General features: G+C 51.9%; 6 protein-coding genes across 12 annotated transcripts; 1 reads left to right on the top strand and 5 right to left on the bottom strand.

Moving 5' to 3' along the window:
• Positions 1-582: 582 nt before the first annotated feature.
• ASB10 (ankyrin repeat and SOCS box containing 10) lies at positions 583-14,074 on the bottom strand. 2 transcript variants are annotated; one of them, XM_003896880.4, is made up of 6 exons: positions 12,046-14,074; positions 10,992-11,259; positions 5,836-6,355; positions 1,458-1,571; positions 1,006-1,191; positions 583-860 (listed from the first exon to the last, which is right to left on the bottom strand). In XM_003896880.4, exons 1-5 carry the CDS (start codon positions 12,314-12,316, stop codon positions 1,006-1,008), a joined length of 1,359 nt encoding a protein of 452 aa, XP_003896929.1. In that variant the 5' UTR covers positions 12,317-14,074; the 3' UTR covers positions 583-860. The 2 variants fall into 2 exon arrangements, with proteins under 2 accessions (XP_003896929.1, XP_003896927.1); XM_003896878.4 differs by lacking the exon at positions 12,046-14,074 and adding an exon at positions 11,414-11,963.
• A 1,346-nt stretch (positions 14,075-15,420) lies between these two features.
• IQCA1L (IQ motif containing with AAA domain 1 like) lies at positions 15,421-30,154 on the bottom strand. Its single transcript, XM_031664954.1, has 19 exons — positions 30,052-30,154; positions 29,116-29,443; positions 28,020-28,139; positions 27,537-27,722; positions 25,018-25,089; positions 23,150-23,634; positions 22,357-22,402; positions 21,739-21,864; positions 21,510-21,585; positions 20,978-21,084; positions 20,113-20,196; positions 19,967-20,022; positions 19,062-19,144; positions 18,805-18,912; positions 17,839-18,038; positions 17,290-17,376; positions 16,823-17,000; positions 16,185-16,423; positions 15,421-15,639 (listed from the first exon to the last, which is right to left on the bottom strand). The coding sequence occupies exons 1-19, from the start codon at positions 30,060-30,062 to the stop codon at positions 15,532-15,534; spliced, it is 2,700 nt and encodes an 899-aa protein (XP_031520814.1). The 5' UTR covers positions 30,063-30,154; the 3' UTR covers positions 15,421-15,531.
• A 1,123-nt stretch (positions 30,155-31,277) lies between these two features.
• Positions 31,278-36,230, bottom strand: LOC103883343 (late histone H2B.L4). The gene is made up of 2 exons (XM_021936428.2): positions 35,085-36,230; positions 31,278-32,699 (listed from the first exon to the last, which is right to left on the bottom strand). The coding sequence occupies exons 1-2, from the start codon at positions 35,301-35,303 to the stop codon at positions 32,463-32,465; spliced, it is 456 nt and encodes a 151-aa protein (XP_021792120.2). The 5' UTR covers positions 35,304-36,230; the 3' UTR covers positions 31,278-32,462.
• Positions 36,231-36,359: 129 nt separating this feature from the next.
• On the bottom strand, positions 36,360-52,775 carry LOC101002560 (ATP-binding cassette sub-family F member 2). Of its 2 annotated transcripts, none has more exons than XM_009204235.4 (15): positions 52,361-52,575; positions 51,498-51,697; positions 49,944-50,156; positions 49,094-49,276; positions 48,840-49,011; positions 47,670-47,765; positions 46,748-46,850; positions 43,935-44,030; positions 43,625-43,744; positions 43,447-43,536; positions 42,964-43,074; positions 40,848-40,910; positions 40,485-40,613; positions 39,749-39,952; positions 36,360-39,071 (listed from the first exon to the last, which is right to left on the bottom strand). In XM_009204235.4, the coding sequence occupies exons 2-15, from the start codon at positions 51,652-51,654 to the stop codon at positions 38,934-38,936; spliced, it is 1,875 nt and encodes a 624-aa protein (XP_009202499.1). In that variant the 5' UTR covers positions 51,655-51,697; positions 52,361-52,575; the 3' UTR covers positions 36,360-38,933. The 2 variants fall into 2 exon arrangements, with proteins under 2 accessions (XP_009202499.1, XP_009202498.1); XM_009204234.3 differs by having other exon boundaries at positions 38,387-39,071; positions 49,944-50,171; positions 52,361-52,775.
• Positions 52,776-56,919: 4,144 nt separating this feature from the next.
• Positions 56,920-65,838, top strand: CHPF2 (chondroitin polymerizing factor 2). Of its 4 annotated transcripts, XM_031665016.1 has the most exons (6): positions 56,920-59,152; positions 59,940-60,504; positions 61,298-61,480; positions 62,243-64,070; positions 64,474-64,626; positions 64,890-65,838. In XM_031665016.1, the coding sequence occupies exons 1-4, from the start codon at positions 58,890-58,892 to the stop codon at positions 63,548-63,550; spliced, it is 2,319 nt and encodes a 772-aa protein (XP_031520876.1). In that variant the 5' UTR covers positions 56,920-58,889; the 3' UTR covers positions 63,551-64,070; positions 64,474-64,626; positions 64,890-65,838. The 4 variants fall into 4 exon arrangements, with proteins under 4 accessions (XP_031520876.1, XP_031520877.1, XP_003896932.1 ...); XM_031665017.1 differs by having other exon boundaries at positions 62,243-64,626; positions 64,905-65,838; XM_003896883.5 differs by having other exon boundaries at positions 62,243-64,626.
• On the bottom strand, positions 63,845-102,535 carry SMARCD3 (SWI/SNF related, matrix associated, actin dependent regulator of chromatin, subfamily d, member 3). 2 transcript variants are annotated; one of them, XM_031665018.1, is made up of 14 exons: positions 101,935-102,535; positions 99,986-100,121; positions 70,328-70,539; positions 68,528-68,570; positions 67,587-67,709; positions 67,347-67,469; positions 67,001-67,096; positions 66,741-66,842; positions 66,356-66,517; positions 65,297-65,394; positions 64,983-65,118; positions 64,498-64,620; positions 64,270-64,371; positions 63,845-64,028 (listed from the first exon to the last, which is right to left on the bottom strand). In XM_031665018.1, exons 2-14 carry the CDS (start codon positions 100,022-100,024, stop codon positions 63,975-63,977), a joined length of 1,413 nt encoding a protein of 470 aa, XP_031520878.1. In that variant the 5' UTR covers positions 100,025-100,121; positions 101,935-102,535; the 3' UTR covers positions 63,845-63,974. The 2 variants fall into 2 exon arrangements, with proteins under 2 accessions (XP_031520878.1, XP_021792122.2); XM_021936430.2 differs by lacking the exons at positions 99,986-100,121; positions 101,935-102,535 and adding an exon at positions 73,352-73,835.
• Positions 102,536-121,896: the final 19,361 nt, after the last annotated feature.

Genomic DNA, 121,896 nt, shown 5'->3' with positions numbered 1-121,896 from the left:
CGTGAGCCCGGAGAGGTAAGAGACTTAGGTTCCACAAGTTAATGGCAAAGTTAAGACCAGAACCTGGGTCATGGAACTTTCAACTCGACGCTCTTGCAGCCAGAGCTAAATTTAAGGAAGGAGCAGATAAAAGAGGCAGGAACCAGGCGTGCTTCTGGTCCTCCCTGACCTACGGTGTCAGGCAATAGGCAGAACTGGTTCTGTTTTTCTAAACCTGGGCCTTTGGCTCTCAACTGAGCCATGGCTACCCTCCGCGATGGGCCACCCTACATGCCCCTCCTTCCAGGTGGCTCTCCTGCCTCCTCACCTTCCTACCCCAAGGGTTCCTGTGCCTTCCTGCCCAACTCTCTGCACTGCCTCCATGTGCACCCTGCACCTCCTTTAGGCCTTTTCTAACGCATTGTCACCTGGTGGTCATTCTGTCATTTCATGGAGCTGGCAAGCCTGGGACCTCTTAGCAGCTGGCTGATGCCAAAGGGGAAGGTGATGCAGCTGGCCCCATGGGGCACGCAGGGAGCCCTTGTCAGTCCACCCATCCCGACTCCCCGGCAAGGGAGCAAGTTCAGAGGAAGGTCTGCTGGAGACAGTACCAAAACAGACCTGAAGATTTTTAATGCACATACAGGGTTTGCACAGGCTAGAAGGGGGCCCCAGGAGAGCCCCAACAGGAGTGTGTCTTCATCAGACATCATCTGGCTGTGGCTGTTAGTCCGCTTCTCTGCACTGGGAATTGCAGCATCCACACCTGCCTGCGCAGCTGGGCCTCCGCTGCTAGGCTACCTGGCCTGAGTTAGTGCAGAGGCGCGCCCTCTGCAGGCTGGGGCATCTGCTTTCAGGCCCTCTCAAAAGGCCATGGACATCTGGAAGGAGAGGTTTGTATTCAGAGGCTTCTGGTGGTTCGGGGACAGGCCGGTACTGGCCAAGGCCTTCCCCAGTGCTTCTCTTGCCTTCCACCCATCCCTGGACCCCAAGCAGCTGTTACTGCTCACAGATCCCAGGGCTCACCTAGTAGAGCACGCCCTCAAAATCCAGCTGCAGGTAGCGGAGCAGGCGCGGTGGCAGGGGGAGGCGGGGCAGCGCGTGGGGCAGGCTGCCCTCCAGGTGGGAGCGGAGCGCACAGCGGCTCAGATGCTGCAGCGACCTGGGCTGCCTCACCAAGGCGAAAAGGGAGGAGTAGAAACGCTGATGTTTCTGGGGGCAGAACAAGGGGCTCAGTGAGGGGCAGCCTCAGACAGGTGGCGCCGGCTCCTCACAGGATAGGCAGGTGAGGGAGGGGTGGGGCATCTACCGGAAGGAATCTCTTAGAAACAATGAATGTTTGAGTGTTCACTCTGCAAATTCTCTCTTCTGGGACATGAGTGCGTCTTTGGATACTTTCTCTGGGGGGCTGTGGTTTAGCAGGTGGGAGTCTTGGGGCCAGGATGAGAGGCTCTATGTTCAGGGCCTTGGAATCTGACCTGCAGAGTTTCAGGAGGCACCAGGCCCACAGCCTCCTCGGGAAGCTGCACAACACTGTAGGTGTTCATCAGGACCTCGATGGTCTGAGGGCACGTGCTCCAGCGCTCCAGCACCTGTGGGAGGCAAAGACGTGTTGGGTCCCCAGTCAGTCCACACAGTGACCAGACAGCTCCAGAATAGTTGTTGTGGGTTGAACTTTGTTTCCTAAAAGATATATTGAAGACCTAACCCCCTGTACCTATGAATGGGACCTTAATTGGAAATAGGGTCTTTGCAAATGTAATCAGGTTAAAATGAGGTCATTACGGTGGGCCCTATTCAATATGACTGGTGTTCTTATAAGAAGAGAAAACAGAGGCACGGACACCGACACAGACGAGAAGGCCACGTAACGACAAAGGCAGACAGTGGAGTGACACGTGTACAAGTCAAAGGACACCAAGGATTGTGGGAAACCACTGGAAGCTACAAGAGCGCCATGGAACAGATTCTCCCTCAGAGGCTTCAGAAGGAGCCAGCCCTGCCTACACCTGCATTTCAAACTTCCAGCCTCCACTGCTGTAAGGGAACTCCATTTCTGTTGCTTTAAGCTATCCAGTTTGTGGTACTTCATTTGATCCAGAAAGCCAATACAGCAGCTAACCTTTCTATTGTGCATAACTCAGGCCAGATGATTTTTCTAGCACTTTACATGTATGAACTCTTCACTGTTGTCCCTGCAAGGGATGGACTGTTAATGTCCCTATGTTATTATCCCATTTCCTTCACTACAGCCAAGGGAAACTGAGGGACAGAGAAGTTAATTAACTTGCCCAAGTTGTGGTTCCCACAGTCCAGGCCTGGAAGCGTGGCCCCTTGCCCTTAACCACACCACCATCCTGCTCTCCTCTCTACCTCTACAAGGTTCTGGGCTGGGTTTTCTGCTGGCTGGAAGGGGTCCCTGACCTGTGGGTGGAGCTCCTGAGCAGATAAAAAGATCACAGAATCCATACAATGCCAAGTGTGGGTAGAGACAGCTACAAGAGTGGGCCAGGGAGTGGGGTGGGGCTGGGTGGGGGACTCACAGAGGGAGGATTGGGCTCTGGAGGCAAGGGAACCCCAGAGCCAGGAGGGTATTCAGGGAGAAGGGACAAGGCAACCAGAGGCCAATGGACTGCCTGCAAGAGCAGGAGAGGATTTGATAGGAGCAGGAGTGGAATCTAGTTGGAGCCAGATTTGTGCTTTCATTGGTTCATTCGGCAACTATTTATTGAGGGCCTACTATGTGCCAAGCACTTCAAATTCAGCAGTGGGGAAAATGAAGTCCTCGTCATCCAAGAGCTTCTATTTCAGAAGGAAAGCATAATAAACACAGAAGTCATCACTCACAGATCTGCTGCTGCAATGAAAAACAAGAAGGGGCTGGGCACGGTGGCTCATGCCTGTAATCCCAGCACTTTGGGAGGCTGAGGTGGATGGATCACTTGAGGTCAGCAGTTTCAGACCAGCCTGGCCAACATGGTGAAACCCCGTCTCTGCCAAAAATATAAAAATTAGCCAGGCAGTAGTGGCGTGCACCTGTAATCCCAGCTATTCGGGAGGCTAAGGCAGGAGAATCTCTTGAGCCTGAGAGGCAGAGGTTGCAGTGAGCCAGAATTGCACCACTGCACATGTGGGCGACAGAGTGAGACCCTGTCTCAAAAAAAAAAAAAAAAAAAAAGGGGGAAAAAAGTAGGGTCAGGGGACTGAGCATGGTTGGGAGGGCACTATCCTAGATGGAGTGGTCAAGAAAGGTCTCTGAGGTGGTGGTCCAATGCAGCACGTGGGCAAGCCATGCAGTGGAGCAGCCTGTGGACAGACCGTCCACGTGGTCAGAAAAGTGGCCTGACAGACACGGGCACCATGACTCCCGCTTGTGCCTGAACTTGGTACCTAAAGCAGATTCGTGCCTCCTCCACTGCACTCCACTCTCGCTGCATCTCTACCGGTGATGGCCACAGAGCCTTTTAAGATCTGAAAACAGATAAGTACTGTCTTTCAGGCAGTATCTCACACACAACCTACACGTGGCCAAACACACAACTGCATCTAACAGTGGGGGTTTAACAGCCTCTGTCTGCAAGGAGAGGAGACCCTTCTGTCTGTCGATGACAGTAGCGATGAGCAGTGGGAGCAGAAGACCTGGTCTTCCGGGGTCCCTGGAGAAAGCATGTTACACACCTGGGCCCTCTGCTTCTAGCCCTGCATCTGAGCAGTGCTCACCAGTCTGTCCCGGGAGGCCTCTTTTCCTCACTCCTCCGAGCTAGGGAAGAGCAGGCTGGTTCTCTCCGACTCTCCTCTGCATCTGCCCCTCAGGCCCATCTCTGTCCTTCCTGGCCCATGTTGATCCCTACCTCTGCACTGGGCTCAATCAGCTCTCTGTGCCTGAAACACCTGTCTCTTCCTCCTTCTTCCCTTCAAAACTGCCCATCCCAGTCCCACCTCCTCCAGGAAGCCTGTGCGGCTACACCAACCTGCTTTGCACTCCCGTGTCCAATGATATACCCTCATTGGGATGATGCCAAGCAGCTTACCAAGTGCTTTCTCATACATTACATAACGAGAACAACGCTAGCTAACAAGTGTTAAGCACTAGGCTTGATGTGTATTAACCCTTCTCACACTAACCCTATGAAGAAGGCATAGTGTCATATCCCTATGTTACAGATGACAAAAGTGAGGCCTAGGGAGATTCAGCAACTTGCCGAAGGCCACACAGGTAGTGCGTCTGGCTCCAGAGCCTACACTCCTAGTCACCACTGACCTCAGAGGTTGCTGGGAGGACTGAGAAACTCCTGTAAGAGGAAATACAGCTTAGAACAGTGCCTGCTGTGTAGTCAAGGCTGTGCTTGCTCCAACTCTTCCCCAGTGCTCTCCTACAGTTTTCCATCCTCTTAGGGAGAGCCTGTATCACATGCAGTGACTTGCCTACAGCCACACAAACAAGCATCAAAGTCATCCTGGATCCAGGTCCCCTGAGCACCAAGTCCAAAGTGGTGGCTCCTAGAGAACCGGCTGCGGCTGGCGTTTCATCATAGATGGGTGGTGGAGGCTTCTGTGCAGGGAGGACAGAAACCTCTCAGCTGGCAGGGCTGCAGATCATGGAAAGGGACAAATGGGGTACTTTGCTCTGCCAGCCCCTTTGGTCCCAGAGACAGGCTGAGGGGTGGAGCAGGGCTGTGGGGTCCCAGGAAACCCTTTCGCTGTGCCCTCCTCCCGCCCCTGCCTGCTGGGGAAATCATTAGCTGTCAGAGCTGCCGTCAGATTACAGGGAATTACTTGTCTCCTAATTATCTAGTGTTAATAGGAGATTAATTAGTGTTAATTGTTGATTTTCTTGTATTTTCCCAAAGGGGAGACCAATCTGCCGAACTCTTGGGCTGTTTAATTATTTGGTCTTGCTTAGGAATCCAGACAGATGCTTCTAGGTTTGTGAGCAAAGAGGAGAGGCTGGGATAGCAGGAGGTCCCAGGACAGGCAAGGCTGGGTGGGACAAGACTCTGGGCTAGGCCAGAGGGGACCTGCCTACTTAGAGGGTGGTTTCAGTTCTGACCCATCTCCTCTGAGAATGGATGTCCCCGTTCTCAGACCCAGCGCCCTTCATGACATTATCTACGCTCCTCCAGACACGACACAGCATGGGGCAAGGCCCCCTCCCAGGGCATCAGTAGCACAGGTCTTCAAGTTGAACCTACTTAGGGGAAATTAAGATAAAGTAGGATATAAATTGAAATTGACAGTGAAAGGCATGTTCACAGGTGCCAGGACCATGGCAGCTGTTCTGGGGGCTGTGGGTCCTACTAGATTCTCAGAAGGTGGGATCATGTCCATTTGCAGACATTCAGGGGACCTCGAGGCTCCTGAAACAGGCTCGCCCCCTTCCCTTGGGGAGCCTCTCCTGCGTCTGTCACTGAACTGATCCCACTGCTAGTGGGAGCTTCCTCAAATGCTATTTTCAGCAGTTCGTTGTGCTGATGAAGACCCTTGAACAATGCCCACCACCCACATCAACCCTGACTCCTTCTGTCTTTTTGGATCCTTTATCATCTGGCCTCACTGCCCCCAGTCCACCTTTATCACACATGCACAGTATATACATGCACATATGTGCATGAACACATGTATACACACGCACACCATGTGAACACATGCACACACACATGCACACACACACAGTTCCCGCTGATCTGTGTCTTCACCTTGACCCCTATTTGGGCTTTGCTTACATGCTGAATGAAAGACAGACAGAAGGAACCAATCTATGTGCACAGGCCACATTCCAAAGTAAACCGGAGCACAGGCCTAGGTCTCCCTGTCCCCTCACCATGGTGGCCCTCCTGCTGCCTGCAGCCCCCATACCTTGGGGAGGGCCCCTGGCCAGACACGGACAGCACCGTGGTTGAGCAGAGCCCGAACCACGTGCTCGGGGCTCTGGGCCAGGGCTGCAGCTGGGCCCTGCAGAGCACAGTGCAGGGGTGTGTGTCCCCCATAGTCCATGGCGTTGGCACTGACGCCACAGGACAGGAGCAGCTCCACAACAGCTGCATGGCCACGGCGACAGGCCAGGTGCAGGGGTCGATGCTTGTCCCGGTCGGCAGCATCAGCGTCTGCTCCAGCTGAAAGCAGCAAGCTGCACAGCTGCAGGCAGCGGGCCGTGGTGGCCTCCGCATCGGCAGTGGACTGGCAGCTGATGTCACAGGCAGCCAGCAGTGGGGTCCAGCCTTCGGCATCGCGGGCATCAGGACATGCCCCCCGTCTTAGAAGCAGATCTGCCAGCTCCACATGGCCAAGCCGGGCAGCCACATGCAAAGGGGTCTCCTCTTCCTCCTCGGACCGACCATCCACTCTTGCTCCAAACCTCAGGAGCAGCTCCGCACACCTATTAGGGAGGAGATGGTGGTGGGGAGGAAAGCAGGCACAGACTCCCAGCAAGAACACACTTGGGTGGCTCTTTGTTCTGTCTCCCCCCACTCACCCTACATCCTGCCCGTCACTGGTCATCCCGGCACCATTCTGCAATATCAACAGTGCCCTTCTTTTTTTTTTTTTTTTTTTTTGAGACTGAGTCTTGTTCTATTGCCCACGCAGAAGGGCAGTGGCGCGATCTCAGCTCACTGCAACTGCCGCCTCCCAGGTTCATGCCATTCTCCTGCCTCAGCCTCCAGAGTAGCTAGGATTACAGGCGGCCCCCACCATGCTCGGCTAGTTTTTTGTGTATTTAGTAAAGATGGGGTTTCACCATGTTTGCCAGGCTGGTCTCAAACTCTTGACCTTAAGTGATCGACCTGCCTTGGCCTCCCAAAGTGCTGGATTATAGGCATGAGCCACTGTGCCCAGCCAACAGTGTCCTTTAACATCCACATACTTTTTGTTGGGATAATCCACTAAATCATCCGTGAGAATAAACGTCACCAGTAGTTATCACATGAGTGGTTAGAACAGGCGCCTGCTAAGGGTTTTACATGTAGTAGCTAATTTCATCCTCACTATATTCCCTTGGTAGGCTCCCTTAAGACACTTATGCCACAAAGGAGGAAACTGAGGTCTGAGGATCTCATGCAAGTTGATATGGCTAGTAGGGGGTGGGCTGCTGTTTGGGTCCAGGGGCAGCAGGACCGTTGGGGGGCTCTGCATGCTGGGACTAGAGGAGGAAGGGAGCGTGGGGCCTGGCAGTGGGCGCACATGGAAATGGGGCAGTGGGACAAAGAACAAGACTGATTGGCTGAGCGTGGTGGCTCAAGACTGATTGGCTGGGCATGGTGGCTCATGCCTATAATCCCAGCACTTTGGGAGGCCAAGGTGGGTGGATCACCTGAGGTCAGGAGTTTCAGACCAGCCTGGCCAACATGGTGAAACTCTGTCTCTACTAAAGATACAAAAATTAGCCAGGTGTGGTGGTGGGTGTCTGTAATCCCAGCTACTTGGGTGGCTGAGACAGGAGAATCGCTTGAACCCAGGAGGCAGAGACTGCAGTGAGCTGAGATCATGCCACTACACTCCAGCCTGCATGACGGAGTGAGACTCCTTCTCAAAATGGAAAAATAAAAACTAAAAAAGACTGAAATTGGCCAACTGGATTTACTCCAAGATGGCAAGAAGCACAGGGAGTCACAGCAACGTGTGCGCCTCACTAACGGGACTTGGCCTCTCTGAGCTCCAGTTCCCTCCTGTGTAGAATGCGGATAATTATAACAGCTCCATCTTCCGAGGTGATTGTGAGCAGCATGTGAGACAACCCCCAAAAACCTGCCATCGTAAGAGCTCAAAATGGCGGGGGGAGTGGGAGGTATAGAGGGTGATGGATTGTGGGGGCGCACTTCATTATCCTGTCTGCCTTTCTATACATTTAAACGTCTCCATAATAATTTTAAAATACATTTGTTTCCTCACAAAGGAAGGAAGGATTATCCCTGCATGTGATCTCAGGGAGGCTGGTGGGAACATGGTCAGAACTAAAAATGTGGGATCATTCACTATCCAGTGGTAGCTACTAGCCACCTGTGGCTATCAAGTTCTTGAAATGTGGCTAATCCTAACTGAGATGTGCTGTGTTACATGCACACCTTTTCTTCTTCTCCTTCTTCAGAAACAGAGCTGGCTAGGGACAGTGGAGAATCACTTTAGCCCAGGAGTTCAAGACTATCCTGGGCAACAAAGTGAGACCCATCTCCACAAAAAATTAGCTGGGAATGGTGGTGTGGGCCTCTAGTAGTCCCATCTACTCTACAGGCTGAGGCGAGAGGATTGTTTGAGCCCCGTAGTTTGAGGCTGCAGTGAGCTATGAACACACCACTGCAAATCCAGACTGGGTGACTGAGAGAAAGACCCTATCTCTCTCTCATTCTCTCTCTCTCTCTCTCTCTTTTTTTTTTCTTTTGAGATGAGGTCTCTCTCTGTTGCCCAGGGTGGAGTACAGTGGCATGATCTCCACTCACTGCAACCTCCACCTCACAGGCTCAAGTGATCCTCCTACCTCAGCCTCCTGAGTAGCTGAGATTACAGGTGTGCACCACCACGCCTGGCTGATTTTTGTTTGTTTGTTTGTTTGAGATGGAGTTTCCCTCTTTTGCCCAGGCTGGAGTGCAGTGGCACGATCTTGGCTCACTAAAACCTCCACCACTTCCTGGGTTCAAGCGATTCTCCTGCCTCAGCCTCCTGAGTAGCTGGGATTACAGGTGCCCACCACCATGTCCAGCTAATTTTTGTATTTTTAGTAGAGACAGTTTTACCATGTTGGCCAGGCTGGTCTTGAACTCTGACCTCAGATGATCCACCCAGCTCGGCCTCCCAGAGTGCTGGGATTACAGGCATGAGCCACTGTGCTCAGCCTCAATTTTATATTGATTACATGTCAACATGATAACACTTTGGATTTGTTGTGTTAAATAAAATATAATTAATTTAACCTGCTTCACAGATATTTGTACCCACATGTCCACAGCAACATTATTTGCAATAGCCAAAATGTGGAAGCAACCCAGGTGTCCCTCAGTGGGTTAATGAATAAACAAAATGTGCTCCCCACATATAACGGAGTGTTATTCAGCCTTAGACAGGAAGGAAATTCTGAAACATGAGACAACATGGGTGAAGTCTGAGGACATCATGCTAAGTGGAATAAGCCAGTTACAAAAGGATAAATACAGGATGATTCCACTTATGTGAGGTCCCCAGAGTGTTCACATTCAGAGACAGAAAGTAGAATAGTGATTGCCAGGGTTTGGGAGAGAGGATGCGGTGGGTGGTTAGTGTTTGATGGGGATAGAATTTCAGTTTGGGAAGATGAGAAGGTTTGGAGATGGATGGTGGCGATGATTGAACCACAACATGAATGTGGCTTAATGCCATTGAACTGTACACTTAAAAATGGTTACAAAGGGCCAGGCATGGTGGCTCATGCCTGTAATCCCAGCACTTTGGGATGCCGAGGTGGGCAGATCACGAGGTCAGGAGATCGAGACCATCCTGGCTAACATGGTGAAACTCCGTCTCTACTAAAAATACAAAACATTAGCCAGGCATGGTGGCGGGTGTCTGTAGTCCCAGCTACTTGGGAGGCTGAGGCAGGAGAATGGCATGAACCTGGGAGGCAGAGCTTGCAGTGAGCCGAGATCGCACCACTGCACTCCAGCCTGGGCGACAGAACAAGACTCCATCTCCAGAAAAAAATAAATAAATAAAAAATGATTACAAAGGTAAATTTCATGTATATTTTACCACCATTAAAAATTAATTTTACATATTTGTCCTTTTTTTTTTGTGAGACAAAGTCTCACTTTTTCTCCCAGGCTAGAGTGCAGTGGCGCAATCTAATCTCCGCTTACTGCAACCTCCACCTCCCAGGTTTAAGCAATTCTCCTGCGTCAGCCTCCCAAGTAGCTAGAATTACAGGTGCCTGCCACCACACCCAGCTAATTTTTGTATTTTTAGTAGAGACAGGGTTTGGGCATGTTGGCCAGGCTGGTCTCAGACTCCTGGCCTCAAGTGAGCCACCTGCCTCAGCCTCCCAAGGTGCTAGAATTACAGGGGTGAGCCACTGTGCCTGGCCATTTGTCATTTTTTGATGGGGCTGCTAGAACATTCTAAATTGCCTATGTGGCTCACATTAGGTTTCCACTGGGCCACGCTAGTAAAGAACACATCTTCAACCATAGTATGAGGAAGTCTATGGAATCCTCTAGAGGCTGATGGGATTAACAAGGAGAGGGTCCATGAAAGGAGAACCTCAGGGTCAATAATTTGGCACCTTTCTCATGCAAGAGACAAGACCCGCAGGTGTGCAGTCGGCAGAGAGAGGGCCTCTATAGGATGCAGAGTTAGTTTACAAAATTGTAATTGGGATCCCATCCTCCAACGTTGCTTACACATGGGGTGCAGTTATTTATGTCACTGCAAAGGACTATTCCCTACAATAAATGATACATTGGCACATTTGGGTATATTCATCAGTTTCTTGGGAGTTTAGTTAGTGAGAGTCCGTTGAGCCCATGATCTGAGGGTGCCCTACCAATATGGAGATTCTAGACCTGTCATGGAGAACCAGACCCTGCCCAGAGGGACCCAGGCAGGTCCTCACTGGGGCCACCATCCTCTACTCCCTGTCTGGATCATTGAACAGTAAGCTCCCTGAGGGCAGGGCCTCAGGGACTTAGTTGCTCTTGTACTTAGCACAGTGCCTAGAACATAGGATAAGCTCAGAGTGTCTTTTAAAACTTTAAGCAACGCCACCTCCCCATAGTGGAGCCAGGCAATTTCCCAATGCAGCCCATGCAACTGCACCCCTGCCACAGTCTCCATCTGCCCCTGGGAGACCAGAAAACTGTCAAAAGTCCAGGCCACTCCAAAGTTCATGGGTTCAATGGGTGGATGGCTTGGGAAGTAATTGCACCCTGACCCATGCCCCAAGCCTGGACTGCTCTGCCCCACGTCCCTGACATTTTCCCCTATCCTCCCTGAGAAGGCCTCTTTGCTTCCCTTCAGAATGGAACTGGGGGTTGGGGTGAGGGGTCACTCACTCAAGGGTGCCAGGACCCCGGCAGAGATGCAGGGGGCGTTTCCCATCCTGGTCAGCGATGTTGGGGTCGGCTCCTGCCACCAGCAGCACATGAACACAGGCAGTGTGGCCTGCAGCACAGGCCTCGTGCAGGGCGGTGCGGCCCCCAGGGGCACTGTCTGGCCTTGCTCGCCGCCTCAGCAGCAGCCGCAGGACTTCGGTGTGGCCACGGCTGGCCGCCACATGCAGTGGGGTGGTCAGCTCCTCTTCGTATGTCAGAGACCACAGTCCTAGGGAGGGGAGATGTGGGTCTCAGATCCCAGGGAAGGCAAAGACCTTCCAGCTGATGGGGTGAGGTGGGCAGAGGCAGGAAGAGGGAGCCCAGAGCTCCATCTGAGTCCTCCCCTCTCTCCCGCTGCGACCCCCCAGGGCCCCAGCCCGTACTCAGAGCACGGATGTTGAAGCGGAAATCCCTCCATCGCTCTGGGTCGCTGGTATCAAAGACGGAATCAGGAGCCAGGCCAGTACTGGAATCCGCGAGGATGCGGGAGACGCAGCCCTCGTCCCCGGCCAGCACTGCCTGCCAGAAGGCAAGGGCAGGTCCTGAGGCCGTGCGGGTGACGATGGGTCCCAGGCCAGACTTGGGGTGCTCCTCAGACCCTCTACTTGGCTTCTCCAGCAGCCTGGCACAGAGGGGGTGTCTGTCATCGAGGGGCTCTCCCTGCCCCTTGCACTCTTCTGGAGTCCAACTCATGAGCATGTGGGCGGGGAGAGGGGAGCGGGGAGGAGGAGAGGTATATGCCAAAGGCAGAGAGAGAGCAGCAGGGAAATACAGACAGAGGCAGAAGGCCCCCGTGTCCCACGCTCTGAGCCTGACCTGGCCACGCATCCAGCAGGAGCTATTCTGGGCTCCGCATGACTGTGTTCCTGGGCCAAGGTTTAGGCTATTGGGCAAGCTTTGAGGTTGGGGAGAAACAGCTGGGGGCTTCTCCTGTCTCTCAAGCCCTTAGGTCCTCTATGGCCGAGGCAGTCAGCCCAGCCCCCCAGGTTCTCAGCACCCCCCAGATGCCCCTCACCCCTCTGGTGGCTGCTCCAGCGAGGCTCTGCGGCCCGGCTCTCCAGCAGCAGGTCGGCTGTGCTGTGCGGGGGGAACAGCTCCTGCAACCTTGCCAGGTCCCCAGTGTAGAGGGCATTCTGCAGGGCCATGTCTTGACACAGCAGTGGTGATGGCCGAGGGGTCTCCCAGGCTGGGCGGGAGTGGGGCCCCCAGACCCGGCAGGCAGGGGCAGAGGGAAGGCACCCCAGATGGTGTCCCCAGTGGGGATAGGAGTTCTTTCCCCAGGGCATGGCTTATTCTGGGAGAGCCAAAGCAGCAGGACTCCCAGCGATGTTGCTGGTGGACTAGGCAGGTGGGTGCTGGGCCCGAGCTGGGTGGGGCCCAGCACGGGAGGCGCAGGGGAGCACAACATCAGGCCAAGCCATAAATAGCCCCGATTGGCCCAGCTGTCAGTCAGGCAGGGTGGGGGAATGAGGGAGGGGCAGGAGAACAAGCGAGGCCTGAGCCCTCCAACTCTGAGCTTCACCCCAGGGCTGTATGACCTCAGGGTGGAAAGGGACCACCCAGACCATGCTGCCCAGTCTGTCATCTCGGCATTAGAGGGAAGCGGATTTCCCAAGATCACAGAGAGCTTGCCGCAGAGCCAGGACGGGAACCCAGGACCTCAAGCTCCTTCTTGTTTTTCCTCTGTTTCACCAAATCAGCCTCCAGCTGCCTGGGTTCTGATCCCACTGGGGAGGCCTGTAGGTGCCCGGTATTTCCTGCCCTTCCAAATGTCATCTGTTAGCCCTGCACCTTCCCACTCCCAAACCAAGGGACGAGTTCACAGTAGTGACAGAGATTGCCCTCGCTGTGTGAGGCACCCCTCAGGGGACTCCTAAAGACAGACATGTGCCTTGGTAACACAGCGTAACCCACAGGCAGCCACAGAAACTCCCCATGCTTGCCCTTGATGCCAACCCCCCATCTCCCTGGATGACGTTGGGTGGCATCTCTCCCCTGCCATGGTTACCTGGGGTCTTCCCTAGATAGTGAGAAAGGAGAAATGTCTCTGTCTGCTCAGGCACTGACTTTTGTTTGGGGGTCGGGTGGATCAAAAGGAAAAAGAGAAAGATGAGAAACCAAGCCCTGGGGTTCAGCTCTGACCCACCACTGCCCACCGTGGGCTTAGGGTGCTCCAGCCCCAGTGGTCTTGCCCCTTTAGTTCACACTGGCTTAAAAATTTTTTTTAATCAATTGCTTTTTTAAAAGTTTCATTTTTAATTGACAAATAATTGTATATATTTATGGGGCTATAATATTTTGATACATGTATATAATGTGTAATCATATCAGGGTAATTATCACATCTATCAAATGATATTTACCAATTCTTTGTGGTGAGAACATTTAAATCCTCTCTTAGCTATTTTGAAATATACATCATTATTCACTACAGTCACCTTGCTATGCAATAGAACACCTGAACTTATCCTATCTACCTGTAACATCATACCCACTGACCAATGTCTCCCCTTTCCCTGTCCACCTCCCCTGAGCCCCCAGCCTCTGGGAATCACCATTCTGCTCTTCTGTGAGCTTGACTTTTTTAGATTCCACAATGAGCAAGATCATGCGGTATCTGTCTTTCTGCACCTGGCTTATTTCACTTAGCACAACGTCCTCCAGATACATCGCATTTGAAAATCCATTCATCCATTGATGGACAACAGTTGTTTCCATGTTTTGGCGATTGTGAGTAGTGCTGCAGTGGACGTGGGGGTGCAGACATCTCTTCTTCATGCTGATTTCAATTCCTTTCCGTATATAGTGGGATTGCTGAATCATAAGGTAATTCTATTTTTAGTTTTTTGAGGAACCTTCATTCTATTTTTCAAAATGGTACTAATTTACAACACCACCAACAGTGCAGAGTCCCCTTTTCTCCATATCCTTGCCAACACTTATCTTTCAGTTTTCTATAATAGCCCGTCTAACAGGTGTGAGATAATATCTCATTTTGATTCACATTTCTCTGATGATTAGTGCTGTTGAACATATTTTCAGATATCTGTTGGCCATTTGTGTGTCTTCTTTTGAGAAATGTCTGTTCAAGTCCTTTGTTCATTTTTTAATAGGGTTTTTTGTTGTTGTTGTTTTTATTTAGTAGTTTGAGTTCCTTGTGCATTTTGGATATTCGCCCCTTATCCAATGTTTGATTTGCACATATTTTTTCCCAGTCTGTGGATTGTCTCTTCACTCTGTCATTTCCTTTGCTGTGCAGGGACCTTTTAGTTTGGTACAATCCCATTTGTCTATTTTTGCTTTCACTGTCTGTGCTTTTGGGTTCATATCCAAGAAATCTCTGCCCAGACCAACATCATGGAGATTTCCCCTATGTTTTCTTCTAGGGGTTTTATAGTTTCAGCTCTCTCGTTTTCTCTTACTACCTGTGGACACACCTTGGCCTTCATCCACACACTGTGTACATGGTCCACGGGTCTGCCTCTTCCAAGAGAACACTCCGGGGCTCCCCAGCCCTTGGTGGTATTGTTGCCCCTGCTCCCTAAGTTCTCTGACCCCATCCTCCCCTGAGCTGTTCCCTCCCCAGCAAGGGGAAACCCACAGATGGACTCCCACCCTAGGAGCAGGAGGCCCTATCCCATTGAGCCCTAGGCTGTGGTCAGAGGATGCAGTGCAGAGCTGGGGCAGGCAGAGTGCCAGGGGAGGGGTCTTTAGGAAAGAGATGAAGAATACTCAGAGAAATTGGGTCGATCCAATGCTGCACTCCCATGTCCACTGCAGCATTGGGTCTACCAGCAGCCCTTGCCTTGGTCACAAAGCCCCACCACCTCCCCACAGCCTTGCTGAGCCCTGCTTCCCATCCTGCCCCCACTACTGCCCAAGCACCCTCCCTGCCCTGACTTCCCAGCCACTTTTGCTAGAACAGTCAAACTCTAGGGTAAAAGGGACCTTAGAAATTCCTGGTCCAATCTCTCCTTGCTTTATAAGTAAGGAAACTGAGGCCCAGAGACGGGAAAGCACTCTTCAGGTCACACAGGCAGTTAGCGCCAAGTGGGTTTAGAACCAGAGACAGTTAACTTCCAGACCTGTGCTTTTTCTGACTGCAGACCTTCCTTCTCCCCTCTCTCCTCTTTCCCTCTCTCCTCTTCCTATTTTTTCTCCCTTAAATGCCTCAAGGAGGAAGAGAGTCAGGGAGCCAGGATAGGACAATGACAAGGAGATGAAGACCTGGAAGTGGGGGCTGAGGACAGGGATCTGGGAGCCAGAGCAGGGAGGCGGCAGTGAGCTGGCAAGGGCCAGGGCCCAGGAGAGAGGTGGGGGCTAGACAGGGCCAGGCACAGGTGGGGACACAGAGGGAGGGGTGGGAAGACACAGACATGGATGGACAAGAAGAGTTTGTCCCCAAGTCATCTGGGCGTTTATGCCTCTGCCCCATCCCTTTACCCTTGGGCCACTGCCCTGTCCCACGCCACTAATCTCAGGTACCCACAAGCCTTAGCCATCACTTTCTTTTCTTCTTCTCCTTGGCCAGCTTGGCCTCCTCAGCCTCCAACTGGTCCATCCTGTGTTTCATGCTCTTCTTGCCCAGTGGGGTCTTGAAGTACCAGTCCTGGGTTGGTGGGCACAGGAGTGGTAAGGCCCTGGGACCCATCCTGACCTCACCCCTCCCCTTTTTACAGATTGTTTCCTCAGCAGCCTCTTCTCCTCTTCCCCTGGGTTCGGGGGTCCTTTTAGGGCTGGGGTTTCCCTTGCTCCCCACCAAATCCTTCCGGTATGATGTCAGCCATTCTTAGGGGGCAAGCCCTCTTCCCTCCACACCTGCAGCCCTCTCTGCTGTGCTCCCAAGGCCATCCTTGGCAGGTGCACTGAGTCTGGGGTGGGAAAGGTGGGTGGCAGCTGTTACCAGAACTCACAAAGGGCTCCTGATACCTCAGTGGTCCTTGCAAGCTCCCACCCTCAGGGAAACCAAGTGGGATGGCCCCGAATGCATTTCCTGGTGATTTTCTGCTCCCTTCCCAGCTGAGCTCCACACATGTTTCCACCGATTGTCTTCTGGTAATTTGTGGGAGCAGAGGGAGGGGTCCGAGGTGTGCTTCAGGGGGCTGACTCCCCAAGGGCGCTGCTTACCCACAGCCCCTGGCCCTGCCACCTCACCTTCAGGGACTCCTCCTCCTCCCTGTATACTGGATCCAGCTTCGCCAGTTGTCCCAGGAACTCAGAGGCCACCAGGGGCCGCTTGGACAGTTGCAGGAACCGCCGCTCACTCAGCACCGATTGGATGGCTTGGAGAATGTGACCTGGCGTGTAGCCATCGGAGACCTTGGCTAGGGCACTGATGTCCAAGTGCTGGGTTGGCTGGACGCCCCGGGCCTCTATCATACGCTTCCAGAGCACTGCAGGCATGCGGAGGACATGGGGCTTGGAGGGGCAGTGGGCACCAGGCAGGGGCAACAAGGCCTGAGCAGCCCCCACCTGGATCTGGAAGGAGCTTTGTGCTCCGGGGAGCAGCTCCATGTCCATCAGCTCCCCTTCCCCAGGGAAAGTACCGGATCTCAAGCTAGGCAAGGGTCATCCTCCCAACTCAACCCGAGCAAGCAGAGCCTCGGAGGACATAAACCACCTGCTTGTGTCCACAGAGCCGAAGCCAGGACCCAGGCTACTGGGCTGCTTGTCCAGCAGCCCTTCCAGAAGATCTGGCTGTGGGGGTGAGGGCTCGCAGCAGCAGTGGGGTATGGGGCAGGAGGTGGGCAGGCTTTGGTAGGGGCAGCCAACCCCATGTCCCCAGGCTTCACCATAGCGGGACGCGTAGTCAGGCCGGGGCATGAAGAGGATCCGCTCGTAGACCCGGCACAGCCCCCGAATATCAGCCAGCTGCGGCTGGGAGGTTGTCCCAATCAGCATCACACGGTCTCCAGGAGTCAGCAGCCGCAAGGCCTTGGTGAGGTCCTTCTTTATCCGCTTTGGGTCCATCTGCTCCAGGGGAAGAGGGAGGAGTGGTGGGGCTGGGGGATGGTGGCCCAGTGTACGGGGCTCCCAAGTTCTCAGAGCCCACCCCACCCTCAGCCTCACCTCAGCCCTAGCAGGATGAGGAGGCTGCCCATCCTGCTTTGAGACAAGGAAACTAGGTGTGAGGAGTAGAGGGGCATGTGCAAGGCCCCAGTGGGTGGGGTTTGGAGTGACTTGAACAAGCCTAGGCCTTCCAGCCCAGCCCCAGCTCACGCCACCTGCCCACATGACCTTCACGTCCACGCTCCCTCACCTCCCTGTCTTCTTTGGGGATCCTCTTATAGAAATTCTTCTCAGCATTTCCAATCCAAATCACAGAGGGCTGTAGGAGTCGGGCTACCTGGATGAGTTGAAGAGTAGAAATCAGACATTAGATGTCTCTGGAGAAGGGTCATGTCCCTGCTGGTCAGAAGCCAGGATGAAGGCTGGCATTGAGCAGGGGCTGACCTTGGAGCCCAGTCTCCACTCCCCACACCTGCCAGTCCCACCTCCCAGCCTGCTGCTGCACACACCTCACACCTCAGGGTAAACTGAGTCACTGCCCCCCATGGGGGGCTGCATATTCAGCCTCATCCCACCATGAAAAGAAGTTGCTCTATATCCTCCCCTTTCCCTTCATTCCCCCACCACAGGGGCTGCAGGGGGAACCCAAGCTCCTAGCCCGGGTTGGTAGGGAGACCTCACCAGTTCAGCACCTGAAATCATACCCAGTAGGCTGATGGGTGACACGATCTCAAAGCCCACCCTCCTTTGTTGCCACAGGTCTGAGAACCACAAATGCCAAAAGCTGGGGGCTCCGGACCTTAAAGACTATATGCACCATCATCTGTGCCCCATTCCTGCCAGGATATTTGCCCAGCAGGTTGCCCGGTGACAGGTCGAACAGGTTGGCGCCAGTTTCTGTGCACACTGCTTTGACCAGCATCTTCTTCCCCATGCCAGAGGGGCCCACCAGGAGGATGGAGCGGATGAGCGGGGCCATGGCATGGATATCCGAGGAGCCTGAGAGCAAGGAAATGGGCCAGAGCCAGGTGTCAGGTCAGCAGCAGGAGTCAGGGCTGGAGATGACTCTGTGTAAGGTCAGGCCAAGGGCCTGGGGCTGGGAGAGGAGGTGCAGATCATGGGGCATACTACCTTCCCCAATACCACCAGATCGCCTGGTCCCCTAGGCCTGGGAGCCGGGAGTGGCAGCAGGAGAGTTTGAATGGCTTAGGAGTCTCCAGTATGAGGAGCTGTACATGGGACTGGGAGGGAGCCTGCTACCCTGACTAATGCCCTTTCTGTTTTCCCTTCCTCTGCTTCCACTCCTGGATTATGAGTGGTGGAATTGAAAGGTATGGGACACGGGAGGCGGAGGTTGCCATGAGCTGAGATTGTGCCACTGCACTCCAGCCTGGGCAACAGAGTGAGACTCTATCTCAAAAAAAAAAAAAAAAAAAAAAAGGCAGGCACAGAGTAAACCACTTCAGAAAGCTCTTCAGCTCCGGGGGTGTAGGGCTGGTGGTCTTCTGGCAGCGGGACAGACGCTGGGTTGTCCCTTGGGATTGAGTAAGGGGCTGGCAATGTGGGCTGTTCAGCAGGTCAAGGGCCCACCTGATTTCTGGGGTGGCCCAATCTGAGTGTGACCTCCAGCAGGGCCTGGGCAGGGCCCTGGGGCTTGGAGGCTCAGGCTGGACATGCTCGCCTCAGCCACCCTACCCTGACCCCAGCCCTCACCCCAAGGGTTGCCTGCCCAGAGCTGGCTCCTCACACCCCCAGGGCCTCTCACCAAGCCGAAGGACTGCATACAAAGCCACATTCTGTCGTATGTCAAACAGGGATGGCATGGGCAACTTCTTTGCCAAACTCAGAGCAGATCCAAGATAGAGGAAGTCACCTGTGGCGATAGGCAGCCACTGAGTGAGAGGCACCCTCTCCGAGTGGCAATCAGGCAACCAGCCACAGGCAAGGCGGTGCTGATGGGGGATAGGGGAGCCTTGGCACCTGGCCACAGACTGGGAGCAGGCATTCTGGGAGGGGTCTCACCTACGTAGTCTTTCAATGCTACTGACTCACTCTTCCTTAGAAGTCCAGAAATAACAAGCTCTTCATACAGAGACTCCACAGACCTGGCAGAGGATGGCACAGGAAGACCCCCACCACCACAAGGGATGTTAGCAAGTGAGAACACAGGGAAATGGAGGCAGAGATGGGGGGCTGTTGTCATGAAGACAGGGGATCAGTGGTTCTCCTGCCCAGCATTCTGTGCTCAAAAATATCTACAGTGCCTGCAAACAGGCAGAATCAGGTATGGCACCAAATCACTGTCCTAGGAGGCAAGCCTCCCGCAGTGGGTGCTCTGTAAGAGCGGTGTGAGGGGGACAGGGGCCTCTGTGACACTCATCAGTCTGCCCCCTGGCCAAAGATCCACCATTAGAAATCCAGTCATTTGAATTAAGCATTGCCCTCTTCTTAGAAACTACATTTAAGACGTGAGTGCTCCTGGGAGAGACAGCCATTAAATTCAAGCAGCTGACGTCAAGGTGCTTGTGTGCTCTCTTTACCAGATAAATCAACAGGAAGGGACCACTGACGAGTCCCTGAATGCCCCAGAGTGGGAAGTCCAGGGGGAAATGGCTTTGGCAGAGACAGAGGCGGTTAAGGCAAAGGTTGGAGGGAGGATCTGGAAGTGGAGAGCAATGACCTGATTATAAACTCCATTGAGATCTCGCTCTGCATTTCATGTACAGAGCCCTTTCTTGTGCCTTTGCTTGATCCCCACAGTTATCATGTGAGTTTGGCAGGGCAGGTACTTGGTGAACAAGGTCAGGGAGTCAGAGAGGGAAAGCGACTTTCCCAAGGTCTCACAGCAGCAGAGTCAGGACCTGTCCTGGACTGGGACTTGCTCCACCACCACCACCATGCAAAGTGGGCATGACAGGCTGTGCTACCTGTTTGGGGTCAGATCTTTTTCCTTCTTTTTCCCAGTTTTCTTCCCAGGTGTTTTCTGGTTGGAAACAAGCGCATAGGTCATTGTGCCCTGTTCCTTGCCTCCACTGTGTGCCCTCCCCTGCCCAGTCCCAGCCCGTCATCTTGCCTTTGGAGCCTTCAAGGGTCTTTCTTCCTCCTTGTCCACAACCAGACGGAGGTTCCTCAGCTCCTGACGCATCAGCTCATCCACCTAGGGGAGACAGCTGAGGTATGGCCGGGTGGCCTGAGGCTGGGAGGACAGGTGGGAGAGGAGCAGGCAGGCAGGGATGGGAAGGAGGGGAGGAGCCTTACAGAAGAACCCAGTGAGCCTGATGAAGGCAGCAGGGACAGCCCTTCCCACACATTTCTCTGCGTTCCTCCCTCCCTCCCAGCACCTGTTCACACCCAGTCCTAATCCTCTTCCTGTTCTCCCAGGAGCCCTGCTCTCAGCCTTCAACGTGCGGAGAAGCCCCCAGATGGAATTCAAGCCCAACATCCCCCCACTGAGGTCTCTGTGACCTAAACGGTTGCATAACTGCTTAGCCTCAGTTTCCCATGTGTACCATCAGGAAAACCATGGTATTTTCCTCATGGGTTTCGTGAAAGACCACATGATTGAACACTCCTGAAGCCCACAGCATGGGTGGGACACGTCGTCAGAGGGTTCCTGAGGATGGTGGTGGGGTGTGGACACCCTGGCTCCAAGTCCCTCTCATACCCTCCACATCCCTGCTGCATCAGCCCTGGGAGAAAGCGAGACCAGGGGGAGGCAGAGGAAGGTGGGAACTGATGTGGGCAGCAGGTGGAGCTAGGACCATGCATGGAGGCAGCAAAGTCTACAGAGGATGAGCTGGGGACTGGGGTTGGGTGTTCAGAACAAGAGAGATGCAGAGAAATGGTTGGGGAGGAACCTGAATCTGGATGGAAGTGTGGGTCATGGGGGAGGGTGCAGGGTAGTGGCCTGCAGGGAAGCCCTGACCCCGCGCTCACACCTGTATCCGGATCTCCAGCTCCACCTCCTTTCTCTTCTCCTCCCGGAGGGTCTCGGAGTCATAATTCTGACTGGGGTGTATGCTCTCACACCGGTTCTTCCATGTACCTGACCGCAGAGAGTGGATGGATGTGTGAAGGTCAGAGTCCCGGGTGTATACACACATGCATGCACATGTGCACAAGCACATGCACACATACGTGCATACACAGACACATGTGTGCACACAGGTCAGGAGCCAGGCCCTGGCTGGTTACCCGGTCCCCACCCACCAGCCTGGCATTGTTTCTACCCAGATGGCAGATAGACTTGACCCCAAGGCCTGTGGCCACAGGATTCAGACCCAAACCTGTAACGCCCCCACCCAAAGAATCACACCATACCTCCCTCTCCTCATTTGGTATTGTCCCCTTTGCCTACACACCCACACTGCCACTTCATGGTCCATGTGGCAGATGCCCACTTTCTCCAGGACCCAGGGCCCCAGGTCCCACAAAGCACAGACACTCTTCTCCAGCCGTCTCCCCTCTTACTTAAGTATTCCTCATGCCCGGCACTGATCATAGGGATACATTTGGATGGCAACACTTGCAGCACCGCGTCCACTTCCTAGAATATAAACATCCTTTGACCTTGACTTCATCACCTCTACCTAGCACAGACTCTGGCCCTAACCTTACCTGAACCCATCTTCCTACCATGAGTTCCCCCACACCTTGCTCCTCCCTGTCCCTCACGCCATGCATTTGGGAGGTATCTTACCCCCTTCTTGGACTTTTCTTCCTTTCCTTTCTTCTTCTTCTTCTTTTCATCCTTTCCTTTTTCCTTTCTCTTCTCTTGTTCCTTTTTTTTGTTCTCTTGGACCTGCATTTCCAGTTCCATTCTCACCTGTGACCAATGACACAAGACATTTCAGAGAAGATCAAGGGGATTTTACAAAAGAGAGCCCTGGATTTTACAGAAGAGAGCTGGAGATCTCTCAGGCCCAGGGCCTGCGACTGGGGTGAACCAAGGATTCCCTAGCCTAGAGTAACTGATGGGGTCGGGACAGCTGAGCATGCAGAGACTCCACTGGGGTCCAGGGAGAAAGAGTGCCCAAGAAGGAGCGTTCTGGTCAGAGCCACTGTTCTCTCCTGGCCCTGGGATCTGGAGCCACTGCAGTCTACCCAGACATCCTTCCTTTCCCAGTCACAATGCCTGCTCCAGCCGCAGCTGCTCCTTGCTCCTCTTCCCCATGCCGTCTTTCTAGCTACCTGCATTTCCCCCAGCCACCTCTGCCTCCATTGAGGCTGACCCCCTACTCCACCCCACTCACTACTCTCTGTAGCCTCAGACTCCACCTGCCACAAAAAACCGTCTGCCTCACCTCCAACAGGGTACCTGTTCTGGAGTTTTGTCTGCAAAGATTGAGTAGGATCCACCTGAAAGGCATGGGATGAAATCAGAGTCGTGCATTCAAGATCCTTCGTGAACATAAAGATGATTGAACAGCGTCGTCGTCGATCGATCGATCGATCGATCGTCAATAAACTCGCGTAAATCGCGTCGTGGTGAACCATCGTCGATCGTATCGGCGTCGTAAAAAGTAAATAAATAAATCGTCATCCTCGTCGTCGTCGAAAAATGTGCGTCGGTAGATCGTCGTCGCGTCGACAAAAATTAAATGCGCAATCATCCGCCGATCGTCGTCGTCGATCGATCGTCGAAAATCCGGCATCAGCCATCAATCATAGATCGTTTCTCGTCGATCGGCATCATCCCGCGTCCCGGTCATCATCAGCATCACAAATAAATCGGTATCGGCATCATCAAAATGTCGATCGATCAGCAGATTGACAGATGGAAGGATAGATAGTGATGGAGAATGGGTGAATGGGTGGATGGATGGATAGGGAAATCTGAAGGGTAGGTAGAAAGAATTGGGTGGGTTGATGGATGGATGGATAGATAGATAGATAGATAGATATAGATAGATAGATAGATAGATAGATAGAGAGTGAGCTGGGTAGAAGGGTGAGTGGATGGATGGATGACAGATGGATGGATAGGTAGATGGAGAGGTGGATAAAAGGGTGGGTGGATGGATGGAGAATGGCAGAGAAAAGTAAAGGACCAGGGGAGACAGAGGGAGACAGGGGAGGAATGGATTGTTACAAACAAGAGGACAGATCACTCAGGGGGCATCCATGGGTGCTTTCCCCACCCTATTCTGGCACTTTCTCTCCCTTGTGGAAATGGGAAGTCAGGTGTGGAGATGGTCCTGTACACTGGGGGCCCAAGGTTGTTGAAACCAACAGGGTCAGCAGTGTGTTGGGGACCTGGGGGTAGAGGAGAAAAGGGCCAATCTGGACTAGAAGGCAGAACCCATGTGGGGGATGGAGCAGGAGCAGCCCTGAGGGACCCTGAGTGAAGGGAATGAAGGATAAGGGTAGGGTCAGCTGAGGACACTGACTGGCACTCGATAAACCACTGTCGGATTTGCTCCTTCATCTTCTCCTTCATGTCAGGCCCCTCTGTCTCTGCCAGAGAATCATGGGCCTTCACCATTGCCGCCCGGAATTCCTCCTCCTTCTCTACCTGGCGGAGCCTCCGGACATCCTCCCAGAGGCAGGCCTGGGAGATGATGCTCAGGTGCTCTACCTGGTTGGGTGAGGGGAGCTGGGGAGTGGAAGAGAGGTTGAGGGGCTCAGGAGTGGGAGGAACCAGCATCCAGTCTGGATGTAGCCCCCAGCCTCAGGCACACACGCTTGTACCCGCTCCTTCTCCAACACGACGCTCACGCAAGGCCTCGCACACACCCCCACACGGAACAACGGGCATGCCTGCATTGGAAGAAACTGTATTTGGAGCCGAATTCGTCTGTGTAAATTACTCTAATAATGAGTTTGCTAGATGCATCCGGGCTGGCCCCTACCCGATTTCCCCAGCACACCCTCCCCTGGAGCCTCCAGCCCCAGCCCCCGCCTGCACCCCCGCCCCGCGGCCGAGTTGGCAGCCGCTTTTGCAGCCACTTTCCCGCCTCATTGGCTCCCAAATGTATTTTAAATATCACTCTGCGCAGAGACAATTACTGAAAACGCTGAGCTCACACTGTTGATAGGCCCGGGCGGCCAGGCTCATTCCTCACCCACTGCTGTGCATGGACCCCTCCCTGCTGAAGCCAACCCTGCCTCTTTCAGCCTGCTCTCATCTCCTGGGGGTCCAGCCCTCTGGCCCCTCAACCAGTCTCTGACCTCCACTCCCACACAGCAGCCCCTGGCCCCTCCTTCCTCCCAAAGCCCCAAGCCTCCAGTGGTAGCCTCCCAGCCTGCCAAGATGTCACCAGACCTGGGAAGGCTCCCTTCCCTCCCGTCCCTCCAATCCCCAGCCCAGCCCCCTCCCCAGCTCCTTCTGGCAGCCAGGCCTCCACAGGATCTGCCCAGGACAAAGCCCTTCCCTCAGGGAGCATGCTCCCGCCACCCCTCCAGTCTCGGCCTGCCTTTCCTAAGTCAGTGGAGATCAGCTGGGTGAGAGGACAGAGAACAGGGGATAGACAGATTCAAGGAGCCAGGCCTACTCACTTTGGCCAGGCACACATGTATGCACACAGGCACATGGCCTAGAAAGGCCTGGTTTGGGGAGTGTGTCCCTACCCCAACACAGTCCCTGGTGTGTCCCTGTGGCTACCAGAGGCTTGGGGGGGCGGTGTGGGTGCCCCTGCTGGCTTTGTGGCCTCTTCCCTCTGGGGGCCCACCCCTGTAGCCCCTCCTTCCAGCTGGGGGTGGGAATGTGGGGTCCAGGATGCTCTACACAATACCCCTCCTGGCCTCACAGGTGAGCTGCTGCCAGGGGCCAGATCTCTACAGGAAGAAGGGTATGAAGGGATATGGCCTGGGGGCTTTCCTGTCCTTCTGCCTCTTTCTCTTCCAGGCTCTCCACCCGGCCTGAGTGGAGAGCACCGTGGGCAAAGTGGGGCTGGAAGAAGACTGTGCTCTGGGTAGGGGCCCTGCCCTGGCCAGCCCTGTGTTCCAGGCCCCACCATGGTGGGCAGGTTGAGCTCACCATGCCAATGAACTCCATCTCTGTCCGCCGGTCCTGCTGAGTGCGTTTCCTCTGCAGGTAGCCTTTCCATACCTGGTGGAGGGATGTAGGAGACACAGGGGACACACACTGTCCACCCTGCAGCAGCCTGTCTCTCAGAGAGGGTCCGAGAGGGTCACACTAGAGATTTCGGGTAGGGCGGGGAGGAGCCTTGGGGAAGTCTGCTCAGGTGCACACTGAGCAGGAACAGCCTAGAACAGGGTAGTTTCAGGTGGGCACTCAAGCCAACTGGCCCCAGGGCCCCCCAGGGATTTCTTCCTTTCCCTCACCACCCTAATCTGCTATCTCTTTTGAGGGACAGATCAGAGCTCAAGCACCCTACACATTCCCTACACCCACTCCTCAGAATCCCCAGAGCAGCTGGAATAAATATCTGACTCCACCCAGGCACATAGACACTGGCGCTGTAGGGATTGTGGAGCTCCTCAGTTAATCCTCCATTTTTGACCCAAGGGAACTGAGGCCAGAGACTGGACATGACCTCTCTCAGGCCCAAGACGCCATCTGTGCAGAGCTGGACCCGTGCTCTTTCTCCCAGGCCCAGCCACTTTCAGACTCCAGGATCACTGAGTGCTAGTGGGACCAGAGGGTGGGGACGCTGGGCAGAGGAGGGCAGAGCCAGGGCCTGGGCCAGCCAGGGCTTTCCATCTGCCTCTCGGCCCCTCCAGGAGCTGGGGCTGCTTCCTGCACTTCTCATCTGGGCTTTGTCCTCCCACTCCTGTGACCCCCACAGGCCAGGCCCGCCATGACTGGGTCCTTCATACGTTTTTTGCTTTTCTCAGTGCTCTGGATGACTCTAAGACCAGCATGCAATATTTCTGTACTCTTGATGTCTGGCAACAGGCACAAAATGACCAGCTTTGGTCTACAGGGGAAGTAGGACTCCATCTTTGGGGTCTATCCCCCTTCTTGACTTCTTTGCCTTAGTGAGCCCTGCTGTCGAGAACCTCCTTCTCAGACATTGACACAGTCATCCTGCCTCAGACCGACCTGCTCAGTGTACTGATTACTAACACACGAATCTATCCCATTTGCAGATGATATATCTTCATAGAATCACTATTGTTTGCTAGATGGTTGCCTGCTTTCGTCTTTCGGTGGGAAGTTCTAAGTTTTCTCTAGTGGGCTAGGAGGCAGAGGTTTTTGAGGTATTGGGATTTGAGAGAGAGAGGAAGGAGGGGGAGATTGATTTGAGAGAGAAAGAGGCCCACCCCAGGTCAACACTTCCTGGAAAGAAAAGGTGGCAAGAGGCTTCTGTGACAGAGCAGGGCCGGTGGCCTTAGGGGCAGCGACACCTGCATGAACAGAAAGTGGTCTGTTCCTGCACTGAAATTTTGCCGGGGCTCCTCCAGTCTCTGGTCAAGCTGTTAACCACTACCACCAGGAGTCGGCGTGTGTTAGCAGCATTTTAAGGAATGGTGGGAGAGGCCATGTTCACACACCAAGGCAGACAGCAGAGGCTGACCCAGAGAGGTGCAGAGTGGCTGTCCAGAGCAAAGGAGAGGTGTGACAACCAGGATGGTAAGAATGCTCGGGGAAACTTAAGGCAGAGAAGGGCTTTCTGCAGTGAGGTGGGACAGGAGATAAAATTATGGAAATTATGTTATTTCCATATTAAAAGGTGACCCGGAAGGCACAGAGTTTGGGGATGCTCAGATCACATCAGTTATCAAATTAATTCATCATGATCAAGTTTCCCTCTTAGTTTCCAGGAGGCTCAGGATCCTTTCTTGTTTTAAGAGATGGGGTCTTGCTACATTGCTCAGGGCTCAAGCAATACTCCAGCCTCAGCAGGATACATTTTAGTGGCTCATTTTCAACAGTCGTAAGAGTTTCTGGAGTGATCATCTATTCTGTTCTGCTACTCTATTATGGAGTTTTCTTCTCTAATTTTAATGATCCTTCTGTTTCTGGGACTTTTAAGGTATCCTACTGCAAACCCTTTTGAAAATAGAGATGTAGATTAAATAATAAACAAGTAAGATATATGCTTGCTGACTGATTAAAGTACTCACTGGTTTAGAATCTAGTTGTGGGGACTGGGCATGGTGGCTCATGCCTGTAATCCCAGCACTTTGGGAGGCTGAGGTGGGTAGATCACTTGAAGTCAGGAGTTCGAGAGCGGCCTGGCCAACATGGTGAAACCCATCTCTACTAAAAATACAAAAATTAGCTGGGTATATTGTCGGAGGACTGTAGTCCTGGCTACTCAGGAGGCCGAAGCAGAAGAATCGCTTGAACCCAGGAGACAGAGGTTGCAGTGAGCTGAGATCATGCCACTGCATTCCAGCCTGGGCAACAGAGCGAGACTCCATCTCAAAAATAAATAAATAAATAAATAAATAAATAAATAAATAAATAAATAGTTGTGGGGCTACAGAATCCAAGCGCCTGCACTCCTGTGATCAATTTCTGAGCCCAGCAGGCTTCCTGAATGAGGTAACTCTACCCTGGCCCTCCTCCTGGGCACCTAGGGTTACCTTCTGTATGGTGATAGCTGCTTGGCACTGACTGAACTTGTGCCATCCGTCCTCCCGAATCCTCCGATCCTGCTCCTCATCTCTTCGAATCTCTCGCATGAAGGTGGCTCGAAGCCGGCCTTGCCTGGCCCGCTCTGCCTTTTGCACTAGAATTATGGCCTCAGTCCGGTGCATTCCTATAAAGCTCTGGCCAGAGCAGGGGCAAAAGAGCAGAAGCACATGAAGGAGAGTTTACATCCAGGGTGGACTGCTGGGAGACTGGCCATCAAAGGGTACACCAGGGCACCATCCTCCCAGAGTATCTGGGAGCCCAAGTCTTGTCTTGGCATTGGAGGGTTACCATGAGCACAAGAATAGCCTTGAAGGAGGCCAGGGATTACCTAAAGGGCACTCTCGTAGAGGGCAGGGAAGGGCCTCTCTGCATTCTGGAGGCTTTCAGGAGAAGGGGTATGGAAGAGTCCGGGAAGGTGTCACCTTGTTTACCTTCTGGGAGGACTCTGGCTCCAGTCTGGACAGGATCTCGGCCAGTATCAGCCGTCGCTCCCGCACAGCAGTAGACTGCTCCAACAGGAAGTATTTGGGGATTGGAACCTCCAGGTCAGCCTTTGGAGCAATGTTGGGGGAGGAGGGTCAGGAATCAAAAGTCTGAGCCATCTGGCCAATCCATTACCATTTTCAGGGGCTTATACACCCCCAGCACTGTTTTCCTCCATTTTAGAGTCCTGAGGTGGGAAACTTAAATGGGGCAGATGCCCCCAAAAGTCATTCCTCTCTTCTTCTGCCCCCATCCTCTGACTGGAGTTGAATTCTGGAGGATAGTGGTAGGTGGCAGTGGTCTCAAACCTGGTTGTGCATCATAATCAACTGGGAAGCTCTTAAATGCAGATTCCTAGGTCCTCCCCAGACTACTACATCAGAATGGCAGGGCCTGGGGAATCTTTCCCATGGCCGCCCGCCCCACCAAGCGCACTGCTGCAGCTGGTTGGGGAAACTTTGAGATAGTCTTGGATATGAAGCAGTTACTGAACCCTGAGCCTGACTGGAGGCCCTGCAGAAGCTCTGTGTTCTAGAACAGCCTTCTAGAACTTGCCCGTGCACACAGATCACGGGAGGGTCTTGATAAAATGCAGGTGCAGATTTAGCGGGTTAAGGATACAGAGTTTCTCATTTGTGATGTCAACGCAGCTGGTCCAGGGACCACACTTTGAGGAGATTCTAGAGGACTCTCTTCACCAATTCCCTGCGGTTTGTGGGTCTTCCCAGTCATGCAGGGGACCTCATCCTGACTCCATCCAACCCCTAAGTACCTCCATGCACAACCCCCACCGCCAAGCTTCCTGAAGCCCTTCCCACAAGGCCAAACTCCATCCTCTGATCTTCTCTGCCCTCCTTCCTTCCCTAGCAGGTGTCCCAACACCAGGGATATAGGCAGGGGGTGGTCGGCCCCATCCCTACCCCACCCGACTCCAAGCTGGCCGGGGCATGGCTCTGTGTCCCAGGTGGTCAAGGCGGGTCCCACCCCGCCTCTCCCCTACTGCCAGCTGGCTGGGGGCGTGGCTTCGTGGCTGCGCACACGTACCGGGGTGAGCTTGAGATCCTGCAGCACGCGGTCCAGGCAGGGGTTTTCACAGAGGTCGGCGCGCACCAGCTCGTCCTTGAGCTCCAGCACGCGGCCCGCCACGCCGTCCAGCAGGCGCCGCAGCAGCCGCCGCTTCTGCGGCTGCACCATCTGGTCATAGACGGTGTTGAAGCGGCGCAGCAGCCCCAGGTAGTGCAGGTAGAGCGACGCGAGCCTGTACTGGAAGGACTGCCGCTCCCGGTCGGGCACAGGTTCGAGCAGAGGCTGCTCTTGGTCCAGCAGCTCCTGCAGGGTCACGTGGGAGGACTCCCAGAGGCGCTGGTAAGCTCTGGAGAGAGGGTGGCGGGCGCCGCGTGCTCTGAGCCGCGGAGGAGTGGGGAGATGGAGCCTCCTGGCCTTTTGAGGAGTGTGGGCTTAGGGTACCAGAAGGTGTGATACCACTCATGGCTCCGAAATGGACTTCAATGAGGTAAGGAGCCCGCAGGGCAATGAGTAGACACTGACCTGGTCTTAGGGAGAGTGTGGGATTGGGCTCCGCTGTAGGATTAGCAGAGAGAATGGGCATGACCTTTAGGGGGTTGGGGGAAAGCCGGCCCAGGCTTGAGGCTCCGGTAAGGAAGGGGTCTTCGGGAGTCAGGGGCAGTGGGGCCCGCCAGGTGTAGGGCAGCCCACGGATGCTGCAGTGATCTGGGCTGGTGGGTGGGAAGTGGGGGTGAGGGATGAATGTGGAGGAGGGTCCCTTCCTCAGAGCAGAGCCCTGCTTCTGGAATTAACTGTCGGAGGGAAGTTTCCACCGTGAAAGCTGCCAGGGCAGCAGCAGCAGCTGGAGCGACCCAGCGCCCAAACTGCCACTCTGCCCCAGCCTCTCAGGACCAAGGAGGTGCTCTGACCTTTGCTCTCTCTGCCCTGGGAGCCCCACTCCAGCCCCTCACTCACCCCTCAGACATTGTGCCCACTCCTCCACGCTGCCCCTTGTTTGCTGGTGGTGGAATTCACAGAACCTCTGTGGTTCCCTGACTCCCAGGGCCACAGGGCAGAACAGCCTGGTTTTAAGAGTTCTGACCCATTGTGCCAGTGTTCTAGGGCTGAGGAGAGGGGACTGGTGGCGCAGAATGGGCACATTATCTCGGAGGACATCCTGGAAACAGCACACTGAAGGGACTGTGGGTGGGTGGCTTCAGGCTCCCACAGAGCAAGCTTTGGAAGCTTAGGGCAGAACATGTTGTCCAACTTTGGCCATTTTTCTTATAAGGAACAAGTGAAATAAATCTCTATTTGAAGTCTCCTAAAAGCTTTGGCACTCTGAATACATCTGTCCTAAAGACATTACCCCCCAACAAGGCATCACCGCAGCTTCTCACTCGGAGCGGCCTGTTCCCTCTGTCCACCCAAGCCTCCTGAGCCCCACAGCCCTCCACTCTCTGGATGATGGCACGGAGAGGCCCGTGTGGTGGAGGGGAAAAGCACTGATTTGGAATCAGAAGGCCCTGAAGGCCCAGTTGCCCCCTTGGGTGAAAGTGAGCATAACCATGCTTGCCTCCTTGGGGCCTGCCAAGAGTTCACACCATTCCCATGAGCCAGACCCACGTGAAGGATCATGCTAGAAAGCATAGTGGATGCTGTTCTGCATGCTTGGGGCTCACTTGGTCACCTGTGGGTACTGCCTCCCATCACTGCTACAAGTTCAGGAGACAATTTTTCCAAAAAGACAAAATATTATACCACTAGCAGCCTGAGGCTGTCAGCTGGGGTGAGCTTTTTAGCTCAGTGTCATGTCGAGACTTATGAATAAGTAAATCTACGAGGAACAGGGCCAGGGAAAGGGATAGAAGGGAGACAGCAGCAAAGAGAAGCAAATAGGAGGACTCTTAACTCGAAGGTGCCTACAAGCTACCTGAGGGTCTCATTACAATTCAGATTCCGGGCTGGGCACAGTGGCTCATGCCTGTAATACCGGCACTTTGGGAGGCCAGGGCAGGTGGATCTCCTGAGGTTGGGAGTTCAAGACCAGCCTGGTCAACATGGTGAAACCCCATCTCTACTAAAAATGTAAAAATTAGCCAGGCATGGTGGCACATGCCTGTAATCCCAGCTATTCAGGAGGCTGAGGCAGGAGAAAAACTTGAACCTGGGATGGGGAGAGGTTGCAGTGAACGGAGATGGCACCACTGCACTCCAGCCTGGGCAACAGAGTGAAACTGTCTCAAAAATAGATAGATAGATAGATAAACAGGTTCTGCTCCAGATCTGAGGGGGTACCCAAGAGCTTGCCTTTCTAACAAGCTTCCAGCTGCTTTGGCTCCTGCTGGCCCAGGTCATGCCTGGCAGGGCAAGGTATGAACGCAGGGCAGAGTGGGCAGGAGTGAAACTTCGGAGCCAGATCTCCTGGGCCTGCCCCTTGCTAGCTGTGGATGTAAATGAGGATCATTAGTCCTCAGCTCACAGAGCCTTGAGGTGAGGCTTGAGGTATGAGAAAATACACGTGACCTAGGTAGCTGCCGCTGAACGCCAGCTATCACTATAAGGCGATGCCTTTTCAATACATGGAGATGAAAGCGACCACAAGCTAGGTCTGTCCAATTACAAAGGGAACAAAGAAGGATTGGAGGTTTGTCTAAATCCCACCCCTTCATCCTGTCCAAACTTGGAAGAGGATTTATGGGTCATGTGCCCACAAGATAAGCAGAGGCTGCATGAGACAGGAAAAGCAGTGGTTAAGTGGTGAGCAGTAAATCTAGGTAAGGACATAGGAGTGGCCGTGGTACTTCTTGCAGTTTTTCTGTGGGTTTCAAATTTTTCCAAATAAAATTGGGAAAGTTAGGAGTTTCAAAAACATCCCCACTGATTTGTACTGAAATAAAGGGGAAACTGAAAAATCATACTGATCTCAGCAGGTTATTTAGAAGCTGGTCTGGGCCTTCAGTTTTTTATCTTGAATAGATCCGTGCGGCCCCTTCAAACAATAGTGTCTGTCGTCTAGGACGCAATGACAGTTGGTGGGAAATGACATGGGGAAGCCACAGCCTGAAAGAGGACCACACAGGAGGAATTTCAGGCCCAGAGAGGGAATCAGCTGGCAGTAAATCCAGATGCTAGTCCAGTCCCAGGTCCTATTTCAGCTCACTACCAAATAGAACATTCACATGTTTACAAAGCTATCACACGTTGCTCACGGGATACACCTAGAAAGCAGTTTCTAAGACATCTGAAGAAGTGCTGCTCCACCTGTGGTAGCCTCAAAGTGAGGACACCCTTGCTTCAGACCACACCCTGGCCTCACACACCCTTCTTTCAAATCACCACAGTGCACAGAAACAGTTCAGCCTTTATTTTTGTCAGACCCTAGGTCACTTGGAGCTGGTGTACTTGGTGACAGCCTTGGTGCCCTCGGACACAGCGTGCTTGGCCAGCTCCCCAGGCAGCAGCAGACGCACGGCTGTCTGGACTTCTCGGGATGTCAGGGTGGTCCGGCCCGAGTACTGGGCCAGCCGGGCAGCCTCACATGCCAGTCGCTCAAACACATCGTTTACAAACGAGTTCATGATGCTCATGGCCTTGGCAGAGATGCCGATGTCAGGGTGCACCTGGAGAGAGGGCAGCACCACTCGCTTAATGGAAGGGGCTGGGGGAGGGGGGGTCCTGCCTACACTGCAAGCCTCACCCCTGAGCTGGGGTTCTAGGAAGCCAGAGGCAGAAGGCAGGGAGGCTCCTCACCAGCCCCTTCCCAGAGGCCAACAGTCATGGAAATAGGGATTTGTGTTTTCTTTGTACTACTATGGTATATCCAAGTTTTTTAAAAGAAGTTTTCAACTGCAAGAGGTAACATGATTAAGTTCCTTGTATGATCATGCACAAGAATCTATATTTAACAAATGGAACCAGTTACACATGCATCTTGCTGGTTTCATTGATGCATTTGCATAATGTTCCATGGTATGGATGTATCATACTTCCTATCACCATTCCTCTCTTCATGAACATTCCGGGTTTGGGTTTGGGTTTGGGGTGTTTTTTGTTGTTTTTGCCATTAGATGGTGCTATGGTAAATGTCCATCTTTGAATCTTGTGTGAGCATAGGGAAGGTTATTTCCAGAGGTGGGACTGTGGGGTCAAAAGGTTTGTGCACGTAACTTGGTGGAGCACATAACCAGTGGACATGTGCATGTGACAGTGGCAGCCCCGAACCAGGAGGGAGGAGTCCTGTTCTGTGGCTGTATTATGAATTGCTACGACCTCAAATATGGCCCTTTTCTCTGGGCCTCAGTTTCCTCTTCTGTCACACAAGCTTTTGAACTAAGTGATCTCTAGTAAAGCAATGGGACCTGACAGCAGTCCTGAAATGTGAGTAGGTAGACCTGGTCAGATGTGAAGTGGGAGAGAAGTGACTGTCCCACAACCTACATGGAGTCAGAGATGGAGACAGCACTAGAACCAACAGGCTCTGTCCCACCCACCCTCCCTGCCACCTCTGATCTCGACTGCCAACAGCAAATCTGTGCCTGGCACAAGGCTGGTTCTGCCCAAACCCCCTCTGCTGTCAGCACACCCCATTCTCCTTAGGGCTCTCACCCACATCGGGAGGTCGAGGGGTTATCCCTCAGCAGCACTCTCCTCTGTGGGTCCAGGCCTGGTCTCACCCATCAGTTGCAATTTGTGCCCCTCACAGTCAGACTAAGACACAGGACTCAGTGATGCCCACTCCTACCCTACTTTCTTCAGGGCACCGGAGTCTGTCCTCTGGTGCATCTCTTCAGCCAACCCGTATCAGTGCTGGACCCACTCACCCCCAACCCTACAAGAGCATTCCCAGGCACCCAGGTTGTCAATTCACTAAAACTGCTAATGGGATTTGGACTGGAGACAGGCATTACCTCTGGGGCCTGCCCTAACAGAGGGGTAAGAGTTTCAAGCAGGTTGGAGACCCAGGGTGGGCAACACATGGCTACGCCCGCTTCCTCCTGGCCTTGGCCCTGCTGAGCAGTGGCTTTGGATCCTCCAGACAAACTGATTGTCAGTGTTCCAAGTGGCTTTTCATGCATGAATATAGGGCACCTGCAGCCCCAGTGTGTCGGGGAGAGGGACACACAGGAAGGATGCTAGAGGCTTGCCCAAAGCCAGGGGAGCTGGGACACTGCCACTGTCAGGCCACATGATGCAGGAATGCCATGGAGCCTTTAGGGGCCTCAAGCTCTTTTGTCTGTAACGTGGACAAACCCTAAGCCCCTCAAAGAACTGAGTGCCACTTGTCCAGAAGACCTTCCCCAAGACTCCAGTTCACCCTGAACACTCCTCTCCTCAGTCACCACCAACACACTTCGTATCATAATGTGTTTGGCACCTGATCACCTTCAGCCTGGCACAGAAAGTGTGGTCCTCTTGTCTTTTAATTATGTCCCACCTGGGCCGGGTGCGGTGGCTCACGCCTGTAATCCCAACACTTTGGGAGGCCAAGGCAGGTGGATCACAAGGTCAGGAGGTCAAGACCATCCTGGCTAACACGACGAAACCCCGTCTCTACTAAAAATACAAAAAATTAGCCGGGCGTGGTGGCAGGCGCCTGTAGTCCCAGCTACTCGGGAGGCTGAGGCAGGAGAATGGCGTGAACCCGGGAGGTGGAGGTTGCAGTGAGCTGAGATCGTGCCACTGCACTCCAGCCTGGGCGACAGAGCGAGATTCCGTCTCAAAAAAAAAAAAAAAAAATTATGTCCCACCTAATCATATTATCTCATCATCATTCCCGTAAACTTCTGGAGCGTGGCAGGGAGCACACTGTCTCCCATCACCGGTGCCGAAGATCCTGAGAGGTAGAGACCTTGGAAATCAGGTCCCGCCACCTCAAGAGGGGCCCAGCCTGCCTGAGCCACTTGCCCCAATGCCAACACTAACCTCAGGGTCCCCGCTTCCAGCCAGTTCCCTTTCAAGGCGCTTTGCAAGGGCATCCCACACACACATCCTTGCTCTGCACTCACCTGCTTCAGCACCTTGTAGATATACATGGAGTAGGATTCCTTGCGCCGACAGCGCTTTTTGGACTTTTTGTTCCCAGAACTGCGACCCCCACGGCCCCCGGGCTGCTGCCGCTGTCCATACTCAGCGCTCATCCTCCTGCTCCTCGAATAGCCCCCGCCCACCCCCTCGGAGCTACTTTTTATCAAGTCAGCTGCCCCACCAGGTGTGGCTGGGGACATGCACCTGGGAGAGTGGGGGGGTGGGAGGTAAGGGGCGTGACTCAATCGCAATCCAGAACATGCTCTGGGCTAACCTTGAAAAGAGACTAATTGTTCCTTCCTCTCCCGAAAGTAATCCCTCCGAATTAAGAAACGCTTCACCAGGTCCCCTCCCCCACCCAACCATCTCCCAGTGTATTTACGCACTTGTTAAAAGTTCAGGCCAACTCCAGCCCACCAGCCTGTAATCACGGAGCACACAGGTGCCAGCACAGCTCAGAGAGCTGGGGACTCCAGAAGGAATGCAGGTTCCCTCCCCCACTGGGCCCCAGTGGAGCTGAAGAGACAAGACTGGTTCACATCAAACCACCAGAGAAGGGTGAAGGGGCTAAAAGTGGTGGTACCTATGGTGAGGAGGGCTTGAGTAGCTACAGGCCGCTTATTGGCACAAATGGGATGTGCCTTTGTAGGCATTGTAGGATGTATCTTTGTAGGATGTATTCGTTAATTGGGAAGAATGAGAGAAAGAAATGGTGTGAAAGGTAGAGTGGAATCAGTGTGAGCAGAGTGTAACGAGGCTAGGACTGAAGGCAGAAGATGAGCAAAATGCCTGAGCCTGGACTAGATGCAGAGAGCAGAAGCCCCCCAGGTGGTGAGGAGGCTGACAGTGAGGAAGACCACTGGAGGCGGAGAGAAGCAGAAAAACAATAGGTGCTCACCAGAAAAGCAGACATGGGGGTCTTGGGAGTTAGCAGTAAAGAAAAGGCCATTGCAAAATGGAGAAAGTCAATTGTCTCACTTAGCGCCTATGGGGGAACAAATATTTCAGGCCCTTGAATGCTATGATTAAAGAAACCTGGAGCAATATGAAACATATTGGGGCATGGGCAAAAAGAGGATGTTTCAAATCAAGAGGCGGGGGAAGGGTTCCAAACACCAGCATCACCTGCTGGCTGTGTTAACGCGAGCAACCCCTCAATCAACTTACCTCTCCACCCCGCTCTGAATGGCAGGTCACATCCTACGTGCTAAGGCTTAAGAGAACAGGGCATTTCTCAATCCAAAACAAGACACTGCTAATTTTAGAAATATGTATTTTGTGGACTTTTAAAGCATTCTTTAAATTACCAAGGTTGACATTTTTCTCGACAAGTAAGCTGACTAGACTATTTCCATTCCTCTAGGTTCCGAAGACCTCCTGTCCTAGCATGGAGACCAGAGATCCCGAGACTACCTAGATTCTTAGCAATATCCAGCACTTCCTTGGCTGAAGTAGCAGGGACTCTGTCCCTCCCTGTTCCCATTATCCCAGCAGCCCACTCTCCAGATGCCATTCTCCCCTGCACCAAGGCTCTGGACACTCAGGACAGACTCACTTGGGCCATTTTGCTCCAGGTCCCACTTAAGGCATAAAGCAGTCAGGCCAGCACTCTCTGGGGTCAGTGGGTAGAGGACTCCCGTCTGTCTCTGCTGCAGTGTCTCATGGGAGGCTCTTGTCCCTGTTGCCCAGGGCAGTTCCTGGACTTCGTGGCCATCTGAGAAGACCCTCCTCATTTTCCAAGTGAGAGCACACTAATTCCACCTCTCTGGGCAGCTACTCACAAGAAATTTCCCTCCTTTTTGAATACTTCTGTCTCCTATCTAAATCACAATTTAGCATCTAATTTGTGTCCTGTATGGTTCTGTCTTACTGGCTTTCCAACAAGATCATGAGCTCCTAAGGGGTTTAAACACCATCTGGGACAGTTGCTCCCGCCAGTCCTGGCATAATGAGTACTGAAAAACCATGGCTGTGTCTTCCCATAGGGATGGCTACTGATTTCAGAGGCAGAGTGATGAATCCATACCAGGAAGGATGGCCACTGGTGAGGGGCTACTGAAGTTCAAAAGACCCAGATAAGGTATGCAGAGCCCTGGGCTGGAAGTGAATTCAATAGTGATGATGAAAACTATGGCTGTGGACAGGTAAAAATACAAACTTTCCTGTATCCCAATAGGAAGAAAGGTTCACAGATGTTGGTGTGAAAATGCAAACTCCTGGCCATCTCTGCACTTCTCTCATTCTACCAAACGTGATTAATCAATAGGTCTGATGCTCAGCAACCTTTATTTTTTGAGACAGTGTCTCGGTCTGTCCTCAGGCTGGAGTGTAGTGGCACGTTCTCTGCTCACTGCAGCCTCAACCTCCTGGGCTCAAGTGAGCCTCCTCTTTCCAGAGCAGCTGGGACCACAGGCACATGGTACCATGCCCGGTTCGTTTTATTATTATTTGTAGAGATGGGGTCTCCCTACTTTGCCCAGGCTGGTCTTGAACTTCTGGGCTCAACTGATCCTCCTACATTGGCCTCCCAAGGTGATAAGCTTACAGTCGGAATACAGGTGTGAGCCACTGTGCCTGGCCAGTCTGCATTTTTTTGAGACAGGGTGTTGCTGTGTCACCCAGGCTGGAATGCAGTGGTGCAATCTCAGCTCACTGCAACCTCCGCCTCCCGGGCTCAAGCAATCCATCCACCCCAGCCACTTGAGCAGGTGGGATTCCAGGCGTGTAAAGATGGGTTTCGTCATATTTCCCAGACTGGTCCTGAACTCCTGAGCTCAAGTGATCCACCTGCCTCAGCCTCCCGAAGCGCTGGAATTACAGGTGTGAGCCACCGCACCTGGCCTGCGTTTTTAACAAGCAGCCCAACTTCTATGCAGTTGGGGCAGAACCTCAGATCACAATCGGAAAACCACGCTCCTGGACAGTGGTTCTCCAAATACAGCCCCTGGACCAGCAACAACAGCATCACCTGGAAACTTGTTAGAAATGTTCACGTTCTTGGTCTCCCCCAAAACCTACTGAACCAGAAACCGAGGCGAGATCTGGCAATCTGATCTCATGAGTGCTCCAGGTGATTCTGATTCACGTTCAAGTCTGTGAATCACAGGCCTGAGAAAAGGTGCAATTTCAAATCCGCAGTAAAGGGAGAACGTTCTTCGAGCTCCTACGGACTAGTCTTCGGTTCCCATCCACACACTGACGCTGGATCCAGCTCCTGCTGAGGGCAGTGCATGTTGGCACTGCAGGGAGGAGAAGGCCCCAGAGACCCGAGAAGGAAGGTAGGGACCGTGGCTTCCTCTTTCTTTATTGGGCGCTTTGTAGATGTCACGCAGGTCTAAAAGTTACACTGTTAAATAATTATTTAAAAACTGACCAGGACGAAGGTCCTGGTCCAGAGCTCCAAACCAGAAGCAAAAAGGAATCGGGGCGGTGGGCTGGGGGTACTCCTCCAACATCACCAAAACCCAGAAAACGAGGATCCTAAGCTCCTCCGCGGGCCAAATCCAGGGCTTGGGCCCTTGGGCTAACCCGCTGGTGCCTCTGACTGCATCACACTCAGAGTAAGTAACCAGCAAGGGGCTGGAGGGAACGGCCAGCCGAGTCCAGACATGGACAGACGTAACTGGAAGGAGGACAGGAAACAGACAGGTACTGTCCAGCTGTAGATAAGAGAGTGCAGCTAAGGCAGGTTGAGGGGCAGGGGAGAGGCTGGGGGAGCAGTATTGCAGCAATGCAGGAGTGTAGCCCCAGGGTCCTGTCCTGAGCGGCTGGTCAGGGTAGCAGCTGTTAGTTCCCAGATGGAGCTCCTGACCCGAGCCCAGGTAGAGGGCTCACACGTTGTGGGTCCTCTTGGTGAGCTGGGGCTCCTCATCCACCAGCTTGGACTTGAGGTGCTCCTTGTAAGCCAGGATGTCTCCAGGCCACTTGGTGATTGTCTGCTTCTCACAGACCCAAATTTCCTGTGCAACCTAGAGAGCAAAAACTAGACTTAATCCTGGGCTAGTCACTGTCCCTGCCTCTGCCCAGCAGACTATCCTGAGGGGCATCTAGGAAGAAAACTCCACCCTCCAAACCCATATCCAACTCACTGTCTCACTACTTCTAAGTTATTTGGGATGTTCTCACCCAAGGGTACCATAATCAGGTTTGGAGCCTTCCAAGCCAGGAACTGCTGTGTCACTCCTATTGTCAGCTCCCTGGCAGGGCCTAGATCTATTCAGAGGCTTCACTCTCAGCCTTCTTTTCTCCACCTCCCATCTTCTCCAGAGCTTCAGAGGAATGAGCAACAACTTCTTCTCCAATGACTGAGGTAGTTCTCTGTCTAATCAAAATCCTTCTAAGAATACTATTTTTGGACTAAAGAATCTTGGGACAGTAGTAAAAGCACCCAGTTTTCTACCCAACTCTTTCCCATTTGGGCCCAAAATGCTAAGTTGGTTGACATCTCCAGATAGCTACTGAAGAAATGACATTCTAAGTAGCCCCAAAGAGGCATAAGAACCGGTCCTCACTACTTGTGTCTATGCTCTGAGCCCCTTCTCTTAATTAAGTAGGCGGGTATTATGCACCCTCCACATGCCATGACTACCCTACCCAACCCTCTAGAAGCTCTCTGCTGTGCCTCACCCACTGGCCAGGGCCTCACCTGCTGAATGAGTCTGAAGTCATGGCTGACCAGCATCATACCACCCTCAAATTCATTGATGGCATCTGCCAGGGCGTCGATGGTCTCGATATCCAGGTGATTGGTGGGTTCGTCCAGGAAGAGCATGTGGGGGTTCTGCCAGGCCAGCCAGGCCAGACACACTCGGCACTTCTGCCCATCTGACAAGTTCCGGATTGGGCTCACCTGAATAGAACCATGACCTACATATAACTTGGCATTATCCCACCAACCAGCACAGCTCATCTCTCCCTCATTTCTCCGTGACTCTTCCATTAGCATCGCCATTTTACAAAAAGTGAGGCTCAGAGAGACCCACTAGTCTCTTGAGGCCTGAAAGAGACTCGTCCGGAAACCTGAAGCCCTTGCCATTACTAAGCCGGTATCTCTTGCTCTCTTGACAATTAAATCTTAATGAACTGGATCCTTCCAGATCTGAATCCAGAAATTTGTTTTCTAGACTGCAAGTTCCTTTGCCCTCAAGCACTATGGCACAAGGGCATGTCAGAGACTGGCACGCTATCCTTGCTCCCTTAAAATGCTCCATTACATAACAACCTAGAGTAAAGAAAAGGTAGTAGGTTCTTAGGGGAATCAAATGGCGGAGACTCTGGTTTGGACAGCTTCGAAACCTAGCCTGGCAGGACAGTGTCCCTTGACCCACCCAGTCACAGTCTCCCAGCTATTTGGCATCTTCACCACACCCTCCTTTACTGACCTGTTGTTTCCCAGTAAGACCGTATCGCCCAATGATCTTCCTCATTTCTTCCTTCTCCTTGATCTCTGGGTAGCACTTCATCATGTACTCCAAAGGCGAGAGATCTAAGTCCAGCTGCTCTTGTAAATGCTACAGGAAAAATGGAAGCCATCTGGGTGTGACTGGCATCCCGCTTCAAAAAGAACCCTACTAGATAACTTCCTATTTCTATCTCAGGCACCTGTTCTGGGTTCAAGAAGCAGGTAGGAGCCACTTAGGCTGGAATTCCTGCCAGGGGGTGGGGGCGGCTGGCTGGAACTCGGCCAGATACAGCCCTTTCCTACACCCTGGGCAATTCCCCGGATCCCAACCCCAGGCCTGTACCTGATGGTAACGCCCTATCTTGACATGAGAGTGTTTTCGGATCATGCCATCTGTGGGTAGTAACTAGGAAGAAAAAAGTAGAAACGTTAAACATGAAACAAAGGAAGCCCAGTTAGAGACATAGGCAGAGCAGGCAAACACACACATGTTCACAATGAACAAAACTCAACTTCCTAAAAAGAATACATCACCAACTCACACACTGCTATTCTGGCCACTCTAAAAATATTTAGGAAGATGTACTGAAGCAGATGTTCTCAAGAGGCAAAGACACAATTTAAGTAGTTATGAAACGTCTACTGCAGAATGCACTATGCTATATAACAAAGGACTTGGATGTAGGTGTAACATACATTTTCTAAAATTAAAAACAGTTAAGTCCTCAAAGTTGTCACTGTCATCGATAGGTTCTTAGACACAGACCTATTTTAAAGTTTCATTTTAAGTGAAACAACATATAACAAAACTAATTTTGCCACAGGCTAACTGATATAAAGAAAAATTAGGTTCCTGCAGCATTTTTGGTCACAAAAAAAGATCACCAAACTTCTAAATAAAGATCCAAAGATTCTTTTTTTTAAGAGGGAGTCTCACTCTGTCACCCAGGCTGGAGTGCAGTGGCGCGATCTCAGCTCACCGCAACCTCTCTGTCCCAGGCTCAAGAGATTCTGGAGTAACTGGGATTACAGACACCTGCCACCATGCCTGGCTAATTTTTTTGCATTTTTAGTAAAGACGGGATTTCACCATGTTGGCCAGGCTGGTCTCAAACTCCTGATCTCAAGTGATCTGCCTGCCTCGGCCTCCCGAAGCACTGGGATTATAGGTGTGAGCCACGGCGCCTGGCCAAAAGACCCAGTCACTTCTAATATTCAACATTAAAATACATGTGAGCTATACATACACTTAAGAAAGATTAATAGAAATGAGGTAAGTTATTTACCCAATTTTTGGTGAATCAGTGAGTGATGGCAATTGTAAGAGTGGTGGGTTAAACCAAGGAATAAATGTTTGCAAAGGGAAAATCGTAAGGAGCACCTCCTATCACCACACAGTTCAAAAATAATCACGAATGTGGCTGGTTTGCTGAGTGCATTTGTATGATTATCATAAACTTTATGAATTTTTCTTTTACAGTAATTTATACTCATTCATGCTATCATTTTCCAACCTGCTTATTCAAGTTTAGGATCATGGGCAGCCGGAGCCCATCCCACAATCCGGGGAACAAGGCAAGAACCAGCCCTGAAGAGGACGCCATTCCATTATAGGGTGCGCTCACACACACCCACACTCATTCAGACTGGAACCACTGAGACATGCCAAGTAACCTGACAGGCGCAGCTTTGGGATGCAGGAAGAAACTGCAGTACCGGGGAAAACCTATGTAGACGTTAAGGGGAAAGTGCAAACTCCACAAAGACAGTGGTCCCAGCTGGGAATCATTTCTATTTTTCATCAATATTAATGAAATGACATTACTTGAGAATCTGCAGCATCCCTAAACGCACAGATGTTCCTATATTCTAAATGCTCTGATTGAAAATAGAAACATGGGCCAGGCATGGTGGCTCACGCCTGAAATCCTAGCACTTTGGGAGGCCAAAGCAGGCAGATCATGAGGTCAGGAGTTCAAGACCAGCCTGACGAACATGGTGAAACCTCATCTCTACTAAAATACAAAAAAATTAGCTGTGGTGCATGCCTGTAATCTCAGCTACTTGGGAGGCTGAGGCAGGAGAACTGCTTGAACCCGGGGGATGGGGGTTGCAGTGAGCTCGGATCGCACCATTGCACTTTAGCCTGGGCAAGAGTGAGACTCTGTCTCAAAAAAAAAAAAAAAAAAAGAAATGTGCTCAAATACATACATGTATTCACACACACACTATGAAAGACTCCCCCCTACATCCCTGTCCTAGGAAAACAGCCCCCAGCCTCAGCACTGTCCAACCAGACATTCCCCTTCTCCTGTCTGCTGCCCCGCCCCTCCAGATGGCTCACTCACCACCAGGCTACTCAGGCCCTCCCAAAGTAGTAGCTGCTGCATCACTTCCCTCTTCCTTAGCCATCGCAAGGCCTAATCTTAGAAGGATCCACGCCCACCTTGGCACTGTACCTCTCCAGTTAGCAGCTTCAGAAGAGTTGACTTCCCTGCTCCATTGGGCCCTACCAGAGCCACTCGTGTGTCAAGGTCAATTCCAAATTCTAGATTATTGTAGATGCAAGGCTGAAGTGGGGATGAGAGAGATATGGACACAAGGCTAGAGTACGAATCTGCTCTGACCAGCAGACCAAGCCCGCTGACTCCCCAGTCACCAAGAGAGGAGGAAGGAAGAGTAGTGGGAGGAAGCACTCATAGTAGACCCCGCCTCCCCCACTGCCTCCGCCCACCAACCCAGCTGAGTAGTCTTCTTTCCATATACACGAAGAAGGGCCTGTGAGCAGCCTTGGATGAAGGCATCCCAGCTGCCACACCTGAAAATCCCCCAGAGCACGTGGGCTAGCAGGTGTGGTCAGCACAGGACAGGAGCAGCTCCCATGAGCTGCCACTCACCCTATAAGATACACCCCAGCCACCCATGCCCTGCCCTGAACTTACCCCATCTTTTGTATACTTGAAGCTCACATTTTGCACCATAATGACAGGTGGAGGGATCTTGCCACATGGTGGGAAATAAAATGACAGTGTCTAGGCAGAAAAGAGGGCATGTATCAAGTTGGCTCCCTTCTTATCCATCTCACCTTAGGCCACCCAACCCCACCCAATCACACCCTACCTTATCGCTCACGACCCTCTCTGTCAGTCCTGATGCCATCATTTTCTGTAGCGTCTTCTCCTTGCTCTGGGCCTGCCGGGCCAGCTTGGCACTGCCATGACCAAACCTCGCAATGTAGTTCTAAAAGAGACCAAAGGGAGCTTGGAGTACATGCAGGCGCTCAACAATTCATCTTCAATCCAGGGCAAAAATGGTGATCGTAACTCCTTCCCAACCTCCTCCATCACCCCAATTTGTCCCAATGCCCTCATCCAAGCCCCCTGCTTGTTTTGGACAGGAAGCCACGAGCCTGACTCTGCAGTCTCCCTACCTTCATGTGTGCAATCTGATCTTGCTCCCAGTGAAACCTCTTCATCTGGTTCTCCTCCAGCTCTAGCCGCGTCTTCACATACTGATCATAATTACCCTGCGTGGAAATGTGCCAGGTAAGGCGTGCAGCTTTAACCTGGGTTTCAATCCTGGATTCTCATTCAGAGTTTAGGGGGATGAGGGATGGCACTGAGTTGGCCCTGGCTCTAAGAATGTGCCGTAAGAACAGAAGAAGTGCATTACAGAAGCATATCCTAACCTCAAATCAGAGTCTTTTCAATTCTATGCCCCTTGCTCAGCGCAGCCAGGGTCAGGCTCCAGCGCAAATCCTTAGGTTAGCCAGAAAGACACCTGTGGCAATGGGAGTAGCCCTGAAAATCACGGTCATAGAGACGTCATGAGACTGAGAGCCTTCCAATACCACCTCCCATTCCTCTCCCAGCCCCTAGAGGCTGAAGCCCCACAAAAGACTACAAGAGCTGTCTCCAGATAGGAAAACAGACCAGTCAGATTTAGAAGCTGACAAACCCTGCATAAGTGGACTACCATGGCTTCTATCTGCAAACAAAAACTGGACTCAAGCTAAATATCCATCAGAAAGGGCCTAACACGTTACAGGATAAACACATAACGAAATACTGTGCAGTCACTGAAGATTGTGGTTGATTTATATATACTCACATGGAAAGCAGTCCAAAATATACTAAATTTAAAAAGCAACCTACAGAATGATTATTAAAATTGTAACTGTGGCCAGTTGCAGTGGCTCACGCCTGTAATCCCAACACTTTGGGAGGCTGAGGTGGGTGGATCACTTGAGGCCAGGAATTTGGGAGCAGCCTGGTCAACATGGCAAAACCCCGCCTCTACTAAAAATATAAAAATTAGCCAGGTATGGTGGCATGTGCCTGTGGTCCCAGCTACCTGCGAGGCTGAGGTGGGAGGATTACTTGAACCTGAGAGGCAGAGGTTGCAGTGAGCCAATATCACGCCACTGGACTCCAGCCTGGGAGACAAAGACAGACCCCATCTCAGGAAAAAAGAGGCCAGGTGCTGTGGCTCACGCCTCTAATCCCAGCACTTTGGGAGGCTGAGGCAGGCGGATCATGAGGTCAAGTGGGCAAGACCATCCTGGCCAATATGGTGAAACCCCGTCTCTACTAAAAATACAAAAATTAGCTGGGCATGGGGGCGCGCACCTGTAGTCCCAGCTACTCAGGAGGCCGAGGCAGGAGAATCCCTTGAACCTGGGAGGCGGAGGTTGCAGTGAGCCCAGATTGCTCCACTGCACTCCAGCCTGGCAACAGAACAAGACTCGGTCTCAAGAAAACCAAAAAAAAAAAATGCTGCAATTGTATAAAAAGATATGTATATATGAAATTTTCTACAAATGCGTGCAAGTATACATGAAGTGTCTGAAAGGCTATATTAAAAACTAATACTCCTATGACTATGAATGAAGAGGACATCAATTGTTAATTTCTTATATGCTTTTTGAAATATAAAATGAAAAGGCAAGGCACAACAGTGGGCTGTTGAGATCCTGATCCCCATTCTCCTGTGGTCATGGAAGATGGGGTAAATGTGTTAACTCCAGTGAAGCAGAGTTAAGACGGCATTCAAGAAGGCAGAGGGAGGCCTGGTACAGTGGGTCATGCCTGTTTTTCCAAAACTTTGGGAGGCCGAGGTGGGCAGATCACCTGAGGTCAGGAGTTTAAGACCAGCCTGGCCAATATGGCAAAACCCTGTCTCTACTAAAAATACAAAAACTAGCCAGGCGTGGGGGCGCATGCCTGTAGTCCCAGCTACTCGGAAGGCTGAAGTACAAGAATCACTTGGATTCAGGAGGTAGAGGTTGCAGTGAGCTGAGATCGTGCCAGCCTGGGTGACGGAATGAGATTCTGTCTCCAGAAACAAAAAGGCAAGGCAGATGGCACCAGGGCCTGCCTGGGCACCGTGAAAAGTCAACTTCTTTGCCACAAGGCAAACATACACCATGTGCACAGGCTGCCAATCCATGGCCTATGGCCTGGAAGCAATGACTTTGGGATTAAAATAAAACAGGTGGCAGGACTCCTTGTCCTTATCCTTTTCTTTTTTTGAGACAGAGTCTTGCTCTGTCGCCCAGGCTGGAGTACAGTGGCACGATCTCGGCTCACTGCAAGTTCTGCCTCCTGCATTCACGCCATTCTCCTGCCTCAGCCTCCCGAGTAGCGGGGACTACAGGCGCCCGCCGCCACGCCCGGCTAGTCTTTTGTATTTTTAGTAGAGACGAGTTTTCACCATGTTAACCAGGATGGTCTCGATCTCCTGACCTCATGATCCACCCGCCTCGGCCTCCCAAAGTGCTGAGATTACAGGCGTGAGCCACTGCGCCCGGCCGTCCGTATCTTTTTATAGCAATAGGTAGAAAGGAGCTAACAGATAGGTCTGGTTTTTTTGTTTTTTGTTTTTTGAGATGAGTCTTGCTCTGTCACCCAGGCTGGAGTGCAGTGGCGTCATCTCAGCTCATTGCAACCTCCACCTCCAGGGTTCAAGTGATTCTCCTGCCTCAGCTTCCCAAGTAGCTGGGACTACAGGCACCTACCACTACACCTGGCTAATTTTTTTGTATTTTTAGTAGAGATAGGGTTTCACCATGTTGGCCAGGCTAGTCTCAAACTCCTGACCTCAAGTGACCCACCCACCTCAGCCTCCCAAAGTGCTGGGATTATAGGCATGAGTCACCACACTGGCATTCTTCTTTTTTTTTTAAAGAGAATTTCAGAGATTTGGTAAGCAGAGATTACCAGAAAGAAGCCGAGGCCCACTCACCGTATAATACTTCAGTTTCTTGTTGTGCATGTGAATGATGTTGGTACAGACACCATTCAGAAAATCCTGGGAATGGGAGACGAGGACCAAGATGCGCTTAAAACTGCAAAGCCAAAGAACCAATCAGTGAAGAGCTCAACAATGGGAGCTAGCTGACAACAGGTGAACTAAGAGTCAGGCCCATCCTTATTCCTAAGCACCTTTTAGATGTGTTGTCCAATTCCTGGTTGTCAGCAAGCACCTAAGCCACCACTTAACAATCTAACTCTAAGGGACATCTTTCAGTGTGGCGAGACAGCCTGAGTTTCCTCAATCTTCTGTTCTAATTTTCAACAGAATGGAGTGGAGACAGTAGTCACAGTGATAGTAAACAGAAATGTGTATGTACACAAATACACCCACGAATGTATCCAAAACTGTGGGTGGGAAGACACAATAAAAAACAAAATTCTTTACTTTTTGAAAGAAGGTACTAAGTCACTGTACCACTAAAAACCTTCTTTAAAAATTGGTACAGTATTCCAGCTTATTCAGTTCTTTAGCCGTAGGACCATGACCATATTGGCTATATTTTCCTTTGTCATTGCTTCATGATCTTAGATGGAAGACCTCCTTTTTTTGCTTTATACAATTAAGAAAAAAAAACATCTTTAATTAAGATCTTGAATTTGAAATATGGAAAAAATCAACAAGGATTTTTTTTTTAATGCTCATAAATTTCAAACTAAAGAAAAACAATCAAACAAAACGGCCAGCCCTAAACAGCCCTAAAGGTGCTCACTGCTTGTCCAAGCAAGTGAACTCCGGCCTTCCTTCAGTTCCTTTCTCACCGCTCTAACAGCAGTGCAGTTTCTGGGCAGCCATTTTCTAGATTCCCCGCTTTGGGACCGGCCCACTCACATCCCCCATTCCACCTTCTTACGTTTTTAGTTCTTCTTCCAACCACACACAAGCATCTAGGTCCAGGTGGTTGGTGGGCTCATCCAGGAGCAGCATGAAGGGCCGAATAAAGAGGGCTCTGAAGGACAGTAAAGGAGACAGAAGCACCTCAGAATTATAATGGATGTGACACAGGAGGGACCAACTTGCCTGCTACATGCAGTTCTGAGTAGGCTCCTGGCTTGAGTCTTGAAATCAATTTTAGGCTCTATACTTCAGAGGGAAAAGAAGTAGGACACAAACAAGAGTCGAAGAGGAGAGACTGAAGAGTAGAATACGGGACTCAGAAGCATATAAGGACAGTTTGAGGCAAGGCTGTAGAAGTCTCTATGAGTTGATAAGCCTTGTGCACTGAAGTTGGATACCATAGAGACGACAAAAAGATACAAAGGAAATAAACTGCTAAAACAAATTAGACCTATCTGAAGGTCTGAAGATAGACCTATCTGGTGGGGTGGCCACAGTCTCGCAAGGGATAGACTCTAAAGCTCTGGTTCCTCTAAAGTTCTGGTTCCCAAACCAGAAATCTGTGTTTTTAAAAGCTCCTTGGGTGAACCAGTGACAGCTAATCCTTGCTAGCAAGTGGAGCCACTGTGTTCATGTTCTAAGGCACACGCAGGCAACTTTCTAGAGCAGTATATCAAGTCTTATAAATTCCCTTCACAGAGAATGATGGGGCAAGGAATTACCTGTTTAGTGACTCAGGGGGGATTATTGGGGGAATGCTCGTCTATAGAAGCTCACTTTGAGTCCAGGCCACAACAGAGTAAGAATGATAGCTATCATAATCGCCGTCTAACATTTTATCTTTACAGCCAAAATTAGCAGGAGTACAGCACAAAAAAGGTGGAAAGGGAATCCTGGTGGGAGGACAGAAACAGACCTACTCTACCGTTTTACCTAGGACTATCCCTAGGATCTCTAAACTCTGTGCTGGGTGCTGGGAATCCAACAGAAAACTGAGTCACTCTACCACTTCAACCAGGGAGCTCTCTCTCTAACCCATACGCAACAACCCCCTCTACACTGCAGATGTCCATGTCTCGTTTGACACTTACCGATGACTCCTGTTCCAAACAGTTCCACTGGAGTGAACACTAAACTCTGGAGAGATGGGGGAGTTACGGCAGTAAGGAAGGAGGGAGGGACTCACCTGGCAAGGGCAACCCTCATCCTCCAGCCCCCACTGAAGTCTTTTAGCTTCTTGCGCTGCATGGCAGGCGTGAAACCCAGTCCATGTAAGATCCGCGAGGCCCTCATCTCTGCCTTGTCAGCATCCAGCTCCTCCAGGCGCTCGTAGAGCTCCATGAGTTTCTCACACTCCGCTGTGGATAGTGTATGGCCATGAGGCTCCTGGGGGCCTTTCTGGGAGGACGCCCACCCCCATGCCCAGGTCTGGAGCCCTACCATCCTCATGAGCCAGCCGCTCTGCCTCCCTCTCCAGCATGGCCCGCTCTGTGTCAACTTCCATCACACACTGCAAGGGTGTCTTGTCACTAGGAGGCATCTCTCGAGTCAGATGGTAGATGTCAATGTGCTCAGGGATGGGCACTTCACGTTTCCCAATAGCGGAGAGCAGCATGGACTTTCCTGAGATGGGAGAGAAGCAGACGCTTGGTACACTGAGCTTCCCCTATTCCTCTTCACCACTAGCTCTTCCACCCCAGCCAAACTGGGACCTCATCCAATTTTTTTTTTTTTTTTTGAGGACCTTTCTTCCCTTTATTCGTTCAAACCCTGCCAGCCCCCATTCTTGGGATTCCTTTCCAACTTTCCTCCAATTCTTGCCGCACCCCTTCTCTGAAGCTTTTTTCATTTACCACAGCTTCACACGCCCCTGACCAACTTCTCCAGCACCTGCTGTCTGTAACTACTCATGTGGTACAGGGTGGACGCACCCTAATCCGAAAATCCAAAATGCTCCAAAATCCAAAACCTTTTCAGAGCTGACATGACGCCTAAAGGAAATGCTCATGGGAGGATTTCAGGTTTTTGGATTAGGGATGCTCAGCTGGTAAGTATAATGCAAATATTCCAAGATCCGAAACACTTCTGGTTCCAAGCATTTCAGATAAGGGATTCTCAACCTGTACATACCACATACCGCTCTGCACTGCTAGTTCCTTTCCCCTGGACATATCTGGTCTCCCACCCACATTCTAAACGCTTTGCTCTGAACATAGTTGGTGCTAAATACTTGTGAGTGACAGATGAGCCAAGGAGAGATACCTCCCACTTCCCCTTCCAAGGGCCTCACCAATTCCATTTAAACCAATGAGGCCATAACGACGGCCTGAGTTTAATTCCAGTTTGGTGTCACTGAGCAGCTCTTGACCATGAAAGGTGAGTGAGAGGTTGATAATGTGAACATCTGTACTGTTGGGGTGAGAGGCCAGGACGCCAGTGACAGCTCGAGCAGCAGCTTTCTTCATCTCAAAGTCCTCTAGCTCCTTGGTCAGCAAATCTATTTCTGGGGATAGAAAAGCCGTTTGGGAAGATGGCTGTGAGACCGACTCAGCTCTCCACAAAGAGGAACATCCTGAAGGACTGGGTTCCGATCCTGCTGAGCAGACTCAGATGTTTCCCAAGCTTTACAGAGTGCACACTGACACAGAGCTGCCCTGACACCCTGCTCGTTTTGACACCCGTCCTTTTAATTATAATCTCTCTTGCCCTTGTTTTGTCCCTTCATATCTGTTTACTTACTCCCGTCATTCATAACTTCTGTCCTCCACTACTGTGGCCAGGAATAAAACTTCCCCACAGCCTGACTTTACTGCTCCTTCTAATCGCTTTCTAACTCCCCCTTTTCTGAATGCCTGTTACAATTTGCAAAACTAATTCTCCTTTCCTCTTCAAACATTTACTTAGTGTCTATCTGAGAAGTTCATAAAAAAACCCAAGACCTAGTCCTTGCACTCAAAGATGACACAATTTAGACAAAGAAACAGGAGATACAACATAAAAAGGTAAGTAACACTAAAAGAAAGCAAAAGCATATAGAGAATGGAAATATTGAGGTCAGGTTTGACTGACAGACGCTTCACTATCCTGAGCTAGGCCTTGACAGAAATGTCAAATGTAGCTAGCAAAAACATGATGGTATTAGAATTCAGTGTGTGAAAGAACAGAGATGTGGTGACTATTCAAGGGATAATAAATAGTCTGGATGGAGCAGAAGGCTGTTTAGGGAGTTTTCAGGGGGCAGGGAAGAGGGCTGGGATTGGACTGCCAAGGGCCTGGAATAGTCTTTACGGCATATTGCCATGTTTCCCCGTCTAGACGGTAAGTTTTTGGAAGGAAGACTGTAGTGCCTCAGTGTATAGCACCATGTCTAGCACTTGAGAAATAATAAATATTTCCCAAAATATAAATAACAGAAAGGGAGCTCTCTCCCAGGAAAAACCCCATGAAACAACCCATAAGTTACTCTCTGGTAGGGAGAGCCACTACTCCTGTGAGGACAAGCGTATAATGTAGCACCGAACCTGGCACACTGGCCACCATGCATAGAAATGGAAACTGAAAAAGGGGCAGGGAACCGAGCCCCTCCTCACAGTCTAATAGAGCAGCAACACAGCTCAGCAACTCCCACTTCTGCTTGCCACTGAGTATGTGAGAACCTTGTCTTCGGCTTCCTCGCTCAATGATAGGGTGGCACAAATTCCAACTCTACTGATTTGATTCATCATGAAAAGTTGCATGACACCAGATACATTCTCCACTGCCCCCAGCATCAAGATTTCGACTCTGGCTGGGGCATGCCTTAAGTCTTAGCAACCATTCCCAACTCACTCCTCCCTCAATTCACCTGTGGTCTCTCTGCCATTGGCCTCATTCTTCTCCTCTGCCACCTGTGGTTCTGTGACAGCATCTCCATTTTCTTCATGTCCTTTTCTGGGCCGCTGTCGAGCTTTGGCAGCCTCCTTCTTTTTGGCTGCCTTCTTCTTGGCCAGGTCGGAGGGCATGATGATGACCCACAGGGGTAGGTTAACTGTTCTTTCAAGGTGCCTGAAGGAAGGCAAACAGACACCCCCAAACTCTAAACTTACTAGTAAGAATGCCTGGGCCCTGCTCCATCCCTCTCAGGAATCTTCCTGTCAATATCAAGCCTCTGATGTCCTGGCCTGCCCCTGCCTCATCTCTCCCAACTTGGTCAGGGTCTCTCAAACCAATGCCGATTCTCAGCCGCTCTTCTAATCTTAACATCTTTTTCCACAGGCACCAGTTCCCCCATGAACTGCCTCACTTTGGAAACGCTCCTTCTTTCAGGGCCTCCGGCTGGGGACCAGGTTCTGCCCCTCAGCGGAGGTCCCCGTCTCTGGTTTCCCTACAACTTGGCGCTCCGCACTCAGCTGGCCGCCTCGCTTTCCGGGCTTCCTTCTCCCGTCCGTCTCGGGCCTCTTCTCGGTCGTCCCTCTCCACATCACCCGGCCGCAGAACCCAGCCTCTTGCCGGGACGCACTCGTCCTCGCCCGCGTGAGTTCCCTCCTAGTCTCCACGCTCGTCACCCCGGGGTACTCCCCCACCCCGCCCGTGAGGTTCTCTCCCTGAGCTCTATCTTTCCCCTCGCAGAAACCTCCATCCAAACCCCGTTCCTCCTTCCTCCTCTAATCCTCTTTCCACATCACCGGCGGCCACCCTCTCCCTACAGCGCCCCTTCCCCTAACTCACTGGGCCTTGCTGCTCGGCCTCTGTCGCAACAGAGCTGCTCCTTGGGCTCCTCCGCGTGCGGCCGGCTCACCAGCCAATCACGACCTCGGGTGGTTCTCGGCGCGCCGCCGCGCTGCCTCCTGGGAAGTGTAGTCCTCAAGTTGCAGCGGCCAAGAGTGAGACCCGGCTTCAGGACTACCGCGTATCCCAGACACCTCGCGGGGCCGCGTGACGCCATCAGGATGCGCGAGGCTCGGGAAGGGGCGGGATTAGAGTCCAAGAGCTCTCTGCTAGCGGGCCCGCTTCGGGCGCTGGAAACTGCAAATCCCAGGTTGCTCGTCGGATAAGCCGGCTGAGCCTTCCAGGCTTACCCCACCTCTCGAAAATCGATTGAGCTGTTGTGGAGTTACGAGTTTTTAGAGCTACCTAACCGACTCAGGCAGCAGGGCGTGCAACTACACTTCCCAGCTTGCCTCAGCGGGAGTAGGTCGAAACAATGGGAGAGGAGAGGTGGGAGGTGAGCGGAGAAGGACTGAAATGAAGGGGACGCTGGGCAGGGGTCCCGGAAAGCGGGGCATCCCTGCGAAGATGTTGCCAACGGAATTCCTTCACGAAAGAAAGCGCCTTGGTTTCATGAAACCGTAATTTTAGAGTCTGGTTCATTGTTAAACTTTTAGAAGGTGCCAGACGTTGTTTTGGAACCTCGGCCGCTTAGCCTACCCACTCCAGAATTGTTAGGTTTCCACTGAAGCCATGCAAGTTTCGTGGAAAGAGCCCTGAGATAAAAAGGCCCCTTGGCCGAGATTCGTTTTATTAGTTAGCCATGCTACGGGCCCGTTACTTTCCCTTTGAGTCTCACTGTTTAAAATCTCTCACATGACATTTTGGGCTGGATGGTTTAACAATAAATACAATCTCTCACGGACTTCACCTTGCCTACATTGTAAACTCCAAATGTTTAGCCTCAAGTACAAGGCAGGCCCTTTGTGATCTTTGTTACTTCTCCAGGCTCCTGTGCAGCAGGAGTATCTCCATCAGTGATACTTGGGGAAGCAAAGGAAGCTATTACTCCCCGTGAGCATATTCTCCAAATGCAGCACCTTTTCGCCCGCAGTCCGTGACTCAAAAAGTGAGAACTAGTTTTTTTTCTCAAACTCAAATACTTTAGTAGAACTTACCTACTTAAATAGTTCGGAGGTTAACCATGCTATTTTACACCTGCATGCCTTTGAACACACATTTTCGTAGAATATCCTCCACCAACGAAGTGCCTACTATCTGTCAGGCTCAGATATGTGTGCTGGAGTTGCAATGGTGCAAAGTCACTCCCTGACCTCAAGGAGCTCATAATGCAGAAGGAACATGTGAAAAGTAAACAAGCTGGGTGGGGTGACTCACACCTGTAATCCAAGCACTTTGGAAGGCCGTGGTGGGAGGATCACTTGAGCCCAGGAGTTCAAGGCTGCAGTGAGCTATAATCAAACCATTACACTCCAGAATGGGTGACAGAGATAGACCCTGTCTCTAAAAAAAGAAGGAAAAACAACAACAACAACAACAGAAACAGACCTTGACACCATGACATTAAGTGCCGTAAAAGAAGTGACTTTTGTGTGTTGCTGGGGTACCTAGGTGGAGACCTTGCTTGACATCGCATAATTAAGAGCATAACCCCAGTTCTACGCTTCATTGTGTGGCCTTGGGCGAAGTATATGTTCTCCTCTGCAAAATGGGAATGATAGTTACAAAAAGAATACAGTTAAATGACTGCAAACCCCTTCTGTATGAAGCAAAGGAGTTATGATTGTGGATCACATAAAAAGCACTCATTTGGCCAGGCGTGGTGGCTCGTGACTGTATTCCCAGCACTTTGGGAGGCGGAGGTAGGTGGATGTTTTGAGCTCAGGAGTTCAAGACCAGCCTCGGCAACATGGCAAAGCCCTATCTCTATTAAAAAAAAAAAAAAATACAAAAATTAGCCAGGCGTGGTAGCACACACCTGTGGTTCCAGTTACCCAGAAGATCGAGGTTGCAGCAAGCCGAGATCGTACCACTGCACTCCAACCTGGGTGACAGAGCAAGACCCTGTCTCAAAAAACAAAACACAACAAAAAACACAGATTCAAGTGCCTGTGCCTCCTGGGAGAAATATGCTTCTCCTTTCCCAGCCTCGTTTAAAAATGTGGTTTACAGAGAACAATATTTATTATGCTCTTTCATTTATGCCATCACATTAACCTCCCCCCCCCCACCGCCAACAAACTCTGAGGTGAGTATTATTACCATTTTACAGATTAGGAAACTAAGGTGACAAGCAGCTCTGGGCAGCTCTGTTGCCTAGGCTGGAGTACAGTGGCGTGATCATGGCTCACTGCAACCTCAACCTCCTGGGCTCAAGCGATCCTCCCATGTTGGCCTCCCAAGTAGCTGGGACTGCAGACAAGTACCACCATGCCTGGCTAATTTTTGTGTGTGGTTTTTTTTTTCAGAGATGAGGTTTTGCCATGTTGCCCAGGCTGGTCTGGAACTTCTGGGTTCAAACGATCTGCCAAAGTCACTTTGGCCTCCCAAAGTGCTGGGATTACAATCCCAGGCATGAGCCACTGCACCTGGCTACAATTTTAAAATTTTCTTATAGAGATCGTGTCGTCCTATGCTGCCCAGGCTGGGCTCAAACTCATGGGCTCAAGAGATCCTCCTGCCTCAACCTCCTGAAGTGCTGGTATTACAGGTGTGAGCCACCATCCCTCCCCCTGCCCACCCCGCCCTGGGTTTAGCCAGAGAAAAGAACTTGGGATGAGGGGAGAAGAAATAGGGAAAGAGAAATGGGAAAATGGGGGAGAAAAGGAGATGAGTAAAGAGAGAGAAGAAAAGGACTGGCTAAATTTGAAAAAAATCACAGCGGGTCAGTGCTGGAAACAAGAACATTTGGCTTAGATTCTGTTTAAATTACGAAGAAATGGAGACCCAAGGAAGGAAATGTCTCTTGGAGAATTACCTAGGAACTTAGTAACTGAAAAGGATCTGGACCTGCAGTGTTGAATATGGTAGCCTCCAGCCATACGTGGCTATGGAGCACTTGAAATGTGGCTAGTCTGAATTGAGATTTGCTGTTAAGTGTAAAATACACATCAGATTTCAAATATTCTGCATAAAAAATGTAAAATATCTCATCAATAATTTTTCATATTGACTACATGTTGAAATGATTTGGATATATTTAATAATACAATAAAATATTAAAATTAATTTTACCTTTTTTAACTCTAAAAAATGTGGTTACTAAAAAATTTTAAACAACATATATGGCTCACATTTGTGGCTTGCACTAGATTTCTACTGGACAGCGCTGGACTAGAAATCTTCTGACCTTGAGCTAAGTGTCTCTGCTGTTTCCCAGAGTCTCTTCCAGCAAGTCATTTACCACCTACCATGTGCCAGCTGATGAGAAAAGATTCAGCTGCAGTCTAAGGATGGGACTAAAACAGGGATAACACGTGCTGATAGGCAATAGATCAGTGAGTTCTATCGTATATACTCCTAGAATGGTATCTATATAAGATATACATACAAGATATTCTTGAGTGGTTCTTAACGTTACCAGCCCCAATGTTGCATTTTAATAACATTTTTACAACTCCCCATTTACTATTTTGAAATGAAGTTTATAGATGGTATGGCCTAACTACATACATAATTTCAAAAAAATTATAGTGTCTGAATCAAAGCAGAAAGAAGAAATAAAGGAAATCCTTTATAATAAGATAATACTTTTATTTCAGTATGCTAGAAAGCATAATTAGTCAGATGCTTGTATTTATGCATAGGAGCACCTTGACTGTGGCAGTGCAAATGCAGACATGCAGACCTAACGCTATGAATAACACTGCTGTCAGTGACACAGTTCTCCAAAATGGTAACTCCGAATAAATTCCTGAACACAACAAAGTATAATCTTCCTTCTGTTAACATGGTGGTTACATTCCTTAAAAATTCAGCACATTTCACACCCCTACAAGATTACTTTGTTTTTGTATATAAGACACAGGCACATCAGATGATTATAACCAGTGTTTTCCTTTTTTTTTTTCTGTTTTAACCTATATGAATGTTCAGTAGGACATGTGAAAGCTGTGCGGGATCAGGACAGTTTTCTTGTGTGATACTATCTTGCAATGTGCAAGACACGGAGCCTCCTTGGCTCCTCTCCCCCAGTCATTTGACAACAAAATTGCCCCGTACATTTCCAAATTGCTCCTTAGGGAGAGTGCCATTCTGGTTGGGGAACCACTGTGGTGGTCCGAATACCCTACCTGTTCCCTGTTCCCCAGCCTTACTTTGGGCTGTTCTCCCCTCACCAGGCTCTAAGATGCCCTGGACCTTCCCAGTTCTTCTCCAAGCCAATCTCTTTCTTCTCTCAGGACATTCCGGTGCTCTTTTCTTTGCCTGGAAAACTGTCCACTTCATGTCTGGATAACTCTTCCTGAACCTCTGGACCTCAGCATTACCAAATTCCCAATCTAATTTAATACTTTCTGTTTAGATTTTTCCACAGGACTCTGTGCTTTTCTGCAATGGTACTTATCACAGATTGGGATTTCTACCTGTTTTATTCTTGCTATGTCAAGTGTGTTTATTACCTGTCTCCCTCAACTTACAGTTCCCTGAGAGCAGGGACCATGCCCATCTCGTCCACCACTTGTTTACCCAGCACTCACGAAGATGCCCGGAACTTAGGTACGTGTCTGGCAAACAACAAACATTTCTTAGGCAACTGAAAGGCTGATGGGATTCCCCAGCCAATTGGGAGAAAAGCGCTCTCGAGGGTGGGGGTATGCTTTTTCCAGGACTGATAGGGTTCAGCCCAAGCTACGGGGCAGCTTTGGTCCACTCTGGATTTGCCTGGATTCGCCTATGTGGGGGCGGACGCGTCTTACTGAGGGGCTGCCGGCTGGGGCCAGGCAGCCCGCATCCTGGCAGAGGCTGCTATGCGCTGTGCGGTTAAGCCGTGGGAGCGACCATAGAGAGCGCGCGGGCGGAGCGAGCGGCCGGATGCGGTCACCATAGAGACGGGTGACTGACAGGCAGCGGAAGAGGAAGCTGCGGACAGGGGCTGTGAGGTGGCAGCGGCTGCAGCAGCGGAGCCGGCGCTTCAGCGGGAACTGGGGTCTGTTCCCCCTTCCCCGTCCCTGCTCCCTGCCAGGCGCGTGTGGGACGCCGCTCTTGGTCCCCACGTCTCCGCCCCGCCCCTTCCCTGGACGCCGGGAGCCCCTGGCCGTCCTTTATCCGGCGTCCGCCGGCCCCGGCCCTGAAACCCGGGCCCCCTCCCCGAGGGCCTTGGGCATCCCTCCTGGTCCTGCGCTCGCTGCCTCGGTGCTGTCTCTGGCGCGGCCTCCGCTCCCGCCGACGGGCCCGAGAACGAGGTCTGTGCCCCAGTCTCCCAGCCGCGACCTCCGACCCCTACTCGCAGAACGACCTGAGCTGGACTCCCGAGCCCCCTTCCTAGCAGCCCGGTGACGTGGCCAGTTTCTGTTTTGAGACGAACGGCGAAGACTCGCGTTGGGCCTTCGTTCTAGGGCTAGATTTGGTCTCTGATCGCCGAGAGGTAGAGCAGGTGCTCTGGGACCCCGGCAGGGGTCCTGTCGGAAGCCGGCCGCGCTTCTCTCTGCGTTCGCAGGACCCTGGCGTTGTCTCTAGTTGCTGCTTGTCCTCTGTTTGCTTTTGGTTTGTTTCGTTTGCCCCCTGGGGCCTTGGTAAAACCAGGCACCGAATCGCTTGCACACAGTAGGAGTTCCAGTCCGTGCCTGCTGTCTCCTCAGCAGCTGGGGTTCCGAGGAGAATGCCCTGCAAGATGGCTTCATCGGCCATGGCGCTCCTGAGAGGCTGTCAGTGCTGAGTCACCGATCTACCTCATTCGGGTGGGCAGAACTTGTGTGTGCCATGCGAGTGGCTCCTGACCGCTTTCCTGTAGCCATTGCGTCTCCTCACACGCAGGGAGCAGAGTAGAAAGAGGCTCTGACCCCTTCCCTTGTGCCCGCCGGGCCTGCCGCAGTAGCCCGCCTGAGAACCGGTGCCAGAGGCATGCTCCGGCTCCTCTGTTTGAGGGCTGTTGTTTTGATGGATCGTGTGCTTTTCCCTAACCTCTTATCACTTGCTGTCATCTGTTGACTTAGGCCCAGTCTGCAGATGTGTGTAGTGCTCCTTTTTGGGTTAGCTTTGGCAGTATTGAGTTTTACTTCCTCCTCTTTCTAGTGGAAGACAGACCATAATCCCAGTGTGAGTGACTTTGATTGTTACATTTATTACCGTTTTGGCTGGGGGTTAGATCTGACACCTTCACCTTTGAAGAGCAGGCAGAAGGAGTTGTGAAGACAGGACAATCTTCTTGGGGATGCTGGGCCTGGAAGCCCTCAGGCCTTGCTCTGTCATTGGCCTCACTGACCCCAGGTTCCCTGGTTAAAACTGCAAGCCTACTACTGGCCTGGTACCCATCAATCCATTGATCCTTGGGGCTGTGCCCCTGGGCACCCACCTGGCAGGGCCTACCACCATGCGGCTGAGCTCCCTGTTGGCCCTGCTGCGGCCAGCGCTTCCCCTCATCCTAGGGCTGTCTCTGGGGTGCAGCCTGAGCCTCCTGCGGGTTTCCTGGATCCAAGGGGAGGGAGAAGATCCCTGTGTCGAGGCTGTGGGGGAGCGAGGAGGGCCACAGAATCCAGATTCGAGAGCTCGGCTAGACCAAAGTGATGAAGACTTCAAACCCCGGATTGTCCCCTACTACAGGGACCCCAACAAGCCCTACAAGAAGGTGCTCAGGTGAGAGCAACATGTATGCATAGTCCCCAGACACTGGCCCTGTTTGGGGCTGGTGTAAATCCTTGCCACTGCCTTTCCGCTGGCAATCGGCGTCAGGCAACTTGGAGCAATTCTGGCTTATTTTCCATCATGGTTTCTTCCTGTATTTTCCCTCCTTCTCAGGTCTTAGAAAGTCTCACATTCATTGGTGTTAAATTAGGGTTCAATGTTTTTTGTTTGTTTCTGTTTTTTTGTTTTGTTTTGAGATGGAATCTTGCTCTTGTCGCCCAGGCTGGAGTGCAGTGGTGCAATATTGGCTCACTGCAACCTCTGTCTCCCGGGTTCAAGTGATTCCCCTGCCTCAGCCTCCCGAGTAGCCGGTATTACAGGCGCATACCACCATGCCCAGATAATTTTGTATTTTTAGTGGAGACGGAGTTTCTTCATGTTGGTCAGGCTGGTCTTGAACTCCTGACCTCAGGTGATCCGCCCGCCTTGGCCTCCCAAAGTGCTGGGATTACAGGTGTGAGCTACCGCGCCCGGCCAGGGTTCGATGTTCTTGAACAGAGTAGGAATTGCATCTAACCTATCTAGTCTATCCATAGTAGACACCCTCCCTTCCCAAATCAATTCCAATGTCAGCTACTTAGTGGATACTCAGTTGAGTACCTAATTAATATTGACAAGGAAGGAGGTTTCTCCCTTCTCAGCCTCAGCTCACTCACTTCTAGAGGGGGATGTATATACTGAATAAGCTGGGTTCCTAAAGATTAGGGAGTTGACCCTTGGCACACCGGTCTCTCCACAGGACTCGGTACATCCAGACAGAGCTGGGCTCCCGTGAGCGGTTGCTGGTGGCTGTTCTGACCTCCCGAGCTACACTGTCCACTTTGGCCGTGGCTGTGAACCGTACAGTGGCCCATCACTTCCCTCGGTTACTCTACTTCACTGGGCAGCGGGGGGCCCGGGCTCCAGCAGGGATGCAGGTGGTGTCTCATGGGGATGAGCGGCCCGCCTGGCTCATGTCAGAGACCCTGCGCCACCTTCACACACACTTTGGAGCTGACTACGACTGGTTCTTCATCATGCAGGATGACACATATGTGCAGGCCCCCCGCCTGGCAGCCCTTGCTGGCCACCTTAGCATCAACCAAGACCTGTACTTAGGCCGGGCGGAGGAGTTCATTGGCGCAGGCGAGCAGGCCCGGTACTGTCATGGGGGCTTTGGCTACCTGTTGTCACGGAGTCTCCTGCTTCGTCTGCGGCCACATCTGGATGGCTGCCGAGGTGACATTCTCAGTGCCCGTCCTGACGAGTGGCTTGGACGCTGCCTCATTGACTCTCTGGGCGTCGGCTGTGTCTCACAGCACCAGGTGACAGCTCTTTCAAGTCATTCCCGGTCTCTGATAAGCTAGTGGGGGATGAGTGATTAGCTTTCCTCCCAGCAGCACCTTGGAGGCCATTGTTCCTCCTTCCTGGCCACTGACCGCCCCCGTGGGCCCTCTGTTGCTCACCTTTGGCAATCTGAGAACCTGGGGCTATCAAAAGTGGTACCTTGTTAGGAACCCGTAAGCAAGACCAAAGGGTGCTCCTACTCACCAGTCCTTCTCCCCTGCCCCCCTGCCCTCCACACCTCTCCCGATATCAGCACTTCAGTTATGGCAATGTGGGCATGTCTTAGAGATGGCTACTCCCCAGAGAAGTGAGGTGATCACTTTTCCAGCCCAGAGAGCTGCCCTGTTTATTGTCCCGGAGAAGAGTGGAAGAACCCAGAGGTGGCGCATCCTCTCAAACCAAAGTATTGGGAAGATTTTCTGGCTTACTTCTTTCATTCCCTTGAGGAACAATGGGAATCTTTGGGGGAAGAGAGTATCCTTATTACTTTTAATATGTTATTTGTGTGACGGCTCCTTGCAGAGCAGGGCTAGCCCATAGACAGTGCACTGAGAGTAGCCGAGAGTGTCCTTAGTTGCCTACTTACTTTCTACTTTCCAAAATGTGGGCAGTGAAAGAACTGGGGTTAAGCGAGGTGCTGGAAAGGGTGCCTCCTCTGTCCTCTGTTCTAACGCAGCAGTGCTAACAGACGTGAACACTGAGTATGGTTAAGGGTGGTTTGGGACTGGCAGCTCTTGTGTGTGTCATTGATTGGTCTGATTGTCCCTCTAGGGGCAGCAGTATCGCTCATTTGAACTGGCCAAAAATAGGGACCCTGAAAAGGAAGGGAGCTCGGCTTTCCTGAGTGCCTTCGCCGTGCACCCTGTCTCCGAAGGTACCCTCATGTACCGGCTCCACAAACGCTTCAGCGCTCTGGAGTTGGAGCGGGCTTACAGTGAAATAGAACAACTGCAGGTGAGCTGAAGAGGAGCAGGTGGGCAGAGGACTGCAGTCAGAGGGTCAGAGAGAGCCTGAGATGTCCAGGCGTACAATGAGCGAGCAGCTGGCAGTGGGGCTGGTCTAGGCCCTGTATAATGGCAGGGCAGGAAGAGGCTGACCATACTTACATTTAAAACAACTATAGGGACTAAGGTCTTTGGGGGTCCAAAGCAATCATAAGGTAAGCTCCCAGGACAACTTGAATGCAGCTAAAGGGGTTTGCAAGTAGACTCTGAGGATCAGGAAGCTCCGCACAGTGTTCAGACAGAATAGTTTTAGCTCTTCCTCAATAGTGCCTGTCCACTGGGGAGGCAAAAACTGAAGTTTCTTAACTTCTAGAACTGTCCCAAGAAAGCCCAAGGGTGGAAGGTAGAATTCTCAAGTTGAATGTCGGGGTTGGCAGAGGTGGAGTATAGATGAAAACAAGGGTGTGATTATGAAGAAGATGTGAGTCCTTTGGGTATGAGAGAGAAAGGCTGTTGAGCTTCTATTTCAAGATATTTTTACCTGTGCAAAAAGCACATTTTCCACCTCCTCCTCATGGCATTTGTGTAAGGCGAGTAGGATTCCTGTCTGTTTGCATTTTAGAGGTGAAGAATAATGTACAAGGGATTCAGTGATTAGCGAGGGACCCATCACTAAGTGTTGATGGAGTTGGGACAGAGCTCAGCTGTTTGAATCTTACAGCCCAGGCAGCTGGAGCTGGCACTAACTTTAGGCGCATTCCCTCCAACCCAGGCTCAGATCCGGAACCTGACCGTGCTGACCCCCGAAGGGGAGGCAGGGCTGAGCTGGCCCGTTGGGCTCCCTGCTCCTTTCATACCGCACTCTCGCTTTGAGGTGCTGGGCTGGGACTACTTCACAGAGCAGCACACCTTCTCCTGTGCAGATGGGGCTCCCAAGTGTCCGCTGCAGGGGGCTAGCAGGGCGGACGTGGGTGATGCGTTGGAAACTGCCTTGGAGCAGCTCAATCGGCGCTATCAGCCCCGCCTGCGCTTCCAGAAGCAGCGACTGCTCAACGGCTACCGGCGCTTCGACCCAGCACGGGGCATGGAGTACACCCTGGACCTGCTATTGGAATGTGTGACACAGCGTGGGCACCGGCGGGCCCTGGCTCGCAGGGTCAGCCTACTGCGGCCACTGAGCCGGGTGGAAATCCTACCTATGCCCTATGTCACTGAGGCTACCCGAGTGCAGCTGGTGCTGCCGCTCCTGGTGGCTGAAGCTGCTGCAGCCCCGGCTTTCCTCGAGGCCTTTGCAGCCAATGTCCTGGAGCCACGAGAACATGCGTTGCTCACTCTGTTGCTGGTCTACGGGCCACGAGAAGGTGGCCGTGGAGCTCCAGACCCATTTCTTGGGGTGAAGGCTGCAGCAGCTGAGTTAGAGCGACGGTACCCTGGGACGAGGCTGGCCTGGCTCGCCGTGCGAGCAGAGGCCCCTTCCCAGGTGCGACTCATGGACGTGGTCTCAAAGAAGCACCCTGTGGATACTCTCTTCTTCCTCACCACTGTGTGGACGAGGCCTGGGCCTGAAGTCCTCAACCGCTGTCGCATGAATGCCATCTCTGGCTGGCAGGCCTTCTTTCCAGTTCATTTCCAGGAGTTCAATCCCGCCCTGTCACCACAGAGATCACCCCCAGGGGCCCCGGGGGCTGGCCCTGACCCCCCCTCCCCTCCTGGTGCTGACCCCTCCCGGGGGGCTCCCATAGCGGGGAGATTTGACCGGCAGGCTTCTGCAGAGGGCTGTTTCTACAATGCTGACTACCTGGCGGCCCGAGCCCGGCTGGCAGGTGAACTGGCAGGCCAGGAAGAGGAGGAAGCCCTGGAGGGGCTGGAGGTGATGGATGTTTTCCTCCGGTTCTCAGGGCTCCACCTCTTTCGGGCCGTAGAGCCAGGGCTGGTGCAGAAGTTCTCCCTGCGGGACTGCAGCCCACGGCTCAGTGAGGAACTCTACCACCGCTGCCGCCTCAGCAACCTGGAGGGGCTAGGGGGCCGTGCCCAGCTGGCCATGGCTCTCTTTGAGCAGGAGCAGGCCAACAGCACTTAGCCTGCCTCAGGGCCCTAACCTCCTTACCTTTCCTTTGCCTCAGCCCCAGGAAGGGCAAGGCAAGATGGTGGACAGATAGAGAATTGTCACTGTATTTTTAAAATATGAAAATGTTATTAAACGTGTCTTCTGCCAAACTGTTTTTTAGGTCTAGGGAAAATTGAGTGAGGAGAATCCAAGGGAAGGGTATGGGGAGTTTGTCCAAAAGGACCCACTGTCTTCTCACCCTCTTCCCTCCCCCTTCCCCCCCCCTCACCCCCGACCCTCCCCAGTTTCCAATGACCACGCGGCTGCTGTCAGATGAATGACTTTTAATCTAGCCCCGCACCCCAAGGTGGCAGAGGAGTGATGCTGGAGCCCAGGGCAAAGCACTGGGGCCCGGGGCACGGCCGGAAGTTCCGTCGTGCTGCTTATTTCTGGGCTCCTAGGTGTTGCGCACAACCAGCGACTGCTCCAGCTCCTGCCTGCGCTGCTGGATCTTTAGAGGAAGTGAGAACAGGAGCAGGTGTCAGTGTTCCTGGTGAGTGATCAGGACAACCCCCACCTACTGACACCGCCTGCCATGGAAGAGCATCTGGGAGCAGGGAGGGCCATTGCATGGTGAGGCGGTATGGTGAAGCTTTACTGTAGGGAGCTGTGAGGGCTGCCCACAAACTGAACAGGGAGGTTTCTCTTGGAGTTGAGGAGGGGGAAGCCTTAGGGCAAGGGTACCTCCATACCTTGCAGTAGAAGTAGCGACTGACAGCCTCCTGGGACCAGGGCTGGTGGTAGAACTCAGCCCGGCGCTCCTCTTCGGGGTTGCCGGCTACATCTGTCATCACCTGGGAGGGAGCGTGGGGTGAGCCCTGAGCCCCGAATCCCCTCACCTGCCCCTGGAGTACAACGTTTACTGTCTTTCCCGATGTGCTTGTCTTCCACTCCAGTACTCCCTGAGTCTCCCTCTTCACCTTGAGGTCCCGGCTCTGGGAGCGGAGCAGGTCTTGGACATAGCCTTTGGGGTCTCTGGAGAAGCTTAGCATGAAGTCCCTCTGGATCTTGAGCTGGTTTATGGACTCAATCGTCTCATGGATCTGCAGGTAGAAAGATAGATGCTTTCCACCTGGCTGTGGTGATGTGGGAGAGGAGGGAAAAGGAAGTGGGAGGGAAGGGGAGGCCTGTGAAGGACAACCCCTCAGAGCCCCTGATTCCTCTGAAGTCCCAGGGGCGGAGGGGATGGGCAGAACTAAACTTGGAATGAGGTTCAACTCCAAGCAGCATGGAAGGGCCATTTGTGCCCCATTGGCCCGCAGTCTGGTCTCTCTGTTTTTTTTTTTTTTTTTAATTTTTTAATTTAACCCAGACTGCTCATCTGCAGCCACACCCTGGTCTCGGAAAAGTCTCCTCTATCATCTCTGGGTTAATATCTCACTCCGGCTCTGGGCTTGGGCCCCACCTTACTGTCCAGAGCACTGATCTCCTGCTGGTTGGCCGTGGACAGGAGGAAGCTGCTCATCTGTCCCTTTAATGGCTCCTCTACCTCCACGTCAATGTCATAGCACGCCGTCTTCTTCTGGTCTGAAGGGTCCACGCTGCCAGGGAAGTCCAGCCCTTGGTGTCCACGATGCCCTCATACAGGCCCCAGGGCGCAGGGGCTGGGGCAGATCCAACAGGGAGGGAGAAGAGATGGGAGTGGGAGGAGAGGGAGGGGCAGGGAAGGCAGGAACGAGATCATTCCCTGGTCTGAGAAGCAAGCTGGGGCCACCTCACCTGATGACATGGTTGATGACAATTGGGTCAGGGGGCAATAGCAGGGCTGTGAGGCGCTGGGGAATCTCAGAAAACTTCAGCCGGGGACAATCAAAAATCTGAAGCAGGACAATTGGGGAGAGAGAGATCACTCTTCTTGAAGAGATCATCACGCAGTTGTAGATCCTTTTGTTGTAGAAAGGCTGCAAGAAGCTGAGAGGAAGTCTGATTCCTTAGTGCGCATGGGGATGGGATTGGGGTGGGCTGGTCTGGCAGTGGAGCCACCCATACGGCTGACAAGGTAGGGGGTGGGTCATTGTGGGGCAGGGGTTGAGAGTGCGGGCCCTGAGTCAGCCTGTGTATGTATCACTCCTGCCTCTGCCACTTACTATGCAGCCTGGAGCAAGTTAACACCTCAGGGCTCATCTCTAGAGTGGGGATGGAAAGAATACCCATCTCCTAGGGCTGCCGTGGGAAGGCAGTGAACTAATACACATAAGGTGCTTGGAGCAGTGCCTGGCACATGGTAAGTGCCCAATAAATATCAACTGCTGTTTTAACTCCTCAGGTTTATCTGCTGTATTTATTTTTAAATGCATTAATAAGAATATTCTCTGTTTTGGTGGAATTTTGCTGAATCACTTTTGCAGCAATTTGATTTTCCTAACTGCCCAGGAGAGTAGATAGGACAGGTATTTTCACTCCACTTCAAAGATAAGGAAACAAGGTTCAGAATCGCTGAGTCACTTACCCAGAGTCCAGACTCAGGACTAGAACCTGGGGATCCTAACTCCAAGTGCCAAGAATATTACATTCCAGAAAGCGGTTGGCTTTGTAGGGTTTCCAGGTCTTCCTAACTTGGGGGGGGCTAACATGGATTGACTGCAGCACAGAGCTAATCCACAGTAGGGCCTGAACTAGAATCCTGGTCGGTCTCTTGGCTCCAAGACCATGACTGTGTACTGCTTCTGCTACTCAGGAATCTAGAAGGGAGGGGTGGTAGTTACCTTGGTAGAGGTACTTCCCCTGCTGGAGAACTCTGCCTGCTCCCCAGATCCCAGGGTTCAGGAGAGAGGTTACCTGCTGGAAATACTTGTCCCCATTGATGTATTCCTTGTCATGGGAGTCCTGCAGCCTGTTGGTCTTCACATACTGCCACAGGGCCTGGACGATGGCTGAGCGGCTCTGTGTGTGCAACCCCAGCAGCCGGGCTAGGCGGGGATCCAGTTTGAACTGGGGAGGCTGAGAAAAGGGGACCGTGAAAGTTAGAACAAAGGGAGAGAAAGGAAGGAGCCCAGGGCCAGGCCATTCAGGACTATGGGGATGTGTTGATTGAGGAAACATGCCCCTGGGGAAGGATAGGGTTGGGAGGGGAAGGAGGTCTCTCGAGATGCACCACTTTGGGACCTAGGCCTGCCCTGAGAGCCTTGTGTGGCGTGTATGGGGCAGCGTGGCAGGTGCAGACCTGGTAGTCCAGCATGAGGAGCAGCGTGCAGCGCACACTCAGATCCCCAGGCCGTTTCACCTGGAAGCCGTCCGTCTCCTGGGTCGTGGGTGTCCGATGCCACTGTCCAGGAGAGAAGAGCTGTGTCTTCCAAAGGCCCATCTGGAGTGGTGGGGCCCAGGACTCTAGGGCGGTCCCTGACCCAAATCTGTGCTCGTTCTTCAGGGATTCTGGCCTGTGGGAGGGTGGCAATTCAAGGGCGGAGGGGCTCTTGGTCTTACCTCAACAAGGTGGTTGTCAGGACCATAAAGATCTTTGTCCAGCTCGATGACCAAACTCTTGAAGAAAGAAGAGAACTTCCGCTTCTGTTTGCTGGGCTGTGGGAGAGGAACAGGGACCATGGGGGCAGAACAGGGACAGGGTGGGAGAAGCAGAAGGAGGCCAAGTTGGCAGCAGACAGGGCAGTGGGCTTAGATGAAATCCTCTGCACCCGGAATGTCTCTAGGCCTGCCCCCACCTCCCCAGCCTGGGCTGACTCCCTAGCCCTTAGTGCAGACACTTTGTTCTGTTCTCAGTGCAGCCCGTGCCCACCCCAGGACACCTGGAGAGACCTGGGCCGGGACGTACATCATCCAGGAGCTTCCCCTCCACCCGTAGCTCCCAGGAGGCAATGCTGCCATCGGAGTCCTCAGCGTCAGGCTTCGCAGGGTTAAAAGTGTTGGAGATATAGAGACGCAGCTTCCGCTTTTGCTGTAGAAATAGAGTGTAGAACCGGGCAAATGCTGTGTGCTTCCACCCTGACTACCCTGCTTCCCCATCCTGGTCACGCGACTCAAGAGTCCCCATCCTACCCCCGAACTAAGGCACCTTCATGGGCCTCTTCAGAGCCTCCTGGATGTCCACCCGCTTCCGCATGATGGTTTGATCCAGTTTCCTCTCAAATGCCAAGAGGTCCATGTAAGCCTGGGACTCGGGGACCAGCTCCCGAATCTGGAGGAGGAGGAGCAGGGCAGGAGTCAGAGGCTCGAGTCCAGGGTTGTACCATGGAATGTATGCATGTTGTGCAATCCTAGGGTGCAAAAGATGTCGGGGGAGCCATCCTACTTCTGGGCATGGAGCTTTGACAGTGGGAACAGGACCTCTCCCCAGGATGCCATTATCCAGCAGTAGGGGCCTTGCTGTGTAGGGATAACAATTGCTTCTCCCTTTAGGAAGAGCCTTGTGTATCATCACGGGGAGGAGGTAGCAACTGTGGAACCCAGCAAAGCACTAGCCTTTAGTCTCCTCATCCTGTCATTTTCTATGTCATATGCCCACTGGGCTTCCCCTGGGCCCCTGCAAAGTGCCTAGTAGGGGCTCAATCCCTGGGACAGTTGGACAGCAGTGCTTTCTTCTTTGCTGGCACATTGCTCAGCCCCCACACCTGTCCCAACTGTGCTGTCCCCCATATCCAGCTGGACCTGGGTCCCTTTAGGATGCTCAGGATCTCTGGCCACCTTCTATCCCCTTCATTCTGCCTGGCAGCTTTTGATCCCCTAGCTCTTGCCCCCTTCTTGTCCCACAACTCTGTCTTAGTACCACTTGGATCCAGCCCCCTGACAGGCCCCTGTGTTCTGGCCCCAGTGGCTCTGCTGCTTCCCTCCACCTCACCCCCTCCCTCTGGCCTAGGGAGCCTCACTTATTAATGAGTTTTTTTAAACAAAAAGTGAAAGTGACTTGACACTGAAGCTCTGCTTTTGAGGGGGGAGGGGAGGGCAGAGCAGCAAAGGGTAGGGGGTGGGCTGGGGGCTGCTGTGAAAGACACTCACCCTTTGAGGGAGGATTTTGTCAGCCATCTTCCTCCTCTTGGCACTGTACATTTTTTAAAGAAAAAACCAGGTTACCATGGCGACAGATCTGGGAGTAACGAGGCCACCTGCTAAATTATCCCGACATCTCCGCCCGCCTGGCTGGGGTTCCCACAGCCCGCTTGTCTGCCCGCCCAAGGGCTATGACGGTGGTGTGTGGAACTGGTGCTCTGTCCTCTCTAAGGACACAGGGGTGACCCGTCCGTTCTCTGGCCTGGGAGCCCCCTTCTACCCTGCCACATCCTTAGGGACAGAGAAATTTACACTTAGGAGGGACTGGCGAGTGGAGGTGGTGCTGCCAAAAGATGGGAGCTGCAGAAGTGTTTGAGGAAAGGTGGGGATGAGGGAGGACAAAGGAGAGGGAAGCCAGGTCTGAGGACCTTTTCTGGAAAGCAGGGGGTGCCCTGTCCAAAGGATTCTAAGCTCAGAGGGAGGGAGATAGACGACTTCCTTCCTATCCATGGAGCGGTAGGTGATGGTGTGAAGCTGGCGGGACTTGCATCCCTTCCAGGCACCCTGGGCTTGGAAGAGAATGCTGATGAGCAGGGGTACTCATGCCCTGGGACTACCTGGCAACAAGGTGAGGGACATGCTGCAGCCATAGGCGCCCAGAATGTGCATGGGTGTGACTTCAGGCTGAGGCCAAATTGACTAGGCCCAGGGTAGTAGCAGCTGGATGTGAGTTCTTTCTGACCCACTAGCTGCTGCTGACTAACCCAAAACCCCCCAGAAAAACCTTGGCGGGTCAAGAGATGAAAACGCAGCCTAGAGAATAGCTCCATACTGCCCCCGTGTGGTGTTCTCAACCACTACCCCCTCCCTATGCAGAAATCTAAGGCTAACAAGCAGATTTCATTAAAGGTCTGGTTTGTTTTAGACAGATTATCTATGTGTAACTCTCCATTTATACAAGATAAATCAGGGAATTACCGTTTGCTGTACAAAATGACGATGCACTTTACAAAATAATTCATCAAGGGATTCCTATAAGTGGTGAATTTTCCCTGATGTGTAAAAAATACTTAATGAGGTAAAATTGATATTACACCTTTTATAGAAATCCATCTGTTGTGCAAAAAAAGCATGTGTATTTGGCTAAATACTGAAATCCAGAGGGGCACTGCTGTTGCCAGGAGCCAGCAGGGGCTTTGAGGGTGCCACCAGCTGCTGGAGGAAAATAAGGCAATGGGCTGGCCCTGGTGGCTTGGGAGCAGACCTGGTCCAGAGTGCCTAAGAATTAAGAGCGGAACTGGGCAGAGACCACCTACCACAGGGCAAATCCCCAAGCTCCACCCCCAGGGCCAGAGAGTCCCATTGAGAAAATCTGGAGTGGCTTTGAAACAGTCCGGGGTCTGGCAGGAAGGCTCAGCGGAGAACTACACTTTGGGCAACACAGTCCTACAGCTCTGCCCTCAGTCCCACTGGAAGCCCCGCCCCCACCCCAAAGACTGTAGCATCACCCAGAACCTGATGGGTGGAGAGAGGGACTGAGCAGGTGACAAGGAGAAGGGTGAGGGGAGCGTGCAGGGAAGCGGTACCGGCTGCCGACGGCCACAGCCTGTCTCTACCGTGGGCACACAAAAGAATCAGGCCGGTGCCCCCTAAGCCCACCTCCCCAGAGGGCATCCGATCCGGGAAGCCTCGCTCCCCGCTAATCATTCTTCCTCACCTCTTCCAATCCCCGCTACTCTCTCACCTGGTCCCTGCGGGTCCCCAGGGCCCGCCCCTGCACGCCCCCTCCGCGCCGGGCCTCCCACTCACCTGCGGCTCCGCGCGGGGGCGGTGGGCACCGGCTGGCCCTGGCTCTGTGCCTGGCTCTGCCCGGGCGGGGGCGCTGCTCGCTTACGGGCGGGCTCCATGCCCGCGGGGGCCAGGCCGGGTCGCACGGCGGGGCTGCCCATGTAGGGGGAGCCCGGGGGGCCCATGGGCGCCCCCTGGTGGGGCATCCGGGCTCCAGACGGCATCCCGGGGCGCTGTGGGTGGGCGGGAGTGAAGCAGAAACGGGCGCCCGTGGGTCAGACCAGGGCCCCCAGCTCCAGGCGCGGTGAGCCGGCGTCTCCCCTCCCCCACCAGACCCTCGGCTGGTGACCCTGAGCGCTGAGCGATGGGTGGGAACGATGGGTAGGAGGGGCAGGGGCGCGGGAATACGCGCGGCTCTGGCGGAGGGGCTTGGCGTCTGGCTGTAGGAAGCTAACTGAAGCCAGGCACCGCACAGGGCATTGCGAGCCTCGGGGCTGCGGAAGGTACCGCGAAAATGAATATTAATGGCTCCTTTCAACCTTTCAAAGATGTTCACATCCACATGCTCCTCTACAAGACAGTCTGAGCAGGTCCTTTCATCCCCACTTGACGGATGGGGCCACTGTGGCTCAAGGAGAAAAACGACCTCGCCAAGGTCACACAGCTCATCCAGGCCCGGCCAGCCCCTGAAGGGCTGCCTCCTGGGGGCCCAGGGCTTTGCTCTCTGCAGCTTGGTTGAAGTCAGGTACCCGGCTCCCTGCTCCGACTTCTGCTCCTCCTCCTGCTCCTCCTTCTCAGGCTTCACTTCTTGGGCGGTTCTGCCTGGCACTCACTAGCTCCTCATCTCAGCTACTCTGCTCCCTGCTTTGACCCTTCCGTCCCAAACCCCACTCCCCTCGACTGACTCCAAGTCCCCACACCCAGGGTCTTTGCTGACCCAGGGTCTAAGCTGCCCTCATAATTTCTCCCAGGGTGAGGGCTGGAGGCAGGGCAGGCAAGGGCAGCCTGCAGGGGCACCCCAGACCCTGCCAGGATTCTCTGATTGGGAGGAGGGGAGCTGCGTTGGAGGTGGGCTGCCCAGGGGGCCTGAGGTGGGTCAGGGCAGTGACACTTCCACTCACATTTCCCTTCCTGTCTGCCCAGGTCAGCAGCCACCTCCTCCTCTTCCCATCCCCACCCCAGCAAGGTCAGCAGTCAGGGTTCAGGGGGCTGTGGAGACTGAGAGGAGGCGGCTCCTCCTCCCTTGCCACTACCCCTGGGTGGTCAGATGGGGTGTAAATGAGATGCAAATGCATCGAGCGAAGTGTTCCAAACCCCACTTGTCCAGACTCCAGAAGGGAGATGGGGAGGGCCAGAGAGAGTTTCAGGGGCTGTGAAACAGAACGAGTGGGGTGGGATGGGGACTGGGACCACGAGAGCAGGAAGAAGATCAGAGGGCAGGGGTTGCAGACCCTGGCCCTGTTAACATGGACACACCACCCACCACATCCGCAGGCATGAGGAGGGGCCCCTTGGGCTTGCTGTTTTCCTTCCAACTGCTACCTCTCCCTCCTGGCCCTCCAGGCTCTGTGTCTAACCCTAATGTCCTCCCACCCTCGGTCAGCAGCTGTCTCTGCCTATCTCTCCTGCAGTGAAACCTGCCTGTCCATGTGTCTGCTTCCCTCACCCCACCTGACCCTGTCACTCACGCCTCCAGGGTAGCGGCCCAGAATGGAACCCAGGCCTGGCCACCAGCTAGATGGGGCACTGGGGCTCACAGTCACTCAATAACTGAAGCTCTAAGTTGACCAGATAAAAAAAAAAAAGTCCACGTGTGCAGCCTCTCCCCACTAGATGGGCCTTTTTAAAGGGGCTCCCACCAGCAGCCAGGTTAGGATTGGTAACTCAGCTAGCTGACATGGACACCTTGGGAAGTTACCCCCAGGGGTCCCTGGGGTTGGAGGATGGGCCACTCCAGGGAGGCCCCCTCTTCCTGTCAGCTGCTCTCCCCAGTTATCAAGGCCAGGGATACTGGCTCATCTGCTGAAGAGGCCCTGAGAGGGAGGCTTCCAGAGCCCCCAGAGAGCTGTGCCCACCTCCAGCCCCACCCCCATGAAAGGCCAAAATCCTAGGGACTCTGGTCTTACTGAGAAGGTGCCTTCCTTGGGGTCACAACCAAATTTGGCCATAGTAAACCTGACAGCTTCTTCTACACAGGGCCTCCACCCCCTCACCCATCTCAAGAGTCGCAGCCCCTGCCTCTCCCATTCCACACCTCTCCACACCCCTCCCAGCCAGGCCCTACTGACTCAGCTCCAGCCTCCCGGGCTCCCACGTGCCTTTGCAGCCTGCCTGTGGCAGGACAGTGCTCCCCTGTCCCTTCGGTCTCTAGGCCTCACATCCCCAACTCCAGCCCTTCCTTCACACCTTCGAGGAGTTAAGGACATCAGCTTCTGGTGGCTGAGTCCGCCAAGGGGACCCTCAGAACCCCTAACTTGGGCTAAGTCCCTAGAGCGGGCCTCTCCCCGACCCTGAGGCAGAAGCTCCAGAGCCCTCCCGCTGGGATGCAGAGGTGGCTCAGCCTGCGAGCTTCCCACTACAGTGCCTCCAGGGTCACCTGCTCCTTGCTCCGGAGACACAAGCAGTGACACCGTCCCAACGGATGAACAGACAGCCCAGCCCAGCCTCTGCCATGTCCCCATCCCCCACCCCCACCCCCAGGGCAGGGGCAACACCTGGGCCCACAAGGAAAAGAACGAAAGTCAACCTGTCGGCTACAGCGAGGACTCCCCACTTGGAGGGGAGAGTCCCCAAGTCCCACCCCCGCCCCTGACAAGAGCCATGCAAACGCCTCCCTTCCCCGCCTCGCACCAGACCCGGCCGGCCGCCTGGCGACGTGTTCGGGTGCCAGGGCGCCAGCACAGTCCCGGAGCCGGGCCGTGGGCCATGGCGCCCCCCACCAGAGGGGTGGGAGAGCGGGAGTGCCCTCCCGGCCCCTCCCGATCAGCCCTCCATTCAGCCCGAGCCAGCTCGCTCGCCCTCCCCCTCTAACTTTCCCCCACTCACCACCCCATGGACCAGAAACTCAAAAAGTTTGCTTTTCGTGGCTTTGCGCGCCCCTCCGGCAACTTCGTCCGCGGCCATCGGGGTGGGCTCAGCGGCTCCTCTCACTCTCTCTCTCTCTTCCTCTTTCTTTCCCTTTTCTGCCTTTTTTTTTCCTCCAACTCTCCCCTCTGAGTCCTGCTGGGCTCTCTCACACTTCTACTCGAGCGGAGTGGGGAGGGGGCCCCTTCAGGGCTGCCCTGACGGCCCACGGCCCACGCCGCCGCCGCCCGCCCGCCGCCGCCGCCGCCGCCGCGGCTGCCGCATTCCTGCACTGATAAGACAGAAATAGTCCGGCGGCCCGGGGTCTGCCTGTTGACTCGGCGGGGACGGGGCCGCCTGCCTTTCCAAGCCCGCTGTCCAAACAGCGCAGATAAGCGGCGAGGCGCGCCGACCAGCCCGGCCGCGGGCGCTGGGCAGCAGTGCTGCAGCCCGAAGCCGCCGAGGCCCGCGGGAGGCGGCGCGAGGAGGGGACGCCAGGGGAGGCGGCGGGGGGTCGCCGGCCACCGGCTCTCGCCACAAATAGTTTCTCCGTCAGGGAATTCGCCGGCCGCGCCAGGCAGGGAACAGTCAGTTCCAACTTTTCCCCCAGCGGGCTCCTGCTGCATTTCTGAGGCCCTTTCCCCAGAGACCTGGCAGGCCGAGCAGGGAAACATTCGCTGGCAGGAACCGGGGGAGCCCGGCCCGCGAGGCCTCGCGCCTGCCCGGGGCCGGCGGCGGTGGGTGTGCCCGGGCGGCGGCGTGGCCCTGCGTCCACAGCTGTGTGTGCCCTTGTCTCACACGCCGTGTGTGTCCGCGCCCTTTTGTGGTGTGTCAGCTTATGTGCGTGCAGACAGACGCCCTGTCTGTGTGCCTCCCTCCACGACAGCCTCCGTGCGCGCGCCTGCGTGTGTGGCAGGACGTGGCCTGTGCCTTTCAGCTCTGTGCAAGGCTATTTCTGGGTATGTGAGTCTTTGTTTGCCGCTCTGTGAGAAAGTGAGGGCAATAGGGGAAGTATTTCAGAAAGAGGGACAGGGATTGTGTTCATGAGAACAGGAAGAGAATGAATGTGGGGAATGGCGCAGCGCCAGGGGGGTGCTTGGGTGGGTGTGTGGAGAGAACGAGGCAAGCCGGGCTTGGTTTTCTTGGGGTGGGGGTGGAGTGGGGTTAGGGGACCCAGAGGAGTTGGGGCAGCTGGGCTGGGTATAGTGGGTATATTGGGCCGGCCTCAAGACCCCAAAGAGAGGGATCTTGAGGCTGCGGTGTGGGGTGGGGTGGCAAGGGAGCCCCAGAAGGGGCGTGTGGAAGGAGTTGGCAGTCCCTGGAGTGGAGGAGGGACCGGAAGGAGGAGGGGCAAATCCTGACATACCCAGGCTGGGAGCCCTGGGCCTATCCAGGTCCCCAAAGGCCACGCCCCTTTTTCCTCCTTCTGGGGGAGGAGCCCGTGGGCTTTGGAACAAGGCCCCTTGGGTCAAGTTTGGGGGCCTGCTGGGGCCTCACTGTGAGAATCCAGGTGAAGGCAGGGCCATAGCCTAGTGCCTAGGGGAGTTTGTTGAAACACTTATTTGAAGTTGGGTCCTGAAGACTAAAGTGTCCTGACCCTAAACCCTTCAGAATGCCTTTGCCTAGGGGTCTTTTCTGCCTGCAGCCTGATTTCTGCTGGCCCTGGTTGTGCTCTTGGCTGTCACTGTTCATTTGGGTGTCCACTGTCAATCTGAAATGTCAGGGAGGGCATCTGGTCCAGGATGCTCCTCTACCACCCCTAGCTTGAAAGGGGACCTAGAGATACCCTTGCTGCCAAATCTCTCCCAGGGCTTTAGCCTAGACCCCTCCTCCACACCCACACACAGAGCCTGGGCCCTGACAGGGTGGGGATGGGTGGGTGGCCTGCCTCTGTCTGCCACAGGTCATGCAGGTAGCTGCTGGGAACCTGGGGAAGTGACTTGTCCAGTCTGCCTGCTAACCTCCAAAATCCCTGCTCACTCCCATTTCTTAGCCCCTGCCCACGATTCTTTTACCTGGAATGCCCTTTGTCTGCCCTCTGCCTTCCCTCTGCTTGTCCAAATCACATCTATCCTTTAAAGCCCACCCCAGGCCCCACTTCCTCCAGGAAGCCTTCCCTGGTCCTACTTGTATGCAAAGATTTTTCTCTTCTCCAAATGCTCATTGCCATCTACCCAGCACCATGAATTGGCATTGGACTGGCCTGATGTGCACAGTGCTTCATGGACATTAGCTTTGCTTTTTCCCAAAGAGGCTAGGTCCCTATGAGGTCAGGGACTGATCTTTAACTCCCACTCTTCCTCCATGCCTGGGCACAGGAACTCAACAATACCCCGGATACCTGATGCTTGCAAAGTTTAGTGAGCCAATGGATGGAGCTGGTACTCTGCCATTTACCTGATGGTGTGAGTTTCATGGGTACCCCCACCCACCACGGGTGCGTCTAGCAGGGGCGTGGGAAACCACAGGCCTCGGAGGTTCTGGGGGTTGGGGATAGACACCTCTAGGCTTTGTTAAAGCTCAGTGTTCTCAACTGTTAGACCTCTTGGAAAAAGAAGACAGCAGAGGAGATGCTGGGCACTCCAGTTTGGGCAGCTGGGAAATTTGAGGCAGGGCCTGGGAGATCCGGGGCTTGGTCTTGGTGGTGGAAGAGGTTGCAGGAGGTGGTCAGAGCAGGGGCTATGGTTAGGCCCCTGTGGAGGAGCTGGTGGGCTTCACCCAAGTCCATACATAAGCCCCCTCCTGAGCCACCCCTCTGGAAGACATCCTTAAATGTACAAAGACAATAGATACACCGTGCACACATACCCTCCCGACACACACACACCAGGCACACACACCAATGCAAGCGCCAGAAGGTCGAGGAAGCCACACGGCTCTGCACACACAGGCACACCTTGAGCACCTCCAGATCCCGTGGTGGGCCCCATTCCAAAGGCAGGCCCAGACACATTTGCATACTGCTTTTAGGTGGGCGACATGAGGAGCCTTCAGACCAGAAAACTGGGGCGGCGCCAGTGTGGGGGCCCGGACCAGGGCTCCCTCCTCACAAAGGCCAGGATCCCCAATGGCTCAACCCCAGAAGGGGGCTCGGCCGTGCCACGCCGCCGATGGCTCCTGCGGGTGGGAAGGAGGCCCGGGAAGAGCCTGGATTCTTCCCAGCGCAATAGGGCTCCCGCCGCACTTGGGGCAGGCCGTGCGCCTGTCGGGGGCGAGGGCGGCCGCCTGGCGCCCGGAGCCGCAGTCCCCCCTGCCGTCCCCCCATCGCTCCTTCCCTCGCTGAAGCACTACCAGCACCAAATGGCAAAGCGCCGCTCCCCGCGCAGGGAGAGATGCGCCGCGGCCTGCGGGACGGGCTCGGCCGCCTCGCCCCCACCGCGCCCGAGCGAGCGGGCGGCGGCCGGGGAGCTGGGGGGCCCGGGCCGGCCCGGCCGGCGCCGCCCCTCCCTCCGCCCGCGCCGGTCCCCAACCTGGGCATGCGCGCCGCGGCCTCCCTCCCGGTGAAGGTCAGCCCGGGGCCCAGCTGCAGGACTCCGCGGCGGCCGGGGAGGCGGCGGAGGGAGGAGGGATGCGGGGAAGAGACTTAACCCCTTCCCTGCGGGAAGATGGCCACCGAGGCCGGGCCCCAGCTGCAGTCCCGCCTTCCTGCCCTCCGTGAAGGTCCCACCACTAGGACTCCGCTCGGGGGGCGCGGCAAGAGGAGCGAGAGAGCGGGGAACATGGAAGAAGGGGCTGGAAGGAGAGAAGAGAAGCTGGCGAGGGGAGAGGGAGGAAGGGAAGGGAGGAACAAAGGAAGCGAGACTGGAGGGAAAACGGATTGCTTGGGAGAGAGCTCTTTCCTCTACTCCCTTTTCCCTACACTCCCAGCAATAAAGCTTTCCTTAGGGGAATACGATCACCGTCACTGGGGCGGCCTGAGTGTGTGTGTGTGTGAGAGAGAGAGAGAGAGAAAGAGAAAACGTGAGAGGAGAGGGAGAGAGAGGAAGAGAGAGAGAGAAAGAGGGAGAAAGTGAGACCACTTGACGCTCTGAGGACCACAAAGCCTTGGTTTCTGTGTTCTTGCCATCCCTAAACCAGGCCCCACTTTCCACCATCCAGCCTACCGGCCCGGGCTAAGCCCCAGCCCCAGGGGACCTCTGGCTAGTCCTTGGGGTCAGGCCCAGCCCCAGAGACGGCAGGAGGGGAGACTGTACCTCAACCTCCGCCTCTGGTGAGGGTCAGCAGAGGGGACCCGAAGGCCACCTTCCTCCTCCTCCTCCTCCTCCTGGCTGCCCCCATGCTGCTCCCAGGCCAGGGCAGCTGTGCACCTCCCTGTTTGTGTTGGGATGTTTCTGTAACCCCGACACTCTCTGCTGCTATCAAGGGGGCTGTTTCTCTGTGACTTTGTCTTTCTGTGTCACTTTTGCAAACACACCCGAAAGAGACAAATGCAATAGATGGAAGCAAAAAAAAAAAAAAAAAAAAAAAACAAAGAAAAACTAGGACACCAAAATAATGGTGCGACCTTGGGCAAGTCACTGTACCTCCCTGTCCCTCAGTGGCCTCAGAAGTGAAAGGAGAGGCTTAAGTCAGAGCATTCCTAGAGCCCTTCCAGCCCTGAAATCCAAGAATTTCCTAAGACAGAGGCAGGAACCAAGGCAGACTGGGAGGAAGGAGAGGGCAGAGGGAGGGAGCAGAGAGAGGGAGCTGTGCCGGGAAGCAGACCCACACCAAGTGAGTGGGGGCTGCTCACCAGGAGTGAAGCCTGGTCCCAGCTCAGCACCCCCTCCTCTATGGGGTCCTCAGGGACACGGCCCTCCCACTCACTCCCTCCATCCTCCCCTCAGAGTAGCTCTCTCTGGGTGGCTCTGCCCCTGTCATACACACCTGGCTGAGCCCTCACCCCTACACCTTCAGCATCCAGCCAGCAGGGTGGGCCTTACCTTGGGGTCCCCAGGGTCCTGTGCGGCAGGCAGGTGCATGCGAAGCTTAGTGGAATGAATGAGGCCTCCTTCCTCTCTTTGCGTGCATGGGATTCCTCAGTCTAATGGGATGCTCCTTGACACCCCTCCCACCACACACAACACAATCAACTGCTGGTGGCAGGAGGAGAGCGGGGCTGGGCCGCTGGGCTCTGAGCCTCCCGCTGGCCCACAGGGAAAGCACATGTTGGATCCATAGCAGGTTTTTTCTTATCCCCCATTAATGAGGTGGTCGCTTGTAACAGGTCACGCACCCCATAAAAATGTGCCACAGGCCTGGTCCCCATTTCTGCAAGGACAGAGCTGGGCTGTGGGACAGTGTTTACGTGGGATCCTGAGGGGTGCTATAACCTCTCTCCCACCTTCCAGGGTGTGGCTTTGCCTGGCGGGCAACAGGGATGCATCCAGGGACCCTGAATTGGGCAGTGCCCTGATCTGCTGGCTGTATGGCCCCTGGAGGGAGGGATGGGTCACTCAGAGCCATCCTCACTCTCCTCTCATCTCCCTCCAGATCAACACCTGGCACATCTGGCCAGATTCAGCGGCTTAGATGTGGCTGAAACCCAGGGCAAACACACGGGGATCACATGGCCTCAGGACTCATAGGGTGGTTGGGACTCCAAACAGTAGCCAGTCTTCCTCTCTCCTCCTCCCAGGTGTGTGGGAGCCATGTCTGGCTCCACCGGCCTCCTGGTTAACAGGCAGCCAGGGCTGGGAAGTCCACCCATCTCCATAATATCCCCTGGCTCTGCTAAGGTCCCACTCCTGCCCTGCCCCAGCCGTGTCCCAAATGCCTGAGGTGCCAGGGGAGTCACCCAGTGCATGTCCCAGACATCCTACTCACCTCCCCATCTCTCTACAGATGCTGGCTGCATCCAGATGTTGGCTGCTAGGGAGCTGGGCACCCGGATCTGGGGGGCAGCCTTGTGGCTTCTGGTTGACTTGGGGTCTGCTCATGTCGGGCTGTGTGGCCCTGGGAATGCTGCTTCCTCCCTGGAACTCTGTCCTCATCTGTGAAATGAGGGTGCTGCTGCCTCCCCTCCAACCTCTGCCTCTGGAAATGCTGGCAAGGCACAGAGTGCTGCCCGCTTCACCGGGGCTTTGTGCCAGGGCCCTGCCTCTTCCACCCTGCCTGGTGTGGGGAGGCCTTTGACTGCCCTGCTAGCTGTCTCCACGTGTGCCCTATGTTCCCCAGGCCCCAGCCCTCCTCTTTCTTAGTGAGTGCCCCATTCTGGCACCTCCAATTCTCCTCTCTGTCTTTTGCAGCTAACAGCTCCCCATGACAGTGTCAGGACAATCCTGGTGGCCTGGCGTCCTGCCCCTTACCTTGGGAACCTTCTGAGGACTTGTGAGGCAGGAACAGGCCTCATTTACTGCTCTGACCAGGTGTTCAGGGGGATTCCTGCCAATCACTGCATTCTGGGGTCTGGGTGTCACTGGAGTGAAGAGAACTGAATAGTTATAAAAAGTCCATCTGCATTTCTCTAAACAAATTTTTGGGAATATTAAATCAAATGGCAGTGGGCAGTGGGATGTGTAAATAAACTCCCCATGGAAGTGCTGCGTGGACTCGCCACCCAGCTGTCCTTGCTGGTCTGATGCTGCACCTTCCACTCTGCACCCACGGGGCCAGGGGAACCCTCCACCTGCCCTCGGCTTTGAGGGCACCAGGTTCAATCTCACGCTGCCCTTTATCCCCAACTGCGTCAGTCACCACAGAAATCCCCAGACCCCCTCAACTCCTGCATTTTGGGCCCCACAAGGCCCTAGACCCTCCTACAGTTGCCATCTCTCCCCAACCCCTGAAACCCTCCTACTCTGTGGTCCGTCCTAAGGAACATTTCCAACATGCTCCACCTCTTCTGGAAGCATCCTCTTTGCCTTCCAGAAGCAGAAGCCAGGCTCCCTTCCAGCAGTGGCTTGACCACTGGCCTCAGGGTGGGTACGGCCCCCCGTTGCCCCTCACTGCTGTTTCCAGACCCCTGGCTCTGCATCTTACCCCCAGCTAGGGAGCCTTCATTCATGCAAATTCTGGCTCCTGGCTCATGTCACTCTCTGGAGCACCACTCCTGTCCAGTCTGCTGCATGCTCTTCTGGACATCTCTGGCCTCTCCGTTCCTTGGCAGCTCCCCTTTGAGAGATCCTCCCTGTTCCCTCAGCCATGCACTCCCAAGGTCATCTCTTAGATGACTGCAGCAACCGCAGCCCCCCACTTTCAGTCCCATGAGCCCCACTTGCTGACCACCATCTCCTCTTTTTCCTTTTTCCAGTTCACCCTGTCCAGCTCCCTGACCTCCAAGTCCTGCAACTCCTCTGGAACCTCTGCTTCATTTCACCACTCTGCACCCCTCCCCACAGCTACCCCTTGCTGTTACATATTGAATCTCCTGGCTCTTTTGACGGTGATACATAACACACAATTGACCATTTTAACCTCCCTTGCATGTACTCTTTTTTTTTTTTTTTTTTTTTTTTGAGATGGAGTCTTGCTCTGTCACCCAGGCTGGAGTGCAGTGGTGCGATCTCGGCTCACTGCAACCTCTGCCTCCTGGGTTCAAGCAGTTCTCCTGCCTCAGCCTCCCAAGTAGCTGGGACTACAGGTGCCTGCCACCATACCTGGCTAATTTTTTGTATTTTAGTAGAGACTGGGTTTCACTGTGTTGCCCAGACTGGTCTCAAACTTCCTGACCTCAGGCAATCTGCCTGCCTCGGCCTCCCAAAGTGCTAGGATTATAGGCATGAGCCACTGCGCCTGGCTTTTTTTTTTCTTTGAAACAGAGTGTCACCCTGTCGCCCAGGTGACGTGATCTCAGCTCACTGCAACCTCTGCCTCCTGGGCTCAAGCAATTCTTGTGCCTCGGCCTCCTGAATAGCTGGGACCACAGGTGCACACCATCATGCCTAGCTACTTTTCGTATTTTTAGTAAAGACAGGGTTTCACCATGTTGGCCAGGCTGGTCTCGAACTCCTGACCTCAAGTGATCAGCCCACCTTGGCCTCCCGAAGTGCTGGGATTACAGGCATGAGCAACTGCACCCGGCCCCTTGCATATACTCTTGACTCTCTTAAGAGGTAAATTCAGCTTCATCAATTCCTCCCCTGCAACCATGCACCTGAATGTGGCCAGAGAAAGACACACAGCTACCCCTCCCGGTCTCATTGTGGATTTGGCATGAGCTCAGCTGGCATCGTGCTGCCCGGCAGACCACTCTTCCCACAGCACAGTCACATCTATGCCTGCTCCCACACCCTGACAGGAGTTTTTTGCATCTTCTCCCTCCTCTGACCTCCAACCTCTCCTCCATCCTCCTCACTCCCAGCTCATGTCCCTGTTTTCCCCCTTCACTGAGAAAAAAGAAGCTTCCGAAGAACTTCCAGAGCCTCCCACCACACCCTCTGCCTGCCAGCAGCTGATCCCGTTCCTCCAGATGAGCTCTCTGTGCTCCCGACTACAGCCAGCCGTGCCTCCGTGTGCCAGTTCTGTCCCTCCTCCACACCAAGGACACTGCTCCAGCAATTCTCTCCCACACCATCATTTCATCAACATTCCCCTCTCCCCTGGAGTTCCCCCAGCAGCATGCGCAAGTTCTGTTACATCCCCACTGGAAACAAACGCTCTTCTTTCATTTTTTATTACGTTTTAAAAAATAGAAGTGAAGTCTCACTATGTTGCCCGGGCTGGTCTCAAACTCCTGGGCTCAAGTGATCCTCCCGCCTCAGCCTCCCAAAGTGCTGGCATTATAGGCGTGAGCCCCTGCACCTGGCCTCCTGAAACAATCTCTCTTAACCCTACTTATCCTACAGTTTGCTGCCCAGTAGCAACAAAACTTCTCAAAAGAGTTGTCTCATTTGTGCTCTTCCATTCTCCCTGAATCCCAATCCTGTCAGATGCAGCTCCGGCTGCTCCACTGAAACACTCCTGGCAGGGCCACCGGTAGCCTCCACATTGGCAAATGCGGCTGTCAGTTCTTAACCTACTGCAACCTCCACCTCCTGGGTTCAAGTGATTCTCCTCCTCAGCCTCCCAAGTAACTGGGACTACAGGCGCCTGCCATCACACCCGGCTAATTTTTGTATTTTTAGTAGAGATGGGGTTTCACCATATTGGCCAGGCTGGTCTCGAACTCCCGACCTTGTGATCCACCCGCCTCGGCCTCCCAAAGTGCTGGGATTACAGGTGTGAGCCACTGCACCTGGCAAAATCACAACACTCTGTCCTCTTTCAAACATTTCCTCCCGTGGAGGGAGGACACTTCCCCCTCTTGGCTGACCTCCTGCCTCCTGGGCTGCTCTTTCTCAGTCCCTGGGGACCATCCAGTTCTTCTTCCCTCTCCATGCAGGAGCACCAGGACTCAGGCCTGGGTCCTCCTCACCTCTCCACGCTCACTTCCTCAGAGATCTCATCCTTTGTGCGGTCTTATCACATCCAGCACCACCCGTATGTCAGCAGCTCCCACAGTTTCCTCCAGCCCGGTCCTCTCTCCCAATCCTTGGACACATCTATCCAATCACCTATTCAGCGTTTCCACCTGGATCTTCAGTGGACAGCTCAAACATGGTCTGTCCAAAATAAGCTCCTGCTCTCTTGCCTCAAACCCCATCCTCCACCCAGTCTTCTCCCTCCTTCCAGCTGCCCAGGCCCACACCTTGGAACACCCTGGACCCCTGCCTTTCCCTCACACCCCACATGCACTCTGAAGGCACATCCTGTTGGCTCTGGACCCAGCAGCCCACTGCTTCTCACCTCTCCCCGGGTGCCGCCCGAGCTCCAAACCACAACTACTGGGTAGCCTGCTTCCAGCCTCGCCCTGACAGTCTGTTCTCAACATGGCAACAAGTTCTTTAAAAAGGGAGTCAGGACCGGGCGCGGGGGCTCATGCCTGGAATCCCAGCACTTTGGGAGGCTGGAGGTTGGTGGATCACTTGAGGTCAGGAGTTCGAGAGCAGCCTGGCCAACATGGTGAAACCCCGTCTCTACTAAAAATACAAAAATTTGCCGGGTGTGGTGGCATGCAGCTGTAATCCTAGCTACTTGGGAGGCTGAGGCAAGAGAATTGCTTGAACCCGGGAGGCAGAGGTTACAGTGAGCCAAGATTGTGCCACTGCACTCCAGCCTGGGCAACAGAGTGAGACTCCACCTAAAACAAAAAAGAAAAAGAAAAAAAAAAAAAAAGAAAGAAAAAGGGAGTCAGATTATGGCATTGCTCTGCTCTAAACCCTCCAGGGCTTCCATCTTATTCCAAGCAAGGGCCAAGGTCCTGAAGGTCCTGCAGGATCTGGTCTCATCCTTACTCCCTGTCCCCTCTGCTCTCACCTCTTGCTATCTCCCTCACCACCTTCTCTCTGCCCTGGCCTCTGTGCTCCCTGCAGTGCTTTGGAAACTCCAGGTCCATGCCAGTTCAGGATGCTCTTCCTCTGACAATCTACCTGGTGGACTCCTCACCTCCCAAAAGCCTTTATTCACATGTCTCCTCCCCAGTGAGGCACAGTCTGTCTCCCTGATTAAAAACTGCAAGCCCTCTCCCTCCACACACCCATCTCTTTTATTCCCCTCCACTCTCCCTACAGGACCCTACACCTTCCACCTTTCTATATCATCTACTCCCTACATTGATGCCTTTTTTTTTTTTTCTCCATTAGAACGTAAGCTCCAGGCTGGGCGTGGTGGCTCACACTTGTAATCCCAACACTTTGGGAAGCCAATCACCTGAAGTCAGGAGTTTGAGACCAGCCTGGCCAACATGGTGAAATCCCACCTCTACTAAAAATACAAAAATTAGCCATGTGTGGTGGTGGGCACCTGTAGTCTCAGCTACTCAGGAGGCTGAGGCAGGAGAATCGCTTGAACCTGTGAGGCAGAGGTTGCAGTGAGCCAAGATCACACCACTGTACTCCAGTCTGGGTGACAGAGTGAGACTCTGTCTCAAAAAAATAAAAAATAAAAAAAGAATGTAAGCTCCGAAAAGGTAGGGGCTGTGTGTGTGTGTGTGTGTGTGTGTGTGTGTTTTCTAAAGGAGGCAGGGCTTTTTATCTGTTTTCTTTGCTGCTGAATCCCAAGTACCTGGCACATGGCAGAGCCTCCAACATGTGACGCGTGGAGGTGAAGAGAGCCCACTCCGACCCCATTCAGGATCTTCAGCACAGATTTCCAAATGCCAGCTGAGGTTACAACCTGAGACTTGTTTTGTTTTGTTTTGTTTTTTTGAGATGGAGTTTCACTCTTTTCACCCAGGCTTGAGTGCAATGGCACAGTCTTGGCTCACTGCAACCTCCGCCTACTGGGTTCAAATGATCTCCTGCCTCAGCCTCCTGAGTAGCTGGGATTACAGGCACGCACCATCACGCCCAGTTAATTTTTGTGTTTTTAGTGGAGACGGGATTTCACCATGTTGGCCAAGCTGGTTTCGAACTCCTGACCTCAGGTGATCCACCCGCCTTGGCCTCCCAAAGTGCTGGGATTACAGGCATGAGTCACCATGCTTGGCCGAGACTTGTTATCATAGGAGTAATAACATTGGTTTAGATTTGTATAGGATTTTACCATTGACCAAGTACTTCCACACACAGTAACCTGTCTGATCCCAAAAGATAACCCTATCAGGTTCCTGGCAGGGTCCCCATTATAAAGATAATGAAAATGAGGCTAGAAGAAGTTGTGTGACTTGCCAAAATTCACTGTGCTATCACAGGGTGGGGCTAGGATTGCAAATCAGGTTTCCTGTCCTCAAGGTTCCTGGGTTTTCTCCTTTACCCCAAGCTGCCTCCCCAGTGTCCCCATGCTAAAGCTTGCCTGCTGGGGGTAGTGACAGACTCACCAACATACAAACCCCACCTTCCCCAAACACCTGCCTTTTAAAGAAGGAAATCAAGATCCCTGAAAGCCTGTAGAGCTAAGCTGAATTACCCTTAATTATCCTTTTAAACACACCCCTCAAAATCTCAAGCTGATTGTTTGAAACATTGGGAATACAAATTCTAGAAAATGTGCTACCACCAAGGTGTCTGAAATAAATTTCAATGCATTTGAGAAGGTTCCCTTTGTTACTTTTTAGCCAAAAACAAGAAAAAATAAAAAATGAATGCTAAACTTGGAACAAGCCCCTTGTTCCTGTGGCTTCTCTGGTCCTCACGACCAAGTGTAACTCCTATACATGCTCGAATCCCACGGCGACACGCCACCCCGCCCCCTACCTGGACCTCAGTTGGCTATCCTTTGGGAACGTCTCGTTACCCCGACATAGCCAAGGGGTGCCCTGAGACAGCCCCCTACCACCTCGCCTTGCCTTCCTGGTGCCACTTGGTGCTAGTTTGGAGAACTTAAAGAGGATCCAGCTGGCCCTTAAGAGGGGTAGGAGAAGCGATGAGAACAGCAACAGGCTCTGTCTATGCCGAGTGGACCACCAATTTCTTGGAGAACCAGGCAAAAGTAAGTGGGATTGAGAAGAGATGGGGCTTGTGAGGCTTGTCCATGACCAAGGACTTCACAGGAAGCTCAGCTTCTTGCCGGCCCCACACAGCACACTGGTAACTCAGCAGACTTTACTCTGGGGCTCAAATGGCTACAGTGGCACCAAGAAGTCTCGTGAAGACTCACCATGGGGCAGGCAGTGGGGAGGCGGCAGATGTTGGGGCCTGCTCTCGGCAAACCCTTGTAACTAAGGCTGGCTATGCTCTCCACCCCTGCCTGAACCCACTACCCTGGGCAGGGTCTCTGCAGTCCACAGTGTGATGGCTCCTAGCCTGGATTCTAGAACAGGGTTTCTCCAGTTGGCACTGCTGACATCTTGGGCTGGATGATTCTTTATTGTGGGGGTTGCCTTGTGCACTGTATGATGTTAGGAGCATCCCTGGCCTCTATTCTTTACCCAGTGTGGCAAACAAAATATCTCCAGATGTTGACCCTTGTCCCTGGAGGGTGAAATTGCCCCAGGGTTGAGAACCACAGCCCTTGAGTCAATTGGTTCTGGGTTCAAACCCCACCCAGTCACTGAGTGATCATAACCCTGATCATGTTACCTGACCTGTTGGAGCCTCAATTTCCCCATCTGCAAAACTGGGGGTCCCTCACGTGATGCACGGGTGGATGTGAGGATTAAAATGTGGTTGAGCATGTGCAGGATTCAGCACAGTGCCTGGCACAGGGTCAACACTTAACGAGCAGCAGCTGTTAGCATCAGCTTCCCAACGGTCCTGCCTGCTTGTCCCACAGCCTGGATTCCCTGTGGCCTCGGCTGCTGCTCATCTGTCTTATCTCCCGGACTTGAATGATCCTGCTTCCAACCAACCCCCAGCTAGGGTGGGGCGCAGTGGAACCAGGGAGCTCTCAGAACCCTTCAGTGGCAGGCTCATCACAAACGCCATGGCGGGTACAGGTGAGGGCCGAGCTGCCGCTTTTAGAAGCCAGCCAGGTGATCATTCAGAGTGGCTAATTACGGCGGCTCTGGGAGCCCTGCGGGAAGTGTGGGGTCTGCTCAAACCACTGGACGCTTCCTTGGGCAGAGAGCAGCCACAAGTGGTGTTAGCGTGCAGGGGGTTATGCCGTGGGAAACCTGTGGTCCCGCAACGGAGCTGTGGGGGCTGCAGCTCAGGCTGCAGGACAGGAGGGAGACATTCAGAAGCCACCACACGTTAGCACACCCACTGCACTTAAACCAGTTTTTTTTTTTTTTTTTTTTTTTGAGACAGGGTTTTGCTCTGTCGTCTAGACTGTAGTGCAGTGGTGTGATCACAGCTCACTGCAGCCTGGACCTCCTGGGCTCAAGCTATCTTCCCACCTCAGCCCCCTGAGTAGCTGGGACTACAGGCACGTGCCACCATGCCCGGCTAATTTTTAAATTGTTTGTAGAGACAAGGTCTTGCTGTGTTGCCTAGGTGGATCTCGAACTCCTGGGCTCAAGGAATCCTCTCACCTCGGCCACTCAGAGTGTTGGGATTACAGGCATGAGCCACCATGCCCAGCTTTGGGACTTAAATTTAAAAAGACACTGTAAGGCCAGTTACGGCCTAGAAAAGCAGAGGTTTGGGAACTGCTGATAACGGCATCTGAGGAAAAGCAGGGCCTCCTCCCACCCCGTGCGCTCCTCTGCCTTCTGTTCTCTGTACACATTTAGTGAGCACCTCCTTTGGGACGGCTCCTGGGAAGCGCTGCCCATTTACATGCATGACATGGCCTCCGCCCGTGAGACCTGGTGGTCACTGAGAAAGACAAGATGGATAGAGGCTTTTGTGCCAGGTGTGTCCAGAGGGCCCTGCGGGAGCAGGGAGGAGGGGCCCCTAACAGGGTGGGGCAGGGCTACCCCAACAGGTGTCTCAGAGTAGTGACACCTAAGCAGGACCCTGAGCACAGCCAGGGAGAGCCCCAGCTGGGTGGGATGCCCAAGGCTGGTATGGGGTGCTGTGGGTCTCAGGGGCTCTGCCTCCTTGGGCACGTCTGTGAAGGTCAGGGGAGAGGCACCCAAGACTCGTGCTTTATCTTGGCGAGAGTCATGAATAGTGGAAAGGGCAGGACAGGTGCCCTGCAGAGCCCAGCAGGCTAAAACTAGTGACAGGGAAGCCAGCACACACGGCTCTTATTGTGAGCAGCCACTGCTTGTTTCAAGCTCAGTTCATGTCCACAGTCCCCCTACCTTGCGAGGACAATCCTTAATCCGCCTTACAAGTGGGGAAACTGAGGCCTAAGGAAGCAAAATGACTGGTGCAAGGTTGCAGAGCTGGTAGGGGTGGAGCTGGGATTTTCATCCGGGTGGCCTGTGTCTAGCCTAGATCCTAGCCCAGAGGCTGTGGGCAGACTTGATGGGAAGAAGTGGAATGTGCCAGACACTCCTGCTAAACGGATTTTTTTTTTTTTTTATTAAAAAAATGCCAAGGGGTGTTCTGAGGGATTTAAATCAAGGCTGAAGCTATAACCACACTTCAAACCTGGGAGGCAGCTGGGGAGGGAGGGGAAAGAGAGGCAGGATGGCCATGTGTCCACCAAGGCCCTACCACTTTCACCAAGGAGGCCTCCTCACCAGCCTCAAAGCCCTGTCTTTGCCCTCCCCAGGTTCCACCTTGGAGAATGTCCCTCTTACCCCTCCAAACCTCAATGCTGCCCATCTACATCGCCATATCTTTCAAGCCATCCAATTCCCTCAGCCCAACTCCAGGGTCTGGCCATTTTCCATGCTGTTCTGTGGTTGTTATTATGAACATCCTCTTCTCCCTTGGCCCTCATATTTAATCCATAGGCAAATTTTATTAGTTTCACTGTTATCTGCTCTCTCAAGCCCACTGGTCTCTGCATTTTTTCTGTCACTACCCTGGTCCAGGCCAGCACCATCTTTCTTCTGCACTGATCGTCCCATCTCTCCATTCTGTCTGTCTCTACAGCATGGTCAGAGTGATCTTTTAAAAAATGCAGTGAGGACCACAGTACATCCTTGCTTAAGATCTGACAATGGTTTCATGGCACTGACAGAATCCACATTCCTTGCCAGGGCTCACAGGGCTGACTCCACCTTGTGGGTGCCTTCAGCTCCGCCAGTCCCTATCTGGTCCTCAAACTCACTGGGTCCCTGCCCACCTCAGGACCTCTGCACCTGCCATTCTCTTGACCTGCTATGATCAGCCACTGGGTCTGAAGGTCAGGTTCCCGATGACAGGATTTTTTTTTTTTTTTTGAGACATAGTCTTACTCTGTTGCCCAGGCTGGAGTACAGTGGTATGATCTTGGCTCACTGCAACCTCTGCCTCCCGGGTTCAAGTGATTCTCCTGCCTCAGCCGCCCGAGTAGCTGGCATTACAGGTGCCCACCACCACACCTGGATAATTTTTATATTTTTAGTAGAGACGGGGTTTCGCCATGTTGGCCAGGCTGGTCTCGAACTCCTGACATCAAGTGATCTGCCTGCTTCAGCCTCCCAAGGTGCTGGGATTAGAGGTGTGAGCCACCGCACCCGGCCAAAGTCAGGATTTTGCCCCGAAACAGAGAGGAGCTAATGTCAGCTCCTGCCTTGGAAAGTGTCCCAGGATGGCAGTGGCTTTTGGCACAGGGTGTCGGAAGAGGAGAGCATGATTGTAAGCCATTCCGAAGCCCAAGATAAGTGCTCTGAAGATGGTCTCACACAAGAAGCCACTAGGCCAGGCCAGGCCAGCGCCTAGGGTAGGAACTGTGGGAGTTCCTCTGGAGGACGGAGGCAATCACCCGCTAAACACCTAACTCCCCAGCAGGCCACCTCCTTCTCCCTGATGTGGAGCTGAGGAGGTCAATGGTGGGATCCATGGAGTTCTGGGGAGTCCAGCGGAGCTGGGCCCAAGCCTCTGCTGGAGTTAGCGTCGGAAGCCAGCATGGAGCAGCAGCAGTGGTAGAGGTGGCAGAGGGGGAGCAGACCGTGAGGCCAGGCCCAGGACTAGCTGGGAAGGTGGCATACTGACTGCCCAGGGTAACTGCCGGAACTGGAGGCTGGAGGCTGCCCTCTGGCTCTTCATGGAGCCAGGTGGGGCACTAGTGTTCCAGCAGCCCAGGGGCCCAAGGACTGGACAGTGGCAGGGAGTCGACCTGTCCCTCGGGGCCTTGGTTCTTCCTGTGATGGGGATAGCCCAGGGTTTTGAACCCCATCAGCTCCCTGAGGCTCTGACCATCTTGCTCCTCTGTAAGACACATCTCCAAATTCTGAAGGCACCTGTCAGAGTACCCCTGCTATGGGTTGAACTGTGTCTCCCAAAATTCATATGTTGGAGTCCTAACCCCTAATATATCAGAATGTGATCTTATTTGGGGATACGGTCGCTAAAGAGGTAATCAAGTTAAAATGAGGTCATTAGGGTGGGCCCTCATCCAATAGGACTGGTGTCCTTACAAGAAAGGGAAATTTGGGCACAGAGACTTGCACAGAGAGATGATGATGTAAAGAGACAGAGGGAGAGGATGCTCAACTTCTAGCCAAGGAGAGAGGCCTGAGACAGATCCCTCCCTCACAGCCTTCAGAAGGAACCAACCTCGCTGACACCTTGATTTCAGACTTCCAGCCTCCCACACTGGGACCAGGAATCTCTGTTGTTTAAGCTTCCAGGTCTGTGGTCCTTTGTTGGGGTGGCCCTAGTGACCCAACACCCCCACAGCCTGCTCTTCAGGACTCCCAGGGTGGTCGTCATGAGACCTGCCTGCTAGTCCACCTACCACCTGGGCCTCCCCTCAGAACATCCTCTGGTTTGCCTGATGAAAGCAAGCCCTCCGAGCAGGGTGCAAAGCACAGGGCAGAATCCGGGCCAGAAGGCCTGAGTTTGAGCCTTTATTCCATCATCCATTGACAGGAGTATAAAAGTGCCAAGTCACCATTAACCTCTTTGATCTCAGTCTCCTCATCAGTGGGCATTTATCATCTTACCTCTCTCACGGGGTATTGTGCATAGCAAAATAGTAATGATTTGCCATATGTGAAAATTCTCTTTAAGTCACAGAGTACTGAGTAAAGTCATCATGGCCATTAATGTATCACTCTTTGGTAATCACTCATTGCACTGTGGACTTGAACTGACCTTATTGTCAATTTAACCTCATTTTTTTTCTTTTCTTTTCTTTCTTTCTTTGATACAGAGTCTCGCTCTATTGCCCAGGCTGGAGTGCAGTGGCGAGACCTCGGCTCACTGCAATCTCCGCCTCCAGGGTTCAAGTGATTCTCATGCCTCAGCCTCCTGAGTAGCTGGGATTACAGGCGTGTGCCACCATGCCTGGCTAATTTTTGTATTTTTTGTAGAGACAGTGTTTCACCATGTTGGCCAGGCTGGTCTCAAACTCCTGACCTCAAATGATCGCCCACCTCAGTCTCCCAAAGGGCTGGGATTACAGGTGTGAGCCACCACGCCCAGCCAATTTTTTTTTCCTACTCTATGCAAAACATGTCTCCCTATCCCCTACTTGTAAAGTTGTCTTTTTGTCTCAAGAAGGGACACTTAACATTTACTCCTGTTAATATTCATCTTCTAAGAATTAGCCCATAATTCTTAGAAGGTGAATGTTGAGAGCTTTTGAATATTAATTCAAAATATCCAAATATTCACCATCTTTTCTGGCTGTGTGTCATTCATAAATCCAGTGAGTGTGACCATCAATCTGCATCTAAATCTTTGCTGAATGTATTGAGAAAGGGACAGGAAGCAAGACAAGGCTCTCTCCAGACTAATGTACACCCTTTGGGGCTTAGTCTTTCTTCAATTCTCAGCAAATTCGCCCAATGATAGTAACATCCAGCGAGCAATATGCTAGTGTGTCATGTCAGAACATCAGCCACTGTGGGAGGTTTTTTTTTTTTTTTTTGAGATAGGGTCTGGCTATTGCCTAGGCTGGAGTACAGTGGTGTGATCATGGCTCATTGCAGCATGGACCTCCTGGGCTCAAGCCATCTTCCTGCCTCAGCCTCCTGAGTAGCTAAGACTATAGGTGCATGCCACCATGCCTGGCTAACTGTTAAAATGTTTTGTAGAAATGGGGTGTTGCTTTGTTGCCTAGGCTGGTCTTGAACTTTTAGCGTTAAGCGAGCCTCCCGCAGTGGCCTCCCAAAGCGCTGGGATTACAGGCTTCAGCCACTGCACCCAGCTAGTGGTATTTATACCACAGGAATTGGCGAACGATACAAACCGGAACTCTGCTCCCACGCCCCGTCCTGCCAAGAGCCAGTTGTTAAACATTTATCGGCACACCACTGCATCCAGCCCACGTTTATGTATCATACCCTAAAGATATAGGGAAACACTTTGTCAAACACCTCCAAATTAACACATAGAGCTTCATGGAGCTTAGCCTACAAAGTAGTTCAACATGCATTATCCAATTTGGTTCTCTCCACAGTCCAGGAAGCTGAAAGGATGACTATTACTATATCCATTTTAAAGACAGGAACACAAGGCGTAGAGAGTTCTTGAAAGACTGACTCAGAGCTGGAGGGCAAGTTAGTGTCGAAAGTGAGGCTCAAACTCCTGTTTTCTGATCATAAGGTCCATGTTCTTTTTGAGTTACTATCTGACTGCTCCCCCATTCGTTATCAAATGTACTCTGAAGTCCTCAGGGGTTGGTACTCTGGGTTTAAGTTAAGACACAGACAAGTTGAGAGGGATTCTACAACAGCCCCGCCCTTCCCATTAGCAGTCATCATGAGGATTTATGAGCACTGCTTCTCAAACTGGGATTCGGGTCTGTTGTGGGAGAAGGTCCTCAAGTTTTTGAAGAGACTCTGCATTTTGTTTATAATTTCATTGTAATTATAATGTAGCTGACAAGAAGCCAACTAAAGCGACAGCAGGCCAGGTGCAGTGGCTCAAGCCTGTAATGCCAGCACTCTGGGAGGCTGAGGTGGGCAGATTGCTTGAGCTCAAGAGTTGGAGACCAGCCTGGGCAACACAGCAAGACTCCTCTCTACTAAAATTCAAATATATTAGCTGGGTGTGGTGGTGCACACCTGTAGTTCCAGCTACGTGGGGCACTGAGGTGGGAGAACTGCTTAAGCCCAGGAGGTTGAGGCTTCAGTGAGCCATGATCGCACCACTGTACTGCAGCCTAGGCGATGGAGCCGAGATCCTGTCTCATAAATAAATAAATAAACAAACAAACAAACCAATAAAGTGACAGCAATTCTTAATGCAGTGTTTCTCAAACTGGGGGCCCTGAGTTCTCAGTGAGAAATGCTGGTTTGTTTTCTGGGCTAGGGGATAGAAGGGAGGGAAGGGGACAAGCGGCAGGCAAGGAGATCTCAAGGTGAGTGTTACAAACTGGGCAGGGCAGACAGGTTTTGCTCAGCCCTCACTGTGTCCTAAACACTTTAATTAGACACCAACCTTAAAGACTGAGAGATTTCACATCAAAGCCAGATTTCCAGAATCTCTAAAAAAAAATGAGAAATTTGGCAAGACCAGACCACTAGTCCACTTAGAGACAATCAGGTGGAGCTGAGAAGGGGCTGCACCTTTTCAGAGGGGCGAGAGCCCTCCCATTTGCCACATCTCCTCCCCATTCCCTATTTTAGGGGTTGCAAACTCAAATACTCCTAGGGGCACAGCAGTGACAGTCAATGAGTGGAACAGGCTGTGTGTGAGATGATAAATGGTCTTTGACTGTGAGCCTCAGTGCTGGGGGCAAAAGAGGAGGGGCTGGGTTGAGACCCTGAATAAAGGGGTGGCTGTCTTATCCCTGTGAGGGCCCCTGAGGTTTGGGCACAGCAAATTTCTGAGGGCTAAATGTGGTGGAGAGACACCAGTTGGGACTCTTGCCTTGACCACTGGGAAAGTTCCTTCATGCCCTGTGCCTCAGTTTCCTTATCTAGAGTGATGATGAGTATAACAGCACTTACCTTATAGTGTTGTGGCTAGGATAAATTAAACCACCTAAAATTCTCTCTCTTTTTTTTTTAAATGTAGAGATGGGGTCTCGCTTTGTTGCCCAGCCTGGTTTTGAACTCCTGGCTTCAGGCGATCCTCCTGCCTTGGCCTCCCAAAGTGCTGGGATTACAGGCATGAACCACTGCGACTGGCCTAAAATTCTTGAAATAGTTCTCAAAGCCCACAGTGAGCCCTCAGTCTCTACTGGCTGCTATTACTCTGCCCCCAGCCACTTCACTCTTTCACTTCCTGCAGGTCACTGTGTTTGTGGCAGCTGCTCTTGAATCTGGGGTGGGGGCTGTGATGGTGGGTGGCGGGTGGCAGGGGGAGACATCTCTGTCCACTGAATGGATCAAAAGTGTCTCAAAGACAGAATTTTCTTCTGAAGGAAGAGGCCTGGGTAAGATGCAAGTGAGGTGATGGTGGAGGGGGAGTTAGAGGGGAAACTGAGGCATGAAAAGGCAAAAGTACAGTGCTGCTTCCTGCTGGGGAGAGTGGAGTGGGTGCTGTAGACCTGAAACTGGAGCTCAGCTTCTCTTGCATCTACTTAGGCCCCCACGGGGGGCACCTTCCCACCCACTGGCACCTCCTTCAAGGCTACCCACCCTCGAGGCCCCTGCTGTGGATTTAGCTGCCGGCCCACCCTGAGCCATCTCCAGGGACCACAGGGCTCTCTCCTGGGCCCTGCTGACTTACTTTTTCTTTTTTCCAATGAAAAACTTTATGAAAGGCAAAGAAGACAGGCCTCTCACACCCGCAGACTGCACCAGGCTAGATGGGAGCTGTGGGCTGGAAAGATGGGCTAAAGCTAAGATAGCTCCATGTTGGGGCTGACAGATATGGAACAGGAAGAATGGACTGCTGGGTGCCTGGGTGGTGGCCAGTGGTATAAGCAGGCAGCATGAATGGCAGGCTGGGACCTGCAACCAAGGGAGGCATCGGTGGCATTAGATGGTGCTCTGGGGTACGCAGATGACACCTAGAGCAGGGACAGCACTCAGCATCCCATGTGAACACTTGCAGTGGCAAGGGGCGCTTGGTGAATGCAGGCATCTGGCATCACCGTTGCTTCTTTATAGAAGGGCATGATGTCCCATTCTACAGACGAGACATGTCACTCAGAAAACTGAGTACCTTTTCCTCATCTGTCTGGCTGGAGAGGGAGAGCTCACCTTCTAGCACAGGCCCAGGTGGCTCCAAGCGTGGGCCATGGCCTTGGGGGGGGATCTCCAATGCTCCCCAGGGGGCACAAAGGCAGTGAATCTTTGAAAGAGCCAGAGCTGGATGTTCCGGGCGGAGACACAGGTCCTGTGGGAAAACTGCCTCCAAATGTTGAAAGGTGGTCAGATGGCTTGGAGGGAGAAAGGGGTTTCTCCCTGCAACTCCAAAAGGCAAAACCAAGGTCAGAGGGAGTGACATTCTCCTTCACCATGGGAATAACTGAAGAGGGAATGAGCATGGAGCACTCCTCCAACCACGGAGTTACAGGAGGGAGGGCTGCTGGGCGCGGGGCATGGGGCAGCTCAGGCAACAGCAGGACAAGGCTGGCAGGCAAGAAAGGCCCCCCCTTGCATCGTGGTAGTGTTGAGAGGGTGAGGCTGACAGCACCAAGAGGGATCTGGGGCTCATTTTAGAATCAGCCATAGAGCCATCCCCTCTCTGTCCACTGCCTCACACATCTGTTCATTCATTCAAGAAATATTTCTCTGTACTGTGTGGAACAAGACAGATGCAGCCATGCCTTTAAGGAGCCCTACAGCTCAGCATGAGACTCTTTGGTAGGTGCTGCAAGACAGAAGAGAGTGGGTGGTCCTCACGCCCAAGCAGGGGTGGGAGAAAGACTCCCTGCAAGAGGTGGAACTGAAGTGGAGACTTCAAGATGAGTGCAGTTAGCCAGGTGAAGGGAGCTGGGAAGGGTGTCGGAGGTGCAGGGAACAGCAGGTGTGAGGGCCCTGAGTGAGGGCACACGAATGAAGCCACAAGGAAGTGGAAGGTGGAACAAATCAAATTTGTGTTTAGGAAGCCCATTCTGGTTACAGTGCTGGGCTGGGGTCTGGTGCAGGGGCAAGGCTGAGTATGCGGCACTCAGATGGCGGCAGAAGACCACAGTGCGTGGACTAGGGCGGTGACGTGGGCAATCAGGAGCGGATGGAATTGACACTTATCTAGGAAATAACATCAAATAAAAGGATGTGGCAATTGTTCCAATGGAGAGATAAGAAAGGGGGTGGACTTGGTCATTCCAGGTCTGGACCTGAGCCTCGAGGTCACTGTTCAGCAGTGTGGCCCGTCCACCCCACCGCGGAGGGGCCCTACTCCCTTGTCTTCACGTGTTCACAAGGAAAATGTACTCTATTCCTAGGAGACGAGATGCTGGAATGACCCTGGCCCTTTCCCCACCGTTCTTCCCTGTGGGAGGAGGCTCTGTCCGATGAGGTGGTAAGGGCCTGCGCCAGCCGGACAATCCTTCTCCCGGGAGGGTGGGGTAAAGGTGCTGAAGGCAAAGCTGCTTATCCTGTGGCCAGTGTTCCCCTTCCAGGCGAGTCTGTTTTAGGACACAGATCATCTCCTTCTGCTCCCGTGCCCAGGTAAGCAAACCCAGGTTAGGAAATAGGACAACACTTGGGCCTCAGGTTCAAGCCTCTCTTCAGCTCGACTTTCCCTGCACTTAAGTTAACTGAGGCCTGTGCCTGTTTTTGCATGGGTTCAGGACCTGTGGGGAAAGACCAGGGCTGGTCCCTCCTCATACCCAGACTCACCTGTGGGGCCTACGTGCTGAAGGAGCTCTTTATTTCCTATAAGGATATTACCCCTACTGGAGAATGTGACTGAACTTAATTTCCAATTTCAAATAAATCTTCCTGCTGCCTGATATTTATCAGAAACATGGTTGTAAATATCAACATACAGAGTATTTCCTGGTCAGGTTCGATGGCTCATGCCTGTAATCCCAGCACTTTGGGAGGCTGAAGTGGGAGGACTGCTTGAGCCCAGGAGTTTGAGACCAGCCTAGGAAATATAGTGAGACCTCATCTCTACTAAAATAAAAACAAAACAAAAAGAGCAAAAGCTAGGGGGCATTGTGGCTTGTGCTTGTAGTCCCAGTTACTCAGGAGGCTAAAGCAGGATCACCTGAGCCCAGGAGTTCGAGGCTGCTGTGAGCCATGATCATACCACTGCACTCCAGCCTGAGCAACAGTGTGAGACCCTGTCTCTCACAAAAGAGAAAGAGGGTATTTCCTGAAGGTAGTAATGCACTCCTCTAGTTGCTCCGAATTTTAAGTTTGGGTTAAGCAATATTACCAATATGTTTATGGCTGGGCAGTATTGTGTTGGTCCTTGCCTTAGCCCTAGGAAGTAGTTGTGACATTGTTGAGAACATTGTGTAACTCTGTCACATGGTATCCCCTTCATTTCCTCATACAGGAGAGACCTCCCAAGGGCTCGGGACCAGAAATCACAGTGATTTGAGCAAGTTGTCTGATTTTTTATCTTATGCACAGTGTAAATCATGTAATTGCTTGCTTCTCTGCTCGCCTCAGGGTCTCCGGGCCTCATGGTTTGCATCTGGTGCCGCAGCCACATCCTAGGTGACACCATGTTTTCTGTGCTCTATCTCTGTCTCAGTTTCCTCACTATATGTATCTTTGAAAACTACCTGAAACCCTTTTCAGGATGAGGCAGAGCATAAGAACACCTCCCTGTGTCTTCCTCTCCCTCCCTCATGGCACAGTGTCCCTCACTCCAGGGCATTTGCCCAGAATGCTCTTCGGTCTGGGAAAAAGGTTCACGTGGGAGATGGTCCAAATTTTTAAGTTCCAGTAGGAGGCCTGTGTGGGGCACATGCTCATGAGGCACGTTCTGAAATCCCTGGAAGTAAGTGTAGGGTGCCAAGAATTGGTGTCACAGCTTGGAAAGTCAATAAACAGAACGTGCTATCCCAAAAGGTGGGCCTGGCCCAAGTGATCAGCCCTCCCCTATGGTCCTTTATGAGTCACCAAGGATTCCCACACCCCTCATTAGCAAGGAGCACCGGGGGACACAGCAATGGTCCCTACAAGACGTCCCTCAGCCAAGTACCCGTCAGAAGCAGGCGGTGGCCTCAGCTTGGCCCCAGATGGTTCTGAGTCCAGCCACAGCTGAGGGAAGTCCACTCATCCCTGAGGGGTGTCTCAGCCTCCTCCCGGTGACACCTCTAGCTCATTACCTCCACCACTTAATTCTCACTAATCACTTGCAATCACACTGCCAGCTTGGGGTGAGGACGGATGCCTAGGCACCAGCACCAGGCCTGTCAGCATCCAAATGCCCAAGTGCCTGCCTGGCTGCCAAAAGCCTGCAACGCACACCACCGATTGCATGTTAATGCGATTCCAAAATAAAGTGCCAAACTTAGCCCACCTTGTCACTCTTGGAGCTGGGGCTTCTGACTCATGGCCAGGGCCACTCTGGGGCCAGGTGTCACAAGGATGGACCTACTGCCCCAGGGCCCCAGCTCCAATCTTCACAGGCCTCCCCTGCCCTCCTCCCCTGTGCCCATCCTGCAGTGACCCTTCAGGAAAGGTCTGGAACAGCCCAGGGCTCCCACCAACTGCTGCTGGGGAGCCCCTCAGGGCCTAACTCAGTGCATGTCAAGTATCAGGAGGACTCTCCATGTGGGGGACCACTTCAGGTGCACCTCCCCAGGAAGCTTAGCTGCCTCCCATCAGCCTGCCCCCTATTCAACCTGGCCTCTACCCTCAGCCACCCCAGAACTGTAGAGTGCTTGGTTTAATATATTAGCTCACACCTTTTCTTTATGAATTTCAGCTAAAACACCAACCACCACAAACTGAGCAACCAGTCCCCAGTTCACCTCAGGTGCTGGGGAGGTGTTGGGGATGAGGGTGGGACCTTTGCTTGGAGGCCTTGACCTTCCTGCAGGTGGCCCAGGGCTTCAGGTGTGGGGCTAGGCATGTCGGCACCAGGCGTGTTTCCTTGGTGATGGGTACCAGGTGACTGGTGCCTGCTGCTGCCCTGTGTGGCTTGGATCCTCTGGGCCAGGCCAGATTCCCCAGCAGCCGGTGCTCTGCCCCATTTTTCCCTGGGCCTGCACCTCACTGGAGGAGGAGGGGCACTGGGGGAGTCTGAAGGGGAACAGGGCTGTCCCTGGCCTTCAGAGCAGCCTGGCAGGAGGATGAGTTCCTCTGCCAACTTCTGAGGAAGGAGAAGCAGAAAGCACTCTCATTCTGCCCACAGCCCCAGGCTTCCCCGAACCTCAGGCTCCTCTGAGTCATTTCCAATTGCACCTTTCCAGGACTTTCCTGACATCTCCCTCCTCAGTGCTCTGAGGCCTGTGTGGTCTGTGGCCCTTTGTGCCCGATTGCCAAGGCTGCTCTCCAAGGCTGCAGGCCCTGAGGACAGGGACTGGGCTCCACGTGCCTTGAGGCCCTGACAGCACCTACCCTGTTGCCAGGTGCCTCCCACCGGTAAGGCCAGCCAGCGTGATGATGGGTGGGGCTGGGCAGGCAGAGCTCAGACCAGACTTCAGATCCGACCCCTTACCATGCTGGGTGGGGCTCTGGGGCAGATGACTTTTCTGCCCAGAACCTCAGTGTGTCCTTCTGGACAAGTGGGGACTGATGCGGACAAGTGTGGACCATCTTCCTCTCACTCCTTGGGGAGGAGGCTTAGGAGGGCCCTACAAGCAAGCAATGGTCCCAGAGTGCATCAGAGCTAGAGGTGCGCCTGGGCCAGGGCAGGGTTGGCTCCCACCGCGGGCTGTGCAATAGACGACTGCCACCTCCCTCCTGCCATAAGCAGAACCCTGCCTGGGGCCCTGCAGGGTTTTTAGAGGTTTCTGAGCACAAGTTGTGCCAAGGAATCAGCAGGTTCCTTCCAGCTCGCAGACAGCATGTGGTGTGTGTGCATGTGAGCATGTGCACGTATGCGTACGCTTCTGCATGCACAGTGAGAGGAGATGGGGTGTTGTCTGGGTGTCTGGGTGGGGAGGAAGTGGAGCATGCCAGAGCCCAGACTATGCTCACATGAACCCAAAACTTGGTTTCAGGCTAGTTGTCCCTGGCTCAGAACAGCTTTGAGAGGCAGGACCTAAGGACACCAGGAGGTGAGAAGGCACACAGAAAAGGGAGTGTGGGATGGAGGGAAGGACATTAATGACAGGTGTCAGCAGGGGTGGGGAGAGGGACAGAGAGGCCCTGCCATGGGCAGGAGGGGCCATGTGGTGGGAGCAGGGGCCAAGGGCTGGCCGACTCTCCATGGGGCCCAGAGCTCCTGCTCCTGGGCTGGCAGGGGAGGAGGCACCTACCTGTACCACGGTGGGTGGGTGCTGAAGACCTGGAGTCATAGGGCAGGGTCCTGCACCTGGAGAGTCATCCAGTGCCCCCTCGGTGCCTGGGCCCGGAGCCCACTGCGCCTGTAGCACCAAGGGCCATTCTGAGGATCTGGAAGGAGAGGTCACACCCTGAGCCCCAAGGTAGATTCAAGGAGGCCTTGGGAGGCTGGGAAGAAGCCAAACTCCCTGGAGCAGAGGTCAGAGGAAGCCAGGAAGCTGTGCAGAACAAAGGGGCTAGGATGGAGGCAACCAGCACAGGCCAGCTGGGTCTAGGGTGGCACAAGGCAGGGAGTGGGTGGGAGCACTATGTGCCGGGAGCAGACAGATACCGGCCCCAGGGTCCTGCGGGACAAAGAACTTGAAAGACAGAGCAGGGACCCCAGGCAGAGCCCAAAGCCTGACTGGAGAGGCCAGTTTTTGGGGTGTGGCAATGGTTGGAGGGAGAGAGCTGGGCATTGGAGGCAAAGACCAGAGGGCAGGTCAGGATGGTAACCGGGATGGTCCTGGAGCCCAGGGGCACGGAGGGACTCCAGAAGTGGCAGGCAGGTAGTCAGCCTGCTCCATGACCACTGGCTGGCCTAGGCACCTCTCTCCTGGTCCCTGCTAGTGCCTGCTCTGTCCAGTCCTGCCCTGCTTCCTTCCCTGCTGGAAGAGCAGGAAGGTCTCCAGCTTGTTGGGTCAGGACCCAACGTATGAACTGAAGTCCCTGAGCAGACCGTGGGGCATGGGAGCCAAGAAGAGAGCAGTGCTGTAGGAGTGGGGTGTGGGTGACAGAGGTGGGGCTTGGGAGTGGCTCAGGGTCTGGTTAAGCCATGTGGACAAAAGGGGCTGCTGCGGATGGATGAACCCTGACTAGGGTTGGGAGGAAAGGGGATGAGAAGGGAGGAGGCTGGAGACAGGGAGTGCTGGGGATGGGAGAGCTGGTGGGGTCTGGGAGACACAGTGGGAGGGGAGGATGAGAGGACGATGCAATAGGGGAGGGGTTACCAGCCCAGGGTTGGGAGGAAGTGCCCTGCAGGAAGGTGGGGGACAGAGGGACAACCTGAATAGGAGAGGGGTATCCAGGGAAGACGGTAGCAAGTGGAGACAGGGAAGGTGCCAGGCAGGGGAATGATGGGAAGGTGCTAGGTAGGGGAAGGAGGGAGAGGATGCCAGGCAGGGGAAGGAGGGAAGGTGCCAGACAGGGGGAGTAGGAAGCAGAGCATGCCAGGCAGGAGCAGGTTGAGAAAGTGCTCGGCAGGGGGGAGGTGACAGGCAATGGGAGGAGGTGGTGCCAGACAGGGGGAGGAGGGGAAGGTGCCAGGCAGGAGGGTGCCAGACGAGGGAAGGAGGGGAGATGCAGGTGGAAGGAGGATAGGAAGGTACTGGAGAGGGAAGGAGGGGAAGATGCCAGGCAGTGATGGGGAGGAGGTGCTGTCACAGAGGGGCTGAATGGGAGTCTGCCAGTCAGGGAAGAGGTGCAAGGAAGGGGTAGGAGGAAGAGGTACCAGGTTGGGGTGGGGGTGGAGGGAGGTGCCAGGCGGGGGGACGGAAAGAGTCAGGAGTAGGGGAGATACCTGGAAAGGAGGAGGGGAGGAAGATGCCAGGAAGGGAGAAGGGGATGCCAGGTAGGGAGGAGGGGAAGTGCCAGGTGAGGGGAAGGTGCCAGGCAAGAGAAGGAGGGGGGATGCCTGGCAGGGGGAGAAGGGATGCCAGGCAGCAGGAGGAGGGGGATGCCAGGCAGGGGGAGAAGGGATGCCAGGCAGGGAGGAGAAGGGATGCCAGGCAGGGGGAGGAGGGGGATGCCAGGCAGGGGGGAGGAGGAGGATGCCAACAGAGGCGAACAGAGACTGCCAGGCAGGGAAGGCGGGGGCGCCGGCGCAGCACGGCCGGGAGGCGCCTTCGCCAAGGGCCGTGGGGGCCGCGCGGCGCGGGTCGCTCACCTGCTCCCCCGGGACCCCGGCCCGGAGCGCGGCCGCCCGCTCCCGGCTCGGCGCTGGGCTCGGCCCGGCGCCTGCGCCGCTGCAGCCCGGAGCGGGGGAGGCGCAGGGAGCGTCTGCAAAGAGCGAGGAGCTTAATAATGAGTTAGGGACCGGAGCAGGAAGCGTCGCCCCATCCAACCGTCGGTGTGCTGGCCAGCTCGGAGCCCAGCGGCGGGCCCTGGCCAGACCCGTTGTGATCTTCAGCCTGTACACAGATGTGTCGTAGGTCTGTGCTTGCATCTACACGCCCACGAGTCACACACGCAGTCAGCATCTTGTGTGGCCGCAGACATCACCTACACTAGGACCACACACGCGCATGCACGTGGGCGCGCACACACAGGCACACAAACAGTTGCGCTCACACACAGATTGAGTCAGATCATTCTATGTGACTGCAGACATTACCTAGATGAGGTCCCGCACCCATGTGCATACCCGCTCCCACCCTCCACACATACACCCTGGGAGGCTTTGGGTCCATCAAGCCTCAGGGCCATGTTCTCACTAATGCCAATCTTCCCCTTTTATGTACTCAACGCTTAACTTTGCAGCTTGGAGAAGCCTCTTCCCAACTTCCAGCCAGACAAGCCCATCTCTGGCCATCTCATGGGCTCTTCCAGGGCCGGGTCTCATAGGGCTGAGCTTCCACAGTGCCCAGCACAGAGGGGGAGCCCAGCCTACCTGAAGAATGAAGGAGCCCTAGAGAGCTCAAGCAAGGGCAGGGGAAGTGGGAGCACCTCCCTAAGCAGCCAGCGGGCAGGGAGCCTGCCAGCATTTGGGTACAGGTGGGCCTGGCAGGCCCCCAGTAGGAGGCAGGCAGGCAGCAGGGACCCATGGTCTGAGGCTGAGGTCAAGGTTAGGTCCTTCTCCCTCAGGTTCCCACCTCTGCCCTCCCAGATATCCAGCCACTCCCCAGGCCAGACCACACCCTCAACACTTAGGGGTATTTTGGGGTCTGGGCTCTGCACTGCCTGGGTTTGTCTCCGTGATAGGCGGGCCCAAGGCAGAGACAGAGCTTTTCCACCCCTTCCCTTTCTGGTACCTTCCTATCATCCCTCCATCTGAAAATATTTATGTTTCATTGTTTAAATTTTTTTTTTTTGAGATGAAGTCTTTCTCTTGTCCCCCAGGCTGGAGTGTGATGGTGCGATCTTGGCTCACTGCAACCTCGGCCTCCTGGGTTCAAGCGATTCTCCTGCCTCAGCCTCCCGAGTAGCTGGGATTACAGGCACCTGCCACCATGCCTGGCTAATTTTTGTATTTTTAGTAGAGACGGGGTTTCACCACATTGGCTAGACTGGTCTCAAACTCCTGACCTCAGGTGATCCGCCCACCTTGGCCTCCCAAAGTGCTGGGACTACAGGCGTGAGCCACCGCAACCAGCATGTTTTAAATTTTTAATTGTGATAAAATAAACATAATGTAAAATTTGTCATCTTAGCCATTTTGAAGCGTATGTTAGGTATTGTAAAGTATATTCACATTGTTGTACAATCAATCTCCGGAACTCTTTCCATCATCCCAAACTGGAATTCTGTATCCATCTAACAACAACTCCCCCTTCCCCCTTCCTGTCCTCTGGCAACCACGTTCTACTTTCTGTCCATAAATTTGACTACTCCATGTACCTCATAGAGTGCCTTTGTGCTGGTTTATTTCACTTCACACAATGTCTTCAAGGTTCATCCACATTGTAACATGAAGGCCGAAATGTATTCCATTGTGTGTATACACCTCTGTTGTTGTTGTTGTTGTTATTGTTGTTTTAGAGATGGGATCTTACTCTGTCGCCCATGCTGGAGTGCAGTGGCATGATCTAGGCTTGCTGCAGCCTCAGACTTCTGGGCTAAAGCGATCCTCTCGCTTCAGCCTCCTAACTAGCTGGGACTACAGGTGCACACCACCATACCAGGCTAGTTTTTGTATTTTTTGTAGCGATGGGGTTTCGCCATGTTGCCCAGTCTGGTCTTGAACTCTTGAGCTCAGGCAATCCACCCAGCTCGGCCTCCCAAAGTGCTGGGATTACAGGTGTGAGCCACTGCACTGTTGTTTATCCATTGATTTGCTGTGAGACACTTGGGATGCTTCCATCATCTGGCTGTTGTGATTCATGCTTTTACTCCCCTTTTAAAACATGCTGACATCAAACGGGAAGGAAACTGAGCCCTGAGAAGACGTTCTCAGCCTTCCCCTGCCCCTTCCCCCAGCACCTGTGTTTCTACCTTCAGGACCCTTACCCCAGGCACTCTTACACCTCTGGCTACTCAGAGGACCCGCTATGGACATTTTAACCAAATTTGCTTACTTAATGCCCTTCATCAAAACTGATTCTTGTACGCATTTTCATAAAGGGGCCTGAGTCCATGCTAAGGAGAAATCTCTGCTGCCTTTCCCGGAGACATTTCCCTTTGAATGAGGGGTTTTTGGAGGTGCAGAGCCTTATAACCCCAGGAAATAAACCTGGAGACACTGCTTGGACTGCAGGTGTGGCAGGGAAGGGAGAGATGGGGTGGGTATTTTGAGTGGGAAGAGCATTGTCCAGTGAACTGGGAGAGGCTGAGAGCTTCTGAATGGTGGGTTTTGATGAAGCTCAAAAGTCTTCCTGGTATCCAGACCCTGGTGCCCAGAGGTCAGCACTGGCTTCACTCCTTTGGGCAGAGGATAACCTGTGTAGAGGCAGTGTCTGCCCTCTCCCCACCATCTGAATGGCTTAATGCTGCCTTCCCCTCCCACTGTCACCAGCTATTAATTTGCAGAATAAGGGTGGAAAAGCCCTTCCAATGAGACAGTTAGTTAGTTTCAAAAGTGAGGAGGGCAGTGAGGTGGCAGGGTCCTGACACGGGGATTGGCAGAGTGGGCCCAGAGGGAGAGCAGACAGCCAAGACACAGTGGGGAATCGATGGGCACAGGCAGCATCAGACAGACAGGCCTGGTCTGGGTAGTGCAGGGAAGAGCAGCCAGATCGGCATTCGGTCCCATCTGACTCTGGCCCCACACCCCGCAGCCTCCCTTCCTCCTCCTCTGCCCTGGGAGCCTGGATTGGGGATAAGGTTATCAAGGATAAGTCTGTGGCTCCCCAGGTGTCAGGGAAGGGACATAAAGTTAGGGCGGCAGGTCTATCCCAGCATTCAAACTCGATTTCTAAGTATCTCTTTCCTCATTTGTCTCTTCCTCTGAGCTGTGGCTCCAGGGAGGATAGGACTGGGACCCATCAGCCTAAACACTCTAGGGCCCAGCACAGCACCTGGCATGGAGTAAGAGGAAGATCCCAAGCCATGGCCACATGGGGGCAGGTGGGAGTCCTGGGAGGATGGGGTGCGTTGGGGGCCAGGGAGACCAGGCAGGGGTTAGAGTGGGTTAGGGTTAGGGATCACGTTCAGGCATTCAGTCATTCATGAGTGTCCGAGGCTGCTCACTGCAGCACGTGTTGTATAGCAAGAATTCAGAAATGGCCTGAATGGTCATCAACAGGTGGCAGATGACAGAAATCCTGTGGCAGGTGTAAACAGGCGACAGGATAAATTTATCATTCAATGAATGCTATCAGACAACAGGGAAACTGTCCATATACCGATCTTAGAAGGATCCCAAAGATCTGTCAAGTGAGAAAAAGCAGGATGTGCAAACAGTATGTAAAGCATGCTTCCACATGTGAGTGTGCTGTGTGAACATGTGCATGCACACGTATGAGTGTGTGCACATGTGGTGTGTGTACACTCCTCCAGAAAAATGCAGAAGAAACTGGCCAGAGTGGTTGCCTCCAGTGAAGCTGGAGGACTGGGTTAGGGGGAAACTGATTTTCCACTATGTATTCTTTTGTACCTTTTTGAATTTCAAATATTTCACCTATTCAAAAAATAAGTAAACATTTACAAAAACCACTCATGTCATCATTTAGACTTTCAATATATTCTGGACACCTGCTACATAAAATCAGACACAAAGCTCTTTGCCTTTAACCATGAACCCACACGTGACCCTCTCTGTGCTCATTCCCTCGTTCATTTTGCATTTTCCCCTCGAACATCTATTATCAACATGTGCCTCGGTAATAGGGGTGAGGATGAATGAGATGCCGCTTGACCTACGGTGGGGTTAAGACTTCTTAACAACCGGCAACACGAGCTAGAAGGGGCTAGTGCTGTCACAGAGGCCAGGCCAAATGCCAGAGGAAAGAAAGTAGAATGGGACATGCCAGGGGCTGAAGGAGGGGGGTTACTGTGCAATGAGGACACTGAGCTTCAGTTTCACAGGATGAGGAGCGTTCTGTGGGTGGATGGCAGTGGTGGCTGCACAGTACTGTGAATTTCTTCAGTGCCACTGATCTGTACACTTAAAACAGTGAAGATGGCAAATTGTATGTGGTGTGTATTCTACCAAGTTTTAAAAACATTATAAGTGAAGACTGGGCGCAGTGGCTCATGCCTGTAATCTCAGCACTGTGGGAGGCCGAGGCGGGCAGATCACTTAAGGTCAGGTGTCTGAAACCAGGCTGGCCAGCATGGCGAAAACCCTCCTCTACTAAAAATTCAAAAATTAGTGGGGCATAGTGACACATGCCTGTAATCCCAGCTACTCGGAAGGCTGAGGCAGGAGAATCGCTTGAATCCGGGAGGCGGAGGTTGCAGTCAGCTGAGTGCCACTGCACTCCAGCCTGGGCAACAGCCTCAGACTCCATCTCAAAGAAAAAAACAAAAGTGAAAACATGCCAGAAGGATGGAAAGAAGTGTTTATTCACCCACCACCTGTTGGGCTCTGTGAAAAGTGTTTGCTCTTCCAATGGCCCTGCAGGGGGGACATTATTATTCACATTTACAGATGATAGGACACAGAGCCCAGGGAGATCTAGTGACATATTTGCGGTCACATAACCCACACATGGCAGAGCCGGGATTCAAATCCACATGTGTCAGACTTCTTCCCCCTCAACTGGTAGCCACTGGGGAAGGGAGTGCGAGCTGGAGGGTGGGGGCATTTCACAGAAGAGGCAGCCCTGGTGCTGAGTGTTGAGGGACCATTGAGTCACTACCTGTAGGCAAGAAGGGTAGGAGAGAGCCTGTCCTGAGCGGAGCAGTCTGAGCTGCTATGGTGCGTGGTGTGCCTGTGGACCCACCAGTGTGGTGGGGCGGGAAATAAGGCCAGCAAGGGGCACGCCTGAGGCAGAGGCTCTGAGATGCTCCTGGAGGTGTGGGCTTGTCCTGGGCCATGGGGCATTGGCAGGCAAAGCTCTTAACCTGTCTGACTGGCGCCATACCTCCTGGAGCTCTTGGGTCCTGCTTCCGGAAGACTTTCAGCACCCACCACCCCATTCCTGATGGTCCCTCGAATATCCCCACAGATTGGGTCAAAAATTCCGGAAAATTTGCTTGAACCTAGGAGTTTGAGACTGCAGTGAGCTTTGATCATGCCACTGTACTCCAGGCTGGACAACAGAGCAAGACCTTATTCCTAAAAAAATAAAAAATAAGAAAAAATGTTCAGAAATTGCTCTGAGGTTAAATCAGATTAATTTTTTATTTAGTGTTTTTCTTTTCTTAAATAGTCCCCTCCCCAGTCGTATAAGCTTACGGCCCCACAACCTGGACCTGGACCTGCCCCTGGCTGAGCCAGATAGTAAACCATGAGTATTTTTTTTCCTGGGTCCCTTTTGTTTTCCCTGGAGTTAATGATTTTTTTTTTTAAATAGACTTTATTTTTCAGAGCGGTTTTAGATTTACAGCAAAATTAAGCAGAAAGTGCAGAGGTTTCCATAAACCTGCCGCCATATAGGTACAGCCTTCTCCACAATCAACATCTCCCATCAGACTGGCTGCCCACAGCTGTCATCCTGGAATCTCCCTTCACCATAGCCATGGGGATTCCATTCGCCTCTCTTCTGTTCATTTATTTATTCAGCAAATAAGTATTGAGTCCTCACTATACGCCCAGCATTGTTGTAGGCACTGGAATACAGCACAGAACAAAATGAACAAAAGTTTCTGCCCCGTCGGAACTTATCATCGAATGGAAGAAATAGACAACAGCCAAGAAAAATATGTGAGGTGTTCATTCCAGTCATACAAGGCTGGTTGAATATTTCAAAATCAAGCAGTGTAATCTGCCGTATTAACAGATGGAAGAAGGAAAATCACACCACACTGAGCAATGCAGGAAAAGCGTTCAACAAAATTCAGGAACTATTTATGATAAAAAAACTCTCAGAAAAATAGGAAAAGTGGGAAACTTCCTCACCATGATAAAGGGCATCTACAAAACACTTTGGGCTAATATCACACTGACTGGTGTGTGAAAGTTATGAGAATCAAAATGGAGTCATGTGTGTTAAAAACCCTGACAAACAGAGCCAGGGAAGGCCATTGAGGGAGAATTCTCACCCACAATGCCTGATAACAAGAACTATCACAAAACACTGCAAAAACCACAACCTTGCACAAAGGCCATTGCAACATTACACACACACAAATCCTTCTGTGAGGACATCCACTTGCCAATTGTCTGTCCAGTCTCAGAATGGGGCCACCCTTGTTACTGATTTTTGCAGCCAAGGATAATTATCTCAAAACAATTATGTTAATTCTCTTCATTTTTCCTTTAAAAACCTTAGTCTTCCTTTATTTCCCTGAATATGCACGTAATTTACTATCATGTGCATATTCCCACTGCAGTACTCTATTCCCAAATAAATATCATTTTCTTTCAGCGGGTCTCCCTCTCTGTTTATTATCTAGGTTGACAAGTGAAAGACTGAATGCTTTCTCCCTAAAATCGAGGAAAGGCAAGGATGTCTACTTTCACCATGCTTCTCTAGCATATTGTTGGAAGTTCTAGCCAGTGTAAGGCAAGAGAAGGAAATAAAAGTCATAGAGATAATAGAGAAGAAATAAAAGTGTCCCTATTTGCAGATGACATGATTGTCTACACAGAAAACACCAATAAGACTACAAAAAACCTCTTAGAACTAATAAATAGGGTCAGCAAAGCTGCAGGATATAAAAGGATAAAGGAGGCCAAACCTAGTGGTTCACATCTACAATCCCAGCACTTTGGGAGGCCGAGGTGGGAGGATCATAAGAAGTGGGGAGTTTGAGACCAACCTGGCCAATATGATGAAACCCCGTCTCAACTAAAAATACAAAAATTAGCTGGGCATAGTGGCTTACGCATGTAATCCCAGCCACTCAGGAGACTGAGGTACTAGAATCACTTGAAATTGGGAGGCGGAGGTTGCAGTGAGCCAAGATCACGCCACTGACCTCCAGCCTGGGCAACAGGGCAAGACTCTTGTCTCCAAATAAATAAATAAATAAATAAAAAATAAAATAAAAGGATAAAGGATGCAAAATTATTATAATTATGCTTCTGTATACTAACAATGACCAAGCAGATACTAAAATTAAAAATACAATATCATTGACAATTGTCTAATAAAATGGAAATACTTAGTGAAAATCTAACAAAACATGTACAGCACTTGCATGCTGAAAGCTACACAACATTGATGATAGAAGTCAAGGAAAATCTAAATAAATGGAGAGACATAGCATATTGATGGATTGGAAAATTCAACATAGTAAAGATGTCAATTCTCTCAAAATTGGTATACAGGTTTAATTCAATTCCTATCAAAATCCTTGCAAGAGTTTTTGTAGATAAAGAGATTATTTTAAAATTTACATGGAAAGCAAACGAACTAAAAAACCTAAGATATTTTAAAAATAGAAGAATAAAGTGGGAGGAATCGCTCTGCCCCATGTTAAGGCTTATTATATAGCTACAGTAATAAGACAATGTGGCATTGGCAAAGGAATAGACACACAGATCAGTGGAACAGAACAGAGAACCCAGAAATAGACCCATGCAAATATGCCCAGCTGATTTTTGACAAAGGTTCAAAGTAATTCAATAGAGGAAAGATAGCCTTTCGATAAATGGTGTTGAAACAGCCAGACATCCAAAGGAGAAAAAAAAAAGAACTCCACCTAACCTTCACACCTTATACAAAAATTAACTCAAAATGGATCACAGACATAAATGTAAAAGATTAAGCTATAAAACTTGTAGGGCAAGCGTAGTGACTCACGCCTATAATCCCAGCACTTCAGGAGGCTAAGGAGTTTGATACCAACCTGGGCAGCATGGTGAGACCACATCTTTACAAAGAAAAAATTGGCCAGGGGTTATGGCATGCACCTGTGGTCCTAGCTGCTTGGGAGGCTGAGGAGGAAGGATCCCTTGAGCCCGGGAGTTCAAGGCTGCAGTGAGCTATGATCATGCCACTGCACTTCAGTCTGGGCAACAGAACAAGAGCCTGTTGCAAAAAAACAAAAACAAAAAACCAAAAGCAAACAAACAATAAAAAACTAAAACTAAAACAAAAAACCAACTATGAAACTTTTAGAAAAAATATAAGAGAAAATCTTTGGGATGTTGGGCAAAGGGCCAAGTGAAGAATTCTTAGACTTGACACCAAACGCCCAATCCATAAAAGGAAAAACTGATAAATTGGATTTCATTAAAAAAAGAAAAACTTGTGTCTTGTGAAGACTTTTGCTCTGTGACAGAGGATGAAAATAAAAGCCACAAAATAGGAGAAAATATGTATAAGCTACGTATCAGACAAATGACTAGTATTTAGACTATAAAGAAGTTTTGAAACTCAGAGGTTAAAAAAAACCTCAAGTAACTCAATTAGAAAATGAGCAAAAAACACATATAGACTTACACCATAAAGGACATACAGATGGCAAATAAGCCTTTGAAAAGATGTTCAACATCAGCAGCTGTTACACTACACACCTCTCAGAATGGCTAAAATAGAAACCAGTAACAACAGCAAACGCTGGCGAGGATGTGGAGAAACTGAATCACTCATACATTGCTGGTGGGAATGCAAATTGGTACACTCTGGAAAACAGTTAGGCACTTTCTTATAAAACCAAACATGCACTTAACCCAGCAATTGTACTCTTGGGCATTTATCCCAGAAAAAAAGAAAACTCATGTTCCCCCAAAAATCTACATACCAATGTTCAGATCAGCTTTATTTCTAATAGCCAAAATTGGAAACAACTTAAATTCCTTCAACGAGTAAATGGTTAAACAAACTGTTGCACACTCATACCACTGCATACTACTAAGTAATAAAAAGAAACAAAACACAGCCACACAGGGGAACTCCCAAATAATTTAAAAATTATTTCCATTTTTTGAGTTAACTGAAAGTGTGAAAAAGCTATTTTGAGTGAAAAAAAGCCAATCTCAAAATGTTACATACTCAATGATTCCATTTACATAACACTCTTGAAATGGCAAAATTAGAGAGATGGAGACTGCATCAATGCTTGCCAGGAGTTAAGGAGGGGACGGGGTAGGAGGGAAGTGGGTGTGGCTATGAGAGGGCAGTCTAAGGAGCTCTCATGGTGATGGAAACATCCAGAATCTTCACTCTTGTGCTGGGCTGATAATGGCTCCCAAAAATATGTCCACATCCTAATCCCCAGGACATCTAAATGTTACTTTATCTGGAAAAAAAGTCTTTGCAGATATAATTAACTTAAGGATTTGGAGAGGAGATTATCCTGGATTATCTGGGTGGGCCCTAAATGGCATCACCAGTGTTGTGAGGGATTTCACACACACACACACACACACACACACACACACACACACACCCCCTGACCCACAGGAAAAGATAATGGGAAGGTGGAGCACAGAAAGATGGATTAGATCAGCTGCCAGATGCTAGAAAAGCAAGGAACAGATTCCCTTTGGAGTCTCTGGAGGAAGCACAGCCCTGCCTATACCTTGACTTCAAGCTTCTTACCTCCAGAACTATGACAGCATAGATTTATCTTGTTTTCAGCCACCCAGTTTGTGGTAATTTGTTACAGCAGCCATAGGAAACCAACACAACTCTCCTCCTTGTGATATTGTGCTGTAGTTTCGCAAGATGTTACTGTTGGGGACACTGGACAAAAGACACACATCTCTGCATTATTTCTTACAACTGCATGTGGATCTACAATTATCCCCACATAAAAAATTTAACTGAAGGATGGGAGCTGAAAAGTTCAGTATAGGGGGAGGAGGGGAACGAAGTACAAGGTCCCTTGATTTTCAGGGTCTGTGTTAAAGGAACAGCAATGTGACTGATGGACAGTGAGGTCAGAGAGATAATGGCCTCAATGTGTAGGGGGCAGTGAAGAGGATGGGTTGTGCAGGACTTTGTGGGGGTATTTAAAGACTTTGTCCCAGCCGGGCACGGTGGCTCATGCCTGTAATCCCAGCACTTTGGGAGGCCGAGGTGGGCAGATCACAAGGTCAGGATATTGAGACCATCCTAGCTAACACGGTGAAATCCCATCTCTACTAAATATACAAAAAATTAGCCCAGTGTGGCAGTGTGCACCTGTGGTCTCAGCTGCTGGGGCGGCTGAGGCAGGAGAATGGTGTGAACCCAGGAGGTGGAGCTTGCAGTGAGCCGAGATCGCACCACTGCACTCTAGCCTGAATGACAGAGCAAGACTCCATCTCAAAAAAGAAAACAAACTTTATCCTTCACTCTGAATCAGACAGGAAGCCATTGCAGGATTTTGAGCAAGGATAGACATGATCTGATATTCATGTAAGTGGGCCAATCTGCTGCCATACTGAACATAGACTGTGAGGGACACAGTCTATGGCCCTTAACTCAAGGCAGGGAGACCAGTTAGGAGGATAGTGCCATCAATCAGGTAGGAGGCAATGGCTGGTTTGAATAAGATAGATTGGATTCTGAGTATGTTTTGAATAGAAGGTTGGATTCTGAGTATATTTTCAAATTAGAGCCAGTGGGATTTGCTCTCAGATTGCCCATGGGTGTGAAAGACCGACAGAAGGTAGGATGGCCCTAAAGATATGGCCTGATCCCAGCTGGAAGCATGGAACTGCTGTTACTTACATGAGGAAGGTTGAGAGGATAAGTTTGAGATGCTTATTGGACATCCAAAAGAGATGTCAAACTGGCACTTGGATGTAGGAGGCTGGAGCTTAAGCTGGAAATCTGCTTTTAGGAGTCAACATTTAGCTGCTGGTTTATGCCATGAGACTGGGTGAGTTCACCAAGGGAATGAACATTGAAAGAGAAGAGGCCCAAAGCCTGAGTCCTAGAGTATTTCAACACTAGGAGGTCAGATACAGGGAAAAGCCAGGAAAGGAGGCTGAGAAGGACCCAAGAGAAGAATGTGGCATCTTAGAAACCAACTCTAGAGGAAGCATTTTAGGGAGAAGAGTGATCAACCATCTCACGTGTTGCAGGTGGCCAAGTAAGTTGAAGACTGAGACTTGGCTGTTGCCTGTAGCAATGAGGAGGTCATTTGTTGACCTTGGTGAAAGTTTTGATGAGTCTGTAGGGCAAAGCCAGAAGGGGAGAAGACGAATTATAGACAACAACTAGAGACAGCCCTTTAGGGCAGTTTTATTGTGAAGAAGAGTTGGAGGGAGAAATGGGGTTGCAAAGGTTTCTTTAAAGTGGGGAAATTAACAGCATGTTTGTGAGCTGTTGGGAATGAGCCAGTAGAGGGAAATGTTGATGATGCTGGGGAGGGAGAAGACCATAGCTGGGGTAGTTTTCTTGAGTTAGCTGGAGACAAAAGCAGGGGCCATTCATCTATAACAGCAGTTTTGAATTTTGGATGTATATTAAAAATCACCTGGAGAGCCCTTAAAAATCACCATGGGTACACCTCAGACCCATGAAATCAGGGTCTGTGGGGATGACTTGACAGAGAACGTGGGAAAGGAACTGTATATGGGCACCAAACAGGTGGGTGTGAGGTGTAGTTGTGGGAGTGTGTGGAAGTTCTCTTCGGACAGCTGCTATTTCTTCAGTGAAATAGGAAGCAAAATTATCAACTGAGTGTGATGATAAGGGAGGAGATTTTGGAGGTTTGAGGCGAAGAGCAGGTGTGAAATGATGATTTTGGTGTGGAAAGGCTGCAGTCATTGGTAATGATGAGGTCTAGGGTAAGGCTAGGGAGATGAGATGCAAAGAGGGAATAAAGGGCAGGCTCACTGGATGAGAGGAGGGTAGGAATTGAGAGACCAGGGTCCTGGAAGGATCCTCTACATGGACATTCAAATTATCAGGAATTGGCCAGGTGTGGTGGCTAACGCCTATAATCCCAGCGCTTTGGGAGGCTGAGGAGGGCAGATCACTTGCGATCAGGAGTTCAAGACCAGCCTGGCTAACATGATGAAACCCTGTCTCTACTAAAAATACAAAAGTAAGCTGGGTGTGATGGTGTGTGCCTAGAATCCCAGTTACTTGGGAGGCTGAGGCAGGAGAATCATTTGAACCTGGGAGGCAGAGGTTGCAGTGAGCCAGGATCATGACTGTATACTCCAGCCTGGGCAACAGAGTGAGACTCTGTCTCAAAAACAAAACAAAACAAAACAAAACAAAAACAAAAAACAAATAAACAAAAAACCAAAAAATAAAAAAATAAAAAGCCAAATGATCAGGAATTAAGATGGGGGAGGTAGCAGAGAGAGAAATGTAGGAGGATTCTCTGTGGATCTCAGTCAATGGAAGGGTGGAACTGGGGAGGAGCAGCCTCACATTCGATGCTTCAGCAAAACACAACTATCTATAGGTCCCAGATGTTGCATCAGAACTCTTGTTTCTTGTATTCCCTGTCTTCCTCTTTTTTAGTTTAATTCCTTATTGGGATGATCCTCTTAATTGTATTTTATTTATTTATTATTATTTTGCTAAGACTGGTGCAGTAGTCTCCTTACTGGTATTCCTGTCTCTAGTCTTGCTGCACTTCATGTGGCCTCTGACAAACCTCATCGCTTCTCTACATTTCCTCCAGTGTAACTTCTTGAACTACCAAATCGGCCCTGATCACTTCCTTGCTTAAAATCTTGTCGTGAGCCACCATCCCTAGCAATAATCAGCTCACATTTGTCAGTCCCTGGCTGTGGCCATCACTGTGTTGAGTGCTTTATGTGTATTCTTTACGTTGATCCTCACAGGCACTCCAAAAGGTGTTGTGGGAAGTCAGGGATCCCGAACAGAGGGACCGGCTGAAGCCGTGGCAGAAGAACATAAATTGTGAAGATTTCATGGACATTTATCAGTTTCCAAAATTAATACTTTTATAATTTCTTACTCCTGTCTTACTTTAATCTCTTAATCCCATCATCTTCATAAGCTGAGGATGTATGTCACCTCAGGACCCTGTGATGATTGTGTTAACTGTACAAATTGTTTGTAAAACATGTATATTTGAACAGTATGAAATCAGTGCACCCTGAAAAAGGACAGAATAACAGCGATTTTCAGGGAACAAGGAAAGATAACCATAAGGTCTGACTGCCTGTGGGGTCGGGCAGAATCGAGCCATATTTTTCTTCTTGCAGAAAGCGAGTAGGAGAAATATTGCTGAATTCTTTTCCCAGCAAGGAATATTAATAATTGAGACCCTGGGGAAGGAATGCATTCCTGGGGGTAGGGCTATAGATGGCTGCTCTGGGAGTGTCTGTCTTATGTGGTTGAGATAAGGACTGAAATATGCGCTGGTCTCCTGCAGTACCCTCAGGATTGGGAAATTCCAGCCTGGTAAATTCTAGTCAGACCGGTTGTCTGCTCTCGAACCCTGTTTCCTGTTAAGATGTTTATCAAGACAATGCATGCACAGTGAGATACAGACCCTCATCAGTAATTCTAATCTTGCTTTGCCTTGTGATCTTTATTGCCCTTTGAAGCATGTGATCCTTGTGACCTACTCCCTGTTCATACATCACCCTCCCCTTTTAAAATCCCTAATAAAAACTTGCTGGTTTTGCGGCTTGGGGTTGCCATCACAGTCCTACCAATATATGATGACACCCTGGGAGGTCCAGCTGTAAAATTTATCTCTTTGTAGTCTTTCTCTTTATTTCTCAGACCAGCCAACACTTAGGGAAAATAGAAAGAACCTACATTGAAATACTGGAGGCTTTTTATCTACTAATAAAAAGGCATGTCTGATGATTGCCCTTATTCCATAGGTGATGACACTGAGGGTAAGGGAGGTTAGGTAACTTGCCCAATGCCTCGTATAGCTGACGTTATCACAGCATCCAAAGCTTCTCATAATTGATCACTCTCGCTATACTCTCCCTTCCTTCCTTCCTTCCTTCCTTCCTTCCTTCCTTTCTCTTTCTTTCTTTCTTTCTTTCTTTCTTTCTTTCTTTCTTTCTTTCTTTCTTTCTTTCTTTCTTTTTCTTTCTTTCTTTCTTTCTTTCTTTCTTTCTTTCTTTCTTTCTTTCTTTCTTTTTTTTCTTTCTTTCTCCCTCCCTCCCTCCCTCCCTTCCTTCCTTCCTTCCTTCCTTCCTTCCTTCCTTCCTTCCTTCCTTCCTTCCTTTCTTTCTTTCTCTCTCTCTCTGTCTCTCCCTCCCTCCCTCCCTCCCTCTCTCTCTCTTTCTTTCTTTCTTTCTTTCTTTCTTTCTTTCTTTCTCTCTCTCTCCCTCTCTCTCTCTCTCTTTCTTTTTTGAGATGGTCTTGCTCTGTCAGCCAGGCTGGAGTGCAGTGGTGCAATCTCTTTTGTATTTTTAGTAGAGACGGGGTTTCATCATGTTAGCCAGGATGGTCTCGATCTCCTGACCTCATGATCTGCCCGCCTTGGCCTCCCAAAGTGCTGGGATTATAGGCATAAGCCACTGCACCTGGCCCCTAGCAGCCCTATCTTTATGGGGTTACCACTGTGGCCATCACTATTGGACAGGAAGAACTATGAGGTACCCCAGCAAGTCCCCTGGTCCAGATAGAACCCTCTTTACCCCTATTCCACAGCAGCAGCTAATTCCCCTTGGTAACTGGGATCAATCAACCTGAGCAGTATGGTGACCGCCTTCAACACCTATGGATTCAGCAGCATGAGAAGCCCAACCTGGCCAGTAGGATGCTTTAGCTTACAATGGAGTGAAATCAAGATGTGTTCTCTCTTAAAAGTGACGGAGGCTGGGCATGGTGGCTCATGCCTGTAATTCCAGCACATTGGGAGGCCAAGGTGGGCAGATTACCTGAGCTCAGGAGTTCAAGACCAGCCTGGCCAACATGGAGAAACTCCAACTCTACTAAAAATACAAAAATTAGCCAGGCATGGTGGCACACACCTGTAATCCCAGCTACTTGGGAGGCTGAGGCAGGAGAATTGCTTAGGCCAGGAGATGGAGGTTGCAGTGAGCCGAGATCATGCCACTACACTCCAGCCTAGCCGACAGAGCAAGACTCTGTCTCAAAAAAAGAAAAAAGAAAAAGTGGTTGAGAGAAAACACTTACCATGGCTCCTGCCTGTAATCCCAGCACTTTGGGAGGCCTTGGTGGAAAGATCTCTTGGGGCCAGGAGTTGGACACCAGCCCAGGCAACAGAGTGACACTCTGTCTCTAAGAACATTTTTTAAAAGTTAGCCAAGCCTGGTGGCACATGCCTGTAGTCCTAACTACTCAGGGGGCTGAGGTGGGAGGACTCCTTGACCCCAGGAGTTCAAGGTTGTAGTGAGCTATGATTGCACCACCTCACCCCAGTCTGGGAGATAGAGTGAGACTTTGCCTTAAAAAATGGTTAAGATGATAAATTTTATGTTATCTGTATTTTACTGCAATAAAAATATTCAATAAAAGGACCCAGCTCACACCCATTATGTTGGCTAAAATCAAGAAAGCTGACCAACCCAAGCACTGGCAGGAATGCAGAGTGAATACTGAAAAAGGCTTGACAGCTTCTTGACATATGTCTCCCATATGACCCAGCCATTCTACTCCTAAACGATTGTTTCCTGCCTTCTCCACTCTCTTCAAATCTCCGACATCTCTCTCAGAGCAAATAAATTGAGTCTCCAGGAATACTCTATCAAAGAACAGGAACCTGTGTATTCTGACTATAGGGGAAACAGCACTATATATTGGCCATTGGCTTAAAGTATCTACCACATCCTCTAGGGGAGCACCCCAGCCTCACGGAGTTCTGTCCTCCACTCAGTGCCATAACTGAGCTTTCAGTGGGCCATTTCCCAGATCCACCCACACAGTTGCAACTGAGCAATAGGCACAGCGTAAGACCAGTGGATTCTCTGGACATAAACTCAGTGCCACAGGCCTTTTGTTATTATGAGTTCCTTGGTTGGAGATGGTGTTGTGGGGGTTACCATGACAATAAATAGGGCATTCTGGAAATCTTCAAACAGTGGGACTGGCAGAAGTAGTGAAAGTAGGGAAAACAAGTCTGTATCTGGAATAGGACTCCACTCTTTGTGCTTGTTCTTTTGTTGTTGTTGTTGTTGTTTGTTTGTTTTAATAATACAATCCTGTTAGTTACTCCAAAAGACTCCTTTCTTAAGAGGACAAATTGATAGCCTCCTCATGAAGGAGTGATACAAAGTTAGCATCAACCTATTTCCAGGGGGCTTGCTGGTTCCTGTGGATGCTGCAATGTCAGGAATTCAATGTTGGTTATTGCTGGTATTTAGCAGTTTGGGAACCAATGGTAATGGCATCCATATAAGCCCTAGTGGTGGGTACCTACTGAGGAAGGATTGGGTAGGGGGAAAACAAGCTGGCTGATATTCACAGGAGGAATTTATCATTTCATCAGCCAGCTCATTGAAAGCCTCCTCTGCAGTGGGTGACTCTAATGGGAATGTGCATGATACATGAGTATCTCCACGTGGCACCCATTCTGGGACTTCTGTCCACATTACCTCTTTCCCAGACTTCCTGGTCACCAGTCTTCTGGCTTTGACCAAAGTTCCTGACCAACCACACAATCTATTACCCATTAGTCAGTGTAGAGCCATACCCTAAGTCATCTTGCCTCCAAAGCAAAGCAGACAACTAGATTGGCTAAAATTTGTCTACTGGGAGGTTTTCCCTTCACTACTGTCTTCTGGGCCCATTTCTGGGTTGAACTTAGTGCAGTGGTCATACATTTCCATCTGATGACTCTTCTGTAAACAATAGATTGATTTTTCTTCATCGTCTATTAAGTAAGCAGAGGGAGCTCACTATGAAGCCATAGTTGTGAGTTGAGGGAGAGGTAGCAAAAAAGTAGGAGTGGATACCATTGGAGTTTGAGCTGCTGACCCAGGCAATTTTTTGTACCTTCTGGACCTGAGCGAGTTTATTCTTATAGCTGTTATGCAATGCAAGTGGCACGTATTCAGCTTTATGATTTGGTGGATTAGATAAACTCAGCCCATGATGAACAGCTCATGCCCCACTGTTACTTGGTACTCCAAGGACAGGCATTTAGTCCTTACAGGATCTAGATTTAGATTTTTCCACCTATTTATCCTTTCCTGGGATCATTATTCTTTGTTGCATTACTGTGCTTCCATCTGGTATCATTTTCCTTCTTCCCAAATAAATTGCTTTATTATTTGCTCTAGTGCAGGTCTGCTGGTAAAAATTCTGTTGGCATGCTTATTAAAAAGAAAAAACAACAACACTATTTTGCCTTTATTTTTGAAGGTAATATATCTTTTTCCGTTGGCTGTTTTTTAAGATTTACTCTTTGACTGGCTTTTTGCAGTTTTACTACAGTGGAACCAAGCATGGTTTTCTTTGTATTTATCCTGCTTACAGGTCATATGGGACTTCTTAAATCTGTGGCTGAAGTCTTTCATCATTTTTTGAACATTCTTGACCACTATCCCCTCATATGTTACTCCTGCTTCATTGTCTCTCCTGTCTTTCTGGGACACCAGAATCATGTATATTAGGCTGTTTCACTGGGTCTCATATGTCTGTTATACTGTTTTCCGCATCTTACTTTTTTCTCCCTCGTCTATGTCCTTCAATATGAATATTTTCTACTGAGCTAACTTTTAGTTAACAAAGCCTCTTATCTGCAGTTCTCGTCTGCTGTTGAATTCATCTACTAGAGTCTTGAATTTAGCTATTTTGTTTTTCAGTGTATGGTTTTTTAAATTCTTTTTTAGATTTGAGGTTTCTAATAATACTCCCCACCTTTTCCTTCCCATTTTCTTGAAAATGTTATTTTTAAATATTCTTTAATAATTATTTGTCTTCTTGAACGTATGTATTAGTTCATTCTCACATTGCTATAAAGAAATACTTGGCCGGGCATGGTGGCTCACGCCTGTAATCCCAGCACTTTGGGGAGGCTGAGGCAGGTGGGTCACCTGAGGTCAGGAGTTTGAGACCAGCTGAGGCAGGTGGATCACCTGAGGTCAGGAGTTTGAGACCAGCCTGGCCAACGTGGTGAAACCCCGTTTCTACTAAAAATACAAAAATTAGCCAGGTGTGGTGGCACACGCCTGTAATCCCGGCTACTCAGGAGGCTGAGGTGAGAGAATCACTTGAACCTGGGAGACAGAGGTTGCAGTGAGCCGAGATTGTGCCACTGGACTCCAGGCTGGGTGACAGAGTGAGACTCTATCTCAAAAAACAAAACAAAACAAAACAAAGCAAAAACCCTGAGACTGGGTAACTTATAAAGAAAAGAGGTTTAATTGGCTCATGGTTCTGTAGCCTGTACAGGAAGCATGGCTGGAGAGGCCTCAGGAAACACAATCATGGTGGAAAGTGAAGGGGAAGCTGGCATGTCTTCATAAGGCCAGGGAGGGAGCGGGAAGGTGCTACACACTTTTAAACAACCAGATCTCATGGTAACTCACTCTCACCATGACAACACCAAGGGGGATGGTGTTAAACCACGAGAAACCATCCCCATGATCCAATCACCTCCTACCAGGTCCCATCTCCAACCTTGCGGATTACAATTTGACATAAGATTTGGGTGGGGACACAGATCCAAACCATGTCAACGTATTTATTTTAAAAATCTACTTCTAGTAAATCCAATATCTAGATCACCTGTGAACCTGTTTCTATTTCTATTCTCCCCTTGGTTCTCTCTCATTTGGTCTTGATTTTTGGTATGCCTAGTAATTTTTTTACAGCTTTACTGAGGTATGATTGATATGTAATAAACTGCACACATATAAAATATACAATTTGATAAATTTTGGCATACGTATTTATTGTGAAACCATCACCACAATCAAGATAATGAATGTATCCATTACCCACAGAAGTTTCCCTGTGTCCCTTGGTAATCCATTGCTTTTTATGTCCTCCCCCACCATCCCCAAGCAACCACTGAACTATCACTATAGATTCATTTGCATTTTCTAGAATTTTATATAAATCGAATAACACTGTATTTGTTTTTGGTATGGCTTCTTTCACTCAGAATAATTATTTTGAGACTTATTATGTAATTGTATATATCAATAGCTTATTCTTTTTTATTGCTGAATAGTATTCCATTGTGTGGATATACCACAATTTGTCCATTTACCTTCTGATGGATTGTTTCCAGTTTGGGACTATTAAAGAAACAAAATGCTACAACATTCTTATACAAATCTTTTTGTGAAACTATGTTGTTGTTGTTGTTTTAGACAGTGTCTAGCTTTGTTACACAGGCTACAGTGTAGTGGCCTAATCATAGCTCACTGCAGCCTCAACTTCCTGTGCTCAAGCAATCCTCCTGCCTCAGCCTCCCAAGTAGCTAGGACTACAGGTGCAACACACAAGGCCTGGCTAATTTTTACTTTTTTTTTTTTTTGGTAGAGACAGGGTCTTGTTGTGTTGTCCAGGCTGGTCTTGAACTCCTGACCTCAAACAGTCCTCCCATCTCAGCCTGCCAAAGTGCTGGGATTACAGGCATGAATCACCATGCCTGTTCCGTTTTCATTTCATATGTTTTCATTCCTCTTGGATAAATACCTAGATGAGGAATGACTGGGTCATATTGTAGGTGTATGTTTTATCTTTTAACAAGCTGCTAAGCTTTCTTGCAATGTGATTATACCACCAGCAGTGTATGGGAGTTCCATTTGCTCTATATTTGCAGTCAGTCTTTTTAA

The sequence above is a fragment of the Papio anubis genome, chromosome 4 (assembly GCF_008728515.1).
Source record: "Papio anubis isolate 15944 chromosome 4, Panubis1.0, whole genome shotgun sequence".
NCBI classification, from domain to species: Eukaryota; Metazoa; Chordata; class Mammalia; order Primates; family Cercopithecidae; genus Papio; species Papio anubis.
The sequence above is the reverse complement of the archived record's forward strand: the minus strand, read 5'-3'. Positions and strand labels throughout refer to the sequence as shown.

Excerpts from the sequence above, each read along its gene's own strand:
- LOC101002560 (XM_009204234.3), bottom strand. The coding sequence starts at position 51,654 with ATGCCCTCCGACCTGGCCAAGAAGAAGGCAGCCAAAAAGAAGGAGGCT. Across the intron at positions 47,766-48,839 it reads ATGAGGGTTGCCCTTGCCAG|AGCCCTCTTTATTCGGCCCT; the intron begins GTGAGTCCCTCC and ends ACTGTCCTTCAG. Across the intron at positions 44,031-46,747 it reads AGAAACTGAAGTATTATACG|GGTAATTATGATCAGTATGT; the intron begins GTGAGTGGGCCT and ends ATTTCCACGCAG.
- CHPF2 (XM_031665016.1), top strand. The coding sequence starts at position 58,890 with ATGCGGCTGAGCTCCCTGTTGGCCCTGCTGCGGCCAGCGCTTCCCCTC. Across the intron at positions 60,505-61,297 it reads GCTGTGTCTCACAGCACCAG|GGGCAGCAGTATCGCTCATT; the intron begins GTGACAGCTCTT and ends TTGTCCCTCTAG. Across the intron at positions 61,481-62,242 it reads GTGAAATAGAACAACTGCAG|GCTCAGATCCGGAACCTGAC; the intron begins GTGAGCTGAAGA and ends CCTCCAACCCAG.
- ASB10 (XM_003896878.4), bottom strand. The coding sequence starts at position 11,858 with ATGCGTGGCCAGGTCAGGCTCAGAGCGTGGGACACGGGGGCCTTCTGC. Across the intron at positions 11,260-11,413 it reads CTTCAACATCCGTGCTCTGA|GACTGTGGTCTCTGACATAC; the intron begins GTACGGGCTGGG and ends TCCCCTCCCTAG. Across the intron at positions 6,356-10,991 it reads CGGGGTCCTGGCACCCTTGA|GTGTGCGGAGCTGCTCCTGA; the intron begins GTGAGTGACCCC and ends CCTCCCTAATAG.
- SMARCD3 (XM_021936430.2), bottom strand. The coding sequence starts at position 73,429 with ATGGCCGCGGACGAAGTTGCCGGAGGGGCGCGCAAAGCCACGAAAAGC. Across the intron at positions 65,395-66,355 it reads GGGACAAGTATTTCCAGCAG|ATTTTTGATTGTCCCCGGCT; the intron begins GTAACCTCTCTC and ends GTCCTGCTTCAG. Across the intron at positions 64,621-64,982 it reads TCAGTGCTCTGGACAGTAAG|ATCCATGAGACGATTGAGTC; the intron begins GTGGGGCCCAAG and ends TTCTACCTGCAG.
- LOC103883343 (XM_021936428.2), bottom strand. The coding sequence starts at position 35,303 with ATGTCCCCAGCCACACCTGGTGGGGCAGCTGACTTGATAAAAAGTAGC. Across the intron at positions 32,700-35,084 it reads TCTACAAGGTGCTGAAGCAG|GTGCACCCTGACATCGGCAT; the intron begins GTGAGTGCAGAG and ends CCCTCTCTCCAG.
- IQCA1L (XM_031664954.1), bottom strand. Across the intron at positions 27,723-28,019 it reads AGCCAGAGTCCTCCCAGAAG|AGCTTTATAGGAATGCACCG; the intron begins GTAAACAAGGTG and ends TGCTCTGGCCAG. Across the intron at positions 15,640-16,184 it reads AGGAGGAGGAGTCCCTGAAG|GACTGGTACTTCAAGACCCC; the intron begins GTGAGGTGGCAG and ends CCACCAACCCAG.